At 38.2% G+C, this 144179-nt stretch overlaps 2 protein-coding genes across 2 annotated transcripts in view; both read left to right on the top strand.

The window, feature by feature from the left end:
- MAMDC2 (MAM domain containing 2) overlaps positions 1 to 12263 on the top strand; it is a 127327-nt gene extending 115064 nt beyond the window's left edge. Inside the window, exons 12-14 of the mRNA XM_049770816.1 lie at positions 4647 to 4900; positions 11079 to 11163; positions 12095 to 12263. Of these exons, the coding sequence (XP_049626773.1) occupies positions 4647 to 4900; positions 11079 to 11163; positions 12095 to 12159 (404 nt within the window). The 3' untranslated portion in view covers positions 12160 to 12263. The remainder of the gene's footprint in view (positions 1 to 4646; positions 4901 to 11078; positions 11164 to 12094) is intronic.
- A 25613-nt stretch (positions 12264 to 37876) lies between these two features.
- SMC5 (structural maintenance of chromosomes 5) lies at positions 37877 to 133939 on the top strand. The gene is made up of 25 exons (XM_049770930.1): positions 37877 to 38200; positions 45323 to 45464; positions 48914 to 48966; positions 56154 to 56316; positions 58058 to 58192; positions 61280 to 61420; positions 63812 to 63973; positions 68163 to 68234; positions 76611 to 76866; positions 77550 to 77704; positions 87699 to 87812; positions 99469 to 99563; positions 108998 to 109130; positions 110383 to 110556; positions 110656 to 110825; positions 113121 to 113244; positions 114644 to 114766; positions 121285 to 121410; positions 123876 to 123920; positions 124265 to 124360; positions 124796 to 124900; positions 125225 to 125344; positions 130863 to 131042; positions 131124 to 131219; positions 133065 to 133939. The coding sequence occupies exons 1-25, from the start codon at positions 37956 to 37958 to the stop codon at positions 133203 to 133205; spliced, it is 3366 nt and encodes a 1121-aa protein (XP_049626887.1). The 5' UTR covers positions 37877 to 37955; the 3' UTR covers positions 133206 to 133939.
- Positions 133940 to 144179: the final 10240 nt, after the last annotated feature.

Here is a 144179-nt window from a genome sequence, read left to right as displayed (position 1 = left end):
AACCGCCCTGTCACTCCTTGATAGGTCAACTAGAATGAAACCTAACAAGAATATACTAGCTCTAATAGGAGAAATGAAAGAAAGTGGCCTAGTAGATATTTATAGATATAGATATAGATATAGATATATATAGATATAGATATAGATATAGGGCTTTCCACTCCCAGAAAAATGATACACATTTTACTCCAGTGCACATGAGTCATTCTCTAGGATAGACCACATGATGGTCCATAAAACATACCTCCATAAAATCAAAAGGATAGGGCCCGGAGAGATAGCACAGCTGTGTTTGCCTTGCAAGCAGCCGATCCAGGACCAAAGGTGGTTGGTTTGAATCCCGGTGTCCCTTATGGTCCCCCGTGCCTGCCAGGTGCTATTTCTGAGCAGACAGCCAGGAGTAACCCCTGAGCACCACTGGGTGTGGCCCAAAAACCAAAAAAAAAAAAAAAAAAGAAATCAAAAGGATAGAAATTGTACAGACTACCATCTCAGATCATAATTCACTAAAATTAGAAGTGAACTACAAATGGACAGAGGAAAAACTTAAACAACTGGAAATTGCATAGCTCACTACTAAATAACCAGTTGGTCAGATATGAAATCATAGAGAAAATCAAAACATTCCTGGAAACATATGCAAATGAAGACACAAATTATCAGAATTTGTGGGACACAGCAAAATCAATATTAGGAAAATTTATAGCTTTACAAACATATATTTGGGAGGAAGAAGGGGCCTACATAATAACTTAATGACCTTCTTATAAAATGAAAAAGTGATCAACATAATGAATAAAAAATAGGTAGGCAGAAGAAAATAACAAAGCTTAGAGCAGAAATCAATGAAGTGGAAATCCAAATAACAATTTAATTCAAAAGATCAAAGAAAGGCGCCAGAGAGATAGCACAGCAGTAAGGCATTTGCCTTGCATGCAGCCAACCAGAAACAAACCCGGTTCAATTCCTGGCATCCCATATGGTCCCATAGGAGTGATTTCTGAGCAAAGAGCCAGGAGTAACCTCTAAGCACCGCCAGTTGTGGCCCAATGACAAGTCAATCAATCAATCAATCAATAAATAAATAAATAAACTGCTTTAAAAAATCAATGAAAGCAAAAGTCGGTTCTTTGAAAAGATCAACAAGATCAATAAACCACTAGGAAAACTAACAAAGAAAGGAAGAAAGAGAAAATTTAATAAATCAAATCAGGATTGAAAAGGGGGTGATCACTATAGAAACTATAGAGATACGTAAGGTAATCAGAGACTACTTTGAGAAACTCTGCATGAAACAAGAGAACCAGGAAGAAATGGATAAATGCATAGACTCATAATTTTCCACAGTTGAACCAGGATGATATAGCATATCTAATCAGACTCATCACTACTGAGGAAAAAAAAAAACAACAGAAGTCCAGGCCTAGATGGATTCATTAACAAATTCTATCAAACTTTTCATGAGGAGTTACTGCCAATCCTTTTCATGCTCTTCCAGGAAATTGAAGAATCAGAAACACCCTTAAATAGTTTTTATGAAGCTAACATCACCCTGATACCAAAAACAGAGATGCTTCAAATAGTAAAAATTACAGTCCAATATTCCTGATGAACACAGATGCAAGGATCCTCAACAAAATCCTAGCAAATAGAATCCATTGCCACATCAAGTAGATCATATACCATGACAAAGTAGGTTCATTTCAGAGATGCAAAGATGGTTTACATATACAGATAAATCAACATAATAAACCATATCAAAACAATAAAAATAATACGATTCTATCAATAGATACTGAAAAGCATTTGATAAGCTACAACATCCATTCATGTTAAAAATCTCAACAAGATGAGAATGGAAGAAACTTTTCTCAATATATTTGAGGCCATTTATACTCAATAGCAAATATACTCAATGGAGATCAACTAAAGCCTTTTCTCTAAAATCTGGTACAAGACAAGGCTTGTACAAGAGATAAAATAAAGATCAACTAAGTCTTTCCTCTAAAATCTGGTACAAGATGGGGCTGCCCCCTCTCACCATGGAAATACTTGGCATAGAAATTAGGAAAGAAAAATATATCAAGGACATCCAGATAGCAAAGGAAGAAGTCGTGCTCTTACTGTTTGCAGATGACATGCTATTATATTTAGAAAACCTTAAAGACTCAACCAAAAAGTGTCTAGGAATAATAGTTTCATATAGCAACATGGCAGGCTACTAAATTAACACACAAAAAATCAATGGCCTTCTTATACACAAAGGATAGAGAAGAAGTGAACGTTGAAAAAACAACCCCTTTCACATTAGTGCCACACAAACTCAAATACTTTGGAGTCAGCTTAACTAAAGAGGTGAAGGACTTATACAAAGAAAACTACAAAAACACTGCCTTAAGAAATAAAAGAGGGAGGCTGGAGCAATGGTGCAAATGGTAGGGTATTTGCCTTCCATGCACTACTAACCTAGCAGGACCACAGCTTGATTCCCTGGCATCCCACATGGTCCCCCAAGCCAGGAGCAATCTCTGAACACATAGCCAGGAGTAACCCTGAGCATCACCAGGTGTGGCCCCAAAAAGCAAAATAAAATAAAATAAAAAATAAAATAGGACATAAGGAAATTGAGACAATTATCCCGTTCATGAATTGGGAGTATTAATATCATTAAAATGGCAATACCACCCAAAGCATTGCACAGATTTAATGCAATTCCTCTAAGGAATTGACATTATTCAAAATGACATGACATTCTTCAAAAAAGTGGATGAAACACTCTTGAAAATAATTTGCAACAATAAACACACAAGAATAGCTAAAGCAAAACTTAGGAATAAGAAGATTGGAGGCATCAATTTTCCCAATTTTAAATTATACTACAAAGTAATAGTCATTAAAACAGCATGATATTGGAATAAAAATAGACCCTCAGATCAGTGGATAGACTTTAGTATTCAGAGAATGTTTCTGACATATAATAATGGGAGTAATTATTCACCCCATTAGATAAATAGCTAATATTTAAGATATACAATATTGACAGAACTTAACAAAAAAAAAAAAACTTGTAACCCCATCAAAAAAAATAGGGAGAAGGAATAAACAGACACTTCCTCAAAGAAGAAATACAAATGGCCAAAAAACACATGAAAAAAATGCTCCACATCACTAATCATTAGGGAGATGCAAATCAAAAGTACAATGAGGTACCATCTTACGCCACAGAGACTGGCACACATCACAAAGAACAAGAACAATCAGTGTTGCCTGGGATGTGGAGAGAAAGGAACTCTTATCCACTGCTGGTGAGAATGCCGTTTAGTCCAGCCTTTATGGAAAACAATATGGAGATTCCTCATAAAACTGGAATTCAACTCCCACATGATCCAGCTATACCACTCATAGGGATATATCCCAGGAACAAAAAGCACAATATGAAAATGTTATCTGCATGCCTATGTTCATTATAGCACTATTTACAATATCCAGAATCTGCAAACATCCAGGTGCACTACACCAGATGACTAAAGAAATTGTGGTATATATACACAATGAAATACTATGCAGCCATCTGGAAAAATAAAGTCATGAAATTTTTCTATACATAGATGGACATGGAAACTATTATGCTGAGTTAAATAAGTCATAAGGAGAGAGATAGACACATAATACTGTCACTCATATATAGGAATTGAGAAAAATAAATGACAGTATTGTAATAATACCCAGAGAAAATAGAGATGAGGCCTAAAAGGATCAGCCCATGATATGAAGCTTATTACAAAGCATGGTGAGCAGTTAGAAAAATAATTACACTAATAACTATCATGACAATGGTAGTGAGTGAGAAAAACAGAATGCCTTCTCAAAGACAGGCAAGGGGTGGGTAAGGACAAAGATGGGGCATTGGTGATTGGAAAGTTGCACTGGTAAAGGGGGTGTGGTTCTTTAATATGACTGAAACCCAACTACAAACATGTTTGTAATCAATTAATATAGATGTTATTAAAAAAAGAACAGAGTATGGCAGGGGAAAAATTCAGGAAAGAGGACAGGAAACAAATATTTGCATATATACACACATAGGTGAATCTATATAATATACATATATACTATATGTGAAACAATCTAATATCCTTTAATTCTCAAAAATCTGAAGAATGGATATTATTAGCCCTTATTCATTTCTTAATGATGTATGTAGTTTCAGGAAGAAAAATTTATTAGGTCGTGGTCATACAGGCAACAGATTTTAGAATAAAAATTCAAATTCAAATTTGCTGTATGCAAGGCAATACTCATTCCCCTATATCAATTCCTAGAAGTTTTATAATTTGATTCATGAGTTAGTAAGCTGATATGAAACCAGTACACAAGACTATTTATATTCATTACCTCCTATGAATAAAAGTAAGTGATAAATTATTCGTCTGGATGATAAATTATTCAATAAAAAAGTTTTGGTGATCGAAATAGAATAGCATAATAATGTCCTCCTTGTATACAGATTCTCTAAAATTATATACTTTCATCCTTGATAATAGTCAAGTCATCCATCTTACCTAATCTTTTATAGGAACACTACCAAACCAAAGACTACAATCTGTGTTTGTTCTAACAATACTTGCTTTTTTATTGTTCTCAAGGCCATTACATGTATATTGAGGCCTCCCACATGGTGTATGGACAGAAAGCACGCCTCCTGTCCAAGCCTCTGCGAGGAGTCATCAGGAAACACTGCTTGATCTTTTTCTACCACATGTATGGGGCAGGAACTGGCCTGCTTAGTGTTTATTTGAAAAGGGAAGGTCAAGAGTCCCTCTTATGGAGAAGAAGAGGGGAACAAAGTGTGTCCTGGCTACGAGGTCTGATCGAATACAGCTGCGACAGACAACACCAGGTAAGATAAAGGAGAGCAGAATCAGTGTGGGGAAAATGTTCCTACAAGCTTTTATGGATTTTTCTTTGTCTCGTAACCAAAAGGAATACTCTGTTCTTTTTCAGGGTCATAGATAAAGGGGAGATTGGCATAAGAATAAACAGAATGGGCCTGTGTTGATTAAATCTTAGTAGCAAATGTGAAATTAGGCAGAAAGAACACTGAATACTTATGCATAAAGTGATTTTTTTCAGGTCAATGATGAAAGTAACTATCTTGGCACAGGATGAATGTCAATTATATTTATATGTCCAGCAAATATCCAAAAGTAGTCTCCTAGATTTCTAAACACAGTATTATTACCTAGGTTCCTATGGAAGATGCATCTTTCACTAACTGTGATCCATATGCAAGGGTTTTTGTGATAAGCTTTTATTTAACAAAAAAGTAAATCACTATTTTTATTATAAAATAGAAGTGAAAAATCACTTTATTACTACTATACCAACCACACTGGCCAGTGAGGATTCAGGGTGCCAGAAATAAAACCAAGATTCATAGATTCAAGGTACAAATGCCACTACATAGCTACACTCACACCTGCAGAATAAAATGTTGAGCATCTCTTTGCATTGATGAAGAAGAAGTAAAATCATGTGTTCAGGTCCTGACTCTTCCCTTTATTCTTCACATTTCCTATAGATTTCTGTTCTAAGGACCCCAATTATAGTTATCTGGGACAGTGAGAGGAAATATCATTCATAAGATTGAGCAACCAGTCATGTCTAGAGATAAGCAGCTGCCACTGACTTTATCCAACAACATTTAACAAAATTTCCTGCAGAATCAGGGCTGGGGAGACAGCTCAGCAGTAGAGTGTTTGTTTGTTTGTTTTTTGAATGGGGACCTGTGTTCAATTCCTGGAACTGTCCCAAAATAACCAAACAAGAAAAGATTTAAAAGAATCTGAGCTGAGGACCAGGGGTATGCCTTCCATGCTTAAGCTCCAGATATTATTCCTGGCATTGCATGGTCTCCAAACACTAAACTGGAAAGTAGTCATGCACTTTCAAGATGTAGCTCCCAAAACAAACAAAATAATAACAATATGGAGCTTGACTATTCCTGAACTATTTATGATATAATTTTAGGTGTAATCTTCAAATAAAAGCCCTGCTTTTATTTTTGTTTTGCTTCTGGCTGAGAACCTTCTGGATCAAGATCTATCTTGTCTTACCAAGGCTCCATTGTACTTAATTTTAAATCATCCACACCAAATATATACTTGATCTACATCTACATCATCTACACAAAATTGAACCTTCTATACATCTAATTAGATGTTCAGGTTGCAGTGGCATCTAAATGCTCCATTGCTAAAGAAGAAATGACAGAAGGAAAATATATCACCATTCATGATCACACTGTTACCTCAATGTGTATTCAAGTACAGAAATTGAGCAAAACTAAAAGCCCTAGGAATGATTCTGAACTCTGACTTAATGTCCATTTACAGAAGAAAAATGCTTGCTAATATAATTGATCATCATTCAGAGATGATGGATTGTTTTTATTAGACTAATAGGGTACTATTCAGGCTTCTAACCAATTTAAATGTTCTCAACGTATGGTGCTGAAACCAGCAGCAACACCTCCAATTTTACCTAATATCAAGTCTAACGGAAGTACACATCTCAGGCCTCATCATAGAATTACTGAACCAAATTGAAAAATCCATGTTTAATAAGTAGTCATCCTGGTTATTCTGATGCACATTAATAATATGCCTGACTAAATATATCTGAGTTTCTCAGATATAACAATATATGTTATAACCCCTCAAGGATTCTGGTGCACAAAAGACCTAAAAATTTGAGTTCTAGAGAAAAGTCAGCTTCTCAGCATCTAAGGCAGGGAATAAGGCAAGAGGACTTTGCATCTGTGACCTTGATGGGTCATTTGAAATGTTTGTAGTTGCTTTTTAATGTTAAAGGAGTGAGACATGTGAGATTTCATTTTGGGATGTTCAAGTTCAAAGAATTAAATAATGGCCATAGAGATTTTTACCTCATACCTGGACAAGAGACTCCAGGCCATCCTCTTTGGCATAGAACAAAACAGATATGAATGTGCCGCTAGGGCAATTACAAATAATTATATGGGACTGAGCTAATCCATATGAATGTGCCACTAGGGCAATTCCAAATAACTGTATGGGACTGAGCTAATCCACTTTCTCTTAACTATCCAAGTATTCAATAAATTCAAATACACTCATGTTCAAAGAGATCAATCATGTTCTACATGCCTGGTTTCTAAAATAATAACAGCTGTGTTTGTTATTCCAATTAATCTCTTTTTGGGCAAAGGAAATATCTAACTGAAAAAGTGGCAGTGAAGTCAATATGACTATGGTCAGAATGCATGTAGGACACAGGCAGAGACTTAGGGATAGTTCCAAAAGTTTTTATCTGTGAGCTACTGTCCTATATGCCCTTCCACCATAGAAATTCCCAAATAACCTCATGTTCCTGCAAGTTGTAAGCACTGGCTGATATTGGAGCAATCTTATGCTCTTGTGAGATTGCTGATAATTTTCAAAATAGGGAAATTTAGGAAACCATATAATAGACAGTATTACTACTTCTTAGTACAGAGGTCTCCATATCTCTCTGGTTTGTAATTTATATATCCAGGGCAGATATGATAACTGTTCTCAGAATTAAACATGTCTCCAGACTGAGCTGCTATAAATAATAATTATTTACCAACTAGGTACTATACTAAGTGCTAGGAATTGCTACAATGAAGAGGACATATAAAGTTCCATTTCTTTGGGGGCTTACATTTTAATAGGATACAAGTAGAGAGTATAAACAGAAAACGTATATTGTAACATTAGGTGATAAAAATGTTCTCTGAAGAAGTTCCAGCAACTGGATGATACAATCTAAGAAGCATCAGAGAATAATCGTGAAAAGCCTTTAAAAGGCCTGGCAAGGAGATAAAAATTTATTTCAAAAGCAATAAGAAGCTACCACAAAGACTCCACTTTATATTGTCTTATTTTTTCTAGTTGTTTTTATTTTTTTTATTTTCTCAATCAGGTTTCAGGGGCCAATGTAGTGCTGGGGACCCCCAGGACATGGCAATGCTAGGACTGAAGACGTAAGAGTAGAGAGGGGTTTAATCTGGCCTTGAACTTGCACTAATTTCCTGTTCTGTCTCCTCTGCCTTTGTTTTATTTTATTTTAAATGATCATTATTTTATTTTATTGGTTTGGGGACAAGCCTGATAGTGCTCAGGGATCACTCCTGGTGGGTTGGGATACTATATGGGATGCTGGGGATCAAACCTAAATCAGCTGTATGCAAGGTAAGTGCCCTACCTAATGTACTATCTCTCCACTCCCAGTCATCTATCCTTTAAAGCACCTATTCTAGCTATTCTGAGGGAGTAAACTATAGGGGACAAGAAAACTGTAGAGTCTACTGATAAGAGAAGTGGTGGCTTGATCTAGACCACAGACATGAGACGCCTCAGAAGTCAACAGTGCTTTTAAATGTACAGAACAGAAAAATAGAGGGAAAGAGAGGAGTTAAAATTCCAGTTTTGAAGCTAAGTAGATGCCAGAATGGCATTGCCCTTGTTGAAATGTGGAAGACATCCAGTAGAGTTGACCTGAGGAAGTGAGAGTTATATGTGTAGGAGGTAAGGTAGTAGGAGTATTTTGAACAGATGAAGTTTATTATGTCTTTCAGATGTCCAGGGAAGTATTTCAAGTAAATGGAGGGTATGAGACTGGGAAAAGAACTTGGAATATAGGTATCAGAACTGGTTAAGAACTTCAGGTAAAAGAACCCAACTGTAAGCAAATTATTTATGAACAATAAGGGAGTAAGGGAAAAGATGATTTTGAGAATGCTGAAAAATACTGATACCATTTGAGTATACTCAAATGTATACCATACTCATCCAGATGATACTTCTGTGATCACATAATCTTTGTAAAAGAAATGCATCAAGGGCTGGCAAGATGGTAGGGCACTTGTCTTGTATGCTGCCAGCCAGGGTTTGATCGCCAGCATCTCACATTGTATCCCAAGCCTGCCAGTAGTGGTCTTGGACACAGAGCCACGAATAACCACCGAGCTTCACCAACTGTGCTTCCACCCACCCATCCCACCAAAAAAAAAAAAAGAAAGAAAGACAGGAAGAAAGGAAGGAAGGAAGGAAGGAAAGGAAAGAAATGAAAGAAAGAAAAAAGAGAGAAAGAAGAAAAGAGAGAGAAAGAAAATGATAAAAACAAATGCATCAAATGCCAATATCTTAAACATTCTCCTTCCTGTGGAATTAACTGAAATGCTAAGTGCTAAGCAAAACTGATTGTCATTGATCAAAAAGCTCATATGATTTTATTTCCTGTGAAGTATTTGCTTATTATTTCTCATCTGCTTTTTTCATTTTCTTTTATTTTTATGTCATTGGGAAAAAACTGTCGCACCAACTCTCAGCTCATTGAAATAGTCTTCAATTATATTGTTGTTGATATTGTCTAATGTTTACTAGAAATTATTATGTACTGAATATTCAACTAAGACTAGATCTTCAAAAGTTTTTCATAGTGATTTTAGTCCCACTAAATTTTTATGGTGTCCCAGACCAAAATAAAACCTAATGGTTTAATTTATTAATTGTGTTCAGACTATTTAACATTTTATATCCTAACAAGAGAAGGTATTTACAAAAATAATGTGCCAAAATCTAAATAAAACTATTTTAATCTAATTATTAGATAACTAATATTAACTAATAAACTGTAAATATATGTTAAAAGATAGGAATTATAATGCTACAAAATATATATATATAACTCAAGAATTAAGGCAATTCAAAAGAGCATTATATGATAGCAAATGTTTGGCATAATTCTTAGTATTATTCTACCAGTTAACAAATATTACACTACTATGGCAGGCTTGGAAGTAAAATAAAAGATTTAATTGTCCATAAAAAATGAAATAGTTATTAATTGCACTCATATATTCTTCCCTAAATGTATTTGGGCATTTCCCCCCTCTTTTTGTCAATTATGTGGATTCTTCTTTGGAAAATTCTCAGAATTTTCATTAACATTATTTTGCCATATTTTTGTTTTTAAATGTCTTTAAAGTCATTATTTTCAAGACAGTCCATATGCTTACTTATTATCTAGATTATAGTCTTTAGTTTAAATCATAGACTAGTACAATAGGGAGCATTTGCTTGAAAAATGAATACAGAAAATTTGTCTTCTGGAAAATAGAGAAAATTTGTCTTCCTCATTACTCACAATTCTCCTCAGTGTATTCGGTTGTTTATGAGCCACTGTTGAAGTTAGCCTTCAAGCTGGTAACACAGTGCATTTTCTCTAAGACCTGAATACTTATCAGTTATTTTGTTCTTAGGATCAAAAGACATGAAGCAAATTCTGTCTTATTTCTTGGCCATTATGATATTTAACATAAATAAAAAATTGTTTGTTGGTTAATATATTTGTAATGCTTTGCTATTTACATATGAGCCTCATGAGTCATATTAACTTCTACTTAGTACAAGTATCAAGAGTAGATAAATGAAACCTAAGGAAACTCAGTTTTCTAAATCAATCACATTCATAGGTTCTAAGGGTATAAAAGAAGTAAAATGTTGGGGGCGGAACGATAGCACAGTGGTAGGGTATTTGCTTTATACGTGGCCGACCTGGAACGGACTGGGTTCAATCCTTAGCATCCCAAGCCTTCCAGGAGTGATTTCTGAGCACAAAGCCAGGAGTAGTCCCTGAGCACCACCGGGTGTGGCTCAAAAACAAAAACAAAAACAAACAAAAAGAAGTAGAATGTTGTAGGAAGGAGAAAACCAAGATGCCATCAGGAATCATCTCTAGGTGAACATTTCTGTACAATTACCTAAAAAGTATTTCAGATAAAAAGTGATATGTAGCTCTAAATTTGCGATGATTTGTCACTAATTTCTTAAAATAAATACTCTCTATTGTACCAAATTTGAATAGGTGATTTAGTACTATTTTTATTAAAGTGCAAGTCCCCCCAGTACAGTCTCAGTTTCAAGAACACAAAGCCTGGCTCTGATTCTGCCCAACTCTGTTATTTTACTAGATGACTTCCATTTCTAAATTGAAACTTCATTATATTTTAGATAGTGTTCGAAGCCATTCGGGGAGTGTCGATAAGAAGTGACATTGCCATAGATGATGTTAAATTTCAAGCAGGACCCTGCGAAGGTAATAATATTGTTATCAATTGCCTAAGTTTCATTGAAAGAGAATTTTGCAATAGTCTCCAATCATAAGAATGCAAATGAGGGCCCAGAGAGATAGCACAGCGGCGTTTGCCTTGCAAGCAGCCGATCCAGCACCAAAGGTGGTTGGTTCGAATCCCGGTGTCCCATATGGTCCCCCATGCCTGCCAGGAGCTATTTCTGAGCAGATAGCCAGAAGTAACCCCTGAGCACTGCCGGGTGTGCCCCCCCCCAAAAAAAAAGAATGCAAATGAAATTTTTCTATAAAAACAGGGTGTTTTGTGTGAAAAATAAAAGTGTATTGGCACTACAGATAATGACTTGAATTGGACAAACTAGTTTGCCTGGAGCCTAGAGTTGGTCTTGTGCCAGGAAACTTCAGGGGTAGGGTCTCCTTGTATTTAGGCCAAGGCTTTTTCTTTCCATGTCCCTTATATTTTGGTGGGCCTATGCAAACAATAATTGCCACTCTAACACCATTTTTACTGTGCTCCTTTGACTCTAATCCTTAAGAAAAACAACCCACTTAAATTTTTGAGGTTAACTTAAACTAATATTCATGTGCATGGAAATGTAAAAAAGTACCTTGCCTTCAATGTTTAAGGAGTTACATAAGTTTTATGGCTTTAGATTGCTTTGTGTGCTGCTAAGAAATATTATGTATTACATTCTGGGGACTTGAGGGACAAAGTAATTGTTACATGGGTTCTATCTTATTTTTCTTAATGTTCTTTGGCTGAAAGTTCAAAGTTAAGATATCAGCAATGGGACTACTGAGAATTCTGTTTATGGGTGAATGTCCTTCCACTGTAACTTTACCTTGTCCTCTTTCTTTGCATCTTTGTTCTCATAATTAAAAATAAAAAATTAAAAAAACAGGGTGTTTATTAATATTTACTTGTCTTTCCTGGCAGAAATAGAAGATACAACTCAACAATCATCAGGATATTCTGAAGACTTAAATGAAATTGAATATTAAGAAATTATTCAAATTTGATTAAACAAAAGCCATACCTCTCTTCAATCAAAATGAAAGCAAAACAAATATGGGACAGTCTTAACCATTTATTTCTTAAGTGATGAAATTACTTTGGAGCATACTTCATTATTTTTGCAAAAAAAATACTGACTCAGGACTTTTTTGTTTCTTTCATATGACAACTGTATACTCTGCAAGTACAGGCAACTGATTTTGCATAGACCATTCATCTTCATTTGGTACCAGTGAAAGTATACATGTACATGTAGTCACTTTAAAGTTTGCAAATAAGGGCATAATCAAAAAAGATGTGCTCACTTAAATCTGCATTCAGTGAATGTATTGAGAGAATAGGTTTTATGGGTTCCTTTTGAATTTCAACTATCATAAAAATTTTTAAGTAGTATGCAGTATCAGTGATACCTGTGGAATGAATGCAGTTTTTAATGCTTAAAAATGAGTTTAATAATATAAATATTATTTTCTATGTTTTGTCCATAGAAATTAAATTTTTAATATTTTTATCACATGTAATGAATACTCTTTTGTGGATGTTTCAGGGTAAGTCAGTATTAACTAATGCTGTATTACAAAGCACTGCTACCTTCATTTTCTTTCCTTTAAACTACTTTTAGAAGTCACTATGAGCACGTGGGTAGAAATTGCACCCTTTGTGTAAAGGCAAGCTCAGAAATGCTTATGAATACACATTCAAAAAATCTAGACTGTGTTAAACAATTTATGATTTTAATAATATTTTGGTGAGGTTTTTAGTGACATGAATTCAAGCACATTTATGAAACTACTGCATCTTCTATACATGTATAGAAAATTGTATATACATGACTGTATATTCACAGTTCTTAAAAAATTACAAAATTTCCAAATAAAAATCATTTTAAAATCTTTTCACTTGCAGTTAACTCATACTATTTTTATTTATCAGAATATATCCACTACGTAACTGAAGATTCTAGTTTGAATATATTTTTACACAACTTAATACTTAAGCTTCTTTAAAATGATATGAGCACCACATATATTGATGCAACAATTAACTTTTTAAAGGTATTTTATGACACATAAACTATCCCAAATTTTCATGAAATCTTTTAATTTTCTTTCTTTTATTTTCTTCTGGTACTATATATTGGGGATCAAAAATAGAACTTCACATACATAGAAGCATATACTCTATTACTGAGCAATCTCCCTGGCCTCCAAATTCATTGCTCATGCTGATTAGTTACTCCACAACAAGACGTTGACCAACTCAACAGCAGCCAATGCGATTTGATTCCTTCAAAACATAGTCCCTATTCTGAATCAGTTTAGTTATATTTTCTAGTTAAAGAAATGAAGAGTGTAGAGGACAAGAAAATAATTCATAGAGTACATGCTTTGCATGCAAGAGGCCTAAATTCAATCCCCAGCACCTTGTGGTCCTCCTGAGTACTGCTAGAAGTAGCCTCTTACCACAAAACTAGGGGAGCTGAGTAGCTTCTAAGAACTGTGCCAGGTGTATACCAAAAACATAAATAAAAAATTATCAAAATATCTTTAGGATTTAACAGCTTATGAAATCTGGAGAATTAATAAAATCATTGGTGAATTTTGTTGCTTAAGGCTTACATAAAGACCAGAAGATCCCACATGCCAGGATTCCTGCTCCTCTCCTACGTGTATGGCTGGGAATATGGGCAGACAGCTGGCCAGTGGCCTCCTGGGCTGACCACTTAGTCCAGGAGACCGAGATCCTCCCATGCCAGACTGGTCTTCAGGGCCAGGTCTGGCAACTGGGCTCTGGGGGAGGGGGAGGAGGGAAACTCCTCCTATATTCATACTGGACCCCCTGCAGCAGTGTCTTTTCTTACTAATACTCATTTTCATAACAAATATACTTTTTATTTTTTTTACAAGTATACTTTTTAAGCATTATCTAAAAATGTTCTTTATTCTAGATGGTTCCTAGGAAAGGAAACGGAATGCCAAAGGTTTGGATGATAACACTCAAATAGATCTTTAAAGTCAGTCTTTATGTGGACGTGATTTCCGTACTGATATATGTGTATATATATGTGTATATATATATATATATATATATATATATATATATATATATATATATATCCCCTGTCATGTATTGCCTCTCCCCTACCCCTGTGTCTCTTCTATCCCCTCATCTCCCAGTCCTGGTCTGTTATCTTTCCCTAATTTAACCTTCTTTACCCTCAGTTCCTAACTAGGTAGACACCAAGATTGACCTCCTGCCCCAACAGACCACCTTTCAGCTTCTCAGTGAAAGACACCCTCTGTGTCCCCATTCTCATGCCTCGGCAAAGAACTACAACCAGCACACCTGCTGACTCATGCTCGATGGCCCCTATCACCTCCACCAAATTGTGGACTGTTGCATGACACAGGAATCAGCCTCAGCAAAACCGTCAGCTCAAAGACACTATACAGTCTCGTAATGCAGCAAAGCATCTCTCAAACTCAATTCCAAGGCCTGTGAATCGAAGGTACCTTGGCTTTTACTCCCCACAAGAATATATCAAAAGACCTAATTGGGAGTCTTATATTCCCTGTGGAAGCTCAATACCTGTATAACAATACATCTTAAGATGTGTATTCCTAAATATACAGGTAGCCACCTCCACCACTTGTTTTATTCGAATACCTTTTTTTTTTAAACTCAGTTTTGTTTATTTTTTCTCTATCCTCACCATTTTTGGTGCTGCTTGGTACCAAAAGTCTTGACTGGGATAAAAGCTCAGAACAAAACCAGATGACAGAGACTGTGTGTGCAGCCTGTCATCCTTACCCAGAATAGCACCAGCAACAGAGTATGACACCATACGTTTTTGTATGGGCACAGTAAAAAAGGGGGAAACCATAGACACAGAAACAAGATCTTATCTTCTAGGGATAAGAACTCACTTTTTATAGCAGAAGGGTGCCTCCCATCCTGAACATGTGTCATGTGGATACAATGCAGTCCCCAGGAGATTGGACAGTGTTAGTCCAATCCGAAACCCAAGATCCCCAACGTAGAAATGATACAGCTTTGGGCAACACCACCAGGAACTAAGCTCCATTGGGAGATTTATAACACTACTCTGGCACCAACTTGTGCCAGTTTTGATATGACAATGAGGAAAGGAAAACTTGACCTAAGACCAGGCTGTCCTATCACATCACCTAACACTAACTGGAAATCAGAAGAGATGTCGTCCTTTGAACTGTGAAAAATAAGAGCACCAACAACAGAAAACTGACTTTGATAACCGTGACTGAACAGAACCTACCTTGGGAACAATAAGGAAAACCCTACCCTAGGCTGTAGCCCAGGACACATAGAAAACAACAACAACAACAACAACAACAAGATGTCTTATTGCAGAGGTCCAACTTGGACAACAGAGACTGAGCAGAATCTTTGGATCCATTATATCCTAGGCTTCGGCTTAGGGAGTGAACGAAAACAGGGAGCAAGTGTTACAGAAGACTGAACAAAACAACGATGTATAGGAACCTCTAGAACCTAGAGACTCTATCCTAGACCCTGACCTATAACCCACGCAAATACCAAGATCACTAGCTACAGTGGCTTGATTTTCTCAACACAACCGAGAGGAAACTTTCCTGTCATCACAAAAAAGCCTTTGGGATGGGGTAATGCGTATATATGGAGCCAGGGGTTGATCCCATGATGGTATGCTTCAAGGATGGAGAAACTCCGAATCTCTTAGGCCACGGGAATTCCCTTTCTTCCCCAATGCTTACTGTGCCTATGCAAAAAAAAAAAAAAAAAAAAAAAAAAAAGTGGGGGAAACACCAAACCCTGCCACTCCAGCACCCATACTTTTTCTTGTTTTGTTTTGATTTGTTAGCTTTTTTTCTTCCACTTTTCTCTTTCCCCTTCACTCTTGTGTTTATTATTTAGAGATTTATTTTTATTTTTATTTGCCGGGTCCATTATTTTCTTTTTTCTTCCATTTTTTCTTTTCTTTTTTTTTTCTCTCTCTCTTCTTTCTTTTTTTGGTAGTTGTCACCACATTTTTTTCTCTCTTTTTTCTTATCCTTTTTATCTCCAATGATGGCGAAATGGATGCTCAATCTACAACAAGCTGTAAAGTGGAGACCAGTTGCACTAGCATTCTGGGAGGTAAAGGAGGGAGATATGGGATGCATACTGGGAACAGGGGCAGAGGGAGGACAGCACTGGTGGTGGGAATGGCCCTCATTCATTGTCACTATGTACCATAAATGATGCAGTAAAAGATTTGTAATGCACTTTGGTCACAATAAAAATAAAAAAAAAAGGATTACATAAAGAATAGTTAAGAACATGAATAACATATATAAAACTAGTACCATAAAATGCACTTTTCCCACCAAAAATGCATCTTATGGAGCAAATGCCAACTGGAGCAGAAGCCTGAGTGCTTGGGAAGAGAGCATCTAACAATATGTGCATGGTATGGTCAATTGCATCAAGAGCAAAAAATATATTTCTAGCAGCACAAAACAGCTTTAGTGAATTTTCTCATTTAATTATAACAGTAATCTTTGAATTATATCTAATGATGTTTTCATTTATAGATAGGAAAATAGTATATTCAAGTTCAGGACTGGATTTGAGCTTAGTTTTGCTGGCAGACCTTCTGTTCTAACCCTTACAAGACTGCCTCCTGAATCTGTCAACCCTCCTACCTACTCCAATACCAATTTAAACTCTGATCAAAAATTCTAGGCATCAACATTTTATGAGGAATTATTTGCTACCAAAATTGCTCCAAAGTTTGTCAAATTGGAAATACTATCTAATATACTGAATTGGAGAATTTTGGGTAAAGGTGGGAAAATGGCTTCTAATTATTGAGTTAATTGGAAAAGGAAAGAATTATTACCAGTTGTTGCTAAGAAATAATCTGAATATCACAAAAAAGAGATGGGAGTTAAGTAGATTAGTTTATACTCTTTTCCATTTGCAAAATTTACTTTAAAAAAAGTTTTAGTTTGAGACCATTGTGAGTTACATGTGTTTTCCAGTTGTATTTCAGGCATTTAGTGACAGTGAATTAGGGCCATTTGCACCACCAGTGTTGACCTCCCTCCAACACAGTTCCGCACATGCATCCCATACCTCCACCCCCTAGTTCCCAGGACTACAAGTATAACAGGTCCATTTTGTGTTCAGTTGGTTATAATTTGGGTCTCTTGATTCTATTGTCATTGACTTTGGCTTGGGTATTTAGATCTGACCTCTTTTTTTTTTTCTTCCATAAAATGCTCCTGAGACCGCTTGGTCCCTGGGCCTCATCCACTTCTTTTTTTCTTTTCTTTTCTTAATTTGTAGGAAGACATAGAAATATGAGAGAACAAAATGATTCAAGTTGTAAGATTTTATGAAAAAGGTGGGAGGCCCTATCTAGAATAAAAGTAAAATTAAAAGAAGAAAAAAATGGATGGGAAAGCAGATGTATCTTTTTTTTTTTTTTTTTGCATAGGCATAGCAAACATTGAGGAAATTAGAAAAGAAATTTCATTGTCCTAAGAGATACAGGGTATCTCCAGCCATGAAGTATACTGTCAAAAGACTGTCTACAGGCTCCAGGCATGTTGGTTGTCCAACCCCAATGTCTCTTTTTCTGGTCCCAGAAAAATTTCAAAGTCAGCCTTCTGTAATTAGAGATCTTGGTTTTAGCACAGCTCCTAGGATGAAGCCTAGGATAGTCTTTCTTTGTGGTCCCAGGACAATTTCTGTTTAGTCATGGTTGTTGTAGTCAGTCTTCTGTACTTAGGGATTTTGGTTCTTGCACAAATCCTAGGATAGAGTGTCTTTTGATTTCATCTCACTTTTAGGTGGTATGGTAGAGCAACCTGCACTTAGATCAAGTTGTTGTTGTTCCTCGTTTTCAGCGTGTCTTATGGACTTACCCTGGAGCAGTTTTGGTGGCAGGGAAGCATTTGGGCCTTCCCCTGGGGGAGTTTGATTTCTGGTACTGGTGCTGTAAACTGGGCTGGTACCAATGTTGGGATCTGAGGTTCGGAGTTTGATGGTCAATGTCCAATTCTTTGAGGCCTAAGTCAGTTTTGTTTTTTTAAACCAAGATAGCCTACTATTAGATCACAAGGTCTAAATTGTCAGTTTGCTTCCAGGAAAGGAATCTGGATGCTCGAGATATGGTAAATGATACACCATGGAGTAGAATTGTCTTCCAGAGCTCACTATCATATTGCTTAGTGATATTTTCTTGATAAGAAAATTATGATTGTTCTCAGGATGCTTTATACACAATCTAACCCTGGAAGCTTTTATCTAGCAAAGTTTATTCCCAGCATTGATGAATTGCCTAGATATTGGAACACCCATCCCACCTGCCAGACTCATTTTTTAAAGAGCTCTGACCCATTCCATAGGGTCAGTCCTTCAACTGTAACATACGAATAGATCTCTATTGTCTGTCTATATGAGTGTGTTTTGTGTGTTCATGGTGGACTCTATGTTTGTCTAATCTGTATCATACATTATCCCTGCCTATATTGAATATAGTTTCTATTATATAATATCCCTCTGTCCCACCCCTGTCTTACAAATCCTCTTCTAACCCCTCACCCCCTCAAACCTGATCCTCTCTCCTCCTATTTAACCATCTTCACCCTCAATTCTTAACTCCTTAGAGATCAGAAACTTAATCTACCCCAGAAGCTGCCAGCTGACTCCCAAAGTGACTTCCAAACTTCACCCTATTCCCAACCCACTATGTCTTGCCCCAGGAAGAACCTGCAGACACCGCTTCTGCAGACCCATTCTATGCAGCCTTTTTCTTCCACTTCTACCCACTGTAGACTGTTGCTTGCTATGGGATTCAGCATCCTACAGACCCTTAGCTTGAGGACACTACCTGATTCCCGAATTCTGCAAACCATTTCTCAGACTCTTCAAGACCATGAGGCGGGATGAAACTGCTCTGGAGTTCAACCCCCACAACTATCTCAAAGACTTAAAGGATATATCTATATTTCTTTTGTATGTTTCTATAGATGCATTTCTTTAATAGTTATAATTCTTAGTGTCTATTTCCTTTTGTAGAGGCAGCTTCCCCATCCTTGCTTTGGATTTGCTTAGTAGGAAATTATTGGAGAAAAGTCTTGGTTGGGTTGTGAGCTCAGGTTAAAATCAGGTTATAGAGATTGTTTAGCTTGTTATTTTTACCCCATTATGCACCAGGAGTATCATGTGGCATGGTTCCTTTTTGCATAGGCACACTAAAATGGGGGAAATCATACATATAGAAAAATGTTCATATCTAATAGGAATAGGATCTCATAAATTTTATAGTGCAGGACTGCCTTTCACCCTAAACATTTATTATGCAAAATTCACTTTTTATCAGCTTTCCTTTATCTTTGAATATTTATTTAAACCAGTTTTTCTCAACTTTTTTCCAACCATGATCACTTCTGACATTGTTTTCTTCTGTGTTCACCCTGCCCTGCAGGTTGATCCCAAAGTTTCATGGCATATCTTTCTGTTTATGAAATTTTTGTATGTGTCTCCCATGGAATATTCTGAAAACTCATAGAGGAGTCATATGGCCCTTGGTTGAGAAATGCTGGTTTGAATTATATTATTACCCGGATGAAAATAGCAAAGTTAATAAGCATACTACTTTTCTTGGGTTTAGAAATACCTAAAAGGAGGCAGATTACTTTATAGTTAGCCAATCTGAGTCCAGTGTTTGCACTTAGTCCAATTTTAATTAAATAAACAAGGCTGTCCAAATGCCTTCTTTTCTATGTTTTGCAGTCTGAGGTAGAGATGATTAGTGTATAGATAGAAGTAATGAAGAGGATACTGAGAAAAATAGCTCCAATGCAAGATATGACATTATATGGGAGAAGGAAAGGTTCACCCATGTTCTCTTATTTGTTTCTGGGCCACACCTGGTGGCACTCAGGGTTTATTCCTGGCTCTGCACAATCCAGTCTGCCACATGCAAGGCAAATACCCTATCACACACTGTGTATCAGTCCAGTCCCTGATCTCTTTATTTTAAGAGGTATTCTCCCTCCCTCCCTTGTTGGTGCTATTGTCATTATAACCACACATCTCTACACACTTGACTGTGGTATAAACCTACACTGTAAATTGGAAACCAGAGACTTAACACCTTGCTGTGACATCAGAAATTCCAAGTGGAATTGGCCTCAAAAATCACACTCCAGTGGAACAGTGATAGGAATTAAACTTGTGGCCATAAACCTACATGGCAGGTACTTGACTCTGAGCTGCTACTCACAGACCATTAACGATTTCCTGAGTAAGAGATGCTGCAAGCATGTACAATATTAAGGTACTTACAAATTAGTGAGGAAAAAGGACTAAACTGATAAACATAATTCAGAGCACTAAGTATGATGAGGTCATATGCTCAGGATGCTGTGAGCTGTGGACTAACTCACAGCCTGGGCAGAGCTGTGAACATAAACACCTGCGCACACCAGCAAACACGCTGCTCCTGTTGCCACAAAGTCTTTGTCACTCTCAGGAGTGACAATGTGGGCTTGTTGGCTTTTCAGGCTCAGTTACAAGATGTGTTTTCCCATGTAACAGTAATCACTGCTGGAGGGAAAAGAATTTTATAAGATATTATTTGTAGTTTTGTTGCGTTTTTCATATATGATTATTATAAAGAGGAGAAGCAGCATTATGGTTAGGTGTACGTTTACCATATCCTAACTGGATCAGTTTAAATCCTGATCCTATCACTTACAAGCCCATGACTGAGGATGCCATGATGACCTCCATTTGAAGTCTACAAAATGTGATAAATACATGCCCATCCTTATTAAGGTTGCTGTAAAGATCCAATAAAATCAATACTCATGAGCATTAGAAACAGTATATGACGCACACAAAAAATCATTCTAGTTAATTTAGAAGGTCTAAATTAGCCTTTTATAGTTCATTGTAAAGATTTTTTAACCTACACTCTTTCTCTACAAGGAACTGTGAGTTTACAGTGCCATCTTTAGGATAAAACAACCATACAACCTTCACCTTATAATCTTTTGATTACTTACAAGGTTTTTTGAACTAATTTTTTCTTTGTTATCCTATCTATTCCAATGCGAAGTTAAATTCTAGGGCTCACTGGATTGCTCTTTTCCTGGGGGTTGAGGGCTGCTGCCTGCAGCTTGCTTTCAGCCATTTGCAGTTTGTGGTATTTGCTTTGTTTGTGTTCCTGCTGACCCTAAAATGGATAGGTTGACTGCAAGGAGCACAAACAACCAGAGTCATGTGAAAAAGTGCATTTCAAACAAGGGTATTGAGCAGCCTTTTGGATCTTATTGAGCCAGCCAAGCTTCTATCTTTGTTGCTTTCCCTGCCACTTTTATTCGCCAGAGTTTAACATAAATCACCTGAGGGTCATATTTAAGGGTATATGTTAACTCAGAAAAGGTGAAATGAAAAAGTAAAATGTGATTTTATAGGTATACAACAACATTCCAGTGACAGTAATGATTCTTACTTGCCTTAGAAATGTATCCCTAGGGGCCGGGAGGTGGCGCAAGAGGTAAGGTGCCTGCCTTGCCTGCGCTAGCCTTGGACGGACCGAGGTTCGATCCCCCGGTGTCCCATATGGTCCCCCAAGCCAGGAGCGACTTCTGAGCGCATAGCCAGGAGTAACCCCTGAGCGTTACCGGGTGTGGCCCAAAAACCAAAAAAAAAAAAAAAAAAAAAAAGAAATGTATCCCTAGCAGAATTTATCCTGCTACAATTTCTATCCATCTCTTCAAGAGTTGTTACTTATTCACTTTTATATACCTTATACCTGGCATACTCCATATTTTTAGATGAAATAAACAAATTCCCAATAAGTTGCATGTAGATTAGTCAAAAATAGGTGAGTTCCAAAAATCATAAGAAATGTAAAATATTTCCCTTAGTCTATCAAAATTTCTATGATTCATTTTATGTATTTAACAAAATATTACTTTCTATAGGTTATCCCATTCTCATTTAATAAACTACCAGGTCTCACAGTGATATTGTATATTGTGGAAACAGCAGTATATTGAAGTCTAGATCAAAAAAGTTTCATAAATATTGAAAATATTTGTTAAAGAGATAAAAACAAGGGTTAAGGCACTTGTCTTGCATGTAGCTAAACTCTCTGCAATATCTGGTGCCACATATGGTTTCCCAAGAGCTCTGCCAGGAGTAGCACAGAACACTTTTTTAATTTACCTAAAAATATTTATGGAGTATGCTAGGTAGAAAGTATATACAAAAGTGAACAAGTAACTGCTCTTGACTAGATGGACAAAGAGAAAATATTGCAAAAAGACTAAGACTATAAAAGTTAGGGAAGTGGGGGAGGCTGAGGCAGGAATGGGATAATTGAGATAGAAATGTGGAACTTCACTACTACTCACTGATGCTATATAAACTTGATTATTGTAAAAATGTAAATTTAAAAATATGACAAAAGAGCAGGGCCATTGACTAGAGACAGAGCATATGTCTCACACGTGAAGCCCTTCATGTGATCCCTGTACTCTATGTCAAGGGGACAACCCAAAAACATCCCTCTAACCCCTATGCCCTGCATGGCATGCACAGACAAGACAAAACAATTTGAAATGTCAGTGAAATATGACCAAATCTACTGTAAGGGAATAACAACGGTTTATAAGACAGGAAGAGACTTTCCTGCATGCAGGACAGATCGCTCTGCATTTAATGATATGCTGAAACTAGAGGATGCTCCACATCAGCCTGACATCAACGAAACAAATGCACAGAATCCAGAGTCTTTAAATATAAAAGTCTGATACCAACTATAGCTAAAGTGTGCAAAAGTTTCACCGGGACCTTGAGAATGACTAAAGTTGGATAGACTGGTATGCCTGGAACCCAGAGTCTGTCTTATGCCAATAAACTTCTGGGGTGAGGCCTTTTTGTAATCAAGTCAAGGACTTTTTTCCATTTTCTCCATTTTTCTGGACCTATGTAAACATTGGTGATTGCCACTATCACACCTTTACTATATTTTTTTTACTCTTATTCTTTAAGGAAAAAAATACAACTTACTGAACTTAAAAACAAATTACTGTAGTAGAATGCCTGTTTCGAATACAGGTAGGGGATGGGAAGTGGGGAGGGGGTAATGCTGCACTGGTGAAGGGGGGTGTTCTGGTTATGACTGTAATCCAAATATGATCATGTTACTTAAATAAAAAATATACTTAATAAAAAAAAAGAAAGGAAGAGACTTTCTTACAACTCACTGTCTGTTCCTTTGATCTCATTCCTGCTATAAAGAGAGCTGAAAAGTAGAGATAAGAAAGCACATACAGAGTGTACCTTCACAGATTGGGAGGGCTGTTTATTTGGTAATGGGGAGTTGAGCTGTAACACTTTTGAAAAGATTATGAAGAGCAAACTATCAGGAGGACAGAACTGTGACCCTCAGGGAGCTAAGAGTAAGACTTTTTGTTGTTGTTTGCTTTGTTTTCTGGACCACACCCTTACTCCTGGCTCTGTGCTCTGGGATCACTTCTAGAAGAGCTTTGGGAACAATATGTCTTCATAGGTCTGTGAGTAAGTTAATTCCTTACCCCTGTGCTATCTCTTCAGGACTTACCAGTTTACTACTGGAAATTAAATTTTCCCTTCAACATTGAAAGACAACTTGAAAGCTTCCCTTTCTCCACTTTCACCGAAACACTGTGCACCATATTCAATCACAAGTCCTTCTCCCAGAGACTTAACCATTATACTAAAATAAATGATAATCATTTCTTTCATTTTTCATTTATAGTCCTGAATTCATGTACACACATACACACACACACACACATATATATTCAGCCACAATAATATAATATTTTATTTTATGGTTTTTTGTTTTTTGTTTTGTTTTGTTTTGTTTTGTTTTTTTCAGAATTATACTGGGCCAGACATGTGGCTCAGGGGTAGAGTACATGCCTTGCATATAAAAAATTTGGATTTGATCCGTGACTCCCCCCACCCCCTGCATAAAACACAAGCAAAAACAAAAGTCAACATTATATGGAAGATCTCTCCTCTCCTCTCCTATCCCTTTCCCTCTCATCCTCTCCCCTCTCCCACCTCTTTCTCCTCTCCCTCTCCTCTTCCTCCCTTCCCAGCCCCTCCCTCTCCCTCTCCTCTCTTCCCCTTCCCTTCTACTTTCCCCTTGCCCTCCCCCTCTCCTCCCCTCTTAAAGAAAAAAAAAGAAACATTATATGGAAGAAATATTTTCATCTGCAATTTGTCCTATTTTTAAAAGTTTTTTAGATGAAGTAATCTTGCATTTCTAATTGTGTTTAAATCAGTTTCACTTTGGTGAATATGGTATTCCTTAAATGATTATACTATTTACTAATCTGTACTACCTTTGATAACTGGGATGTGACTAGCTTCTTGGTACTACAAACAGTGCAGCTAAATGTCAGACATCCGGGGCCGGAGGGATAGCATGGAGGTAAGGCGTTTGCCTTTCATGCAGGGGGTCATCGGTTTGAATCCCGGCGTCCCATATGGTCCCCCGTGCCTGCCAGGAGCAATTTCTGAGCATGGAGCCAGGAATAACCCCTGAGCACTGCTGGGTGTGACCCAAAAAAACCACAAAAAAAAAAAAAAAAAAAATAAATGTCAGACATCCATTTGAAATGTATCTATGTGAAAAAATTATTTTTGATTATAAATCTAATATATGAATTTCCAGTTTGTATAGTATGTACATTCCTTTTTCTTTGTAGGCCTAAGAGATAAATTAAAATATTGAAACTTTAATGTAGTAACTTATCTTTCATGTAAGATAATAAAATCAACACAATCCAAAACTATCTTTAAGTAGCACATTTAAAAAAAACAAAGCCACAAAACTGTTGCATTATGTTTGAATATAATTGCACAAAATTAAAAATCACATTTTCTATAAACTTATAAACAAAAGGTTATATACTAATAGTAAAAGGGAAAAACAAAACCAAAAACAACAAATAAAGCCATGCCAATCTCATCTCGATTTGTGCATTAGTATTTATACAGAAAGGGCATGGCATGACGTTCTAAGTATGAATATGCCTTCATATTCAATTTTGTTCTGTTACATCTTAGCCATAGGAAATTTCTACATCATGATGAATCAGTTTAGAATTTTTATGTACTATCTCAAATTAGATGAAGTGAAAATAATTTTCAAAGCCTGATGGAAAGTTTTCATGCTAATGATAAAAGCCCCCTCTCCCTTTTTTTTTAATGGACAACTTTTGACTATAATGTATTGCATAACTTGAAAATGTTGGTCGCTAAATATCATGGACTTTGAACTGACTTCTGAAAATTGTCCAATACTAACACTTTGGTTACAACCAAAGATATATACACTTTTCTAAATGAGAAACTGCTTTCCCTACTGGCTCCCCAAACTATACCACCCTCACCAGTATTATTGTGTGTCAGATACTGTTGATAACAAAATTTAATTTTAGCCAAATGATAGTTGTGACATTGTTTTCCATTAAGGTTTTAAGGTTTATTCTCTGGTTATAAGTTGAGCAACTTCTTATATCTTTCACTATGCTTCATATTTCACTTTATGAAAATACCTATTTATCTACCTATCTTCCACAGTTATTTTTGTCTTACAGATTTCATGAAAATTCTCTAATATTCTAAATGTTAAATTTTCGGGGGTTTGTTTGTTAGAGGAAGCTGGGGTGGCACACCTTTCTGAGTGCAGGACCTATTCCTCATTGATTGGGGGACATATGTAATGTCAGGGATTCAAACTGGAATATTTATCATACAGAACACAAACCTAGGCCTCTGTACATTATCTCCAGTCCCCAGCTACTTTGCTTTAAATACTGCAATGTTATAGCCATATTTGTAGCACATGGCTCCCATTCATGTTATGATACATTTAATCAATGAAAAATGCCAAAGGTATTTGTTTGTTTTAAGATCCATTCATTGGTGCTAGGAGGTCTCTCCTGTCTCTTTGCTAAGAATACAATGAGGTACTCCTTCTGCTTCTCAAGGTATTATGAATTGCTGGGTATAAAAAACAAGCTTCCTGCATACAAAACATGTACACATTGTGCTATCTCTCTGGCCCTCAAAAGTCTTACGTTTAGTGTGGTATCTTTCTTTTTCCTTTGTTTTGGGTTCATACCTGGACTTGGAGTTTATTCATTCCTGGCCTTATTTGAGGAACCATATGGTGCTGGTTATTAAACCAAGGCATTCTGTAAGGTATATTCTTTACCCCTCTATATTACCTCTCAGACACCTTAAAGGTCTCAGTTTTAATATAAGTATGATCTCATACAGTTTTTCTTTATAATATGTTTACTTTTATGGGGTATCTTTTGGGGGCCATGCCTGGCTGTGGTGAGGGCTTACATGGGGCTCTCTGCCCAGGAATCACTACTGGCAAAATTCAGGGAAACATGTTAGTTGTTGGGGATTGAAACTGAAATAACTGCAATCAAGTTAAGTGCTTTACCTGCTGTGCTATCTCTCCAGCCCTTAACATACTTTTAAAATGACATTTAAGAATGTTTCCAATACATGATAATTTTTTAAATTTCCATATGGTTTCTTCTAAGAAATTTAAAGTTGTATCTTACCTTTATATCTTTGATTCCTTTGAAATTATATTCAACAAATTTTCCCTATGATTTTATTGGGTCATACTATGTACATTAATTTCCTATTGTTTGTCTCTGTAGAATAAAAACATGACATTTATAAACTCATTATTTTAGATGTTAGAACTCAGAAAATGAATCTCATAAGACTGAACATCAAGGTGTTGATGGGCTATATTCTTCCTATTGGCTCTGATATCATGGCAAATTGTTAATGAATAGTTGAGAGTTTTGCTTTATTCTTTTTGTGGTTTCAAACTTACATAAACAATAAAAAAACACAATTATGAAAAGAAATTGGAATTGAGAACTAAAAATCAAAATAAGTTAATGCAAAGAACCAAAAATAAATAAAGCTGCAACAAACAATAAAGATTTTTCACTGTGAAGGACAGTTTTAAGTAAAAAGACATCTTACTGATGAAAGAAAAAAAAATACATCTGTGGGGCTGGAACGATAACACAGCGGTAGGACATTTGCCTTGCACATGACTGACCCAGGACAGACCTCAGTTCAATTCCCGGCATCCCATATAGTCCCCCAAGCCAGGAGCGATTTCTGAGTGCATAGCCAGGAGTAACCCCTAATGTCACCAGGGGTGGCCCAAAAAACAGGAAAAAAAAAGAAAAAAAGAAAATACAACTGGCTGAGGACTAACATTCAGTAATAGGAAAAATCAAAAAATTCAACAACAGGGGCTGAAGCGGTGCCACATAGGTAGGGTGTTTGCCTTGATGCGCTGACCTAGGACTGACCTTGGTTCAATCCTCCGGCATCCCATATGGTTCTCCCAAGCCAGGAGTGATTTATGAGGCAAAAATCTGAATAACTCTACAAAAATGGGATGATAGGACATGAACATACATTCCTGAAGTGTATGTATGTATGTATGTATGTATGTATGTATGTATGTATGTATGTATATATATATATATATATATATACACATATAACCAACAGACATTATTAAAAAATGTATTTAGTGCCACTGATTATAGGGGAAATGCAAAGTAATGGTGAGTAAAAATGGCCTATATCCAAAAGTCTCCAAAACAACTTAGTACTGCTGGTATGCAGTGAAAAAATAATTGTTTTCACTTTTGGTGGGACTGCCAACTGTTTCAGACTCTATAGAAATCAATGAGGATATCTAAAAAATTAAAATAGAGCTACCTTATGATTCAGTGACTTTACTTCTGGTCATCTACAGCAAGAACACAAAAAGCATCAATTTTGGAAGATATTAGCATACCTGTTCATTGCAGCACTATTTATAAAAGCCAAAATTTAGAAACAACCTAAGTGCTCAATAACAGATGAGTGAGGTAATGTAGATAGATAGGTGAAGCCAGTGATGTCAGATCCTAGACAAGTTTGTGACCTGGTAGTGCATGCAATGTTTAGCAGCCAATGCCCAAATTCAGGACCAAAAAGTCCTTCCCCTTAACTTCTGACCATCATCTCTGCACTCCAAAATAGTCTTTAAATTTAGACCCCCTCCCCTTCAGTTCCTTCCTAGAAGGGGGGGATCCCTAACACCACCACACATACAGGAAGAAAGAGGGTCTTAAAACAACCCAAAATTTTAAATATGAAAAAGTACATAGAACAATAGGTATTGTATGCTAAGTGCAATTTGTAATAGCTATTAACTACTAAAACTGTGACTATTACTACAACCAATTCTAATAATATAAATTCTAATAATAAGTCAGCTAAAAGACAGGTGTTTCATTGTTTTAAACTTTTTCTTTTTGGGTCACTGCCAGTGATGCTCAGGGGTTACTCCTGGCTATGTACTCAGAAATCACTTCTGGCTATGTACTCAGAAATCACTTCTGGCTCAGGGAAACATATGGGATGCCAGTGAATCGAACCTAGGTTAGCTCATGCAAGGCTTGTGCTTGTGCCACCGCCCCATTCCCTAAAACTAATTTTTTTTTTAATTTTTTTTTATTTAAACACCTTGATTACATACATGATTGTGTTTGGGTTTCAGTCATAAAAGGAACACCACCCATCACCAGTGCAACATTCCCATCACCCAAGTCCCAAATCTCCCTCCTCCCCACCCAACCCCCGCCTGTACCCTAAACAGGCTCTACATTTCCCTCATACATTCTCAATATTAGGACAGTTCAAAATGTAGTTATTTCTCTAACTAAACTCATCACTCTTTGTGGTGAGCTTCCTGAGGTGAGCTGGAACTTCCAGCTCTTTTCTCTTTTGTGTCTGAAAATTATTATTACCAGGGTGTCTTTCATTTTTCTTAAAACCCATAGATGAGTGAGACCATTCTGCGTTTTTCTCTCTCTCTCTGACTTATTTCACTCAGCATAATAGATTCCATGTACATCCATGTATAGGAAAATTTCATGACTTCATCTCTCCTGACAGCTGCATAATATTCCATTGTGTATATGTACCACAGTTTCTTTAGCCATTCGTCTGTTGAAGGGCATCTTGGTTGTTTCCAGAGTCTTGCTATGGTAAATAGAGCTGCAATGAATATAGGTGTAAGGAAGGGGTTTTTGTATTGTATTTTTGTGTTCCTAGGGTATATTCCTAGGAGTGGTATAGCTGGATCGTATGGGAGCTCGATTTCCAGTTTTTGGAGGAATCTCCATATCGCTTTCCATAAAGGTTGAACTAGACAGCATTCCCACCAGCAGTGGATAAGAGTTCCTTTCTCTCCACATCCCCGCCAACACTGTTTATTCTCATTCTTTGTGATGTGTGCCATTCTCTGGGGTGTGAGGTGGTATCTCATCGTTGTTTTGATTTGCATCTCCCTGATGATTAGTGATGTGGAACATTTTTTCATGTGTCTTTTGGCCATGCGTATTTCTTCTTTGTCAAAGTGTCTGTTCATTTCTTCTCCCCATTTTTTGATGGGGTTAGATGTTTTTTTCTTGTAAAGTTCTGTCAGTGCCGTGTATATTTTGGAGATTAGCCCCTTATCTGATGGGTATTGGGTGAATAGTTTCTCCCACTCAGTGGGTGGCTCTTGTATCCTGGGCACTATTTCCTTTGAGGTGCAGAAGCTTCTCAGCTTAATATATTCCCATCTGTTAATCTCTGCTTTCACTTGCTTGGAGAGTGCAGTTTCCTCCTTGAAGATGCCTGTAATGTCCTGTAGTGTTTTGCCTATGTGCTGTTCTATATATCTTATGGTTTTGGGGCTGATATCGAGGTCTTTAATCCATTTGGATTTTACCTTTGTACATGATGTTAGCTGGGGGTCTAAAGCAACAGTTATCAAAACAGCATGGTATTGGAATAAGGATAGGTCCTCAGATCAGTGGAATAGGCTTGAATACTCAGAAAATGTTCCCCAGAGATACAACCATCTAATTTTTGATAAAGGAGCAGGAAATCCTAAATGGAGCAGGGAAAGCCTCTTCAACAAGTGGTGTTGGCACAATTGGATAGCCACTTGCAAAAAAAAAAAACAAAAAACTATTTTTTAAGAATTAAAAACTCTGGGGTCAGAGCAGTAGCACAGTAGTAGGACATTCGCCTTGCACACATGGCCAACCTGAGTTGGATCTTCAGCATCCCAAATGGACCTCTGAGCCTGCCAAGAGTAATTTCTGAGTGTAGAGCCAGGAGTAAACCCTGAGCACCACCAGATGTGGCCCCAAAACAAACAAAATTTTAAACTCTACCCATCTCCAAGTCACCTGTTTCCTTTCCCCAATATCTCAGTGGCCCCCCTTTCAGCACTCTAAACTCATTCAGTTCTGTGAAGGAATTCTAGTTTTGATGCTATCTTACTATGTATCTTTAAATCCCACATATAAAAAGATCATTCTATATATATATTCCTTTTCTTCTGACATAAGTAAGCATGATATTCTTTAGTTCCATTTATGTTGTGGCATGATTTTGTTCTTTCTTACAGTTGCATGGTATTACACTGTGTATATATACCACAACTTCTTGATCCATTTATTAGTTATTGGTCATACAGGCTGTTCTCATATCTTGGCTATTGCATTAAATGTCGTGATAAACATAAATGTAATGGCTCCAAACACCATATTTCCACCCAGAGAAAGTGGATCTGGAGCCAGGGTCAATGCAGGAAATTATCCAAACAAAGCTGAGAGTGAAATACACTTGGCAGAGGAGCAATCTGTCATCTCAAGCAGAGAGAGAGAGAGAGAGAGAGAGAGAGAGAGAGAGAGAGACAGAGACAGAGACAGAGACAGAGACAGAGAGAAAGACAGAAAGAGACAGAGACTGAGACAAAAAGAGAGACAGAGAGACAGAGAGCTGCCTGGAGAGAGAGGGAGAGAGAGAGACAGAGAGAGACAGAGAGACAGAGAGAGAGACAGAGAGACAGAGAGACAGAGAGAAAGACAGAGACTGAGACAAAAACAAAGAGAGACAGAGAGACAGAGAGCTGCCTGGCAGACTGCAGTTTTTTTAATTAAGTACAGAGACCAGCCCTGGATGGGGAGTAAGGATTGAAGGTTTATCCTGAGCCAGTCCCACCCAGGTTTTCTTGAGACATGTAAAATATGACAAGAAGGAAGAATTCTGTTTTGGGTAAAAGCAAGTTGATCTAAATAGATACAAAGAAACTAGGGATGATCTTTGTTCTAGGTGGATCCAAGTTGTAAGTTGTAAACCAATACATAGATGTGCATATATTCTTTGTAATCAATGTTTTTCTGTTTTCAGAGAGATATTTTTAATAATCAAAGAATCTGTATATTAAGAAAACTTAACACCCATTAATATATGAGCTACAAAAATAAAAAATACATAAAACAACTATCAACAATTCTGAAGGAAAATACTGGCAACAACATACTATAAGATTATATAATACCGGGGCCGGCAAGGTGGCGCTGGAGGTAAGGTGTCTGCCTTGCAAATGCCGGGGTTCGATCCGCCGGCGTCCCATATATGGTCCCCCCAAGCCAGGGGCAATTTCTGAGTGCTTAGCCAGGAGTAACCCCTGAGCGTCAAACGGGTGTGGCCCAAAAAACAAAACAAAAACAAAACAAAAAAAACAAAACAACAACAAAAAACACCCAAGATTATATAATACCACACTTGCACTATTGGATAAATTAACCAGACAAAATAAATAATAAGAAAATGGAAGTCTTAAAGAAATAGAAGAAATGGAACTACCAGATATCTGTGGGTTCTCTATTCCCCCAAAAGTTTAATTCATATTCTTCTCTAGTGTTCATGCATCGTTTCAAGAGTAGAATACCTGCTGTGACACAAAACAAGTCTCCATGAAATCACTAAAATATACATAATAAGTACTCTCTCAGATTACAATGCTCGGAATTTGGAAATAAAGCACTAACAGAAAGCTAAAAGAAACCCAAACTTTTGGAAATTAAACAGCACAATACTAAAAAAACGATTTGATCAAGGGAGATAAAAAAAAAAATAGTCCTTAATACAGGAGTGAAGATATGAACTACCAGTACTTACAGGATGAAGCAAAAGATATACTGAGAGAATTTTACAATACTTCAGGTAGTTATCAGGATAGACCAGACACAAATATATTGCCTAATCTCACACCTCAAGAAACTGAAAGATGGGGCCGGGAAGGTGGCGCTAGAGGTAAGGTGTCTGCCTTGCAAGCGCTACCATAGGACGGACAGCGGTTTGATCCTCCGGCATCCCATATGGTCCCCCCAAGCCAGGGGCAATTTCTGAGCGTATAGCCAGGAGTAACCCCTGAGCGTCAAATGGGTGTGGCCCAAAAAAACAAACAAAAAAAAAACTGAAAGAAAAACAAAGGGAGTACAAAGTAAGCAGAATTAAAGAAATAATTAAAATGTAAGCATAAATCATTGATATGGAAATTAAAACAATGCAAAAGATCAATGAGACAAAGAGGTGGTTCTGTTTTCTGCTTTTGGTAGTACCCAAGAGGTGGGGATGGGTGTTGGGCCACACCTGGGGGTACTCAGGGCTTACTCCTAGTTCTATGCTTCTGGCAGAACTCAGGAGTTTTTCTATTGTCCCATGTCAAGTTCTTTTTATCCTTCAGTTTTCAGTTGTAGTATTTTGAGGAAGACAATTTTAACAAGTTATCTGAGATAGTCATGGTATAGTTATGAACTCAGTCATGAACAAATTATCTGAGATAATGAACAAATTATCATGAAGAAATTATATGATAATGTTGGCATCAAACCCCAGCCCATATCTTTTGAGGCAGCATTTAATTGCTTTACAATACTGCGACCCCCGGAGGGGGACCCCCGACCCACGGGAGTGGTTGGTTGAGGGTCGCTAGTTATCCGCAGGTCTCTCGAGCAGATCCGGTCTAATGCTGTAAAGGAACGTTGAGAAGTTAATAGAAACAGGCTGATCAAGAGCAAGTTTATTGAGATGCACTTTGCTTATATAGAAAGTGCACAAAGGGAGGCGTGCCTAGCCTGTCAATCAGGCTAGAAGCAAGGGTAACATCCAAATAAGGCAAAAGGCTAACAGTACATTTCTAAAATTTTCCATAGCTTCATCTTAACTATATTTTTTCTACATAGCTTAACAGCAGAAAATGGGGAGGGGGAGAACTGGGAGTAAGTGGGTCAAAATGTTCTAACTGCAAAAGCATTCTTGCAGGGCCCGGAGAGATAGCACAGCGGTGTTTGCCTTGCAAGCAGCCAATCCAGGACCTAAGGTGGTTGGTTCGAATCCCTGTGTCCCATATGGTCTCCCATGCCTGCCAGGAGCTATTTCTGAATAGACAGCCAGGAGTAACCCCTGAGCACCGCCGGGTGTGGCCCCAAAATGAAAACAAACAAACAAACAAACAAACAAAAAACCAAATACTTTGGGGCCGGGCGGTGGCGCTAAAGGTAAGGTGCCTGCCTTGCCTGCGCTAGCCTTGGACGGACCATGGTTCGATCCCCCGGTGTCCCATACGGTCCTCCAAGCCAGGAGCAACTTCTGAGCACATAGCCAGGAGTAACCCCTGAGCGTTACTGGGTGTGGCCCAAAAACCAAAAAAAAAAAAAAAAAACATTCTTGCATACCTGCTGGGGGCCCACCCAGGTGCTGAAACTTTGCAGGATGTGGCCTTAAAGCTGATTGGCTCTGGAAATGGTTGCTAAGGTTCTGTAGATGTTATCTCACTTCTCCAAGCCATCTGGTGGAAAGACCCTATGTACTTTTAACTTTTTGTGGTGAGCCATTTCCTTTGTACTCTGAGCTTGTGTCCAACAGACACATAGGCAAGAAAGAAAATGGTTTTAGAGACTCCATTTTGCCCTAGGTCCATATAGCTTCCCACACAATATTGCTAACGATAGTTTGATGCAAACATTGTTCCAACACCACACCCATCATGGGAGAGCCTGCTTTCTTTCCATTAATGTCTCTAAGACCCCTTCCATTCACATCCTCCTCTCATGACCAGAGCAGTCTCATTAACTTGTAAACTCACAAAGGAGAATTTTGGTGATGTGGTAAGATGTCCCATACCTTAATAATCTCAAGAAATTTGATGGAAAGTGGGTGGAATCCTATACGTATGGTAATCTTGTGATTCATGGATTAGCTAGCTCTCAAAACAGGTGAAATCTATGGTCCCCTGGGTCAAGAACTATTACAAAGTAGATAAAAACTCCATGTATGAAGTTTGAAAAGTCACTTCCTGTTGCAATACTGCCCTTGATGGGGTTGACTGATGGAGAGATGGCGGATGAGGTCTTTCTCCTCCAGCTCAGAGCACGGGTCTGCCACCCTGTTCAGCCGCTGGTTCCGAGGTAAATGCAGCGGTAAAAGGCTAGCAGGCAGTCAGGCTTGTGAAAATATCAGCTTTATTTGGAGGACAAGACTGAAGCCAAAAGCCTCAGCATCAGTTCCAGCCAACACCCCCCCCCCCTCCCCGCCTTCCACAGACTCTTCCTTTTATCCACCAGAATCAGGTACACACCCAATGGTGGGAGCAGAATCAGGTACCACCCTAGGGTGGGAGCAGAATGCCAGGTCACACACTAGGGTAGGGCACAATCACCATCAGGTTAGGGTCAGTAACATAATAATCCCATTGGAATGTTTACATACACAACAACTCCCCTATAAATAAGAATGCAATTGCATGATGCAGAGAAATACCACCCATTGCCTGTCAACTTGTAGCCATGCTTTAGAGTCTCTATTTCTGGGTGAAAACCAAAGTTGGGGTGCTTTCTATAACATGACCACAGAGAATGACCCTGGAAGATGATCCCAGAAACAAAAGAATGTTTATACACCCCTTCTTATGGTCTGCTGAATAAATATGGAGCACCACCAAGCCAACTTCTGCTATATTTAGTGGTTTTATGATCCACTTTTTACCAAGCCTGAAACTTGGCACCCATGGAAGATAATCTAATGACACAAATTACATAAACAAGGGGTTGCTGTGACCAGTGGTCCTGACCAGATAGCCCTACACCTAGCAAAAATTATCTTGGAGAATGAGACCAGAGACTAGGGTACATATACATCCCACTATTGGCCTGCCTGAAGTAATTCAAGTAAATACAGAAATCCTCCAAGTCAAATCCTGTAGACTCAAAGGGCTCAAAAGGCAACTCCTGGTGCAAAGATGTGCCACTTCTCCACCTTTCACTAGGCCTAGAACCCAATGCTCACTGGATACAAAACAAATAGTGTGAGGCCCACACACAAGATATTCCTTTGTCCTTTTGGCCTAATCACATATCTCTGAGCCCCCAGATAATATCACTAGGATATTAGAAAGGAGGTCTAGAGACCTAGAACCAACCTGCCAAGTGTGACTCTAAGTAAATACAAAGACCTTGCTAGCTGACTTTTGCTTTTGTTCATGAACTCATATATGGAAGAGACTTTTTGGTGCTGAAGTTAACTTCTCATCAAGCCTGGTACTAAGTGAGCAAAAGCAATGGCTAGAGTGCCTTTGTAACATGTGCCAAAATGCCATCATATAGTTTTTACCCAGAGGCATGGTGAATAACACAGTAGATTCTCCACTGGGACCTACTGCTATTATAGGGACAGTGATAGAGATAATGGCTAAATAGAAGTGGACCTAGGGAAAGGAGTAACCTTATGTAGCAAGTCAGCCCCTGAAGAGGTTGACTGATGGTGGGATGGAGAATGAGGCCTTTTTCTTCCAGCTCGGAGCACGCGTCTGCCACCCTGTCTAGCCCACGGTTCTGAGGTGAAACGGCGGGTAAACAGCTCGCAGACAGTCAGGCTCGTGGAAATATTTGCTTTATTCGGAGGACAAAACTGAAGTCCAAAGACTCAGCTTCAGTTCCAGCCAGGCAAAAGTCCCGGCCTTCCACAGACCCCTGTTTTTATACTCCAGAGTCAGGTACCACCCAATGGTGGGATCAGATACCAACCAATGGTGAAAGCAGAATCAGGTCCTACCCTAGGGTGGGGGCAGAATGCCAGGTCACACCCTAGGGTAGGGCACAATCACCAATCAGTTTAGGGTGAGTAACATAGTAATCCCCCAAAATATTTACATACACAACACCTTGCATCCCAATGAATGTTTCCCCTGATTCAGTCTCATTTTTGCCAAGAAGACATGCAGATTTCCTAAGAAGGGCAAGGGAAGGGAGAGCTCAGTAGAAGAGGTGACAGGTCCATCCTTTATGTACAGTACCAGATAGAAAACCACAAGATTATACATTATAGGGGAGAATGAGTAGTTCCCCAGAAGGAAAGGCCTGGCCTTTTGTAGGAAGGCTCTAAAGTGAGTGTAAATGAAGCAAGCTAGGCAAATATAGCTCCTGTACAGTAATAATGCTATTGGGGAATAGGGTTTGAGTGGGGTGGGAGGCAAAGGTAGGGCAAAACCTGTGCAAATGGGAATGTTTAAAAGTCACAGGAGACTAATCTGAAGAGGGAAGAAAGCAGTGTCAGGCAACTTGGGCAACAATCTGCAGGGCCCTGAAGTGCTACCCCAAATTCAGTGTGGCCAACATTTATCACTGGCCTTGTCGTCTAGCAACTGTACTGATACTGTTCAAGATAACTGATCTTGTCTGAAATCTATGGGTGGCTTTATTTGTTTGGTTGGTTTTGGGCCATACCCAGTTGTGCTCAGGTTATCATTTCTGCTGGTGCTTTGTGGACCATATGAGATGTCCAGTGACCAAACAGGATTGGCTGAGTGCAAGGCAAGAGCCTTACCCCTGTATTATCTCTCCAGCAAAATACATTTATACAGGTGATATTTTGTTATTAAAAAACCTTTACCTCTAAGTCTCTCCAGCTGCCCATTGCGTTGCTTGAATTTTCTATCTCCCTATCGTTAGTCAATGGAAATTTGGATCCCTAACTTTACTTTCCCTGTCTCTTGCCTAAGACCTGAGATCCGCATCTTTATGGCTCCTTTACAGCTGCAGCCACTAGTCTGGACAACTCACAGGCTTCCGTTGGGTGAATGAAGGTCTAGGAAGGTCTCCCACACATACCTCCTTCTTGATAAGAATGCATAGATGCACGGGAGAAGGAGATTTAGGAACATCGGCTCAATAAAGCAATGTGCTCAATGAAATTCATATTTTAGCTTTAACCTAAGGGAAGGTCCTCTCAAGAAGAGAAGGGAGTGAGGAATAGGGCGGCCATGATGAGTCTAATCTGGGGAGTGTGTTCTTTTCCGCCTTAGAGCATGCACAGAGGCCCAGCGTTCTGCAGTGTAAATGGGCGCAGGGCATGGGAAATAGGGGAGGAGGGGTTGTTTTTGGTTTTTGGTTTTGACTCAGGAAACTAAATCAGAGATGGAACTCGTCCAGTCGTGACGCCTGAAACCCGCGAGCCGCCTCCAAGGTGCCACGGCTTACACTTCCCCAGCGCGGAGCCATGAAGTGGTAGCGCCGGAACTAAGTTTACAAAGCTCAGAGCGGCAAACTAGGCCTCGCCTTCCGAGATCCACAGGTCTTCCGGGGGCGGGACTTCCGGGGGCGTGCCGGCTGACGCCGACAGACGCGAGCCGCGCAGGCGCGGGGCCGGACTTGCGTGTTGGCATCGCGCGTCGTGCAGTTCGCGCGGGAGCTGGGCGAGGCGGCGCCGTGGCCCGAAGTGGCTGCGAACTGAAGCCGCTGCGGGGCGGGCGGGCGGGATGGCGACTCCGAACCGGAGGACGTCGGCCCAGGCCTCGCAGGCCTCCAAGAGAGCTCACTCCCGAGACCCTGCGTCGGAGGGCCCGAGCAAGCGCAGGAACTCGGCCCCGTCTGCACCGCCGCCGTCGCTGCCGCAGCTGACCCCGGTGCCGGCGGCAGCCCCAGCCCAAGTCCTCCCGCCGCTGCAGGCGTCGGGGCCCTTCGTGGAAGGCGCGATCGTCCGGATAGCCATGGAGAACTTCCTGTGAGTGGCCGCGGAGGGAGGGAGGGAGGGAGGGAGGCAGCAAGGAGGGAGGATGGCCGAGCTCCAGTCACAGCTGCTGGGCCGGATCTCGCGGGCCCGGGGAGAGAGTCGTCTTCGCCGTGGGGTCGTGCTGCTGGTTGGTTTGCACTCGGGGCCGTGCACGATCGGCGTGTTGTGCTGGAGTGCTGAGTGTGTCTTGTGCATGCTCTGCAAATTAGGGCCACCCCGGGTCTCCTCGGAAAGGGTCTGTCCGCCCTCTCTGGTTTTCTGATTGCGGCCTCCCTGCCCTGGGAACTTGGAGGATGCCACAGTTCAATGCCCCAGGGCCGTGGAAAAGAGTGGCAGCGGCCCTGTGTGGGAGGATATGGGCAGGTGATTGCGCCCCGATTTGGAGAAATGTAAGATCTAATCTTTGGGGATTTCCCCTCCCCCCCGCCGACCCTGTCAATTTGGCTCACCGCTCTAAGCTTTCTTCCTGTTTACTTTCCTGGGCCTTCGGATAACTGAGCATTGCTACAGATTTTGGAATTAGTACAGTTGCATGCGAAAGAACTGCGAGGAACTGCAGGGAACCGCTGGATCCTTGTGGGAAAGCCCCTCGGATTTAAGTTGGGCTGGGTCCTAGAGGATGTGTGGACAGATTAGACCATAGATGTGGACAGATGTTCCTGAGCATTGACTGGGATCCCAGAGTTAGATGACTCCCGATTTAGAAACAAATGCAAGTTTAGAGACAATGAGGCTTTCACAGTATGAAGGCAAAGAGCTGATCTGAGACGTGCGAAGAAATGAGGTTTCTAAACTTGCCACAGATTAGTTGTGAAGCGCTGGAGTTCTCTGGAGGAATGTAGCAGTGTTTCTTATCTCTGTCTCCGCTAATTGGTTACATGTGGCACATTCCAAAAGAGAAAGAATTTAGGTGAATAATAATAAATTCCTTTGGATCCTGTGACACACCACTGTCCAGTAGATCAGATGGGGGAGGACACACTTTCAATAGCCAGTACATAAAAGGATCTGGAGTTTACAGATAAGTGAACAGGTGAGAGATCTGTAAATCTTGGGTAAAAGCAGATTTTTGAGGTTGCAGAAATGGGCTAGTGTACTTGAAAGGAATTCTAAATAGGAGAAACAAAAGATTGTGTATGGAATCTTGGAGGAGCAGCAGAAAAGGAACTTAGAAGTAACTGTTCAGAGATGCAGGAGGAGGATGGAGGGGGAGTGTTATCTAAGAAACCAAGCAAGAAAAATGTTTTAGTTGCTACATCAAAATTAGATTACTGGATTGTAAAAAGCCCCGAGCAGCTAGCAAATAGGAGAACTTGACCCTTAATTAAACAGCAGAAAGCAGAAGACTTTACAAGTCATGAAAGAGTGTATAACTCTAAGAAATTAATGCTTAGCTATGAGGAGAAGAATGAAAGTTGACTGGAAAATGAAGATGAAGGGGGATATTTAGTTTTGCAATAGAAGACATTCAAATTTTAGGAATGAAGTAGGAATGGCTTGGCTTCCAGAGCCAAAATTGCCTGGAAGAAAATAATACCAGGGAAGAGTTGGTTTTGTTTGTTTGTTTGTTTACCAAGTCAAATTGGTTGGGAATTGAGAGTTCCAGTTAAAGGAATAGCTTTTTCACAGATTTGGGGAAAGGAAGAAACACATAAAATTGTATGCACCAAAGTAACCTGGAAAGGTATGGTTAACAAGTTCATAGAGGTTAAAAAAAAGATGAAGTTGGAACTTTTATCTTGCTTTACTATCATTTCTCTATTAACAAGTATCTTTAGATTTGCTTGTCTGCTAATAGGATTTTGTGATTGATGAGATAATAAGGGGGATGGATGCATAGGGTTAAAAGATGGAATCAGAGTTGTTTGAAAAGTAATGCCATATCCTATTTGGTTAGTGATAGTTCTACTAGAAGACCACAGTTTTGAGTGGGACTTGTTTTGATATATTAAGTTTTGAAGTGACTGTTTCTGGTATAGAAATAGAGTGAGGAGATAGCAATTGCTCATCCAGGTTGACATACAGTGTAGAATTCAGGGGTCTCAAACTTGCGGCCCGCGGGCCGCAAATGGCCCTCTGTACAACATTTTGTGGCCCTGTCCTAGAGGAATCTTTTTTTGTTTTGTTTTGTTTCAGTTGTTTGGGTCACACCCCCCAATGTTCAGGGCTTACTACTGACTTTGCACTCAAGGATCATCCCGACTTTGCCTCCTGCGGCCCCCAGGTAAATTGAGTTTGAGACCCCTGGTAGATGCTACCTTCAGGCATGTATTCAATTGTATTGAAAGTAGAGCATGTAGATTTGAGAAGAAGATGACAGTTTCCTAACTTTCAGATCCCGGGGAGATTCAGAAAAGACATACACACATACAAAAATAAATTTTCAATAAACAGAATCAGAACATTTCATTTATTGTGTGCTAGTGAGTTCTTTCATGTATCTGTCTGCATGTTTTAGACCAGAAGTTCTTATTCTTTTCTACTGCTCCCTCTATCTGTTTTCTGTATATCTCTCAGTGCAAGCATTGAATAGTTCTGCTGCATGCAAGAAAAGTCTCTTGAGCTCTGTACTATATCCAACCCATTATATTTTCTTAAATATAATAATCACTTTTTTTGTTTTGTTTTGGGGCTACACCCAAGGTGTTCAGGGTTACTCCTGACTGCACTCAGGAACTACTCTTGGTGGGCTCAGGGGAATATATGGGATGTTGGGGATTGAATCTAGGTAAGTCATATGCAAGGCAAACTCCCTACCCGCTGTACTATCACTCCAGTGCCATTAAATATAATCACTGTTACTCACTTAAAAATAATCAGTTTTTAATGCATCACTATTTAATAAGAACAGAAATTTAAGTTAAAATACAAATATTAAAAAAGGCAATAGCACAGTGGGTATGACATTTGCCTTGCTTGTGACTGACTTGGATTCAAGCCCTCTTTGGTCCTCTGATCCTGCCAGGAGCGATTTCTGAGCACAGAGCTAGGAGTAACCCGAGTGCCGCTGGGTGTGGCCCCAAAAACAAAGGGGGTTGGTGGCTTGGCTAGAGAGATAGGACAATTTACCAACCTGGGTTCAGTTCCCAGAATTACATCCAAGCCTGCCAGGAATGATCTCTTGAGTGCAGTGTCAGGAGTCATCACCTAGTGTGGTCCCAAAATTAAAAACACCACCTAGTGTGGTCCCAAAATTAAAAACAACAGTAAAAAGAATGGGGCCTCCTGTGTTAAGATAAGAAGTTCCAAGTCAAGGTTGGAGAGATAGTGCTGGGGTTTAAGGCACTTAATCGTTCTTACTGCTGACTTTAGTTCAGTCCACAGTACCACATACAGTTTCTTGAACACAGAGACAGGAATAAGTCCTGAGTATTGATGTTTGTTGCCAAAAACAAAAAAAAAATCCCAACCAAGTTAAGTGATTTTTCAGTTTGCAAAGAACAAATGGTTCCTAATTAGAGATTGCTAGAGGGGCAAGGGCACTTGCTTTGCTTGGGCTACTGGGTCGCTTACTGAACCACAAATCACATATGGTCCCTTTAGCACTTCATTGGATAACTCATGAGCACAGCTGGTGAGGCACCATTACCCACTACCCCCCACCCAAAAAAAAAAAAGGTTCCTTTAAGATCCATACAAAAGAACAAGACATTTAAAAATGAAGTGGTTAGCCACTTGCAAAAAACCAAACTCAGACCCCCATCTAACACCATGCACAGAGATCAAATACAAATGGATTAAAGACCTTGATATCAGGCCTAAAACCATAAGGGTATATAAAACAACATGTAGGTAAAACATTCCATGACATTGAGACTAAAGGCATCTTCAAGGTCAAAAAGCACTCTCCAAACTAGTGAAAGCAGAGATAAACAGATGGGAATATATTAAGCTGAGAAGCTTCTGCACCTCAAAGGTAATAGTGCCTAGGATACAAAAGCCACCCAGAGAATGGGAGAAAGTATTCACCCAATACCCATCAGACAAGGGGCTAATCTCCAAAATATACAAGGTACTGACAGCTTAATAAGATAAAAACATATAACCTCATCAAAAAATGGGGAGAAGAAATGAAAAGGCACTTCCTCAAAGAAGAAATACAAATGGCCAAAAGACACATGTAAAAATGCTCCACATCACTAATCATTAGGAAGATGCAAATCAAAAGTACAAGAGGTACCATCTCACACCACAGAGACTGGCACACATCACAAAGAACAAGAACAATCAGTGCTGCCGGGGATGTGGAGAGAAAGGAACTCTTATTCACTGCTGGTGAGAATGCCATCTAGTCTAGCCTTTATGGAAAACAATATGGAGATTTCTCAAAAAAAAAAAAAAAAAAAAAAAAGGAAATTGAACTCCCTTATGATCCAGCTATTCCACCCTAGGAACACAAAAATACAATTCAAAAATCCCTTCCTCACACCTATATTTACAATAGCTAGACTCTGGAAACAACCAAGATGCCCTTCAACAGATGAATGACTAAAGAAACAGTTTATTACTTTTCTCTTCTTCAAATAAAACCACATAACTTGAACTAAGTAGTCCTTCCTCCCAGTCAGAGGGGGAAATAAGGGCGGCACCAAGACCAAGACTACTAAGTAGTAAGCTAGGTACAGTGGGGACCACATATTCTCGCAGCCCCGGGGGTGAGGGAGGAGGATATGGGAGGTAGGACGAACATGGAGGTGTAGAGAGGACAAATCGGTGATGGGAGCCCCCCTGAATTTATGTAAATATGTACCTATAATATTGTCAACAATATGTAAGCCACTACGATCAAAATAAAAATTATACAAGAAAAAAAAAAGAAACTGTTGTACATGTAAACAATGGAATATTATGCAGCTGTCAGGAGAGATGAAGTCATGAAATTTTCCTATACATGGATGTACATGGAATCTATTATGTTGAGTGAAATAAGTCAGAGAGAGACACAGAATAGTCTCACTAATATATGGTTTTTTAAGAAAAATTAAAGACATTACTGTAATAAGGCCCAGAGACCATAGAGTTAAGGGCTGGAAGGGTGGGAAGGACCTGCACACAATTTGAAGCTCACCACAAAGAGTGGTGACGCTGTTAGGGAAATAACTACACTAACAACTAGCATGACAATGTTAAAGAGAAGAATGCCTGTCACGAATACAGGCAGGGGTGGGGTAGGGGGGGCATTGATGGTGGGAATGTTACACTGGTGAAGGGGGGTATTTGGCTTATGACTGAAACCCAACTACAAACATGCTTGGAATTATGGTGCTTAAATAAAGTTTTATATTTAAAAAATGAATATCCAGGGACTCTGGAACGGGTGCCAGTGTTAAGCACGTGTGTAGTGCTGATGGTAGAAGCATAAAAAAGAAATGAAGCACCAGTCATGTATGATGCAATAACAACAATGAGCAACAAATTAGCACACAGGTACAGTAAATCTAGGAAGGCAATCAGGACTAAGGCTATCTAAGCTAGATAGAAGCTGTGTAGAAATGGGTTAAATGGGGCTGAAGCAACAGTACAATACAGTGTGTGTGGGTTATTTGCCTTGCAAATGGCCAAACCTGTTTCAATACTCTGTGTTCCATATGGTCCCTAGAACCCTGGGACTAGTGATTCCTGGTAGAGCCAGGAGTAACCCCTAAGCATCAGCAGTATGGTCCTAAATTAAAAAAAAAAAAAAAAGTAGTGTTGGAAAATTGCTAGAAAATACTTACTCCTTCACCACCTATATTTATTACCGCGTGGCATTTTTGAGTACTAATGTTGAAGTAAGCTTGGTTGATTTTATATTTAGCAGATTAGAAGCAAGCCAAACATTTATTCTTGAGGAAATTAGTTGGCAGCTAACTAAAAGTCTTTGGGAACAGAACTTTTGTGTAGATTTCAATTTAGGTGGTTCAAAGATAAGTTAGAGAAATACTTGAATCAGAATTTGCTTTACTGTTGCCATATTGTCTCTGGTATCTAAGAATTGCCACTTTGCACTTGCAATTTCTGTTGTGTTTTCTTTTAAAGAGGGCTATTACAACAAAACGATGTTAATGCAGTTTTTAGAGGATATTTTGGTGGATCTCATGCCGAATTTTTTTTGTTTGTTTGTTTTTGGGCCACACCCTGTGACGCTCAGGGTTTACTCCTTCTATGCACTCAGAAATCGCTCCAGGCTTGGGGAACCATATGGGACACCTCGGTCCATCCCAGGCTAGCGCAGGCAAGGCAGATGCCTTACCACTTGTGCCACCACTCCGGCCCCTCATGCTGCACTTTAAAGGAAAAGATTGTTTTTAATTAAATTTAAAAATTAAACCCTTGGATTGATTTAAAGGTTTCTAATTTGAATTAAAATAATTTAAATTGTTTTAAATAGTAAAATATGAGAAGTTGCTTTAAGGCAACTTAATTTTTTTATAAGGACTTACCCTTCACTGCTGGGACCACACCTGTTGCGTGGGGTTATTAGGATCCCACCATAGTCATACTGTGGGGACAGGGCAAGCAAGGAGCATGCCTTGATGGAAAGCATTGGAGTTAAAAATCAGCGCATACCTACAACATATTCATGCCCTTTACTCCTCCCTAAACAGCTCTAAAGCATTTTAATTTCAGAGAAACAAAAATATAAAATCCACTGTTTAAGATGAGTCATGGCTTATAGAAAACTTTAAAAATAATTATGTGTATAGCAGACTTGAAACATTTTATTGTGTATTTGTATTAAGAAAAGTAAATAAGGTTAAAACTTTGCTTCATTCAACAGACTAATATTTGATCCCTTTTCTTACCCATCACCATCCCATCCCATCCCCAGTGCCCCTCCTTCATGCAAGGCAAGTATTCTACCTTAGAGCTATATCCCTTGCAGGCTGATATTTGAAAAGGTCATATTTCTCCCCTTATGTTCTTGTTTTATATTTATTGTTTTTTCTAGTTTTCTTTTTAAGAACACATTTTTGCTTTTTCAGTCTTCCCACTGATTTTTTTCCCCACTTACTGACAACTGATAATAACATTAAATTTGACATTTAAAATTATTTGAGGAAGATTGTAGATAATTTAAAGAAAGTTTTTTTCTCTTCTCTTTTTATTAATATCATCTTTTTTATAATCCAGGACATATGATATCTGTGAAGTATCTCCTGGGCCTCATTTGAATATGATTATTGGAGCTAATGGAACAGGGAAGTCCAGCATTGTGTGTGCCATTTGCCTTGGATTAGCAGGCAAACCTGCTTTCATGGGCCGGGCAGATAAGGTGAGTTAAATATTTTAAGTAACAACAATGTAACAGTTCAAAGCTATTTGATAAATCAATTTCTGTATCTCAGTTCCTTATGTATGGCTAATGTGTAGTGCTGTATTATAAAGAATGAAGTTGTCATGTAGAGGAGCTAGGAGTTTCTATTTCTGAGTATATTTTGACTTGAAGAATTCAAGTATGGGACACCTAAAATCTTAGAATTAAAATAAGATACAACTTTTTAAATGTATTGCTGAATTTGTGGATAGATAAGCAAATTTACCAAGGGCAGAAACAAAATTCTGTTGATCAAAAGACTTTTGACAAGTTTTCTCAGGAGCACTTGGTTACCTTGTACTTAAAATCTGTCTTTGATTGTGCAAGATGGAAGGATGGCAGATGGGGAGAGGTTCCAGAAGGTGGGGAAGTACTAGAAACAAATTTAGAAGTCAAACAAAAACCACCTTCACAAACAGGGATATTAGGGGTACTTATCTCAGTATCAGTTTTGAATGCAGTAGAGAAAAAATAATTAAAAAGTTAATTCTTAATCAGGGAACTCAGAATATCACTCAGTGACTTAAAATGTCTGCCTCTCAAATGTGAGATGATGAGTTCAAACCTAGTGTCCTGAAAACCAAAGGGATTGGCCAGTGGTTGGGGTATCTGCCTTGCTTGTGGCCAACCATAGTTTTGTCCCCTCCTTTATTTTGTCCTCTCTGAACATTGCCAGGAGAGCCAGGTGTAGCACCAGAATTATTCCTCTCTGTGGATTCTTCACCAAATGGATTATCTCGATCACTCATGTGGAGCTCAGGGACCTCTAGGGCTGTATGTACCCACTGATGCCCAGTGCTCAAGTACCATGCATGTGGTGCTGGGGTTAAATAACGGTTGGCAGCAAGACATGCGCCTTAATCCATGTACTGTCTTCCCAGCCTCATACTTTTACTCATACTTCTTAGAGAGATCAGACAACGAGTAAGGCAAATGTCAGCCTTGCTCTTGACTGACCTGACCTGTATTCTATCCCTGGAACCCTATAGGAATCTAAGTATGGCTTCCTGAAAGAAATTACAACCTATTTTAAGATCCAATCTGGGGGGCTAGAGAGATGACTCAAAGAGCTTAGAACTTACTTTGCATGTAGGATATCCAGATTTGATCTCTGGCACCATATTGACCCCCAATTCTGTGCTAGCAAATAAGCCTTGAGTACTGCCAGGTATGGCCAAATAAGCTGAACACTGTCATTTTATTTATTTATTTATTTATTTATTTATTTATTTATTTATTGCAATTGAAAACTTTTTTAAATTTTTATTTTGATCATATTGGCTTACATATCTTTCACAGTAGTATTGTAGGTACATATTAACATTGAATCAGGGGAATATCTATCACCAAATTTGTCTTCCCCCCATCCTGTTCCCTTCCTGCAACCCATATTCCCCACCATCACCCCCCGGGCTGCTAGAGTAGGTGGCCCTCTCTTTTTCTAGCTTACTATTAGTGATCATATATCTGTTCGGTCCTGGTACCCTCCCTTGTTTCTCTCTCAATTTGAGAGGTAGAGCTCAATAATTCAAGTTATGTGGTTTTGTTTGAAGGAAAGAAAAGCAATAGAATGGAGTAAAAAAGTAAGAAAAATGAATAAATTAAAACAATCAAATAAGCTGGAAATGGGCAGAGTCCTTCTAGAGCAGGGGTCTCAAACTCAATTTACCTGGGGGCCACAGGAGGCAAAATTGGGGTGATCCTTGAGTGCAAAGTCAATAGTAAGCCTTAAACATTGGGGGGTGTGACCCAAACAACTAAAACAAAACAAAACAAAAACAGATTCCTCTAGGGCAGGGCTACAAAATGCTGTATGGAGGGCCATTTGCGGCCCACAGAGTTTGAGACCCCTGCTCTAGAGGCTTTCAACCTCAGTTTGAGATAGGACATGAAAAAGGTAATTGAAACACCACCATCAATACAGAAAGAAATATCAAATTAAATATCCAGTGAGCACTACAGCAATAAAGGCAAGCACCACACAATAGTCTCGGTTATGAAATCAAACCATGCCGGAGTGCAAAAAGAAAGAGAAAGATAAAATAAAATAAAATAAAATAAAACTGGAGACATCAACTTCAATATCTACACAAAAATAAAGACGTCAAAATAAAATCGATCAATTAATCAATATATATGTGGAAAAATAATTATTTTGTGCTTTTTTTTTTCTTTTTACCCTTGCATACGCACAGTAACTCTTGGGGATATTATAGAGGGAATTCCCTTGGCCTAGGAGATACAAGGTTTCTCACCCCTGAAGTATACTGTTATGGGATTAACTATAGACTCCTTGCATGATCATTTACTCTCCCCTCAGTGCTTTTGTGGTGTATGGAAGACTTCTGCTTTATCATGGATGGTAAAATCAGACCTCTGTATCTAGAGATCTTGGTGTCTGTACAGCTCAAGGAATGGAGCTTATGATGAAGTCTTTCTTTGTGGTTCTAGCAGGTCTGCCTCTTCAGTGTCGTTTTAATCCATCTTCTGTAGTTGGTGGTCTTGGTCATTACGTTGCTCCTAGGATAGAGCCTGGAATAGAGTCTTTCGTTAGGCTTCCGGAAGACCCTTCAGTTCAGTTGCGATTGTCTCAGTCAGACCTCTGGAATTGGAGATCTTGTTTGTTGAATAGATCATAGACCAAAAGCTAGTCTAATTTTATTTTAGACACTGTCTTTCTGTGTTTATGCTCAACATGTGTATTTTAATATTAATTGTAATGATACTATTCCTTTTTTAAAAGATGATAGGGGCCAGCATGGTGGCACTAGAGGTAAGGTGTCTGCCTTGCCAGCGCTAGCCTAGGATGGACCGTGGTTCGATCTCCTGGCGTCCCATATAGTCCCCCAAGCCAGGAGCGATTTCTGAGCGCATAGCCAGGAGTAACCCCTGAGCATTACCTGGTGTGGCCCAAAATCCAAAAAAATAAAAAAAGATGATGATAATTACCTTTTAATTAGTAATAATGATGGGTAATATTAGTGGTTAATATTTAATCTTTGTGAATTAATAGAATCTACAGTGGTACCAGAGAGATTTGATATGCTTCTGTATGATTATTCTCTTAAGATTTATTTTTCACTGACTTTTCCCTTTTGAGAGATTGTTTACAATAGTGACTAAGTGTGAAGGCTCTGGAACCAGATTGCTTGAGTTTGGGTCCTTGCTTCACCTGCCACTTAACTGTGTTTGCTTTTTTTATACTAAGAGGCTCAGTGCCTGCTTCATAGAAGGTTTGTTCAGGAGATGGTGACTAATATTATCGTACGTACAAGCAATGGAGGAGTCCAGATCTGGGATGGTTCCTTTGACCATTCAAGTAGTTATTGAAAGAGTCATGATCTGACAAAGTATGAGTTTGTTGAGATGTAACTGGATGTCATCACATATCTTCTTTCTTGTCTTAGGTTGGTTTTTTTGTGAAGAGAGGCTGTACCAAAGGCATGGTTGAAATTGAATTGTAAGTATTGCTAATGCTGAAACCCCTTTGTGTTAGTTCCCGTTCATGCCATTTTGATGACTTCTAAAAAGAATAACGAGAGTCTGGATTGATTGTACAGCAGGCAAGGTGTTTGTCTTGCATGTAGCTAACTTGGGTTTGATCCTGGCATTTTATATGGTCCCCCAAGCACTACCAGGTGTAATTCCTGAATGCAGAGCCAGTAGTAAACCCTGAGCATTGCTGGCTGTGCCCCACCTCATCCCCTTTCCGCAAAATAACACACCAAAACATCAAAAGTAGTAAGTATTTGCTGTATATAAAATTCACCAACTATTAAAATAGTTATTTCTAAAATAGAATTATTTAAGAATGTCTTCTATTTGAAGTTTATTCACATCTGTATTGTTTGCTTTTATGACATAACTGAATGCCCATGTCTTATTTTAATATTGCTTTCCTTCCTCCCATATGTTCTCCATTTATCAGACTTGGCAGCCATTTCTGATGCATCAGTGTTAGTATTCAGTGAATCTTGTTAAACATTCTTAGAATATATACTTTATCTCATATGTGAATATGTACATTATTTAGATTGGTGCTTTTATAAAGCTCAGAAACATCTAATAAAGTTAAGACAAAAATTATTGCTGTTTACATGGTATATCAGATTATGTAATGGCACTATTATAAATACCTATAGGAATTATATGTTGGCACTACTATAAATACTTATATATAAGTGTATATCTGCAGAGTTAAATAGTTGTTATTTATCTTTTTTTTGTTTTTGTTTTTTTTTTTTTTTTTTTGGCCACACCTGATGACGAGTTACTCCTGGCTATGCATTCAGAAATCGCTCCTGGCTTGGGGGACCTTATGGATGCATGGGGGTGAGGGGGTGAGTGTTTGAACTGTGGTCTGTCCTGGGCTAGCCTTACCACTTGTGCCACTGCTCTGGCCCCTTGTTGTTTTTTTAGTGTGGAGTCTATGCCTAGTCTCGGATTGCCCCTTGCTCAGTAATTGAAGTACCATGGAGTGCTAGGGATTGAATCCACCCAAACCTCCTACAATCCATTGTTTTTGAACTCTTTCAGCTCTGTCACCATAGTTAGTGGGTTTCTGCCTTAGTTGACTACAAAAATTGTTTCATTTTTATTTTGTTTTATTTGGGGGCCACAATAGTTCTCAGGGATGTCTCCTGGCTCTAACAAGGATCATTGGCAGTTTCAAAGACCATATGGGTGACTGGGGATTGAATCCAGATTGACCACATGCAAAGCCCTATTCACTGTACTGTCACTCTGGTTCTCCAAATATTTTTCATTTTCACCAGTTTTCAAGATTGAAACATTGCTGATTAAGATTAGTTTTCGACTGTTCCATAGAAAGTCATGGAGGGGCTGGAGAGATAGTACAGTGGGTAAGTGCCTTATACTTACTAGTACAGTAGGTAAGTGCACACAGCTGAAGTGGACTTGATTCCCAGCACCACATCTCTTCCCGAGACCCCCCAATCCTGGCTAGTAGTGATTTCTGAGTACAGAGCTGAGAGTAAGTGCTAGAGTAGCACTGGTTGTGGCCCTTCCAAAAAAAAGTTACGGGATTTTTTTTTTTAACTAAAGTAGCTCATAACGATTATTCAGTAGGGCTATCATATCAGTAGGATATAGTGTTTTATTCAGATATTGTTAGAAGAAATTTTATTCATAGAGTTGACAGACACACACAAATGTGAAAAATAATTAAATTACAGTTATTAAGATACTAGAATTTTGCTGAGAAAATGAATGGAGATGCCTGTTATATTCCTAAGTTATTCCTAAGTTCCTAAGTTTTTTAAGTTAATATAAAATTTTGATAGTTGCAACAAGAGTATCAGGTAAGTTTACAAATTGATTTTAAAGCTCATCTGGAGGAATTAATATACTACAAAGCCAAGATTTTGAATAAGCAGACTTAGGTATAAGTTATTTGTGTAAGATATTTCAAAATGTTGATTGTATGAAATTGGTACCGGAAATTAGAGAAAACAGGAGAAATAGAAACAGCTAATCATATATGTATAATTTATTATAAAGGTAACAGTTTGAAGGATAATTAAAAATTGTTTGGAAGATGGGTTTGGAGTGATAGCCCCAGCTGGTAGGGTGTTTGCCTTGCCTGTAGCCTACTCAGGTTTGATCCCTGGCATTTCAGATAGTTCCATGAGTCTGCCAGGAGTGATTTCTGAACACAGAGCCAGGAGTAACTCCTGAAGGCTGCTGGGTATTGCCTCTCCACCCCCCCCAATTTTTTTTTTTTTGGGTTGAAATAACTAGCAATTTTTTAATCTACAGTATTTTTATGGAGAGTCTGTGCTTTAAAATACTATTAATAATGGACTGTTTTAAAAGCATATAGCATAAAATATATTTTTTTACATGAGAAAAAAATCTAGATATGTTGAAGACAGTAAAAGTATATGTGCTTTTGAAATTAATAGATTATGTGTAGAATATTTTTTGAAGTCCTAGGAATATACTTTTTTTTGGTTTTTGGACCACACCTGAAGTGCTCAGGGCTTATCCCTTTGCTTGGAGGACCATTGGGTTGCTGGGAATCGAACCCTGATCAGCCATGTACTAAATAAGCACCTTACCAGTACTGTTATTCCTGCAACGAAGAATAGTCTTAGAATAAGATTAACCCTGGAGAGGAAAACAAAATATTTATATTGGGAGAAAATGTTTCAGCATAAATAGCATATAGAGATACTTCAGGATTATTAAAATATTATTAAAGTTATAAATAGCATAATAGAAAATGAACAAAGAACTTTAACATAAAATTTTCATCTTTCAGTGAAGCTGGCACATATCAAAAATAAGATAATCCAGTACTTTTGGCATATATGTGGGTAAAAAAGAATTCTCATCTTTAAAGTCATTTTCTTCAAGATCCCAAAAGCTTGCACTTTTATGTCCATTGCAGTACTATTCACAATAACCCAAATCTGAAACAACTCAGGTGTCCAAGAATAGATATCTGGATAAAGAAATTGGTATATCTACACAATGGAATACTATTCAACTGAAAGAAAAGACAAAATCATGCAATTTGTTGTTATATGGATGATTCTGGATTGTATTGTGCAGAATGGTAAAGTTCATCAGAAGGAGAATAGAATGAATTTTCTTATAGCACTTAAATATGCATAGTCAGAGAGATTAATGCAGTGGGCAGTGTGCTTACATTTCATATGGCCTACCCAGGTTAGATCTCTGGCACCCCATATAGTTCCCTTCACACTGAAAGGAATGATCACTGTGAGCGGAGCCTGAAAGAAGCCCTGAATACCGCTGAGTGTTCCAAACAAAAAAAAGGACAGTAACTAACAAATGACCCAAAGCAATAGAACCTGGAAATTGATATATTGAACTGAGCTTAACAGGGCAGATTGGGGTTCGGGTTGGGCTTGGGCTTGGGGTATATATTTGTAGGAGAGAAGTCTTGAGGCAATGGTCCTGGGAAGCAAACACTTTAGTGGAGGACCAAGTCTAGGATATAATGCATAAAAAAAATGAATAAACCTTATTACTGATGGCATTAGTGATACCAGTAGGTAAAGTGTATAAAAGAAAAAAAATTTAAGATATATAGTATAAAAGAGGCTCTATCTCTATTTACTAAGTAAATAAAACAGGTTGTATTTTTAAATTTAGAGACATAAGATAGATACCTTGTTATGAAATTATGAGGGATAAAGTAAATAGTACTGGCTGAATATTTTTATTTCAAGATCATGGCTTTTATGTGGTACTTACCTTTATTGTCAGAGTGCTCACTGGATATTTTATTTGACACTTCTTTTCGTTCTGTTGGGGTGATTCACCTTTTTCCCCTTTGTCTCTCAAACCGATGATAAGAGCCTCTAGAAGGACTCCGCCCATTTTAGGAGTATTTGATTTTTACCCCAGTTTATTAGTTTTCTCTTCTTCAAACAAAACCATGTAAGTTTATCTATCTTGTCCTGCCTCCCAGTTACAGGTTACAGGAGGAAATAAGGGAGCTACCAGGACCAAACAGGTGTAAGACCACTAAGTAGCAAGTTAGGCACAGAGGAGACCACTTATTCTTGCAGCCCTGGGGGTGAGGGAGGAAGATATGGGAGGTAGGACGTGAACGGAGGTGTAGGGAGAACAATTTGGTCATGGGAATCCCCCTGATATTAAGTTAACATGTACCTACAATTTTATTGTCAACAATATATAAGCCACTATGATCAAAATAATTAAATCAAAATATTAAAAAATAGTACTGGCTGAAAGGTGAATTAAAAAGTGATATTAATTTTTTGCTGCTTATTTACTTTTTAAAAAATAGGCATGAACAAAATACTCCAAATTTGAAGACACATTACGAATAAAAACCATAAATTTAAATCTATCTAGTTTAGCACTTATGCTAAACTCAAAATGATTTGGGGCAGAAATGAAAACTTGTCAGCAAACACGAGCTACAACTTGATAGAGTTGAATTTATTTCATCTGATTTTCATACAATTGACAGTTATTTTAGTTTCTGGTACCACCAGGTGGTCTTGGAAGGCCATATGGGATGCTGGCGATCATACCTAGCTCCTATCTACCGAACTTTCTCTCTGGCCTTCTCTCATATTTTGAACCTATAGTGTTCCATTGTTTAATTTCAATTGTCAATTTAACCTTTAATTTAATTGTATTACAAATACTTAATTTCATCATTCTTGACTCGTGATAATTTTTACTTCCTCTGAAAATTGCAAATCTACTTTTTTAAACAAATGCTCGTCGCGACAGAATGATGTCTTTTGTTATTTTGCCCTTTTTATCCTATTTTTATATGTGAGATGGCCTTTTTCCTGCCATTTTTGTCTCCTAATAGCTTTGATATTTGATACCTTTTGTGTCTTTGTTACATCCTACATCCATTTCTCTTTGCTTTATTTTTAGCTATCTTTTGCCCTCCAACCTTTTTTTTCTTTGAACTAGTAGTACACTTATTTCATAATGGAGTTCATTGATTTCAGTGATTCTGCTTTGCTTTTGTTCCTTTAAAATATGTGTGTATTGGGGCCGGGCGGTGGCGCTAAAGGTAAGGTGCCTGCCTTGCCTGCGCTAGCCTTGAACGGACCGCGGTTCGATCCCCCGGTGTCCCATATGGTCCCCCAAACCAGGAGCGACTTCTGAGCTCATAGCCAGGAGTAACCCCTGAGTGTTACCGGGTGTGGCCCAAAAACCAAAAAAAAAAAAAAAAATATGTGTGTATAGGGCCCGGAGAGATAGCACAGCGGTGTTTGCCTTGCAAGCAGCTGATCCAGGACCAAAGGTGGTTGGTTCGAATCCCGGTGTCCCATATGGTCCCCCGTGCCTGCCAGGACCTATTTCTGAGCAGACAGCCAGGAGTAACCCCTGAGCACCGCCGGGTGTGACCCCAAAACCAAAAAAAAAAAAAAAAGTGTATATACATATGCATTCAAACATGTATATGCAAACATATTTCAATGCCTCAAGGGATATGCCCAGGGAAGGGCAATACTTTCTAATCCTGAGGGACACATACTGGTTATTTCTATCCTAGATGCTTAGTTTTCTTGTATGGGTGTATTTCAGTGGTTGTTTTCTTTCACTTCTTTGTGTTAATATTTTGATGATAAAAGTAGATACCTGAAGAGAGAGAATTGCTATTAACTTCTGCTAGAGACCACTGGATAATTTCAATCTAAGGATTTTGAATCTCCATCGATGTGGATGTGTTACATTATTTAAAGATAAATGCTTGTTTGGGACTAACTTGTGACTAGAAGCTGTCAAGGGATATTTTTGTTTCACTGTTTAGGTCATAATTGAAATTACAATTTATCTTGCCGTCCTTACTAGTAGTGGTAGTGATAGAATCTGTCTAGTGCCCTCACAGTGAGGGGAATACTGTCTTTGAGGATGGCTTGCTCTGAGATCTTCATCTTGGAAAGCTTTATCTACAGCTCCTCTCCCAGGGTATCAAAAATAAATGTGCAAGACTCTGGCTGAACAAAGGTCCTTACGGTGAAAGGCAACTTTATTTTTTTCTCTTTGGGTTCCCACTTGTGCTGGGATTTTGTCAAGAATTCCTTCCTTTCATTCTGACTTATAAATGGAAGAGGTATATATTTAAAGTTTATATAGGAAGAGCAAAAGGTCTTTTGCTAATAATCATTCTACTGGAAATGAAAAGTTTAAAACTCTTAAAAGTCCTAAAATCTTGCTGTTTGAAATATTTAATTATGGTATAATCTGTGTTTACACGTTGGTAAGTAATAATTTTCATTTAGCCAGTGGACACCAATTTTATTTTTTTATTACATGCTGCTGATTCCCAGTGAAAAAGATGGATGAATAGATGGGAGTGGAGCACTAGTACTTCTAAAAACAAGAAAGAAGTAAATACCCTTCTTTTGAATTATTTATTTATTTAATTATTTATTTAATTTTTTATTCATTCATTTATGGTTTGGGGGCCACATTCAATGGCTATCAGAGGTTACTCCTGGCTCTGCTCAGGAATCACTCCTGGAAGACTTGGGGACCAAAAGAGATGCCAGGGATGCCCAAGTTGGCTGCATGCAAGGCAAATAAATGTCTTATCCTGCTGTGCTATCATTCCACCCCCTCGGATTCTCTGTTAATGTTCCTCAATATCCATATGATTGTAGTTCTCTCAGAATTCTGAGTAATAAGGAAAACTGTAACAGCCTACATTTGATACTGGAATACTTTTGATTATATTTTCTAAAGTTGGTTTCCCATGCATGTGTTTTCCAAATACAAAGAATTTTTAAAGTTTAGCTTTATATGCATTACTTTATCAACTTGACCTTTTGAATTGCAGTAAACGTGTGGATTAGAGATGAGCATGCTGATTAAAAAGGATAAATAACTCCATATAATGTGATTGGTAGTGTTTGGGAGTTAATAATGGAATTTGTTTTAGTTTTATTCTAACAATTTAATTTTGAATGTCAAAATATGCTGATTTCCATATGATCATTTTTGTATTGTTGCTAATAAATTAATAAATTATGAGACTTTAATGTCAAGATTAAAAATATAATGATCCTATCTAGCAACACTTGTATAAGAGAAATTTGGAAATCTTTTTTCTAAACTATTATTTTGAATATAAAGATTTTAAAATTATTTTTTAACTAGGTACAGGACTTCTGGAAATCTTGTAATTACCCGTGAGATCGATGTCGCAAAAAATCAGTCCTTTTGGTTCATCAACAAAAAATCTACAACCCAGAAAGTAGTAGAAGAGCAGGTTGCAGCTTTAAATATTCAAGTGGGCAATCTTTGCCAATTTCTACCTCAGGTAGGAAATAATTGTATGAATGAGGAAATTTTGTACAGAATGTTTCTTTTTTTTTTTTTTTGGACAGAATGTTTCTTTTTTTCTTTTTTACAATCAGAAGATTGTAATATTAGAAGGATATTGTAATAGTTAAAACTAAAAATAGCTTGCTTTTTTGGTTGTTATTTTATTTGTTTTGAGGCCACATTTGGTAATTTTCAGGGGTTATTACTACTTCTGCATTCAGGAATTACTTCTGACAGTGTTCCGGGGACCATATGGGATGATTGAGATAGAACCTAGGTTGGCTGCATATAAGGCAAATGCTATCGCCTCTATACTTTTGTACCTGCCTGGAAAATAGCATTCTAATACTAAGTTTATTATGAAAGGTTGTAGCTCATCTTTTATATATGAGCTTAATTTGTAATAATTTGGGAATTTTGAATTAATAAAGTATCTTCTAGTATAAGTGATAGAAGGAAATGAGTTTGTCTTTTTTTACAGTAGTTAGATATATGCTTCTGTTTGTAGACTCAAAATGTTAAGCAAATCAATATATTTGTATATAATATTAATAACATTCTTAAATTTATAGGTATACTTTTTAAAATCTGTTTAGCAAAATAAAGTATTCTTATATGCAAGTTAAAGTCAAATACCTTTAGGATTTATCTTTGCTAGACTGGAAAAATAGTATAGTGAGTAGTGAGTGGGCTTTGGTTTTTATTTTTGGTTTCTGGCTTTGCACTCAGAAATTATTCCTGGCTCCGGATGACCATATGGGATGCCGGGGAGCAAACCCAAGTCTGTTTTGGGTCAGCCGATGCAAGGCAAATGACCTACCGCTATGTATGCTATAGCCCTGTCCCCAGTGATTGGGATTTGACTTGCATGCAACCAACTCACTTTCAATCCCCATATTATACTCCCAGTCCGGCTACTGAGTGATTCCCTAAGCACAGTAAACCCTGGCCACTGCTAGGAGTGGTCCCAAATCAAGCAGACTAATTGAAATTTATCTTTGATGAGTTTGTCTTGTCACTGAATTATAGTTATGTTTTTCCTTCAGAAAATGGTGGTTTGGGTGAGAGCAATAGTACAGTGGGAAAGGCACCTTGTCTTGTTGGCATGTGGCCAATTCTATTTTGATTCTCAGCATCTATAAGGCCCCCAGAATCCTGCCAGGAGTGATCCTTGAGCACAGTTGGTATAGCCAAAAACAACAAAGATACAATGGTTATTATTTGATTATATGTAGTAGTTAAGTTAAAAAAGTTAAAAATGTAAAGCTTTTTATTTATCAGTGTATTCTACACCCTCTCCAGAAGTAAGTGTTTGAATTACCTCTTTTCATAAGATAAGCTGTGACAAATAATGATCATTTCAATCCAAGAACTAAGTGTTTTTCGAGGTTACTCCCAAGGGCATGAGTAGGGTATCATAAGAAGTGCTGGGGCTTGAACTCGTGTCCACTGTATAGAAGGAAAACACTCTACCCTATATTATTATTCCAAAACTTTGTTTTCCTTTATACACAAATTCTGTTATTTGTATAAAGTCATTTTAACTGATTATATGTAGAGTTTTTTTAGATTTTCAAAAGCATGCCAGTTTATACCCTAATTTATCTTTATTAATATACAAAATATATTAAGATTTACATAACAAAAATAACTTTTAAATAGGTTTTATCTTGGCAAGTGTGATGTTGAATGAAGTTTATTTTGAAGATATTTGCTAATATTTGTTTGTGCTCCAGGATAAAGTTGGAGAATTCGCTAAACTCACTAAAATTGAACTTCTTGAAGCTACTGAGAAGTCAATTGGTCCCCCGGAAATGCACAGATATCACTGTGAACTGAAAAACTTCAGGGAGAAAGAAAAGCAACTAGAGGTATTTAAACAAATCATTTGGGGGGCGGGGGGGGGGGGATAAGGGTGTTTTTGTATGTGTGAAGAAGAGGATTCCACAGCAGTGCTTGGGATCTTAGGCTCCATCCTAGCTAGACTCTCAGTCTGCCAATGCCAGATCTTAAGAGTTACTCTAACTCTAGATTACTTGAGCTGGAGATAGCGGTGGATAACTCATTTATTTTCTCTTACAGTTTCTATATTATGACATGCACAAATAAAATACGGTTCTCATTCATGGAGTGAGTTTTGTATACTTTTCATTTTTTTCTTGTTAGGATTGTATTGCTGACATTAGTTTTCAGAAAATGAGAATGGGGTTGGGGAGATTGCCAACATGCACAGGATTTGCATGTTGTAGCACCTGGCTTGATCCTTAACACTGGACGGCCCCTTTAGCCTTGCCATGAATAACTCCTGAGCATCTATCTAGAAATATCGTCCAAGAACTGCTAAGTGTGGCCCTAAAACCAAACCAAAACACCTGGCACTACAGTACAGCAGTGCAGGTATAAAATAGTAATGTTGGAGCCAGAGAGGTAGTACAGGGAGTAAGACAGAGATCCTTTCACACAGCTGATTCTGATTCAGTTATCAGCATTATAAACAGTTTTTTGAGCATTGTTAGGAGTGATCCCTAAACACTGAACCAGGAATAAAACCCCGAGCAAAGACAGCTGTACCCCTAAAACCAAAAATTTTGGTACTATTGTTAAATTAAAATATATTTAGAAGAAAATTAAAGGAAATGGAAACAAATCATAGTTATGCTCTCTATTTTGGCTTTTTTTTTTTTTTTTTTTTTTTTTTTTTTTTTTTTTTTTTTTTTGGTTTTTGGGCCACACCCGGCGGTGCTCAGGGGTTACTTCTGGCTGTCTGCTCAGAAATAGCTCCTGGCAGGCACCGGGGACCATATGGGACACCGGGATTCGAACCAACCACCTTTGGTCCTGGATCAGCTGCTTGCAAGGCAAACACCGCTGTGCTATCTCTCCGGGCCCCTCTATTTTGGCTTTAATAACCCATTTTGTCAGATGTCATTTGGAATTCAGTACCTTTCTTTCTAGTTTTGTCTTTCCTTAAATTAAGAAATCTCAGACTTGAGGCTTCATTTTAACTATGGACACACTGCTATAAAAAGGTATTCTAGGGGCCGGGCGGTGGCGCTGGAGGTAAGGTGCCTGCCTTGCCTGCGCTAGCCTAGGACGGACCTCGGTTCGATCCCCCGGCGTCCCATATGGTCCCCCAAGAAGCCAGGAGCAACTTCTGAGCGCATAGCCAGGAGTAACCCCTGAGCGTCACAGGGTGTGGCCCAAAAACCAAAAAAAAAAAAAAAAAAAAAAAAGGTATTCTAGTAAAAGGTGCATAAGAACAAAAACAAAGACATTTCAGTTGCTATCTCAAAATATGAATCTCAGGTGATAATAATTGTTTATTAACTTTTAAAAAGAATGAATTTGATAATCTAATGTTTATAAAAATGTTTTCTTAAATATTATAAGTTGATTTTCTAAGGAACAAATCAATACTGTAAGATAAAATATTTTCTGGGGCCAAAGCGATAGTGTATGGGATAGTGTAAGCCTTGCACACTACCAACCTGGATTCAATCCTCAGCTTCTGATATAGTCCCCCAAGCACTGCCAGGAGTAATTCCTTTGTGCAGAGCCTCGAACAATCCCGAACACTACCAGATGTCACTCAAAAGTAAGTCATCACACACAATTTTTTTTTTTCTGATTAAGGTGCTGTATTTGAAAAGAATTTTATTTATTGTATATAAATACTTGCCAGGTGCCAGGCATTGAGTAAGGCTTAGAGGCAGAGTCCATACAGCTTTTGAATAGCATCTTTGTGGACCCAGTTCTCTTTATTTTATGAGTTGGTTGAGGGTAGATTGTAGAAAGAAGCATTTACACACACACACACACACACACACACACACACACACACACACACACACACACACACACACACACACACACACACACACTTTGCTCAGTCTATTGAGATTTGAAGTTGTTCTCCTAAACTTTATAGAGCAATGTTACATATAATTGTGTAGCATACAATTTGAAATTTTATTTAATGAATTAATTTCCAAGTCCTAGTAACTAAAATAAATTCTTTATTATCTTTACAAGAAATAACAAATGCTTTCCATTTTAACTCTCTGTAGTTGATGACTTAGCTTCCCTTTCCTTCCCCTAACTCTAATCCTAACTCTTACCCTAGCCTATCCCCTATCTTCCTCATAATTTTTTTTAGCTTTTTCAAGATTATTTTGTCTGCCCTCAACATCTTAATCAGTTCAGCAGTTGTTTATCTGCTCTTTCGTTGTTTGGCGTATCCACCAGTGTTTCAGGATCACTCCTGGCAAAGAGGGGAGAACCACATGGTACCAGGGATTGAACCCCAGTGTTCACATTCAAACCAGGCTCTTAAACCCATGAGTTAGCTCTCTATTTCTATTTTTATTATTTATTTTCCTAGATGTATAACCAGATGGTTTAGTCTGAGTTTGTTGGTCATTAACCTACTTCAGATACTCCCTTTACTTACTGTTCCCTGTTTCATCAATTTAATCCATGCATTTGAATTACTCACCTAAGCTGCTTACCTCCTCTTTGAAAACCACGTATCTTATTAGGTACTGAGTACATCTTTATGGTTGTTAATTCAAAATATTAGGACTGAATTTTATCTCATAAGTATGTAAATCAGATATTTATAACATACTTTTATAATATTTGAATATCACTATACAGCTTTTGCTTCTCCTCTTTCATCTGTGAGAGAATAATTTGCACCCTGGAGGTAAAAAGGGGTCAGGTGTGTTTCTTCTGTTATGAGAGATGAGAAATTCTAGATCACATGTATCGGGACATCTTGATACAGATTCATATATCATGTATCCTACAATAGAATAAGGTGTTAGATTTACTTAGTTATTAAGAATGCTTATGGGATTCTTTAGTAATCTTTTGCTGCTGTTATATATTTTCATTATTACAAAAATTGACCTGTTGTCTTCTTTTAGTTAACATTTTTTTTTAATGTTTTATTTTAGACCTCATGCAAAGAGAAAACCGAGTATCTAGAGAAGATGGTTCAGAGGAATGAAAGATACAAACAAGATGTAGAGAGATTCTATGAACGTAAACGACATTTAGATTTGATTGAGATGCTTGAAGCAAAAAGACCGTGGGTGGTAAGTCTTACTCGTCAAGAGACAAAAATAGTATTACTTTTAGCAGAAGAAAAGTTATAAATATGGTACTAAATTTCTATTTTAAATATTTTTATGTTAAAACACTGATTTACAAAGTAGTTCACAGTTGAGTTTTAGACAGAGTGGTTCCAGTAGCAATCCTACCGCCAGTGTCAACTTCCCTCCACCAATTTTTCCAGGTTTCTTTTTTTTTAACATAAAATATTTAGTTAAGCACCATGATTACAAGCATGATTGTAGTTGGATTTCAGTCATAAATCCCCCTTTACCAGTGCAACATTCCCATCACCAATGTCCCCCCTCCTTCCTTTCCAATCCTGTCTCGAATATAGGCATTCTACTTCTCTCACTTGTTAAGATTGTCATGATAGTTATTTCCTTAACTGCACTCACCACTCTTTGTGGTGAGCTTCATATTGTGAGCCGGTCCTCCTGGCCCTCATCTCTATTGTCTTTGGGCATTAATACAATAATGTCCTTAATTTTTCTTAAACCAAGTTTCTTCCCATACCCCCTTCCACAAAAACTGCCATCTTGACAAGACACCTTTATAAGTTTGGTCATTAAAGTTTGGGTCTCATAATTTCATTATTATTGACTCTGGTTTAGATATTTAAGTATCATTTCTTTTTTTTTTTTTTTTTTGGTTTTTGGGCCACACCCTGTGACGCTCAGGGGTTACTCCTGGCTATGCGCTCAGAAGTTGCTCCTGGCTTCTTGGGGGACCATATGGGACGCCGGGGGATCGAACCTCGGTCCGTCCTAGGCTAGCGCAGGCAAGGCAGGCACCTTACCTCCAGCGCCACCGCCCGGCCCTAAGTATCATTTCTTAACATCACCAATAAGGTACTATAGTGGATACTTTGCTTATTTTATTGTTATTTGATGTAATAAAATTGATCTCTTACGGTATAGCTAATTAGATTATAAGGCTGTAATTTTGTATTACAAACAATAAAATCCATACTTTTAATTCTAACAGATTTGGATATTCAGATAAGATAGTTCTGTTTTATAAAATATTACATGTTTGCACATGTAAAAACTAAATCTTTGAGTGTTCTCAAGGTTACTTAAACACTTTTTTTATAATCTTCTAACATGCTTTCTAAGTTTACTGAGACTACTATATCCAGTAATTTAGTGCATTATTTTATAGCCTATATATAGAATATAGTATGTTAAAAAGCTGGATGAATAATTAAATAACAAGTCATTTATAAAAATTAAGTTTGAAAAATATGACTATGATTGTGACCTGTCCCATAATTTTGTTAATTTTCATCTCACTTTAGTTACATTTACCAGTGTCTTTTTATATTTTTGTTTGTTTTGGGGCCACACTCAGCAGTGCTCAGTGATTACTTCTGGCTCTGTGGCTCTGCACTCAGTGGGCTGGGGGGATAATGTGGGATGCCAGGGAACAAACACGAGATGGTTGCATGCAAATCAAATGCCTTACCCACTATACAATTCTTGCTCAGATAATTATTTCGTTTTTGTTTTGGGCCACACCTGACAGCACTCTGGAGTTACTCCTGGGTCTGTACTCAGAAACTACCCCTGGCAGGCTAGGGGTACCTTACAGAATGTCTGGTATCTAACATTTGTCGGCACTGTGCTGTGCTATCACTCTGGCCCCTCCAGTCTTATTACTTTATTACTTATTACTCTTACACATTATTTTTGATTTGAGAAGTCTTCTGATTTTCCCTTTGTTCTAAAACTGTTCTTTGTTTTCTTTTATTCTTTCCTCCATTGTTTTTGGGTATACTAGTTATTTCAGTTTTTGTTTTCTTTCCTCATCCTATTTAACTATCTCAACACTATTCTTATTTCATTAGCATTTTCCAGCCACACCCAGCAGTGCTAAGGGATTACTTCTGGGTCTGCACTCATGAATCACTCCTTTCAAACTTGGGGTACTTATAAGGGATACCAGGGATTGAATCAGGGTCAGCCACGTGCAAATAAACTACTTTAGTGTACTTAGTATTGTTTTCCTTTTGATCCATTTTCTTGGTGTATGCTTTCTTCTCTTTCACTTCTCACAAGTAAATTTCTTTCACTTTTTAATACATTTCTTACTGATAGACTGAAGGAAAACCTAGTTTTAGTAGCCATTCATAAATGTCAGAAACAAAAGATGGTATATGGAAGTAAGAAAATCTAATGCTCAATGGATATAAATATTTTTGGTAAATCATGTTGATCTTTACTATTTCTAACATATTTCAAAAGACAAATTTTACATTAAATTTCTTGAAAAGAGTATCTGCTACTCTTTTTTATGATTTTGGCCTGAGCTGTGAGTTGAGTTAGGTTAAACTATCAGTACTTTAACAACTTGTTTTTGAAATTGGTTTCAAGGAATATGAAAATGTTCGTCAGGAATATGAAGAAGTAAAACTAGCTCGTGACCAAGTGAAGGAAGAGGTCAGAAAACTGAAAGATGGGCAGATTCCTATTGTACGTCGTATTGAAGAGAGTGAAAGGCAGCGCCACACTATAGAGGCTCGAATTAAAGAAAAGGTACTTTTCTAACTGATTTTTGGATTTTCTATATTTTGGAAAATGCAAAAATATGTTACTGGTATTTTTAAGTGCTTTGTAGATTGGCTTATAGTTTGTCTTTCTCCTTTTTCTTTCTTTCTTTCTTTCTTTCTTTCTTTCTTTCTTTCTTTCTTTCTTTCTTTCTTTCTTTCTTTCTTTCTTTCTTTCTTTCTTTCTTTCTTTCTTTCTTTCTTTCTTTCTTTCTTTCTTTCTTTTTTTTTTATTAATTATTTTTTTTATTATTTTAATTATGACAACAAAGATGCAAAGAAAGAGGACAGGGTAAAGTTACAGTGGAAGCCCAATCACCCATAAACAGGATTCTCAGTAGTTCCATCGATGATATCCCAGCCTTGAACTTTCAGCCAAAGAACATTAAGAAAAACAAAACTGAACCCATGTACAATACAATTACTTTGTCCCTCAAATCCCCAGTTGTAGTACATATTGTTTCTTAGCAGCACACCATATAATCTAAAGATATTAGACTTATGTAACTCTTTAAACATTGAGGGCAAAGTACATTTATCTAGTTCCATGCACATGCTTACTAGTTTAAGTTAACCTCAAAAGTTTTAATGGGTTGTTTTTCTTAAGGATTGGAGTCAAGAGAACATAGTAAAAAACGATATTAAAGTGGCATTTGTTTGCATAGGCCCACCAAAACATAAGGGACATGGAAAGACAAATTATGGTCTAAATACATGGAGACCCTACCCCTGAAGTTTCCTGGCACAGGACTGACTCTAGGCTCCAGGCAAACTAGTTTGTCCAATTCAAGTCATAGTCTGTAGTGGCAATACACCTCCATTCCTCACATAGTCTCTGTTGTTGGTATCATTCTTCTGTATTAAAGATCCTGGAGTCTGCATATCCCATATTGCAGTCAGGATGGTGCAGAGCATCCTCTCGTTTCACCTCACACTTAAGGGGCAATAGAGAGAACCATGTCCTGTAGAGCAGGTCATCGTTGTTGTCATGTCTTCTCGCAGGTCATTGTTGTTGTCACGTCTTCTCAGTGTAAACGGAAGTGTCTTATTAGGAGGTCGATGTCACACCCTTGGTAGTGTCTTTCCTGGTAGAGGACTGCTTCCAACTGTTGCTATAAAAGACCTTGGATGTTTCGTAGATAGCTTGCCTGGTTCCAGCGTGAATGGAGAATGCCCATTCAACTGAGGCCTATGCCAGGTCATTATATCAATATTCAGGGTGTAAGGTACATTGTAATGAGATTTATTAGATAATAACTAATCTGTATGTATAGTGTTTTCCCATTTTAATGTGTCTATGCAAACAAGGATCAATGCCACGAAGCGTTATTGGTGCATCTGGAGGCAATAGGAACAAGACCAGCAATTTCCATGACATAGTTCAATCATAGGCATCAAACTGAGGGATAGTTCCACCACAATCCTTACTGAACAGCTTACAAAGAAAAGACAAGATGAAAAGTGGATAGAAACATCATGGTAGAAGAATATATAGAGAGTTACAGCAGTTAAAGAAAATAACCATAAAATATTCAAAAGATATATGTGTTCAATATGTGTTCGATTTGTGTCCTTCTAAATAGTTCTGGGATTTGTAAGATCTACTGTATGTCTTTGGTCAGAGATTGAAGCTGTGTGTTACTGAAGTTAAGAAGGGTAAATCTGGGGTACTGATGGTTGGGAGGAGCATATGATCCTCCCTCCCTCCCTCCCTCCCTCCCTCCCTCCCTCCCTCTCTCTCTTTCTCTCTTTCTTTCTTTCTTTCTTTCTTTCTTTCTTTCTTTCTTTCTTTCTTTCTTTCTTTCTTTCTTTCTTTCTTTCTTTCTTTCTTTCTTTCTTTCTTTCTTTCTTTCTTTCTTTCTTTCTTTCTTTCTTTCTTTCTTTCTTTCTTTCTTTCTTTCTTTCTTTCTTTCTTTCTTCTCCTTCCTTCTTTCTCTCTTTTCTCTCTTTCTTTCTTTCTTTTTTCTTTTTTTTTTTTTTTTTTGGTTTTTGGGCCACACCTGGCGGTGCTCAGGGTTACTCCTGGCTGTCTGCTCAGAAATAGCTCCTGGCAGGCATGGGGGACCATATGGGACACCGGGATTCGAACCAACCACCTTTGGTCCTGGATTGGCTGCTTGCAAGGCAAACGCCGCTGTGCTATCTCTCCGGGCCCGACTTCTTTTCTCTCTTTTTCTCCTTAAGTGCTTTGTAGATTGACTTATAGTTTGTCTCTTCCTTCCTTCCTTCCTTCCTTCCTTCCTTCCTTCCTTCCTTCCTTCCTTCCTTCCTTCCTTCCTTCCTTCCTTCCTTCCTTCCTCCTTTCCTTTCCTTCCCCTTTTTTCCCCTTTCCTTTCCTTCCCCTTTCCTTCCCCTTTTTTTCCCCTTTCCTTCTCCTTTCCTTTCCTTTCCTTCCCTTCCCTTCCCTTCCCTTCCCTTCCCTTCCCTTCCCTTCCCTTCCCTTCCCTTCCCTTCCCTTCCCTTCCCTTTCCCTTTCCCTTTCCTTCCCTTCCCTTCCTTTCCTTTCCTTTCCTTTCCTTTCCTTTCCTTTCCTTTCCTTTCCTTTCCTTTCCTTTCCTTTCCTTTCCTTTCCTTTCCTTTCCTTTCCTTTCCTTTCCTTTCCTTTCCTTTCCTTTCCTCTTCCCTTACCCTTTCCTTCCCTTCCCCTTTCCTTCCCTTCCCCTTTCCTTTCCTTTCCTTCCCTTCCCTTCCCTTCCCCTTCCCCTTCCCCTTTCCTTTTCCTTTCCTTTCCTTTCCTTTCCTTTCCTTTCCTTTCCTTTCCTTTCCTTTCCTTTCCTTTTTCCTTTCCTTTCTTTTCCTTTCCTTTCCTTTCCTTTCCTTTCCTTTCCTTTCCTTTCCTTTTTCCTTTCCTTTCCTTTTTCCTTTCCTTTCCTTTCCTTTCCTTTCCTTTCCTTTCCTTTCCTTTCCTTTCCTTTCCTTTCCTTTCCTTTCCTTTCCTTTCCTTTCCTTTCCTTTCCTTTCCTTTCCTTTCTCCTTTCCTTTCCTTTCCAATCCCCTTCCCTTTCCCCTTTCCCCTTTCCTCGTTCCCCTTTCCACTTCCCTTCTTCCCCTTCCCTTTCCCTTTCCCTTTCCCTTTCCTTTCCGTTTTTTGTGTCATACCTGGAGATGCTCAGGAATTATTACTGGCTCTGCGCTCAGAAGTCATTCCTGGTAGGCACAAGCAACCCTATGGGATGCCAGGATTCGAATCAGCTGTGTGCAAGGCAAATGCCCTACCATTGTGCTATCTCTCTGGCTCCTAGTTTGATTTCTTAAAATCATTAACTAGGAATTCTATTAGTAGTGTTTAGGACCCTAATTGTCACTCTTAGAGATTTGCTACTTTGTAGAAATTCTAGGGATAAAAAGGGTAATGAAGCTCTTTCATTTTAATGACAAGAATAATATTCCTGGAGACATGAAAATTCCTCTGTGAAATTAGTTACTGCCATATTTTTAATATGCCCAATTGAAAAAAGGTGGGTAAAATTTGTTGTTTCTTTAAATAGTAAAGTTTCATATGGAATGTCTCCTCTATTGTGAAAAATATGATTGGGGAGGGGGTAGAGCCACACATTGAGCACTCAGGGGTTACTCCTGGCTCTGCCTTTAAAAATTATTCCTGCAAGGCTTAGGGGACCAAATGGGCTACCCAGTATTGAACCTGCCTCAGCTGCAAGCAAGGCAAATGCCCTTCCCATTTGCTATCACTCCTGCCTCCAAAAATAAGATTTCATGATTGTGAATTTCAACTCTTAGGGTGATATTGGGGCCAGAAATTATCTTGGGGGGGGGTGCAGGAGTTGGTCACACTTAGTGTTGCTCAGGTTACTCATGGCAGACTTGGGACTATATGGAATGCTGGGGATCGAACCTGGGTTAGCTGCTTGTAAGGGAAATGCCTTGCCTATTGTACTAGGGCTTTATCCCCAAAGATTAAGCTACTTTAAACTGAACCTTGCTATCCTATGTGTTGTGGATTACGTAAAATGAATCTGATGAGATAAACATGTTCATGTTTTCGGTATTAATGGGAATAGACTTTACATTTGCAAGCAGCTTGGATTTTGTTTGATAATTTTGTACTTTGGTTAAGATAAATCACAGGAAAGCATTGTGAATCAGCTTACATAAGTGCATGGGCATCTACACAGTTAGCTTTCTTGCATTCTTAACTACTTTCTGGTTTAATTTTACAGGCATTGGAAATTAAGGAGACATCTCAAAAATGTAAACAAAAACAAGATGTAATAGAAAGGAAAGATAAACATGTAAGATTTCATATTGATTTTTCATTATGCTAATTTACTATATGTTTAAATATGTATATGAATATGAAATATGTTTTTCTCTCTAGGATATATTCTTTTATTTGGAGGTGGGAGGTTGGGGCCACACCCAGCAGTGCTCAGGGTTTGCTCCTGGCGCTGTACTCAGGAGCTAACTCCTGACAGTGCTCAGGGGACCTTATAGGATGCCCAGAATTAATTGTAGTGAATGATCTTCTTGATGAGGCATTGGATCCTGTTTGCCAGACTGTTGTTGAGGATATTTGCATCTGTGTTCATAAGAGATATTGGTCTATAATTTTCTTTTTTGGCAGCATCTCTATCTGGTTTTGGTATTAAGGTGATGTTGACTTCATAAAAACTACTTGGAAGTGTTCCTGTTTTTTTCAATTTCATGAAAGAGCCTGGCCAGTAGTTCCTCTTGAAAGGTTTGAAAGAATTCATTCATGAATCCATCCAGGCCTGGGGTTTTGTTTTTGGGCAAACTTTTGATTACGGTTTTAATTTTCTCAATAGTGATGGGGGTGTTTAGATATGCTGCGTCTTCTTTATTCAACCTTGGAAGGTTATATGAGTTCAAGAATTTATACATTTCTTCCAGATTCTCATATTTAGTGGCATAAAGTTTCTCAAAGTAGTCTCTGAATATCCTTTGAATCTCTGCAGTGTCTGTAGTGATCTCCCCCTTTTCTTTTTTTCTTTTTTTTTTTTTTTGGTTTTGGGGCCACACCCGGTGATGCTTGGGGGTTACTCCTGGCTATGCGCTCAGAAGTCGCTCCTGGCTTGGGGGACCATATAGGACGCCGGGGGGGGGGGGTTGTCAAACCGTGGTCCAGCCTAGGCTAGCGCTGGCAAGGCAGACATCTTACCTCCAGCACCACCACACCGGCCCCAATCTCCCCCTTTTCATTTCTAATATGGGTTATCAAGTTTCTCTCCCTCTCTTTGTGAGTTTTGCCAATGGTCTATCAATCTTGTTTGTTTTTTCAAAGAACCAACTTCTGCTTTCGTTGATCTTTCGGATTGTTTTTTGGGTTTCCACTTCATTGATTTCTGCACTTAGCTTTGTTATTTTCTTCTGTCTCCCTATTGTTGGTTCCTTTTTTTGATCATAATTCTATAAGCTGCGTCATTAAGCTATTCCTGTATGCTCCTTCTTCCTTCCTGATGTGTGATAGCAAAGCTATAAATTTTCCTCTCAGTACCGCTTGTGCTGTATTCCATAGGTTCTGATAGTTTGTGTTTTTGTTGTCATTTGTTTCCAGGAAAGTTCTGATTTTCTCTTTGATTTCATCTCGGATCCACTGGTTGTTCAGTAGCAGGCTGTTTAATTGCCAGTTGTTAAAGTATTTCTTCTGTGTCCCTGTGTAGTTCACATCTAAGTTCAGAGCCTTGTGGTCAGCAAAAATAGTCTGCAAAATTTCTATCCTCTTGATTTTATGGAGGTATGTTTTATGTGCCAGCATGTGGTTTATCCTGGAGAATGACCCATGTATGTTGGAAAAGAATGTGAATCCAGGTTTCTGAGGATGGAATGTCCTATATATATCTACTAGGCCTCTTTCTTCCATTTCTCTTTTTAGGTCTAGTATATTTTTGTTGGGTTTCAACCTATCAAGTGTTGACAGGGCCGTGTTGAGGTCTCCCACAATTATTGTGTTATTATTGATATCCTTTTTCAGATTTGTCAACAATTGTATTAAATACTTTGCTGGTCCCTCATGGGGTGCATATATGCTTAAGAGAGTGATTTCTTCCTGCTGTACATATCCCTTGATTAATACAAAATATCCATCTTTGTCCCTTACAACTTTTCTGAATACAAAGTTTGTGTCATCTGATATTAGTGTGGCCACTCCTGCTTTTTTAAGAGTGTTGTTTGCTTGGATGATTTTCTTCCAGCCTTTTATTTTGAGTCTATATTTGTTCTGACTATTCAGGTATATTTCTTGTAGGCAGCAAAAGGTTAGGTTCAGTTTTTTGATCCATTTCACCACTCTGTGTCTTTTAAGGTATGCATTTAGTCCATTGACATTGAGAGAGATAATTGTCATGGGATTTAGTGCCATCTTTGAGTAGAATTTTGTTGTGTTTGTTGGTCTGTCTTGTCTTAAATTAGACCTTTCATATTATCTTTTAAGGCTGGTTTTGAGTCTGTAAAGTTTCTTAGCTGTTGTTTATCTGTGAAGCTATGTATACTTCCTTCAAACCTGAAAGTGAGTTTTGCTGGGTGCAGTATTCTAGGCGAAGCATTATTTCATTGAGTTTTGTCACTATATCCCACCACTGCCTTCTGGCCTTGAGTGTTTCTGGTGATAGGTCTGCTGTAAATTTCAAGGATGCTCCCTTGAATGTAATTTCCCTTTTTGATCTTGCTGCTTTCAGTATTCTGTCTCTATGGGACTCAGCATTGTGACAAGGATGTGTCTTGTGGTGTTTTTCCTGGGGTCTCTTTTAGCTGGTACTCTTCGGGCATGCAGGATTTGGTCACAAGCATTCTTTAGCTCTGGTAGTTTCTCTTTGATGATGTTTTCGTTTTGTTTTGTTTTTTGTCACCCGGTAACACTCAGGGGTTACTTCTGGCTATGCGCTCAGAAGTTGCTCCTGGCTTGGGGGACTATATGGGACACCAGGGGATCGAAGCGCGGTCCGTCCAAGGTTAGCGAAGGCAAGGCAGGCACCTTACCTCTAGCGCTACCACCTGGCCCCTGATGATGATTTTGACTGTTGATTCTTCCTGGAGGTTTTCTTGGGTCTCTGGGACTCCAATGATTCTTAAGTTGTTTCTGTTGTATCAAACTTCTATTTTCATCTGTTCCTATTCTTGTAGTAATTTTTCCATTGTCTGATCATTTGCTTTAAGGCTTTTTTCCGATCTCTACTGCTGTATGAAGTTGTTATGCTTTGCACCTTCCAGCTCACTAATTCTATTCTCAGCTGCTGTTACCCTGTGGGAGAGCTAATCCATTGAGTGTTTCAATTTGTCTACTGAGTTTTTCAGACCTGATATTTGACCTGATATTTCAGTTTGGAGTTTTCTGATTTCTATCTTCATATTCTCTTGATTCTTACTAGTGTTCTGTTCTATACTTTCTTTGAGTTCTTTATACATCCTCCATATTTCTTCTCTAAACTCCATATCTGAAAGACTAACTGGGTGTTTGGCTGTTGTCGGGACATCAGAGTTGCCATCTTCATTCTTTAAGCCTGATATTGGTCTGCATAGTTTTCCCATTGTCATGTTTTTATTGTGGGTTTTTCTACGTGTTGTGGTGGTATTCATTGGGTAGGTGGAGTGTGTGACCGTGAAGTGAAGGAGCTGCAGCACTCCTCTGCTTTCAACCCTTATGGTGGGAAGACTCACCTCAGAAGAAGCAAGCCCTGAGGGGGTGGATGTCAAGCACGATCAAAGTTCCCAGGTTGGAGGAAGCAAGGGGAAGCCTCAAAATGTCTGCGGTGCTTAGGAGGCCCAGCAGAGTTAGCTTTATCCACAGTTTCCAGGCAGGGAATACTCACCTTAGAAGGTGCGAGCCCTGAGGGGATGGGTGCCAGGGAAGTTCGAAGTTCCTAGGCTGTAGCAAGCAGGGGAAAGCCTCAAAATGTCTGCCATGCTTAAGAGGCCCAGCAGAGTCAGCTGTATCCCGAAATTTTCATCTTTAAAATTCCCATTAATTATATCTGGTTCATAGATTGGTCTACTGTTAATGTCATCCTTACACTCCTGTCATAAATATTAATTGTTACCTAACATATTGTGAGATTTGACTAGAAAAAAATAATAAAATTGGGAATTTTAGTCTGCTGATCTTTATTTATTTATTTATTTTATTTTTTATAAAATCTTTATTTAAGCCCCATGATTACAAGCTTGATTGTAGCTGAGTTGCAGTCATAAACAGAACACTCAGCTTCTATCCAATGCAACATTCCCACCACCAGTGCCCCCCTCCCTCCTTTCCAATCCTTGCCTGTATTTGAGACAAGTATTCTACTTCTCTCATTCATTAAGATTGTCATGATAGTTGTTAGTGTAGTTATTTCCCTAACTGCACCACTACTCTTTGTGGTGCGCTATATATTGTGAGCCGATCCTTCCGGCTTTCATCTCTATTATCTCTGGGCTTTATTACAATAATGTCCTTAATCTTTCTTAAAACCCATAGATGAGTGAGACTATTCTGCATCTATCTCTCTCCCTCTGACTTATTTCCCTCAGCATAATAGATTCCATGTACATCCATGTATAGGAAAATTTCATGACTTCATCTTTCCTGACGGCTGCATAATATTTCATTGTGTATATGTACCAAAATTTTTTTAGCCATTCATCTGTTGTAGGGCATCTTGGTTGTTTCCAGAGTCTGGCTATTGTAAATAGTGTTGCAATGAATATAGGTGTACTTTGCACTTTCTTTGGCTTCCTCTTATGAAGAGATAGGAATGTTTTTATTTGTATCAGGTAGCTTTTGTAGATATTTTATACATTATATTTTATTTTGTATCATAGTTGGCAGTGTTCAAGGTTACTTCTGGCTGTACTCAGGGAACCATATTTAGTGTTGAGGATCTAAGTGGGGTCAACTTCATGCAAGACAGTTATCTTAATCCTGTACTCTCTTCAACAAACCTGGACATTTTAATGAGACTTTATTTTTGAGACCATAAACTGTTAAGTCCTTTATATATCAAATATATATTCTTTTAAATTTTCTCTAGAATATTGTGAGTGTGTATTGAATTCTGGGTCCAGTGGTCTAGAGAAAGGTAGATAGAGATCATAGAAGGAAAAACAAAAATAATAAATTGAATTTGATTCCATATGCCATGAATAACTATGAGATGGCCTTGGAAATTTTTAGACCAGAAAGAAATAGTATTTTATTTATCCATTAATTAATTTATTTATTTATCTATTTATTTAGTCAGTCCCCAAAGCATTCTGGACTACTATATAGAGAGAATGGATAAAAAGGGGCAAATATTAAAGCAGATAATTCTGCAAGGGACTATTGTCGTAGTCTATTCAAAAATCATGAGAGCAATCTAAATTTAGAGCACTGAACTAACAAAATTTCTTCAGGAAAATGTATTCAATTAAGTAAGAATCAAGTATCACCTCTAACTTTTAGCTTAATAATAAATGACTAGTGGAAATGAGATTATTATAAGTGGAAATAAAGGTTCTGGCTTTCTCCTTGGCCACATTTTCAGATTCTAATGGGCCTTCAGAGTTGTATTTGGCAGTGATTGGGGGCCCTGTAGCATATTTCCTTGTTTCAGGAATAGATTGTTATTTTTCCTTGAAATTGGACAGTTTAAATAGCATAATGTGGCAATTCCACTTGGCCATCCTTCTTTCCTCAAAGATTATTGTTTGTGTTGATTAAACAATTGTTTGTTTAGTAACCTGCCTAACTATTTCCATGAAGTCTATTCCTTGTTCGATGTGGGTGCTGATATTTAGTTTAATGGTCAGACAGTTTGTTAAATAACTGGAACTAGGATGTCCCTCAGGCATTGTTGAGTTTCTCTTTGTTAGGTAACCTTTAGCCCAGCAATACGGAGCCAGACAGTTTGTTATTCATTTTCCACCAAGATTGTAATTTTTTTCTTGTCTCAGTCAGAAATTTCTGATGCTCTCAGAAATTGAGTTAATATCCATTGTTAATTTATAATTTTTAATGTCCAGTACTAATTTATAAATCTATTTTGACTTCCTTTTTTCTGTTTGTGTTACCAAAGGTAAAGCACTTGCACTGTACCTTTGTAACAGTTTAAAGTCTTCTCAGATCTTTCCAGAACAAGCACATAAAACCACGCTCCTTGGTCTTCTTTATGCTTCTTTATGCTTTTTGGTCTTGTACGTTCTGAGGAGTCTTCAGAGTCTCATATGTATATGTGCCTCCTCTTGTTTTTTCTTTTAATTTTTTTTGTTTGTTTATTGTTTGCTGCCCATTTTCCCACATGTCTCTGACTGGTTTTGACAAATGCCCCCCAGGGAAAATTGAAAGAAAGGTCACCCTGTTCTGGCCTTTCTAGTTGACTGCTAGCCATTTGATTTCACTGTGAATATATGTGGAACTAGAGAACAGAAGATTGTCAAGATTGTCTCTAGAAGAACTAGAGAGAGAAGGATAGGAATGAATGTGTTAAAACACCACAAAGTTTAGAAAATTGGCGTTTTTCTTGAATGAAAACTGACCAGGTTTTGCAAGTTTTTAGTGAGATTCTAGAGTTTTATAAAGATCAATTCTGATCTTATTGTCAGTGTTCTTACTTCTTTTCTGATGGTATTTTCATTGTCCCTTTTCTATTCTTGCTGATATCTAAATCTTTTTTTAAAATCTACAGAAAAAATGTTTCTGGGATTTTAATAGAAGTTTCATTGAGCTTATTTGGAGAGAATTCAGGTCTTATCAATCTAGGTCTTCCAGTTTCTGAAAGCAGGATGCTAGTTTTTGTTTGTTTGTTTGTTTGTTTTTGGGTCACACCTGTCTTCACCCAGGGGTTACTCCTGCCTCTCTCCTCAGAAATTGCTCCTGGCAGGCACTGGGGGGTAGGGGGGGGTGGCGACACCATATGGGGCTCCAAGATTCAAATCACTTTGGTCCTGGGTCAACTGCTTGCAAGGCAAACATCCTACCGCTATGCTATCTCTTCAGCCAAGGATGCCATTTTTTTCATTTTTGAATACTTTTTATCAGTATTGTGTTCTAATAAGACAGAACACAGCATAAATAATTGATGCTGAGTTAAGCCTTTCCCAGATTTTAGCAAAGACCACTAGACTTTCCCAGGGAAGCAGATCCCAAACATCCAAGGGGCTGTTGTTCAAAGAGAAATTCTAGATTCTAAGTAAAGTGCTTTTTACAGTCATCTCTGAAACCTGGTTTTAATTTGTATCCTCAGTCCTTTTACAGTCAATTGAATTTTAATTTTATATTCCTGTAATGTAGAGTCACCTCAGTAAATGAAATTGCAATTTAAAACAAAGACTGAGTAGCTAGAGAGATCATGCATACCTTGCATACCCCCGGTTGGCTCCTGGAACCATGTTGACCATCGCTTGAGCATCACTGAGTGCAAACCTGGAGGCAGGGATAAAAATTTTATTTTGCAAGGATGTGAAGGTTAAAGTGAATTTTCTCAGTACATTTTTAGTGAAATCAGCTATTGAAAAATGCGTCCCATAGTTAGGTGAGTGGGCATTAATTAGAACATAAATAGGTATGGTTACTTAAGAACATAGATGTCAAGATACTATTGTGGCATATTGAGGGAGGGGAGAATTTGATGCCCTAAGCATGTTCATTTTTCTCTGATTCATATGATGTATTAGAATAAAATAAACAATTTCTTTTCAAATGTGCAGTTTAAGTCCATAATGACTAGTGGCAAAAGACAGTAGTCCATTTTATTACACATATCTATAATGAGTATATTTTTGACTTTTTTTTTGGTTTTGGTTTTTGATTTTGGGCCACACCTGGCAGTGCTCAGGGGTCACTCCTGGCTCTGCGCTAAGAAATCACACCTGGCAGGCTTGGGGGACCATATGGGATGCCAGGGATTGAACCCAGATTAGTCCCAGGTCAGCGCTATGCAAGGCAAACGCCCTAACCATTGTGCTATCTCTCCACCCTCAGTTATTACTTTTACAATAAGGATAAGGGTGAGTAAATGTGACTTGAAAAGAAAACCACCAGTTAATAATAATCACATTTTGTGATGTGGTAACTAATTCAGGATTATTTATTTTAAAAATAAATTGAAATATGTAATTGTATGTGTTTGCCAACTAAAATATTAAGTATGTCTTAGGTAGATTTATGTATAATTTTAATTAAAATTCTAGCTATGTGCTCAGGATTTAAAAAAAATTACCTGATTATAAGTGAATATCAATTTGTTGGGGTATTAGTAATAAAGAGTGATATTAAACAAAAATAGTACATTTCATATTAGAGTGGCTGTAACTATTATTATTACTTATTGAAAGTATATAGTACATGCCTTTAAATTTTTCTCTATGGTGTGTAGAATGTATTTGCTTTCTACAAGTGTTTCAAAATGTCTTTGACTTTTAAATATTCCATTTATTCAACAAATCTCGAATGAGGTGTAATTATATGCTATGCACTGCTTTAGTTAGTTGGGATGTAGCAGTGAACAAATTAAAATACACATAATCTGATGGAAATACCCATCTGATTGTAGCCAGAATACATTTATGTTAGAGAGGAAAACACTAATGTTTATAGATTGTTTGCATTTTAAAAACAGTAAAGCATTAAAGGGCCTGTGAAACAGGAAGACAAAGATATTCTTAAGTGATAACCTGTTTTTATTTTATTTTAGATTGAGGAAATTCAGCAAGCACTAACAGTAAAACAAAATGAAGAGAATGACCGACAGAGGAGGATCAGTAATACTCGTAAAATGATAGAGGACTTGCAGAATGAACTAAAGAACACAGAAAACTGTGAAAATCTTCAACCTCAGATTGATGACATTACAAATGATCTGAGACGAATTCAAGAAGATAAGGCAGTATGTGAAGGTGAAATAATTGACAAGCGACGAGAGAGGGAAACTCTAGATAAAGAGAAAAAGAGTAAGTTATGTTAAACTTAGAACATAAGTTCATAAAATGGAGAATTTTTTTCTTTTTCACTTTTTCATAAAATGGAGATTATCCTTGCTGAGGAGCTTTTCTCTCCTTAATAAAATATTTTTAAATGTTCGGGTGTCCTTGTGGTAGAAGCTCAGTTCAGTTCTTCCAGTTTCTTATCCCATTTGCAATGTTCAGGGGCTACTCTTGACTCTGCACTCAGAAATCACTCCTGGCAGTGCTCAGGACAGTATGGGATGCTGGGGACTGAACCTGGCTTCATGCAAGGCAGGCTCCTTACCTCTCAAGTTCACCTCTTCAGAGTTGGTCTTTTCTTTTTTTTTTTTGGGTTTTTGGGTTTTTGGGCCACACCCGGTGACGCTTAGGGGTTACTCCTGGCTATGCGCTCAGAAGTCGCTCCTGGCCTGGGGGACCATATGGGAAACCGGGGGATCGAACCGCTGTCCATCCAAGGCTAGCGCAGGCAAGGCAGGCACCTTACCTCTAGCGCCACCACCCGGCCCCCAGAATTGGTCTTTTTAACTGTGGTAATATGTCCTGAGTGATAATTGTAACTTTATATCTTATATACATATATTTTATAATTTACTAGCATTAATTAATAACAAGTAAATTAATGAAAGTTGTCAGTGAAAGCAGAATTTTGTCGTATTTTTCGATTTTAGATGTGAATGATCATATTGTACGTTTTGACAATCTGATGAATCAAAAGGAAGATAAGTTGAGACAGAGGTACCGTGACACATATGATGCTGTTTTATGGTTAAGAAACAATAGAGACAAATTTAAGCAAAGAGTCTTTGAGCCCATCATGCTCACGGTAAGAAATTTTGTTTGCTTTGTTATAAGTACTATGATTTCTTGTTCAAGAATTTTTAGTTTTATTAACATTTATTGCATCTGATATACCACTAAATTTGTACCTGAATCTTTTAAAGACTCTTAGCTAATAAATCTGTGGATTTTTGTTTGTTTGTTTTTTGGTTTTTTTTGGGAGGGTCACATCTGGTAGTGCTCAGGCTCTATGCTCAGAAATCTGGCTCTATGTTCAGAAATCGCTCCTGGCAGGCTCAGGGGACCATATGGGATGCCAGGATTCGAACCACCGCCCTTCTGCATGCAAGGCAAGCATCCCACCACCATGCTATCTCTCCAGCCCCCACCTGTGAATTTTTTATAGAAAAAAAGAAACTGGTTGCTTATTGATGAAGTCATATGTAAAGTAAATGTGGTGATCTAGAGTGATAGAACAGTGGTTACAATATTTACCTTATATGATGCTGACCTGCATCCATGGTATCCAATATGATTTCCTGATCATGTAGTGTTGAATAACATATTAATTATAGAGTCCTTGATGGTTGTGGATGCTGATGAGATGGACGGATTGTGAGCCTTTCTCTGCCTGCTCGGCCTACAACTCCCTCCAGCCCGTAGGACTTACGGTGGCAGTGAGGAAATGATCCACCGGCAGTAAGGTTTCAGGAGACATCAACTTTATTCAGGCCCTAGCCACCTTGTGTGGTTCCTAAGCTTTTAACCTTTTAAGCATGCTCTCATCAACTGCCCTGACAGCTGGCCTGTTTCCACCAGCTACCTCTCTTGCTGAAACCTCTCTCAATCCTCCCACTGAATCTCTCCCAATCTATCCCCCCCTGCCACTGAGGCAACCCTTACTTAGCAACCACAAACCCCTCCCAGATGTGGGCAGGTCTGCCTCTCAATGTGAGCAAAACAGGAAGTTGGGGGAAGGGAGTGAAATATAGTAGTGATTCCTGAGCACAGAGCCAGGAATAAATCCTGAACACTGCTGAGTCTGACCCATAAAAACATAATCCAAACAAATTGAAGGTGAACTTGGCTTCTTGGATCCTTCTAGCAACTGGTATTTTTAGATTAAAAACAAGTAATAGATTAAGTAAATAAGTTGCTAAAGGGGGAGAGAAAACTACTGTACGTTAGTAATGCTAATATGGAGCACACGACAAAAATAGGTTTCTGCGAATGAAACCAGCATTTATTAACTTAATAAACAGCTATCTCTTATTGATGATCATAAGTTATTAAGAGTTCATGCAGGCTGGAGCGATAGTATACTGGCTAGAGCTTTTGCCACATGCAACAGATTAATCCCTGAGTACAGAGGACCACCAATTATGACTAATTAATCCAATTATGACCAGTTAATACACCCCCAAAAAAGAGAAATGCGAAGGTAAAAATTACTTACTGGAATATTGCAATTATGGATTTACTTAGATTTTGTTTAGGGGCCACATCCTGCAGTGTCCGATACTTAATTGTGGCTCTGCACTTAGGGATTACATCTGGCAGTGCTCTGGGAATGCTGACTATCAAACTCAGCTTAGCCAGGTGCAAGGCTAACACACTATCCACTGTACTATCTCTCCAGCCTAACTTGGAGATATATATCTCCAAGTTATATATTATATATTTATAATATATATCCAATATATATATTAGTTGAAAATATTAAAAATCACTTTGGCTGCAAAAAGGACCAAAAGTGAAATGCCAAAAAAGGAAAAGTTGGTTATAAATGTAGTCATTCTTCATCTTGGATCGTCTACATCTCAACGTGAGTTGTGTAATTCTTTTCTTTTAGTTTATGGCACATTCTTTGTCTTGAAATGTCTCAACTAAAGATGAGTATTCTCAGCCTCTTTTGTAGACAACCGTTCTTTCTTGAACAAGTATCTCTCTACACCCCTTCCTCTCAATTTTTTTTTTTTTTTTTTTTTTTTTGGTTTTGGGTTTTGGGTTTTGGTCATACCCAGCGGCTCTCAGAGCTTACTCCTGGCTCTGCAGTAAAAAATCGCTCCTGGTAGGCACAGGGGACTATATGGGATGCCAGGATTTGAGCCACCATCTGTCCTGAATCGGTTGCGTGCAAGGCAAACACCCTACCTCTAAGTAAAATTATTTGACTTTAAGAATTAAAGTAAAATTTAATAAATACGAAATAAGCTTTCTGTCACTAGATATTTTTTGTTACACAAGAATTGAGTCAAAAATTCTGATTTCTGGGGCCTGTACGGTGGTGCTAGAGGTAAGGTGTCTGCCTTGCCAGTGCTAGCCTAGGACGGACTGTGATCCCCCGGCATCCCATATGGTCCCCCAAGCTAGGAGTGACTTCTCAGCGCATAGCCAGGAATAACCCCTGAGCGTCACAGGTTGTGGCCCAAAAACCAAAAAAAAAAAAAAAAATTCTGATGTCTGTGATCATATTTGTTATAACTCATTACTATGGTAATTTCAAATAGTAATTTGGTCTATGCTTTCTCATGTTAGCAAAAAATGCTTGAAAATGTGTTTACGGGCTGGAGAGATAGCATGAGGTAAGGCGTTTGCCTTGTGTGCAAAAGGACGGTGGTTCAAATCCCGGCATCCCATATGGTCCCCCGTGCCTGCCAGGAGCGATTTCTGAGTGTAGAGCCAGGAGTGACTCCTGAGCACTGCCAAGTATGACCTAAAAACCAAAAAGAAAAAAAAATGTGTTTATATCTTGCTCAAGTATTATTCAAATATTTTTGCCAGATCAGGAAGATAGTTTTGTTTTTTTAGATTTTTTTGTTTTGTTTTGTTTTCAGTTGTTTTGGCCCATACCTGGCAGCACTCAGGGGTTACTCTTGGCTCTGGGTTCAGAAATCACTCCTGGCAGGCTCAGGGGACCATATGGGATGCCAAGAATTGAACCAGGGTCAGTTCCAGGTTTGCTGCATGCAATGTAAACACCCTACCGCTGTGCTGTCACGCCAGCCCCAGAAGATACTTATTTTTATAGACATTATTGCTTTAATTTATCTGGAAGAATTGAAAGAAAATGTAAGAAAAAGAAAACCTAATGTAAGTTATAATGAGTATAATTGTTGACTATATGTCAAGTATCATAGGTATCAATGTATCAAGTGCCAATTTCAGAATAATAATTCAGAGTTCTGTTAGAACTATTTAGAGTTCTGTTAGCAATGCTATCGCCAAAGTAGATTAGTAGGTGGCCTGTATTTTTTTTTAATTTACATTTGAATTTTGAGATAAAGAGATATATACTCTGTTTTTTTTTTATTTTTGCTTTTTGGGCCACACTTGGTGATACTCAGGGGTTATTCCTGGCTATGAGCTCAGAAATCGCTCCTGACTTGGAGGACCATATGGGATGCTGAGCCATCCAACCACAGTCTGTCCTAGGTTAGTGCAAGGAAAACACCCTACCACTTGCATCAATGCTTCGGCCCCATATTCTGCTTTTTTTAATCCTTTCTAAAATAACCTTCAACTTTTCTGCCTCTATCCCCATAGACAAGTTGGTTCTTTGTAAACTTAAGTTTTTAATCATATATGATTTGCCAATTAGCAGTCTTTTTATTTTAAACAATTCCAATCTAGAATTGAAGGTACATACAAAGATTTATTTATGTCTATATCCCTTGTTGAATCTGTAATAGCAAAATCATATGGTAAGAGAACAAAATTTTCACAGATACTGACTGGTTATGACAATTACACCCCTATAATTGGTATCATTCCACCATTATACATGTTGTTACAGGTCTCTAATATAAAAGAATGCGTAGGGGGCTGGAGCAATAGCATGTGGGAGGACATTTACCTTGCACGCACACGGCTGACCCAGGATGGACCTGGGTTTGATCCCTAGTATCCCATATGGTTCCCCAGGCCAGGAGCAATTTCTGAGCGCATAGTCAGGAGTAACCCCTGAGCAACACTGGGTATGGCCCCCAAACCAAACAAACAAACAAACAAACAAAAAAACACTCAGATCTATTAAGTGATAGTTAGAGCTTATGAAGAATTATAGAATGGGCTTTAAAATAAGGTTTCTTGAAATAGATAATGAAATGGCCTGCCAGATTGTCTATATTTTTTGGTAGAAGACACACTCATTGATGCTAGGTTTCTAGACGTGTGCTTAGATGTTACTCCTATGAAAACGTGGGGAAGGATCAACCCTGGACCTTCTGTATGCAAAGTATACAATTAATCCCATCTTTATATATATGTCCCTCTTTATAGTTCATGGGGTTTTTTGAAGGTTAATTTTTAGTTGTTGTACACCTGTTTTCCATTCTGCACTTTCTGTAATTTAAAATAGCATAATATTGCCTAACATTGATGTGACAAACAGTATTTCTGTATAGAATTGTCTTTTCCTTGAGGTATAACTGCTTTTACTGTTCTCATTAAATTAGTAATTGGCTAAAGATACAAACAGGATTTTATTTGACATCTCTCTGACCCCAGAACCTTACTTTCTGACTTAAGGAGTACAAGAGAAAGTAAAAGCACACATTACAGGATTGTGATGGGCATTACAGAGAGTGCACCAAAATCGATCAGTCTTTTATTTGGTACTACACAAGCTGTGGTCAGGACTTAATGCTCTGATTCTTTTCTTTTCTTTTTTTTTTTTATTAATTTTTTATTTTTAATTATGAGAACAAAGATGCAAAGAAAGAGGACAAGGTAAAGTTACAGTGGAAGGACAATCACCCATAAACAGAATTCTCAGTAGTCCCATTGCTGATATCTTAACTTTGAACTTTCAGCCAAAGAACATTAAGAAAAATAAAACAGAACCCATGTACAATTACTTTGTCCTTCAAGTCCCCAGATTGTAGTACATAATATTTCTTAGCAGCACACAAAGCAATCTAAAGACATAACACTTAAGTAACTCCTTAAACATTAAAGACAAAGTAATTTTTTACATTTCCATGCACATACATATTAGTTTAAGTTAACCTCAAAAGTTTAAGTGGGTTGTTTTTCTTAAGGATTAGAGTCACAGGAGTACAGTAAAAATGCTGTTAGAGTGGCAATTATTGTTTGCATAGGCCCACCAAAATATGAGGGACATGGAAAGGAAAAGCCTTGGCCTAAATACAAGGAGACCCTACCCCTGAAGTTTTCTGGCATAAGACCAACTCTAGGCTCCAGCCAAACTAGTTTGTCCAATCCAGGTCATTGTCTGTAGTGCCAATACAGTTTTATTTTTTACACAGTCTCTGTTGTTGGTATCATGTTTCTGTATTAAAGATCCTGGAATCTGCATATCCTACATTGCAGTCAGGATGGTGCAGAGTGTCCTCTCGTTTCACCTCACAATTAAAGGGCAATGCAAAGAACCCTGTCCTGTAAGCAGATCGATGTCAGAGCAGTGGTAGGGTCTTCCCTGGTAGAGGACTGCTTCCAGATGTTGTTATAAAAAACCTTGGATGTTTTGTAGATAGCTTCCCTGGTTCAGGGGTGAATGGAGGATGCCCATTCTTCTGAGGCCTGTGCCAGGTCATTATATCAATGTTCAGGGTGTAAGGTCCCATTGCACTACAAGATTTGTGTGTTCCAATCTCTATTAGATAAGAACTTATTTGTATGTATAGTATTTTTCCCATTTTAATGTGCCTATGCATACAAGGAACAATGCCACGTGGCATTATCAGTGCATATGGGGACCATAAGAACAAGTCCAACAATCCCCATGACATGGTTCAATCATAAGCATTAAACTGAAGGACTCTTCCACCAAAATTCCTTATTGAACAGCTCACAAAGAGAAGACAAGATAAAAAGTGGGTAGAATCTTCATGGTAAAAGAATATTTAGGAAGAGTTATAGTAGCTGAAGAGAATCAGAAGAACTGGCATGTGGAGTCTTCTGGGTGCAGCCCCTGCCTCTGTAGTTTGTGTATGCGTAGGGGAGGAATTTCTTCCCCCCACCCTCCCTCCAGGGCCCAATTTACCAGGCATGGCCCTGAAGACCCATCTGGCGTGGGGGGATCTCAGTCCCCTGGACTAGCTCTGGTTCTTTTCAAGGATTGTTACTAGTCTGCCTCTTGGAGACAAGGGCTTTAACAACCCTTTACTTGTCTGTGGCCTGATTTAATTATCATTATGATGATAGGTATATATGTAAATACATTCACTTTCATAGATTTTTGTGTTTGTTTTGGGGCTACTTACTTGGATAAGTCCTGGTTCTGCGTACAGGGATTGTTCCTAGTGGTACCCAGTGAACTGTAGGGGAGGAATGCTGAAGATACAACCCAGATTGGCTGCTTACTAGGCAGATGTCCTACCCACTGTGTTATTGTTCTGGATCCAAAACTAATTTTTTTAAGAAAGCTAATTTTTGTCTACTCAGGGTAGTGCATCCTCTAAAACTCCAATGTTAGAATTTTTTTTATATACATCTGTTTAGATGCTTATTTGTTTTGTGCTCTGATTTTAAACATAACTGCCGTTAGCAAAAAAAAATGTATGTTTTCTGAAATAATTAATCGTGATCTTTCTCGGTATCTTTTGTAACATTGTACCTAATATGTAAAAGTTACTAATTAATTTTTAGATGTCTTTAAATGTATGATCTAGAGCAGGGGTCTCAAACTTGCGGATGGGCCTCAAACGGCCCTCTGTACAACATTTTGTGGCCCTGCCCTAGAGGAATCTTTTTTGTTTTGTTTTGTTTTAGTTGTTTGGGTCACACCCCCCAATGTTCAAGGCTTACTACTGACTTTGCACTCAAGGATCACCCCGACTTTGCCTTCTGTGGCCCCCAGGTAAATTGAGTTTGAGACCCCTGATCTAGAGGTTCAAACCTTGGGTTTCTCTGAAAGTCCCTAATAGTTAAAAGCTTGCAAGTCTTTTCTATTTAATAAAGTATTATTCCACTCCTATTCAATGTAGTACTGGAAGTACTTGTCATAGCAATTAGGCAAGAAAAAGATATCAAGATAGGAAAGGAAGAAGTCACATTCTCACTGTTTGCAGATGACATGATATTATATTTTGAAATTCCTAAAGAGTCTACCAAAAACCTTCTAGAACCAATAGATTCATATAGCAAAGAGGCAGGCTACAAAATTAACACTCAAAAATCAATGACCTTATACACAAATAATGATAGAGAAGAAATGGACATTAAAAAAAAACAATTTCTGAGGGCTAGAGAGATAGCACAGTGGTAGGGCATTTGCCTTGCATACTGCCAATCCAGGACGATCTGGGTTCTATTCCCAGCATCACATATGGACCCCAGAGCCTGCCAGGAGTGATTTATGAGTGCAGAGCCAAGAGTAGCCTCTGAGCGCCACCGAGTGTGGCCCCAGTTAAAAAAAAAAAATCCCATTCACATTAGTGCTACACAGATTCAATTAACTTGGAGTCAACTAAAGAATTGAAGGACCTATACAAAGATACTGCAAATCACTGCTTCAAGAAATAAAAGAGATGTAGCCTGGAGGTCCCCCGAGCCTGCCAGGAGTGATTTCTGAGCGGGGAGCCAGGAGTGACCCCTGAGCGCTGCCAGGTGTGACCCCAAAACCAAACCAAACAAAAAAGAAATAAAAGAGAACACAAGGAAATGGCGACACATACCCTGTTCATGGATTGGGAGGATTAACATCATTAAAATGGCAATACTTCCCAAACCTCTGTACAGATTTAATGCAATTCCTCTAAGAATACCCATGAAATTCTTCAAAGAAGTGCACCAACACTTCTGAAATTTATTTGGAAAAATAAACACCCATGGACAGCCAAAGCATCCCTTAGAAAAAAGAAGATGGGAGGTATCACTTTCCCCAACTTTAAATTGTACTACAAATAAATAGTCAGTAAAACAGCATGGTATTGGAATAAAGACAAACCTTCAGATCAGTGGAATAGACTTTGAGAATTCAGAGAATGTTCCCCAGGTATACAACCAATTAATCATTGATAAAGTGGTAATAAATGCAAAATGGAGCAAATAAAGCCTTTTCAACAAGTGGTGCTGGGACAAATAGTTAGCCACATGCAAAAAAGCAAACGTGGACCTCCATCTAACATCATGCACAAAGGTCAAATTCAAATGGATGAAAGACCTTGATATTAGACCAGGAACTATAAGCTATATAAAGAACACATAGGTAAAACACTTAATGACATTGAGACTACAGGCATCTTTATATAGGAAAAAGCACTGTCCAAACAAGTGGAAGCAGAGATTAAACAGATGGTACTGTATTAATCTGAGAAGCTTCTGTATCTCAAAAGGAAATTGTGACTAGAATACAAAAGCTACCCACAGAATGGGAGAAACTATTGACCCAACACCCATCAGATAAGGGGCTAATGAGGTACTCTAGGTACTAACAGAACTTAACAATAAAAAAACATCTAAGCCCATCAAAAAATGTGAAAAAGAAAAATCAGACAATTTCTTGAAGAAAGAACAATGGCCAAAAAGCACATGAAAAAAATGTTCCACATCACTAATCATCAGAGTGATGCAAATCAAAACAACAGTGAGGTACCAGCTCATGCCACAGAGACTGGTACACATCATAAAGAACAATCAGTGTTGGCAGGGATGTGGGGAGAAAGGAACTCTCATTCACTGGTGGTGGGAATGCCATCTAGTCTAGCGTTTATGGAAAACAATATGGAGATTCCTCAAAAAACTAGAAATTGAATTCCCATATGACCCAGCTATACCACTCCTAGGAATATACCCTAGGAACACAAAAACAATACCAAGAATGCCTTCTGCATGCCTATGCTCTTTGAGCGCTTTTACAGTAGTCAGAATCTGGGAACAACCCAAATGCCTTACAAGAGATGAGTGGCTAAAGAAACTATAGTACATATACACAGTGGAATACTATGGAGCTGTCAGGGAAAAAAGGAAGTCATGAAATTTTCCTATACATGGATGGACATGGAAACTATTATGCTGAGTGAAATATGTCAGAGGGAGAGAGATACAGAATAGTCTCACTCATATGTGGGATTTAAGAAAAGTAAAAGACAGTGTGGTAATAATACCCAGAGACAATAGAGATGAGGCCTGGAAGGACCAGCCAACAATATGAAGCTTACCACAAAGAGTGGTGAGTGCAGTTAGAGCAAGAACTACACTAACAACTGTTATGACAATAGTAGTGAGTGAGATTAATAGAATGCCTACCTCGAATACAGGCAGGGGCTTGGGGAGGAGGAAGATGGGGAACATTTGTATTGGAAAGGTTGCACTGGTGAAGATGAGTGTATTTTTATGACTGAAACCCAATGCAAACATGTTTTTAGTCATGGTGCTTATATAAAGATATTATTTAAGAGTTTTATTTAGGGGCCGGCGAGGTGGCGCTAGAGGTAAGGTGTCTGCCTTGCAAGCGCTAGCCAAGGAAAGGACCATGGTTCGATCCCCCGGCGTCCCATATGGTCCCCCCAAGCCAGGGGCAATTTCTGAGCGTATAGCCAGGAGTAACCCCTGAGCATCTAACGGGTGTGGCCCGAAAAACCAAAAAAAAAAAAAAAAGTTTTATTTAGTAAGTATGTTATACTTATCAAATATTACCATGTATATTATGGATTCCTCTTGGGATTAGTAAGTTAAACATTAAAAGTATGAGGACAGATAGTTTATACTTCGATCACAATCTAAAACTGTTTATGATGTTTTCATTGAATTGAAGAGAAGAAAATTTAGATACTTCCTCCCAGTATTAAAATCTTATACAAGTACTTTTCAAATAATGACTTTTTGCTGTATATGATTGCTCTGGGTGAACGGCTAAGAAGATGTTTTAAAATGCTGGCTCTTAAATATAATTTGCACTGTTTTTGCTCTTTTTTATGTACTAAATTTAATAAAATAAGATGTTAAATTATAATAATGTTAAATGTTAAATTATAATTAATGTTAAATTAATAATTAATGTTAAATTAATTATAGCCTATGAATCAATTCGAGCTTCCTGAAAATTAACTTATTCTTATTTTGGATTTGCTTAGATTAATATGAAAGATAATAAAAATGCCAAATACATTGAAAACCATATTTCATCAAATGACTTGAGAGCCTTTGTATTCGAAAGTCAAGAAGATATGGAGATCTTCCTTAAAGAGGTAAATATTAATTATCTTAATACTTGGACTGGGCATTGTTTTAAAATTTGAACTAGCTTGGACTGGAGCCAAAGTACTGAAGGGAGGGCATTTGGCTTGCTCCTGGTCAACTCAAGTTTGATTCTGAGCATCTTGTATTATCCAGAAGCCTGCATGGAGTAATTCCTAAGTGCTTAATCAGGATTATCTCCAGAGCATCACCAGTTGTGGCCCTAAAACAAAATATATCACTAAAAACCAAAGTGATCATGACTAAACTTATCAGCTGTAACTTCTGTAAAAATTGAGGAAGAAAATCCATAATTTAATCTTTTTTTTTGTTTGTTTTTTGGGCCACACCCATTTGATGCTCAGAGGTTACTCCTGGCTATGCACTCAGAAATCGCCCCTGGCTTGGGGGGACCATATGGGACGCCGGGGATCGAACCGCCTTCCGTCCTATGCTAGCTCTTGCAAGGCAGACACCTTACCTCTAGCGCCATCTTCCCGGCCCCCATAATTTAATCTTTAATATTTTCAAACTTCCATTTGAGGTTAATACAGAGTAAAATCTTACTTTTGAAGAGATAGAAACATAATGACGAGGGGCTAGAGTGATATCACAGCAGAAGAGCATTTGCCTGCCTTTCACCGGATGGACCTGGGTTCAATCCCTGGAGTCCTATATGGTCCCCCGACCCAGGAGCTATTTCTGAGTGCATAGCCAGGAGTAACACCTGAGCATCACCAGGTGTGGGCCAAAAACCACAAAAAATAAATAAATAAATAAATAGAACGAAACATAATAATGGATTTTTGGATAGACAATTTTTATTCGAATATTTTATATTAAAATAATCTGTCAGAGCCAGAGATAGTACAGTGGGTGGGATATTTGCATTGCACACTACTGACCTAGGTCCAATACCCAGGATTTCACCTGGTTCCCCGAGTACACCATGAATAATTCCTTAGTGCAGAGTCAGGAGTAATCCCTGAGTATCTGGGGTGTGATCCCCAAAAACAAATAAAACTAAAATAAGTCATTTTTTTTTCAATGAGAAATCAGTGTGATATTGTTGTTTATTAATATTAATAAAAACTCTTAAAAAGAATGGTAATCCGGGCCAGAGTGGTGGCGCAGGTAAGGCATCTGCCTTGCACGCACTAGCCTAGGATGGACCACAGTTCGACTCCCCGGCATCCCATATGGTCCCCCAAGCCAGGAGTGATTTTTGAGTGCATAGCTAGGAGTAATCCCTGAGCATCACAGGGTATGGCCCAAAAACCAAAAATAAATAAATAAATTTAAAAAGAAAGAATGAGAATCTTAGGACCAGGGTGTAGCTTAATGATAGTTATGTCTTGTATGTATAAAAGACATTGTGTATCCGGCTTGAAAGCCCACCCCTAAGTATTTACATTACTTGAAAGGCAGACTAGTTTAATAGTTGAGAATATATTCTACCTGTAGGTTGCTAGGATGTGAATTTTGGCTTTGCTTCTCAAATGAGCAAGTTGTCTGAGTTTCCTCATTACCTGCCTCAAAAGATGATTGTAAAAGTTAAATTAATTTATACGTGAAAAACCTTTTCTTTATTTTGTTTTTGTGCCACATCAACTTCTTTGAAATCACTACTGGCAGTACCCAAGAGACTCTGTTGCCAGGGATCATATCCTATTGGTTGCATGCAAGGCAATCGCCTTCCTATACTATTTCTCTGACCTGATTAATGAGAATATTTAGATAGATTTAATAGTGGTAGCTATTGCTATTTTTAATATATACCGTATATAATTGAGTATAAGTCCCCGACTCCCAGATTTTACCCTAAAAACTGGGAAAATTTAGTGACTCGAATATATTTTTCAGATGGAAAATGCATCAGCCACTGGTAATTTCAAAAATATATACCCCAAACAATTACAATAATTGAGGAATCAGTAGGTTAAATGTTTTTCAATATTTATTGTTAAAGAAAAACTGTAACCTAGCAACAATAACTTTAAAACTTTAAAGTGCAGAAAACCTTACCTTAACGGGTAATCAAGCTAAAACACAAAGCTTAAAATTCTTCAAAACTGGATTCCTCTTCCTCCTCATCTTTATGTCCAAACAGAGCTTCAGCTGTATCTGATGTGAGGATATCAGCATAGACATTATCATCATCACTGAGTTCTCAGCTATAATCATCACTACTGTCTATCTCATATAAAGCACAGAATATTGTGGGTTCAGTTCAGCAGCCTACCTCTTCAGCTCAGCCAAGACTTCTGGACTGAGCTGAAGCACTGGCCCTTCCTAGTAGACAGCAGAAGACGACTGGAGACAATGTACGTTTAATTCAGTGCGCACACTGAATCAAATAACCTGTATGACCCAATTATAAGCCAAGTTCGGGGTTTTTGGCACAAATTTTGTGCCGAAAGTACTTGTCTTATACTCGAGTATATATGGTAGTTGTTATATATCTATACCTGTCTGTATATCACAAGTTGCTAGCTTTTTTATCAGTGGGATTTAGTTTTTCTTTTGCATATGCCTTCTGCTTATTTAAAAGCTAAAAATATTATTTATTGTTCTTTATTTTGTTTTGTTGGGTTTTATTTGTTTGGGCCATACCCGGCAGCGTACAGGGGTTGCTCCTGGCTCTGCACTCATATGAGATGCCAGGGATCGAACCACTGTCCATCCTGGGTCAACCATGTGCAAGGCTAATACCCTATCATTGTTCTACCACTCCACCCACTCACCCCCTTTTTTTAATTTTCTATTTGGTGGAAGGAGGAGAATAGTAAATAATGTTCAGGATGCCCAGGGGGCAACAACCAAGATTTTTGCAAAGTGATGGTAGTTCAGTGTAATGGCATGATGACACTGTTGCTGTCTCCCTTTGGTACTGGCATTTGCCTGAGCTGCTGGAGAGATGCTTGGGGCCTTCAGAGATGCACTTGGAAATACCAATGGGACACTAGTGCCAGGGATTGAACCAAGGTCAGCTGCATGCAAAGCAGATAATTTAATTTCTGTATTCTCTTTCAAGCTTCTGTGTTTTCTCTTTCTAAAGACCCCAAGTTGGCATATTGGAAGGGTTCAATTTGTTACATGTAAATAAAACAACTACCAAACAACTGAAATTGGATGAAAAAAATATAATGTGGCTGGTGAACAGAAAACTCACAGATGTTTGAGGAAAAGTGTGTCAGTATTTGCATGAATAATTTTCTATGAATCTCAATGAAGATGGATGTAGCTTTCTATATTCACATAAAGAAAACTTGTTTTCTGACTATGGAATAATTGCATGTAAGCAAATGTGAAAATCACATATAGTGATTAAATCATTAAATATCATTAAATATATCAGTTGCATAGAACAGATTTTTATTCAAACCAGTACTGTGGCAAAATGAAGCAGTTGTTGCTTTTGTAATCTATGTTAGTGATACTTTGTGATTGAAAATATCCTTTCCAGGTGCAGATTTAAAGACCATTAATGTGGCCTGTGCAGTAACATAATGGGTAGGGCATTTGCTTTGCATGTGGCTGGATTTGGTCCCTGACATCCCATATGGTCCCCTGAGCCTGCCAAGAGCACAGAGCCAGGAGTAACTGTTTTTTTTAATGTCAATTTGACTAATATAAACCTACACTATATGTATATGTATGTATACATATATGTGTGTATATATGTATATATATGTGTGTGTGTATGTGTATATATATGTATGTATATATATAGATTTTTGGGTCACATCCGGCAGCGCTGAGGGGTTACTCCTGGCTCTACGCTCAGAAATCGCTCCTGGCAGGCTCGGGACCATATAGGATTCTGTGATTCGAACCACCATCCTTCTGCATGCAAAGCAAATGCCTTACCTCTATGCTATCTCTCTGGCCCATCCTACACTATATTTTTATCTTCTATACATTTTAATTTTTTTAGTATAAAATTTTTATTTAAGCACCATAATTACAAGCAAGATAGTAGTTGGGTTTCAGTCATAAACAGAACACCCCTTTCCTCAGTGCAAAATTCCTACCACCAATGCCCCCGATCTCTCTCTTCCCCAACTCCTGCCTGTATTCCAGATAGGCATTCTACTTTTCTCATTAACTTTGTCATGCCTAGTTGTCAATGTAGTTAATTCCTTAACATCATTCACCACTCTTTACAGTGAGCCTCATATTGTGGGCTGGTCCTTCCGGACCTTCACTCTATTGTCTCTGGGATTAATATGATAATGTCTTTACTTTTCTTAAAAACCCATAGATGAGTTAGACTGTTCTATGTCTATCTCTCCCCATCTGACTACTTTATTCAGCATAATAGATTCCATGTACATCTATGTATAGAAAAGTTTTATGACTTCATCTCTCCTGATAGCTGCATAATATTCCATTGTGCATATGTACCACAGTGTCTTTAGCCATACATCTATTAAAGGGCATCTTGGTTGTTTCCAGAGTCTGGCTATTGTAAATAGCACTGCAATAAATGCAGTTGTGAGGAAGGGATTTTTGAATTGTATTTTTGTGTTCCCATGGATATAGCTGGATCAGATGGGAGCTCAAATTTTCAGTTTTTTGAGGAATCTCCATATTGTTTTCCTAAAAGCTGGACTAGATGGCATTCCCACCAGCAGTGAATAAGAGTTCCTTTCTCTCCACATCCCCACCAGCACTGCTTATTCTCATTCTTTGTGATGTGCACTAGTCTCTGTGGCGTGAGATAATTCGTCATAGTCGTTTTGATTTGCATCTCCCTGATGATTAGTGATCTGGAGCATTTTTTCATGTGTCTTTTGGCCATTTGTATTTCTTCTTTGAGAAAGTATCTGTTCATTTCATCTCCCGATTTTTTGATGGGATTAGATTTATTTTTCTTGTAAAGTTCTGTCAATGTCTTGTATATTTTGGGTAATAGCCCCTTATCTGATGGGTTTTGGGTGAATAATTTCTCCCATACAGTTGGTGGCTCTTGTATCGTAGACACTATTTCCTTTAAGTGCAGAAGCTTCTCAGCTTACTTATATTCCTATTTGTTTATCTCTGCTTCCATTTGTTTGGAGAGTGCTGTTTCCTCCTTGAAGATGCCTTTAGTGTCAATGTCCTGGAGTGTTTTACATATGTGTTGTTCCATATACCTTATGGTTTTTACCTTCGTACATGGTGTTAGCTGGGGAAGTCTGAGTTCATGTTTTTGCAAGTGGCTAACCAGTTGTGCCATCATCACTTGTTGATGAAGCTTTCCTTGCTCCATTTTGGAATTCTTGCCCCTTTATCAAAACTTAAATGATTGTATTTCTGGGAACCATTCTCTGAATAATCAAGTCTATTCCACTGATTTAAGGATCAGTCTTTATTCCAATACCATGCTCTTTTGATAACTATTGTTTTATAATACAATTCAAAATTGAGTAAAGTAATGCCTCCCATATTACTTTTCCCAAGGATTGCTTTAGCTATTTGAGGGTGTTTATTGTTCCAAATAAATTTCAGGAGTGTTTGATCTACGTCTTTGAAGAATATCATAGGTATCTTTAGGGGTATTGCATTAAATCTGTACAATACTTAGGGGGAGTATTGCCATTTTAATGATGTTAATCCTGCCAATCCATGAGCAGGATATGTGTTTCAATTTCCGCGTGTCCTCCTATTTCTTGAATCAGGGTTTTGTAGTTTTCTTTGTATAGGTCCTTCATATCATTAGATAAGTTGACTCCAAGATATTTGAGTTTGGGGCTGGCGAGGTGGCGCTAGAGGTAAGGTGTCTGCCTTGCAAGCGCTAGCCAAGGAAAGGACCACGGTTCAATCCCCCAGCGTCCCATATGGTACCCCCAAGCCAGGGGCAATTTCTGAGCGTGTAACCAGGAATAACTCCTGAGCATCAAACGTGTGTGGCTGAAAAACCAAAAAAAAAAAAAAAAAAAAAAAAAAGATATTTGAATTTGACACTAATGTGAATGGGGTGTTTTTTTAATATCCATTTCTTGTCTATCATTAAGAAGGCCATTGATTTTTCTGTGTTAATTTAGAAGCCTACCACTTTGCTATATAAATCTATTGTTTCTAGAAGCTTTTCGGTAGCCTTTAGAGTTTTCTAAAGACTGCAAACAGTGAGAGGCTGACCTTTTCTTTTCCTATCTGGATTCCCTTGACATATTTATTTTGCCTAATTGCTTATAGCAAGTACTTCGAGTACTATGTTGAATAGGAGTGGTGAGAGAGAACGGCCTTGTCTTCCAGATTTTAGAGGAAAGGCTTTTAGTTTTTCTTCATTGAGGATAATACTTGCCATTGGTTTGTGATAAATGGCCTTAACTATATTGAGAAAGGTTCCTTTTATTCCCATCTTGATGAGTTTTTATCAAGAATGGATGTTAGACCTTATCAAATACTTTTTCTGCATCTATTGATATGATCATATGATTTTTATTTTTCTTGTTGTTGATATTGTATATTATGTTGATTGATTTATGGATGTTAAACCATTCTTGCATTCCAGGAATGAATCCTACTTGGTTGTGGTGTATGACCTTCTTAATGAGGCATTGGATCCTATCTGCCAGAATTTTGTTGAGGGTCTTTGCATATGTGTTCATCAGGGATATTGGTCTGTAATTTTTCAGCAGCCTCTCTGTCTGATTTTGGTATTAAGATGATGTTGGCTTCATAAAAACTATTTGGAAGTGTTCCTGTTTTTTTAAATTTCATGAAAGAGCCTGGCCAGGACTGGTAGTAGTTCCACTTGAAAGGTTTGAAATAATTCATTAGTGAACTCATCTTGGCCTGGGCTTTTTTTTTTTTTTTTTTGGGCAGACATTTGATTACCGTTTTAATTTCCTCAATAGTGATTGGGTTGTTTATATATGCTACATCTTCGTTTCTCAACCGTGGAAGTTATGAATTTATGCATTTCTTCTAAGTTCTCTTCTTTCATGGTATAGAGTTTCTCAAAGTAGTCTCTGTTTACCCTTTGAATCTCTGCAATATCTGTAGTGATCTCCCCCTTTTCATTTCTAATCCGATATATCAAGTTTCTCTCTCTTCCTTTGTGAGTTTTACCAGTGGTCTATCGATATTGTTTATTTTTTTTTCAAAGAACCAACTTCTGCTTTTGTTGATTTTTCGGATTGTATTTTGGATTTCCACTTCATTGTTTTCTACTCTAAGCTTCATTATTTCCTTCTGTCTACCTATTTTTTTTTTGTTGTTGTTGTTGATCATTTTCTAGTTTTATAAACTGCATCATTAAGCTATTCAGGTAAGCCCCTTCTTCCTTCCTGATGTGTGCTTGCAGAGTTATAAATTTTCCTGTCATTACTGCTTTTACTGTGTCCCATAGATTCTGATAGTCTGTGTCTTTATTGTTATTTGTTTCTAGGAAAGTTTTGATGTCATCTTTGATTTCATCTCGGACCCCACTGGTTGTTCAGTAATAGGCTGTTTAATTTCCACATGTTAAAGGTTTTCTTCTCTGTCCCTTTGTAGTTCACATCTAATTACAGAGCCTTGTGATCATCGAAGGTAGTCTGCAAAATTTTTATCCTCTTGGAGCTAGAGCAGTGGCATAGGTGGTAAGGCATCTGCTTTGCCCACGCTAGCCTAGGACAGACCATAGTTTTTTTCCCTAGGGTCCCATATGGTCCCCAAGCAAGGAGCAATTTCTGAGCACATAGCCAAGAATAACCCCTGAGCAGCACAGTGTGTGCCCCCCCCCCCCAAAAAAAAAAACCCAAAAAATATTTCTATTCCCTTGATTTTTATGGAGGTATGTTTTATGTACCAGCATGTTTTCTATCCTGGAGAATGGCCCATGTACATTGGAGAAAAATATGTATCCAGGTTTCTGAGATGTAGTGCTCTCTCTATATATATCTACTAGACCTCTTTCTTTCATTTTTCTTTTCAGGGCTAGTTTATCTTTGTTGGGTTCAGTCTAGTTGACCTATCAAGTGGTGACAGGGCAGTGTTGAAGTCTCCCACAATTATTGTGTTACTATTGATACCTTCTTTTAAATTTGTCAATAATTGTATTAGATACTTTGCTGGTCTCTCATTGGGTGCACATATGTTTAGTAGTGTGATTTCCTGTTGCTCATATCCCTTGATTAGTACGAAATGTCCATCTTTGTCCCTTACAACACTTCTGAGTCTAAAGTTTGTGTCATCTGATTTTAATATGGCCACTCCACCTTCTTTAAGGGTGTTGTTTGCTTGGATGATTTTCCTCCAGCCTTTGATTTTGAGTCTACGTTTGTTCTGACTATTCATATATGTTTCTTGTAGGCAGCAGAAGATTGGATTCATCTTTTTTGATCCATTTTGCCACTCTGTCTCTCTTATCTGGTGCATTTAGACCATTGACGTTGAAGGAGATGATTGTCATGGGATTTAATGTCATCTTTGTGTATAAATTTGGTGTGTTTGTTGGTCTGTCTTGTCTTAAAATAGATCTTTCCGTTTTTCTTTTAAGGCTGGTTTTGCATCTGTAAACTTTCTGAGCTGTTGCTTATCTGTGAAGCTATGTATCCTTCTTTCAAACCTGACCGTGATCTGGGCTGTGTGTAGTATTTCACTCTTTTTGTTTGTTTGTTTGTTTGTTTTTTGGTTTTGGTCACATCCAGCAGCGCTTAGGGGTTACTCCTGGCTCTATGCTCAGAAATCACCCCTGGCAGGCACGGGGGACCATATGGGATGCAGGGATTCAAACCACCATCCCTCTGCATGAAAGGCAAATGCCTTACCTCCATGCTATCTCTCCGGCCTTATTTTATTCAGTCTTGTCACAATATCTCACCACTGTCTTCTCCCGACTTTTAGGAAGTTTTTCATGGGTTGAAGGGTCATCTTAAACGCCGGCAAATACGGTACTAAAAAAGAGGTTCTTTTCCAATCTCTTCTGCTGTATAGAGTTGTTTTGCATCTCATCTTTCAGTTCACTGATTCTGTCCTCAGCTGCTGTTACCCTGTTGGAGAGGCTTTCCATTGAGGTTTTCAGTTCATCTATTGAGTTTTTTAGACCCTTTATATCACTTTGGAGTTTTCTGATTTCTATCTTCATGCTCAGTTCAGCTCTATACTTTCTTTGATTTCTATGAGAATCCTCCATATTTCTATTCTAAACTCTTTATCTGAGAAATTAATCAGGTGGTTGGTATTTTTTGGGTCATCAGAACTATCATCTTCATTCACAGAGGTGCATGGTGTTTGTATATGTGGTTTTCCCATTGTCAGGCTAGTAGTGTGACTTTTTTCTACGTGTAATAGTAGGTTAAAGCGCGTGGCTGTGAAGCAGATTGGCTGCGCTCTTTTGGAGCCCCTGTCTGCTGAGGAGCCTCTAGGATACAGTTTTCACTGCATCTTTCTTGGCCTCCTCAGAACAATTTCAGGAGATAGAGCTCAAGTGGGTGGAGACTGGAGAGATTTTTTCAGGCTTTCTCCTGTGGCTTAGCACACAGCAGAGAGTCAGACATCCACCCCCTTCATAGACAGAGAAAGAGAGAGAGGAATAACGCCTTACTGCTGTCCTATCTCTCCCTATCTCTCCGGCCCCAGGAGTAACTCTTGAGCACTTCCAGGTGTGGTCCAAAAACCAAAATAAAACAAAAACACAGTAAGTTTGCCTTGCATGCAGAAGGACTGGTTCGAATCCCTGCATCCCATATGGTCCCCTGAGCCTGTCAGGAGCGATTTCTGAGTGTAGAGCCAGGAGTAACCCCTGAGTGCTGCCGGGTGTGACCCAAAAAAAATCCAAAACAAAAAAATTAATTTTTACTAAATTAATATTAATTTGCATGGTGCTATAAGAGCTTTTTTTTCTTCTTCCTTTTATTATAATCTGTCATTATTTGAATTCTCAACTGGTCCTAAACTTGATTAGTAAGACTTGTTCTCCTGCTTCTGTTACTGTTACCATTATGCTTGATCATAACTTTTTTTTGGCAAAGTAAGATTTAATCCTATGAATCCTAGAACCCTAGTTGTTTAAAATCCATAGTTGGGGTACATTGCTGTTGGTGTTGCTTATAAGTCCTCATATACATACCTTATTTATATTTACTTCTGTGTTTCCTAGAGAAAGTGTGAAAGAACACCACGAGTTGATACTCATATTTATTTACAATTTTAGAACAAATAAAGGGTATCTTGTTTATTTTTTTGCATATTTGTATATCTTACTGTAGCACAATGGAAAAAAATGTAGATCTCTTTATCAGTGTATTTTCTCATTTGTGCCACCATGTAGTTCCTCCTCCATTCCATCATGCCTTCAGTAATTTCTTTCAGAAGATCAAATCCCCGAACTCTTTTCTTTAACCCTCATCTTTTTACTAATACTAAGTATTACTAATAATAAGTATTTTATGTTTCTTATTTATTTGGGTGGGTTGAGGTTGGACCACACTGGTGGTTCTTGAATTGTTTCTGGCTCTTCTATTCCACTTCTACTTGGGACCATGCAGTGCTGGATTTAAAACCTGGAGACCCTGCATGCAAAGCCTTCACTGCCATCTTTGAGCTATTTCTCTGGCCCATTACCTCTTTCAGGTTTCACTAGATTGGTTTGTGCCTTCATGGTAATATTGAAGATAAGAGGAAAAATCAGACATCTCTGCTTGTTTGCAGTACTAGGGAGAAAGTTATCGAGTGTTAACCATTCAATGTCTGCAAAACATTTTTCATTTTTGTTAAAAATGTTTTCTTCTCTTCCTACTTTACTGAGTTTCCATATGCTTGGCTGTTAAATGTGTCTTTTTTTAGCATTAACAGAGATGATTCTATGACTTTCATATTTAATAAATTAATTTGAATCTTGAATGTCATTCCTGGGAAAAACTATTAAGTCATGAGTTCTGTTTATATGTAGCTTCATCTTATTTACTCACAGGGTATTTTATTAAGACTTTGTATATTGTTCATGAAGGATATTATAATGCCTGGTTAGGTTTAGGAGTCAGGATTATGCTTGTTTTATAATATGACATTCATTGAAAGGTAGGGGGATGTCATATTATACTGTACATCAGAGCTTACTCCTAGCCCTGCTTTCAGAGATCACTCTTGAAGGGACCTCAGGGAACTATATATGGTGCCAAGGGTTGAACAAGATCAGTCAATTGGAAGCCTAGTGCCACATCTTCTTTACTATCTTTCCAGCCCCATAAAATGACTTGGGAAATGTTTTCCTTCCTTATTTTCCCAAAGCTTTAGTATTACTGCTTCCTTAACTTCCCAGAATTTATCATTGACTATTTAAAATATGAAGTTGGGGTACAGGGGTCTAGTTTAATGGTAGGATACTTGGCTTGCACATGTGATGCCATGAATGGGTTTAATCCCCAACACTACCCAAAAGAGAAATGGACCCATAAAAATAATTACATAATTACAGTATGATACATTTTTTTCCTTATAAGTGCTATAAAATAATTTGTTTTTAAGTAATCATTCCAGGAATGCCAGTTTTAATAATAATTTTTAAAACAATTTTGAATACTGGTACAGTTAGTAATATGACTTGCCTTATATTCATCAGACCTTACACTACATGGTCCCCTGAAACCCACCAGGAATATCCACTGAGCACAGCCATATTTGCCCCGAATATTTAATTGATAGTGAATATCAATGAAAGAACTAAAATAACTCTTTTCTTTTCCTTATATTCAGGTTCGTGACACTAAAAAATTAAGAGTAAATGCAGTTATTGCTCCTAAGAATTCCTATGCAGATAAAGCACCTTCAAGACCTCTCAATGAACTAAAGTAAGTCTGGAACATATTACTAAACTAAACTAACATATTACATAACTAAAGTAAGTTTGAAACTAGCTATTATGAATATTGAATAATCAGTTACATTTTAAATATATTTTAATTATGTCTTTGTCACAATTTGTTTTAGTCCACATTCCCTTTTAGGTGCTCTAACCCAGGGACAGATCATAGTAACAGATCAGCTTCTTTTTTTTTTTATTAATTTTTTTTATTTTGAATTATGAGAACAAAAGATGCAAAGAAAGGGGACAAGGTAAAGTTACAGTGGAAGGACAATCAGCCATAACATAGTTCTCAGAAGAAGTCCCCTTGCTGATATCTTTTTTTTTTTTTTTTTTTTTTGGTTTTTGGGCCACACCCGGTGACGCTCAGGGGTTACTCCTGGCTATGCGCTCAGAAGTCGCTCCTGGCTTGGGGGACCATATGGGACGCCGGGGGATCGAACCGCGGTCCGTCTCCTAGGCTAGCGCAGGTAAGGCAGGCACCTTACCTCCAGCGCCACCGCCCGGCCCCCCCTTGCTGATATCTTAACTTTGAACTTTCAGCCAAAGAAAGTTAAGATAAATAAAACAGAATCCATGTACAATTACTTTGTCCCTCAAGTCCCCAGATTGTAGCACATTATAATATTTCTTAACAGCACACAAGGCAATATAAAGCCATAAAACTTATGTAACTCCTTAAACATTAGAGGCATAGTATTTTTCACATTTCCATGTACATGCATATTAGCTTAAGTTAACCTCAAATTTTAAGTGGGTGCATTTTAAGGATTAGAGTCAAAGGAGCACAGTAAAAACGGTGTTAGAGTGGCAATTGTTGTTTGCATAGGCCCACCAAAATATGAGAGGCATGGAAAGGAATAACCTTGGCCTACAAAGAGATCCTACCCCTGAAGTTTCCTGGCATAAGACCAACTCTAGGCTTCAGGCAAGTTATCGTCCGATCCAAGACATTGTCTGTAGTGCCAACACACTTTTCACACAGTCTCTGTTGTTGGTATCATGTTTCTGTATTAAAGATTCTGGAATCTGCATATCCTAAATTGAGGTCATGATGTGGAGTGTCTTCTCGTTTCACCTCACCATGAAAGGTCAATGCAGGAAGCTCTGTCCTGTAAGCAGGTCGTTGTTAAGTCTTCTCATTGTTAAGGGAAGTCTCTTTTCAGCAGGACGATGTCTGAGCAGTGGTAGGGTCTTCCGTGGTAGAGGATTGCTTCCAGGTGATGTTATAGACAAACCTCACAATTAAGGGGCAATACAGCAAGCCCTGTCCAGTTAGCAGGTCATTGTTTTTGTTAAGTCTTCTTAGTGGTAAGGGAAGTCTTTTTTGAGTAGATCGATGTCAGAGCAGCTGTAGGGTCTTCCCTGGTAGAGGAATGCCTCCAGGTGATGTTATATACAACCTTGGATGTTTTGTAGATGTCTTCTCTAGATCAGTGGTGAATGGAGAATGCCAATTCTTCTGAGGCCTGTACCAGGTCTTTATGTCAATGTTCAGGGTGTAAGGACTCATTGCACTACAAGATTTGTGTGTTCCCATCTCTATTAGATAAGAACATATTGGTATGTATAGTATTTTCCCATTTTAGTGTGCCTAAGCAAACAAGATATAAAGCCACGTGGTGCTATCAGATATATGGGGGCGTAAAAACATTTCCAACAATACCCATGACTTGGTTCAAACATAAGCATTAAACTGAGGGATTCTTTCACACCAAATTTCATATTGAGCAGTTCACAAAGAGAAGATTAAAAACATGGGGGGGGGATCATCACTGTATAAGAAAATATTCAGCAAAAGTTATAGCGATCAAAGAAAACACCCATAAAATGATGAAGAGACATAAGTGTCCTTTTTATGCCTTTTAAAATAGTTGGGTTGTTGTTAACTCCAGGGCACCACTTTGAGCAGATCAGCTTCTTAAGCTATCGATCACTACCCCATATTGCATACTTAAATGTGGAGGTCATTCTGATAGCGAATTTTAAAATCCATGGTCTGGGGCCAGAGCGATAGCACAATGGTAGGGTGTTTGCCTTGCACGGGGCTGCTCAGGATGAACCTGGGTTTGACCCCCAGCAGGGGATGATCCCGTAGCCAGGAGTAACCCCTGAGCAAAACCAAAAAATAACAATAAATAAAATCCATGAACTGTGGAATATATTTTGATTTATTAGTGACCTCTTATATTTTTTTCAGTAATCTTTCATAGGCCAGAAAAATAGTACAGCAGGCACCTAGGTTTGATGCCTGACACCACATCTGGTCCCCTGCCAGGAGCGACCCCTTTGTACAGAGATGGAAGTAAAAATCACATCTGTTGATTTCTTAGGTATTGATATTTGTGGACACTATTTTGATTTTTATTTTTACTCTAGTTTATGATTGGAATGCAGAAATGTCACGGGTTTTTCTGTGTTTATTTTTTTTTTAACCTGATACCTTGCGATACTGGTTTATTGATTGTAACATATGTTTGGAGTCCTTCAGGCTTTTTTTGTCATTACACTAATTGATTTGCATTTATTAAATGTGGTATATGAGCCTTGATATTTTGTTTGTATTGATTGTTGATCTTGGTTCAGTAAGATTTTATTAAGGATCTTAATTACTACTTCATTATTTTTTCCATGTGATTTTTCAGGCTTCCACTTGATAAGTCTTTAGAGGTCGTATGATTGTAAGAAATTATCCATTTCTTTTAAATTCTCTAATTTAGTGGCATAGACCTCTTATGATCATTTCTATTTCTGAGGTGTCTTTTGGTTTGGGTGTTGGTTCACACCTGGTGGTGCTCAGAAATCACTCCTGGCAGGCTCTGGGGACCATATGGGTGCCGGGGACCAAACTCCTTCTGTCCCAGGTGGTCTGCATGCAAGACAAACGCCCTACGGCTGTGTTGTCACTCTGGTTCCTGAGGTGTCTATTGTAATTTCTTTCCTTTCATCTCTACTCAAGTTTTTAAGTTTTGGGGTTTTTTGTTTGGTTGGTTTTGGTTTTAGTTTTTGGCCATACTTGATGGTTCTCAGGTTACTACTGGCTCTGCACTCAGAAATTTTTCTGGCAGGCTTGGGCAGCAATATGGGATGCCAGGGATCGAGCCCAGGTCAGCCAACTGCAAGGCAAATCCCCTATTTGCTGTGCTGTTGCTCAGGCCCATTCTCTGTGGTTTTTTTTATATGCTAGAGGTTTGTTGCTTTTGCTTATTCTTTTTTTTGGGGGGGTGGGAGTAGTTGGTGCCATACCCGGTGGCACTCAGGTGTTACTCCTGGATTTGTGTTTAGAAATCACTCCTGGCAGTCTCAGGGCAGGGGACCATATGGGATGCCAGAGATTGAACCCAGGTCTGTCTTAGGTGAGCTGCATGCAAGGCAAATGCCCTATCGCTGTGCTATTATGATCTCTGATTCTTCTTACTTAGTCTTTCTCAAAACCAGGTTCTTGTTTTATTGAACCTTTTTTTTTTTTTTTTTTTTTTTTTTTGGTTTTTCGGGCCACACCCATTTGATGCTCAGGGGTTACTCCTGGCTAAACTCTCAGAATTTGCCCCTGGCTTGGGGGGACCATATGAGATGCCAGGGGATCGAACCTCGGTCCTTCCTTTGTTAGCGCTTGCAAGGCAGACACCTTCCCTCTAGCACCACCTCACCGGCCCCTTTATTGAACCTTTGTATTCTTTTCTTGACTCCTGTGCCATTCATTTCTGCTCTGAATTTTAGTTTTCCTTGCTTCCACTTATTTTGGAATTCAATTATTTTCTAATTTCTTAAGCTATGAGATTATGTTATTGATCTGATCTTTTCTTTCCTGATGTAATAAGCCTATATTGTTGTGAGGCTTATTAGTACTGCCATAATATTGCTTGTATACTCCTGATAGTTTGTGTTTTCAGTCTCATTCTTTTTGAGGAACCTGTTTTATTTCCTTGACTTCTTGATTTGGTTGTTAATAAAAAAAAATTGCCCACTTTCCAAATGTTGGAGCTTTTCCCAATTTTATCTTATGATTTCTTTTTTTGTTTGAGATAGTTACAAAGTTGTTATGATTGTTTCAATTATACAGTCCAATACCTATCCCTTCAACACTATACATAATATCACACCATCAATATCCCCAGTTTTCTTTGAACCCTCCTGTCTGCCTCTGTCTCAGACTTTTATTCTTTCTTTCTTGCTCTCTCCCTATCTCCTTCTGCCCCTTTGACCCCCTTTTCTTCTCTCTTTTTGTACACTGTGCAGTATTACTGATGGAGTATTGTGCACATCACTTTATGTCCCTTCAGAACTCACTTGTCCAGAGTGATCATTCCCAATGATTATTGTCATAGTGGTCTCTTGCATATTATTTTTATTTTGTTTCACCATGAGGTACAGTTAAAAAGTTGTTTATAATTAAGTTTCAATTATACAATATCTACCATCCCTTTACCAGTGCACTTTTTCCACCATCAGTGCTTAAGGTTTCCTTTAATACTACTCCCTGGCCTAAACTCTACCTGTCACTGTGGTAGACATTTTTCTTCTCTTTCTTTCTCTCCCTCACTCCCTATCCTTTTTTTCTCTGTTAAAGTGCTTGCTGAAGGAATATCATGCATATTACTTTACCATCTTTCAGCAGCCAGTCAATTGTCATTGTTATAGTGGTCCCTTCTCTTCCCTAATTGCACTCCCCCACTCAGTGGCAGGCTTCCTACAATGGACCAGTTCTCCTGGTCCTTAGATCTTTTGTCTTTGGATATTATTACCATACTATTTTTTATATTTCACAAATGAGTACAATTATTCTATGTCTATGCTTTTCCTTCTGACTCATTTTGCTAAGCATATTAAAATCTTTTCATATTCATCCATGTATAAGGAAATTTCATGGCTTCATTCCCTCTAACGACTATGTAGTATTTCATTGTGTAGATGTACCGCAGTTTCTTTTGCTACTCATCTATTCTCAGATGAGTTGAGTTGTTTTCACATTCTGGCAATTTTGAATATTGCTGTAGTAAGCATAGACGTGCGGATACCTTTTCTGCATTGTGGTTTTGAGTCCCTAGCAGGGGGCCAGTTCACTGTTCCTCAGACCATTGGAGGGTCTGACTATAGTAAAAACAAAACTTATGAACGAATTCTTATGCACACTGGATATATCTTATTTTGCAATGAAGAAACAAAACAGATACAAATACAATATGTGGCCTGCGGGCCATAGTTTGAGGACCACTGCGCCTAGGGCCTCGATGGTGAACCTACGGGTATGTGTGCCAGTGTTGGCACGCGAAGGCCTTTCAGCTGGCACGCAGGTAGGTCCGCAATTAAGATATGCGGTGTGGCGGAAGGCGAATGTGCCAGTGTCTGCTTTGCAGTTCACCTGGCAACAGGTCCAGGCTGGCCATTGGGAGGACTGGGCATTGTGCAGCAGTTTGGGCACTTGGGCTCAAAAAGGTTAGCCATCACTGCCCTAGGGTATATTGCCAAGAGCAGAATTACTAGGTCATATAAAGTTCAGTTTCTATGTTTTTGAGGAATGTCTGTATTGTTTTTCAAAAAGACTGAACCAGCCTTGATTCCCATCAGTAGTGAATGAGAGTCCCTTTTCTTTTCTTTTTTTTTTTTTTGGTTTTTGGGCCACACCCTGTGATGCTCAGGGGTTACTCCTGGCTATGCGCTCAGAAGTCGCTCCTGGCTTGGGGGACCATATGGAACGCCGGGGGATCGAACCGAAGTCCGTCCAAGGCTAGCGCAGGGAAGGCAGGCACCTTACCTTTAGCGCCACCGCCCGGCCCCGAGAGTCCCTTTTCACCGCATCCACTCCAGCACTGGTTGTTCTTGTTCTTGATGTGTTGCGATCTCTAACATAAGTTGATATACCTCATTGTAATTTTGATAGGCATCTTCCTTACGATTTTTCCCCTGTGCCTTTTGACCATCTATATTCTTCGAAGGAACGTCTGTCAATCTTTCCTCCCTATTTTTTTTAATAAGGTTTGATTATTTTCTTGTTAAATTCACTAGTGTCTTAGATATGTTAGATATGAACCCCATATCAGATGGGTATTAGGTGAATAGTTTCTCCCATTCTGTAGGAAGTCTTTGTATCCTGTTCACCATTTCCTTTGAAGTTTTGAAGGAATTCACTGGTGAATCCATTTGGGTCTGTGCTTTTGTTTTAGGGAAGCTTTTGATTACTATTTCCATTTCCTGGATAATGATAGGTCTGTTTAGATATTATAAATGATCTTGGATCAACCTTGAGAGGGTATGGAAGTGCAAGAATTTAACCATCACATTTAGGTTTTCTCATTTTGTGGTGTAAAGACTTTTGACATAATCTCTTAATATCCTCTAAATATCTAGGGTGTCCATAGTAATAGACATTCCTCCTTTCATTTCTGATTTGTTTCATCAGGTTCTCTCTTTTTTTTTTTTTTTTTTTTTTTTGTGAGTCTTGCTAATAATCTTGTTTGGGGGGACTCCAGTTCATTAATTTCTGCTCTAAGTTTGATTTCCTTTTTTCTGCCAGTTTTTGGCTCATTTTATTGTTCATTTTTCAATTTTAAGCTGCGTGGTTACATAGGCCCTTTTTTCCTTCTTGATGAGTGCTTTCAACACTGTAAATTTTCCCCGTAAGACCACTTTTGCTATGTCCCTATAAATTCTAATAGTTCATGTTGTCATTCTCATTTGTTTCCAGCAATCTTTTGATTTCTTCTTTGTAGTTCTGTAGTGAGCTTTTTAATTCCAGATGTTTCTGTTTGTAATTCATTTCTATTTTCAGTGCATCATCATCTGAGAATATGGTTGATAAAATTTTTTTTTATTTTCATCTTGTAGAGGTATGTTTTGTGGCCCAGCCTGTCATCTGTCTTATAAAATGACCTATGTACCTTTAAGAGTAATTTGAGTTCAAGTTCTGGGGGAAATGAAGTCATAAAACACACACACACACACACACACACACACACACACACACCACTCACCCTCCCCCGTTACACTTCCTCCACACACAACACACACACACACATACCACCCACTCACCCCTGTTACACTCCCCACACCCTTCCATTTCTTACTTCACTGACTTCTAGCCAGCTTGGTTCTTGCTTTAAAAAGGTGACAGAGCTAAAGTGAAGTCTCCAACTACTAGAGTGTTGCTATTAATGTCTTTCTTCAGATCTATTATCAGGTGTTTTATTATTTGGTGTATATATGTTTAGAAATGTGATTTCTGGTGTACATATCTCTTGATTTTTAAGAAATGACCCTTTCTCTCTCTTATATGTAATCTTTTTTTAAGCCTTTTTTAAGGCTTTTTTAAATCTTCTTAAGCCTGTAGTCTTACGTCTTTTAATATTAGTATGGTCATCTTATCCTTAGCGTCAACTTTTTTTTGCTTCCATCTTTTAAGTGAGTCTGTGTTTGCTCAGACTATTCAGACGTGTTTCTTGAAGGCAGCCAAATGGTGGCTTAAACTTTCTTATCCATTTTGCTACTCTGTGTCTAAACATTGGTATGTTTAGTCCATTAAACATTGGTACGTTTAGTCCATTGACATTGAGAGATTATTTTCATGAAATTATATGCCATATTTTGTAGAAGTTCAGATTGTCTTGCTAAAATGTACTCCTTAAGTTCTTCTATAGACATTTTGAGTCTTTAAAATTTTTGTGCTGTTGTTTATCTGTGAAGCTGTGTATCCTTCCTTCAAACCTGAATAAAAGTCTAGCTGTGTCAAGTGTTCTTGGTGAAGCATTCATTCACTGAGTTTTTTCACTATACACAATACTGCCTTTGGCCTGGAATGTTGCTTTATAGCAGATAAATTTGCTATAATTCTTAAGGATGCTCTTTAATATGTATTATTCCTTTTTGATTTGGCTGCTTTCAGCATTCTACCTCTGGTTTTCATCATTGTAACTAGTATATGCCTTGGGTTTTTTTTTGGGGGGGGGGGGAGGTTCTTTTAGCTGGTATTCTTTGAGCATCCAAGATATTAGTGCATGCACTCTTCAACTCTGGGAACTTCTCAGCAATGATGTCTTTTACTGCTGCTTCTTTATAGGGTTTACTACTTGGCTCTCTGGTATCTCAGTGGTTCTTATATTGTTTCTGTTGAATTTATCCCAAAGTTTTATTGTTGTCAGTCTGTTTATTTTGATGATTTTCCTTCATCTTCTGTTCATTTATTTTTAGGATCTTTTTCCATCTTCTGTTATTGTCTGAAGGTTTTGTGTACTTCATTCAAGCTCATTGATCCTGTCATGAGCAGCTATTTGCTGTTGAGACACTCAATGAATTTTTTCATTTTGGTTATCGAGTTTTTCAGTTCTGTAATTTCTGTTTGTATTTTCTCATTTATGCTCTCATGTCTTTCTGTGTTTTATTGGCAGTCCTTTTCATTTTTTGTTTGAGCTAGTTGAACATCCCAAGCATTTCCACTCTGGATTCCATTTCAAAGAAGTTTTATAAGGGAATAGTACTTATTGAGTCTGCAGGATTGCAGTCCTCACCCACAAGGCATAGTGGAGTTTTGCTCTACTTGACCATGGTTTCTTGTGGTCTCACAGTGCTTTTCTCACTGTCACTGTCAGTCCTACTCACTGCCGTGGTGGTCTCAGGAGTTTATGTGGGTGAGAGATTAAGCTTTGATCTACTTGGCTTTTGAACTGTGTAGATGGTAGGCTGTAATCCTCGTTGTTGGGGCTGCTCTTGCGGGTCTGCCACGTGGCCTGCACTCTTAGTATTTAGTTCAGTCCTTTAAGGCTTTGGGAACTAAACTATTTATCATGTATATTTCTATTACTTTTTGCTTATTCAAATTAGGAAAACTCAGTCTATACTCAGGACCCTGCATCCCTCAGAAAGTCAGATTCTCCACCACAATTTATGTACTCCAGAATAAATAGATCGCATGCTAGGAACATAAATGAACTGTAAAATAACTATAAGTAAATAGCTTAATTCTATCTTAAATGTCTTAATTTCTTAAATTAATTCTTAAGTAAATGTTCCAAATGTAAAAGCAGTGGAAAGAACAAAATACAGATTTTTTTTAAGTTTTTTAGTGAAAAAACAACAACAAAAATTTTTTAGTGAAGCAACATAGTTTTTATTGAAACTTAACTAGAAAGATGTGAGGGGAGATAAAAAGCAAATGAGTTCAAGAGGTAATGTGGGCAGCAAAGAAGCAGAGACAAGCAGTCAATTTACATGTTCAAGTGAGGACATGGATTAATCTTTTATCATCTGAAATATACTGATATTAAGCTTCTGACAGGAAAAAGTGTCAATATTCTTTTATAGGTGGTTTTAAAATAAGAAAAAGGTGCATATTTTGGTTAACATAGTTTATATTTTTGTTTATTGATCATTTGATTTTGTAAGATGACATTTTAAGAAGGAACATCTAATAGGCATGTTTCCTTTCAGACCATATGGATTTTTCTCCTATTTGCGTGAATTATTTGATGCACCTGATCCTGTCATGAGTTTCCTTTGCTGCCAATATCATATTCATGAAGTTCCTGTAGGAACTGAAAGAACCAGGGAGAGAATTGAACGGGTAAGTACTGCGGTGATATCAAAAATAGAGGTTTGGGGCCGAAGAGATAGCATGAAGGTAAGGCATTTACTTTGCATGCAGAAGGACGGTGGTTTGAATCCTGCATCCCATATGGTCCCCTGAGCCTACCAGGAGCAATTTCTGAGCATAGAGCCAGGAGTAACCCCTGAGTGCTGCCGAGTGTCACCCAAAAACCAAAAAAAAAAGGTTTGCAAAATTAAGGAAGTGTATCTTTCTGCAGATTTCACCCCCATACAAAATTGTCTTTTTTGTCTTAAGCTTTTCCTTCTGTTTGGTTAGGATGTGGGCAAAGGGTACTTCTGCAGTGCTCATAAGGCCTGAGAATCACTTATAGTAATACTTAGTCCACCACACATGATGGCTTAATACTTGGGCCAGTGATGTTCTTTTCTGGGACTATCAGATTCATCTGGGGAACTGGCAGTGTAGGGAAACACATTTGGGACTTTTTGTGTGTAGAACATGCTACCCAGCATTGTGCGCTATCTTCCTAGCCCTGTTTAAAACTTTCAGTAACATTTAGGAGTAAAAATGATAGAGAAGATACCTAGAATAATTGAGTAACATCAGTAGGGTAACTGAATAAAGTTAAACCTTGAAAATTTAAACCTGATGCGCTTCTCATTCTACCTGGCATAGCACACATTATATTAATGTTGTACTCATTTAGATTAATCTTAAAATAATCTCATATTCCTACTTCAGATTATCATATGTGGTTACCCTTTATAGTATCTCGTTTTCTAGCTTTCAGGAAGATTTCATTTTTTTTTTTTAAGATTTCATATTCTTGTGTTCTCTTGATGGTTTTTGGATTTTTCTGTAATGTTCACAACTCAGAACTTGTTGCTTTTATCACAGGCAGTAACAGAAGAAATCTCTTCTAACACAGATTTTTTTATGCTCTATACATAGTTTATATTTTATTTATTATTCTCTAGCCATTTGTTTCTTTTTGGGGGGCCACACCCTGTGACACTCTGGGGTTACTCCTGGCTATACACTCAGAAGTCGCTCCTGGCTTGTGGGGGACTATATTCGATGCCAGGAGATTGAACTGTGGTCTGTCCTAGGTTAACGCATGCAAGGCAAATGAAATGCCCTCGGCTTGTGCCACCGCTCCAACACCTCTTTTTGGTTTTAAAATACTTTTGATATATTTATTTTTAACTCCTTTGTCTCTTTAAACATGTAAATAGATGTGATACTAATACTTGTTTTACAATTGAAGGTGATACAAGAAACCCGATTAAAGCAAATTTATACTGCAGAAGAAAAGTATGTAGTGAAAACTTCTTTTTATTCAAACAAAGTTATCTCCAGTAACACATCCCTAAAAGTAGCCCAGTTCCTCACAGTTACTGTGGATCTTGAACAGAGAAGACACTTAGAAGAACAGCTAAAGGTTGGTGGTTACTTTTGAATATTAGAAGGACAAAAGAATCCAATTTGTAATATTTTAACTGGAATTATTTTTAAAATAATAATCCTTAATATTCAATAGGAAATTAATAGAAAATCGCAAGCAGTGGAATCAGCACTGAGTGCCTTACGGGACACAAACAAACAACTTGAATACAAAGACAATGAGCTTAGACAAAAAAAGAAGGAACTTCTTGAGAGGAAAACCAAAAAAAGACAGTTGGAACAAAAGATTAGTTCCAAACTGGGAAGGTAACTTTCAGCCCTTTTATCAAACAAATAGATTAGCAAGAAGAGTGACACTGTATCTCTTTAGATGAAGTCAGGTTTTTCATTTATTTTTCTGTGAATAACTATTTATTGTGTTATGTGATACCTTGGTTGAAACTTTGGAAGAAAAATATGATCTCATGAAGATATTATGTATATATACTTGACCCTTTAACAACATAAATTTGAGCAGCTTGGGTCCACTTAAAAAGATTTCCTTTTAAGCAGACATAAAATTGACTTGTAAATACAGTACAGTACTCTTAAGAGTATTTTCTCTTTTTATCTTAACATTTTTCCTCTATTGTAAGAAGATTGTATGTCTATATACTATAATTTATGCTTTATACTCTATATATTATATGCATATACTATCAAATTTTAACAATTACCTAATTATCAGTAAGGTTTTTGAAGTCAATATTGAAATTGTAGTTAAGTTTCAAGAAGAGTCAAAATCAATACAAATTTACGGTTGTTTAGGGAGTGAAGGGGGCAGTGCCAAAGCTCTTAGACCATACATTGTTCAGGGGTCAGTTTTACTAGAAATGGGATTAGTATTTTAGGGGGGCTGGAGAGATAGCAGGAAGTCCCTTGCTTTGCTTGTGACCAACCTGGTTTTCTCTCCAGTACTCCTTCTGGTTCCCCTGAACCCTGCCAAGAATGATCCCTCAGCACAGCCCAGGTGTGGCTCAGAAATTAAAAAAAGAAAAGTGAAGTAATATTTTTATAAATGCTTCAAATAGTTGTATTTCTTAACAATCTCAAAATTTCTAAGGCATGATTTATTAAAATTTATTACCCCTGATTTTTAATTTATTAATAAAGTTGTATACTCTACATTAAAATCCATTGCATTTGAAATGATTTTTTTTTTTTTTTGGTGGTTTTTGGGTCACACCCGGTAGTGCTCAGGGGTTATTCCTGGCTCCAGGCTCAGAAATTGCTCCTGGCAGGTACAGGGGACCATATGGGATGCCGGGATTCAAACCAATGACCTCCTGCATGAAAGGCAAACGCCTTACCTCCATGCTATCTCTCTGGCCCCTGAAATGAAATTTTTACCCATAAACAATTTTATAGAATATGCAGATGCATTGGTCCTTTGAAAAATAATAGTTCACCAAATTATGTAAGTCTTTCAAATGTAATGGAAAGAATTTGAATTTCAGTGCCCAATATGTCTTATTACTTAATGTCATAGTTAACTTAATTAACACTGTTCAAGTGTTTATTGTGATAATTTAGTTAAAATTTGAGCCTTTATTAATTTTAACATGAAATTAAAGAGCAAAGCATCAACTTTAAGGATTTTGTTGTTTTTTTTTTTCATTGTTTTTGCTTATTTATTGAATCTCCTTAGGCAGGGACTGATTTATTTATTTTATTTTTGAATTACTATGAGATACACAGTTACAGAGTTTTCATGATTGAAACAATGTGCAGGCGTCCATCCTTCCCACCATCAGGGTACCCAGATTACCTCTAATCCCTCACACTCATCACCCCCAGCCTGCCTCTATGGCAGTCACTCTTTCTGTTTTAAGCACTGTGGTTTGAAATACATTCAAAAGGTATCATGACTATTGTTTCACCTTCTTTCAGCACCTGGTTCTTGCCGAAAGTGATTGTTTTCTCATTATCATTGGGGACGGACTGTTTTTAAATAATAAAACAGTAGTAACAGGGGTTGGAGAGTTAGCCTGGAGGTAGGCGTTTGCCTTTCATGTAGGACGGTGGTTCGAACTCTGGCATCACATATGGTCTCCCGTGCCTGCCAGGAGTGATTTCTGAGCGTGGAGCTAGGAGTGAGTGATCCCTGAGCGCTGCTGGGTGTGACCCCAAAACTAAACAAAACAAAACTAAACAACAACACAAAAAAAAAACACAGTAGTAACAACTTATATTTATCAGTTGCATAGGCACTAGAATATTAACTGTTTTTTATTTTTTCAATAGTCACAGTCCTATTTACTATTATTTCCAATTTATAAATTTATAAAGCTCAGAGAGTAACTTGTTCAAGTCTGCTGCCTATTAATGACAAAGAGAAGATTCATTTCCACATTCTGGCTCCAGATACACTAATAGCTCAAGCATTAATCAGACTGTGCTGCCACATAATATATCTTAAATACCTTTTGATCTTGATTGGTTGTTTAAAAAGATTGTTTAATTTAGAAGCTAGCAGTCTATATATTTGAGTTAGCATAAAGCAACTAGTGGCATAATGATTTAGACTCAATTCTTGTTTATCTCTGATTTCATATTATATAGTTTAAAGCTGATGGAACAGGACACTTGCGATCTTGAAGAGGAAGAACGAAAAGCAAGTACCAAAATTAAGGAAATAAATGTTCAGAAAGCAAAGCTTGTTACTGAATTAACACAACTGATGAAGGTAAGACTTACAAATATTTGCTTCCCTTGAGCCAGTTTTCACATGTGTGAGACACGTTTGCTTTTACTATTAAGCCACATCACTGGCCCAGTTTTTGTCATTTTTTTATAGCAGGGAGATAAAATAATGAAATCTTGGCAAGAAGTTTTTATCTTGTAAAGTAATGTTGGCTTGTTTCACATTTCTTTTAATGGTCAGTAGATTGGTTGATAGCAAAATGGTAGGGGGTTTGCCTTAAACACCGATGACCCAGGATGGACTCAATCTGGATTCCATCCCGGGAATCCCATATGGTCCCCCAAGCATGCCAGGAGTGAGTTATGAGTGCAGAGCCAGGAGTAACCCCTGAGCGCTGCCACCTGTGTGTGGTGCCAGCTGAGTGCCGTCAGCGTGCCCGCACACACACATACACACACATCACTCATTAAAATATGTTGTTCTGGGCCCGGAGAGATAGCACAGTGGTGTTTGCCTTGCAAGCAGCCGATCCAGGACTAAAGGTGGTTGGTTCGAATCCTGGTGTCCCATATGGTCCCCCGTGCCTGCCAGGAGCTATATCTGAGCAGACAGCCAGGAGTAACCCTTGAGCACCATCGGGTGTGACCCAAAAACCAAAAAAAAAAGAAAGAAAAAAAAATGTTGTTCTACATGACCTAGTTAAATATACAGGAAAGCTTTGAAAATTTTCATTAGAAATTGGGGCCGGGCGGTGGCGCTGGAGGTAAGGTGCCTGCCTTGCCTGCGCTAGCCTAGGACGGACCACGGTTCGATCCCCCGGCGTCCCATATGGTCCCCCAAGAAGCCAGGAGCAACTTCTGAGCGCATAGCCAGGAGTAACCCCTGAGCGTCACAGGGTGTGGCCCAAAAACCAAAAAAAAAAAAAAGAAATAACTAGAAGGGGGCCGGGAAGGTGGTGCTAGAGGTAAGGTGTCTGCTTTGCAAGTGCTAGCCAAAGAAGGACCTCAGTTCGATCCCCCAGCGTCCCATATGGTCCCCCCAAGCCGGGGGCGATTTCTGAGTGCATAGCCAGGAGTAGTAACCCCTGAGCGTCAAACGGGTGTGGCCCAAAAACCAAAAAAAGAAATAACTAGAAGAACTATTTGAAAAGAGGTTTTAATGGCATTTAATTTTTCTTTTCTTTTTCTTTTCTTTTTTTTTTTTTTTTTTTTTTCTTTTTGGTTTTTGGGCCACACCCGGCAGTGCTCAGGGGTCACTCCTGGCTGTCTGCTCAGAAATAGCTCCTGGCAGGCACAGGGGACCATATGGGACGTGGGGATTTGAACCAACCACTTTAGGTCCTGGACCGGTTGCTTGCAAGAAAAACGCCGCTGTGCTATCTCTCCGGCCCCGGCAATACTTTTCTTTATAAAACAAAATCTTATGGGACTTTTGTTCATAGATTTGTACTTCTTTGCAAATACAAAAAGTTGATTTGATACTACAAAATACTACAGTAATCTCTGAGAAGAATAAACTAGAATCTGATTATATGGCTGCAGCATCACAACTACGTCTCCGAGAGGTAAAAAATTTTTTTGTTATTTCTTTGTGGTTCTAGCTTCAGACTAATTTGAAAATAAATGATCTCTGCAGTGTAGTTTGCTCTGTATTCTTTAACTTACAAATTGAATACATACTGCTAAAAAGTAACCAAACAATATTTGAACTTTGCTGTAAATTTTATGTTATTTGATTCGGGAGGCAATAATAATTATCAAAAAAGAAAAATTCAGAGTAATTACAATTACCAAAATATACTAGTAGCTTTAATTGTATCTTGCACATCCCATATTCCATAAAATCATTTACAATTGCCAGATTGTCTTGGCAGTTTAATCTTTTGTTATATCTATTTGTGAAATGATGATAAATATTGAAACAGCATGCAGGGAGAAATATACAAAATTAATTAAAATCTACAGAAGAATTGGTACTTTAATAAATAAATAATTATCTTTAATAGTGATAGTCACAGTACATAATGCATGGTCTTCTAAATCCTTCCCTCAGATTATAAGAGCAAGAAGGATAAGATAAAAACTAAAAGCCTGGTTATGTCGCAATAGAACAGCATATATGTAGCCGAGGTTTGATCCCTGACACCCTATATGATTCTGAACTCAGAGCCAGGAGTAAACCCTCAGCACAGCTGGTGTGCCCCCTCCCAAATGGTGTGGTTGTGTTTTTGTTTTTGTTTTTTAATTTTTAAAAAATCAACAACTTACACAATAAAACGAAGTCTTAATTTATCACTATTGGTCAATTTATTCTCTCATTAAATACCTTGAGTTACTATCTGGCTATACAACTAAGGGTACCAACCCCTATGAGACCATCATGACCACTTCCAGGTACTAATTGCGGTTCCCCAAATCATCCCATCTGCACTTTTAATCAGCTGGCTAGAAATTTAATAGAAAATAATTATTTAATGAATGTACTTTTGATATTGTTTACTACTAGATTAAAATACAACTTGTAACTTTGTGAATTAAGATATCAAAATTTCGAGGCCGGAGATATAGCACAGCGGTAGGGTGTTTGCCTTGCACGCAGCCAATCCAGGACAGACGGTGGTTTGAATCCCGGCATCTCATATGGTCCCCTTTGCCTGCCATGCAAGGAGTGATTTTTTTTTTTTTTTTTTGTGGTTTTTGGGTCACACCGGCAGTGCTCAGGGTATTTCCTGGCTCCGTACTCAGAAATTGCTCCTGGCAGGCACGGAGGACCATATGGGACTCCGGGATTCGAACTGATGACCTTCTGCAAGAAAGGTAAACGCCTTACCTCCATGCTATCTCTCCAGCCCCAAGGAGTGATTTCTGAGAACAGAGCCAGAAGTAAACCCTGAGCGCTGCTGGGTGTGACCCAAAAACAAATAAAATTTCTAAATTTAAAATTTGATATTAAAATTGCAAGTTGACATTTAGAAAAGAATAAAAGAATAAGTAAATGTTTTTTTCATAATTGTAAGATATGCATTTCAGGGTTAGGAAAACATGTTTTATGACTCAGTAAATTCATATTACCTAGAACTTAGTTTAATTTGGGGGAGTACAGCCAGCAGTGTTTGGGGTTAATACTGGCAATGCTCAGGGGACCATATGGGATACTGGGGATTGAATCCAGGTTAGCTGCCAGGGGTTGAACCTAGGTCACTGGCGTGCAAAGCAAATGCCCTTGTCCAAGTTTAATTTTTCTGGATGTAAAATGGTTTTTATTATTTTCTTGTTAAATCCTTTGTTTTTTTTCTTGTTTTTTGGGGGGGTTGTTTTATCTAGGAAATTTAAAGTTTTATTGGAAGTAGAAAGGAACTTGGCCAGGGAGGAACTAATTACAGGACTTAAGTTTTCTATTAAGAAAATTTGAGTACAGTGGGGGGTGTGGGGGGATGTGGAGGTATGTTGGGGCCACACCCAACAGCACTGAAGAGTTACTCTGACTTTGTGCTCGAAATCACTCCTATTAGGTTTGGGGGACCATATGGGATGCCAGGGATCAAACTAGGCTTGGTCCCAGGTTGGCCACATGCTAGGCAAACAAACACCCTACCTGCTGTGTTATTGCTCTGGCCCTGTTAAGTTATTCTTTTTTTTTTTTTAATAAATCTTTATTTAAGCACCATGATTACAGACATGTCTATAGTTGGGTGTCAATTATAAACAGAACACCCCCCATCACCAGTGCAACATTTCCACCACCAGTGGCCCTTCTCCTCCACCCCTGACTGTATTTGTGATAGACATTCTACCTCTCTCACTCTTTAACATCCTCATGTTAGTTGTTAGTGTAGTTATTTCCCTAACAGAGTTCATCACTCTTTGTGGTGAGCTTCAAATTGTGAGCTGGTCCTTCCAGCCCTTAACTCTATTGTCTCTGGGCCTTATTACAGTAATGTCTTTAATTTTTCTTAAACCTTTAAGTTATTCTTAAATAGAAGTCTTGAATTAATGGTGCAGCATGCTGTTACTAAATAGAATCTGTAAATCTGATTTTTTTTTCCACTAGAGGGCCCTCTTAGACAAGAAATTCCTTGTTTAATATTAGGCGTTTCTGTGGACCTTTCATGACAGTTGAACTTTCTGAAAAGTAACTTTCATACAAAAGACAATGTTTTCTTTTAAAATCTTTCCTGAGATATTGATGTGGACATTTTGTAAATTTTCTCTTTTCTTGACTCTTGTGCCTCTTACAGATGAAATATTTCTATACTCTGTTGTGATTGTTATTATTATAACTTTTGAACCATACTTGACTGCTTAGGGCTTACTCTTGGCTCTGGGCTCAGAGGACCATATGGAATGCTGGGGATAAAACCCAAATCAGTTATGTGCAAGGAAAAAACCCTATTCAACTCTGCTATTTCTCCAGCCTCTGTGCTTTTATTGCTTTTTGTTTCTTGGGCCACAGTGCTGGGTATTGCTTCCATCAGTGCTTGGGAATCTGGTGGTACTAGGAATAGAAGGAATCAGGCCTCTTGCATATAATGCTGCCTGTGGCCCTTTGGTCCTAGATTAACATTAGAAATTAGATTTGAGGGGCCAGAGAGAGAGCATGGAGTTAAGGCATTTGCCTTTCATGCAGAAGGTCGGTGGTTCAAATCCCGGCATCCCATATGGTGCCCTGAACCTGCCAGGAGCGATTCTGAGCATAGAGCCAGGAGTAACTCCTGAGTGCTGCTGGGTGTGACTCAAAAGAAAAAAGAAAAAGAAAAGAAAAGAACTTAGACTTGAAACAAATATACCCCAGTCTAGCTTGACATTAAACTATGTAAATAATTTTATATTCTCTATGTCCTTCAAAATAAAAAATTTATTAAGTGATAAAAGAGTGATAGATTGAGGGAAAAATGTTCGATTAAAAAGATATGTTTAGGGGCCGGGCGGTGGCGCTGGAGGTAAGGTGCCTGCCTTGCCTGCGCTAGCCTAGGACGGACCACGGTTCGATCCCCCGGCGTCCCATATGGTCCCCCAAGAAGCCAGGAGCAACTTCTGAGCGCATAGCCAGGAGTAACCCCTGAGCGTCACCGGGTGTGGCCCAAAAACCAAAAAAAAAAAAAAAAAAGATATGTTTAGGGGGCCGGGTGGTGGCGCAAGAGGTAAGGTGGCTGCCTTGCCTGCGCTAGCCTAGGACGGACCGCGGTTCGATCCCCCGGCGTCCCATATGGTCCCCCAAGCCAGGAGCGACTTCTGAGCGCATAGCCAGGAGTAACCCCTGAGCGTCACCAGGTGTGGCCCAAAAACCAAAAACCAAAAACCAAAAAAAAAAAAAAAGATATGTTTAGGGGCCAAAGCTGTGGCACAAGGGGTAAGGCGTCTGCCTTGCCCTTGGTAGCCTAGGACGGACCACAGTCGATCCCTTGGCATCCCATATGGTCCCCCAAGCCAGGAGAGATTTCTGAGCACATAGCCAGGAGTAACCCCTGAGTGTCACTGGGTGTGGCCCAAAAAACAAACAACAACAACAAAAAAGATATGTCCGTAGATACGTATGTAGAGATGATCTTCTCTATTTTTCTTAATACATAAGCCACCAGATAAAAGGAAACTATTGTCTAAGGTTTTGCCTTTTGTGCCCAGCACCTCAAATGCTGTTTCTTTAAAAATATCTAAGGCAGGGGTCTCAAAAACTCAATTTACCTGGGGGCCGCAGGAGGCAAAGTCAGTAGTAAGCCTTGAACATTGTGGGGTGTGACCCAAACAACTAAAACAAAACAAAACAAAAAAAGATTCCTCTAGGGCAGGGCCACAAAATGTTGTACTGAGGGGCCGCAAACAGCCCGTGGGCCGCGAGTTTGAGACCCCTGATCTAAGGGAAAAGAAAACAGAAGATTTGAATGGTTATTTTGGTCTAGCTGTCTAGAGAATGAGATGAAGAGGCTTTATTACATTTCATCTTTCTGAGGGGGAGGAGGTGGGATAAAGACTCAGTAGTATTGAAAATTCACTGAAGAAAACCATAGCACTGAGTAATTAATGTAAATACTTCCTTGGATATTTCTCTTTAATTCACTATCTATGCCTATTGTCTTAACTTTCTTTGCCATCAAACTTGTGTGTGTAAAAATTATGTGAGAGGGGTCAGAGGGATGGATGTTGGGTTGAGCACATTCTTGCGTGTATCCAACCCAGCATAATCCCTGGCACTCTGTGCTGCTCAAACATTGTCACATGCAGCTTTGAAGGCCCCCAGCAGACTAGCTGGCTGAGAATTGCCAGGAGGGATGCCCATGCTTCTGAGAAGGACTTAGGAGATCTTCCTTTATACTAAAAGTCATCTGAGAGCCTTGTTGATAGAAAGTCCCAGCTCTTGTTATTTTCAGGATACACTCTGTCTATGCAGGTAACTGTAATGTGTTGTTCTGACCTATAGCTGAGACTTCAGTTCCATCGAGTCTTCACCCTGCCCCTTCCTCGCAGGGACCTTTTAGCATCCCAAAGTTTGAGATTCAGTAGAAAAGGCAAACTAGAATTTTTAAAGATTCTGCTCACTGGGGCCGGGCGGTGGCGCTAGAGGTAAGGTGCCTGCCTTGCCTGTGCTAGCCTTGGATGGACCGCGGTTCGATCCCCCCAGTGTCCCATATGGTCCTCCAAGCCAGGAGCGACTTCTGAGCGCATAGCCAGGAGTAACACCTGAGCGTCACGGATGTGGCCCCCAAAAAAACAAAAAAACAAAACAAAAAAAAAAAAGATTCTGCTCACTTCAAGCATATTTCTTAAAATCTCTGAGCCACATTTGAAAAGAATAGTATTATTTAAGCTCCTAATAAAGATTAAGGGAAATGTAAGATAGTGGTTGTAATATTTGATCTGCAGAAGGTATTAGTACCCTCCTCACTATACATGAAAATTTTACTAGCTAGCTCTTGCCCATCATGCACTTTGATACTTTACATTCTTTTTCTCTCACGAGATTAGATTAAATTAGGTTAAATTTGTAGTTTTCTAAATAAGCAGACCTTTGAAGTATCCAGGCCTTTTTATTTGATATCATCTATCCTTCAGTTGTTGTAATTTCTTGTCCTTTAAGACTGTTTACTTGTCATAATATCTGTAACCACTTTGACTTACTTGTATCCTGGTGTCCTACACACACCTTTCCAGTTGCTCCCATTAAGAACACTGCTGTAATGAAAGGATCATGAGTTCTGTAGGGTATGCATGGCTGTGAATTCTCCAACTGTGATCATACAACTCAGCTTATGAGCTTTTGTTTTCTTTTGTTGTTTGTTTTGTTGTTGTTGTTGTTGTTTGTTTTGGGCCACACCCAGCATTGCTCAGGGGTTACTCCTGGTTATCTGCTTAGAATTAGCTTCTGGCAGGCACAGGGGACCATATGGGACACCGGTTTTCGAACCAACCTCTTTAGGTCCTGGATCGGCTGCTTGCAAGGCAAACACCGCTGTGCTGTCTCTCCGGCCCCAGCTTATGAGCTTTTAATGTGCAAACTAAAGATATTACTGTACAGTGTTACTGTGAGAAATGGGGTATTATGTATATAAGAGATCTAACACAAGCTTTCAGAAAATATTAGCTATTTCCTTTATAATGACTTGGAAGTTTTTTCTCTTTTACTTGCCTGTCTGTAATAAATGTGTAATAAGATACTGGCTGTGGTTCCCAGTAATTATTTGATAAAAGGATGAATGAGTCCATGAATAAGTGATAATGATGTGGAAAACACTTGAAAAACTATTACACAATTCAAAAGCTCCACTTACATTTGGGTACTGAGTTTTCTAATATGATGTGCATTTCAGAAATTTTACTGGAGTATGATCCTATAAAGCTAAGTTAAGCTTAAGTTTTATATAAATATCATTAAAATTTAGATTTCAGAGCTCATAGATTAGAAAAGTTTATGTCATGTATATATTTTAAGGTGTGGACTCAAATGTAAACCTTTATTTACAAACTATTGACTTGGGAGTGTTTTCAGATTAATTGCTTATCAATGCAATTTAATAAATCAGTGTATTTGTTTAATAAAAATTCCTCTGATTTCACTATAGCTTACCAATAAAATACTTCTTATTTATAGCAACATTTCATTGAATTGGATGAAAATAGACTGGCATTATTACAAAAGTGCAAAGAACTTATGAAGAGAGCTAGGCAAGTATGTAACCTGGGTGCAGAACAGACTGTTCCTCAAGAATATCAGACAGTAAGTATAAAAAATATATGATGCTGTTAATATATTTAAAATTTTTGAACCAGAAGTTTCATTACACCCTTGAATAGGCCATAAAATATGCCCCACAAAACATGACTTTTTCTCCATTTTTGAAACAGTTTGTATGGCAAGTAATTTTCTCACAGAATTTTTATACTGTGTTCAGATTTAGGAACTAAGTTAGTCTTATTAATCTGAAATTATTAAAATATTGCAAAATTTTTGGTACCATTCTTACAAAAAGAGTAGCGTTTCTTACTCTACTTTTAAGAGTTAGGGTTGGGTGATGGGGTGTAGCTTTTCATGGAAACACAGTATCAGTAATTGATAGATAAGAAACAGTAAATAGAGATGATGTCTAGAAAAAGAAAGGGAGGCAGTAAAAATAATCTTCTTGGAAATTGTTATTTTTTGGTTCCTTGGGAGTCGAATTTTTAAGGTAATTCTGTTTGTTTGTGGGGGGGGTAGTCCTTTCCATTATAGTTTATATACTGACATATCACTGTAGGTAAAATGAGGAGATGCTGCCTCTTAGTCCAAGTTCCACCATGAATTATGTAGTTGTGGCCCTAACCTTTATCTAACAAGTGGGAATAATTACCTTACTTAGCTTCTTGTTCTCTCAGAAGTCAGTGTAAAATTTAACTTTCTAACATCATTAAATTACTGACTAAAATTTAATGTTAGAATGAGAAAATGAATTTTTAAATATCTGATATTGGCTTGAAGCTTAATTTAAATTTTTTCCTATTTCAATAATGAAATAATCTACCTAACAACATGTCTAGAAAAGAAACTTAATTTGGATTATGATTTTCAAATTCTCAAAGAGCTTACTCCATTTCAGACATAGAAAACACAAATCTAACTCTCAAGGTGCATAATCAGAATTCAATAGATAATTACAAAGAGATCAAGGGCAGCTTTTTCAGACTATTAAAACATCTGAGTTTTCTTTTTTATTCCAGAAAGTATAATTTTGTTCTTTATATGAAAAAATTCATATAGTCATTAATAACAATGTGTTACCTGTTATATATAAGGCATTTACAAACTGAATACACTGTTTGTTTTGGTTTTGGTTTTGGTTTTGGGGCAATACCTGGTGGTGCTCAGAAATTATTCCTGGAGGCTCAGGGAACCAGATGGGATGTCAGGGATAGAACCTGAGTCAGCCTCATGCAAGGCAAACGCCCTACCTGCTGTGTTACCACTTCAGCCCCTGAATATACTTCTTTACTGAAATTTAAACTCTAATCTGAAGGGTGGGTGGCACAGACTAAAAAAAAAAAAAAAAACACGAAGAAGTAAATAGCTAATGTCACTTAGCAAGAGGTACCAAGAAGAAAATTAAAGTAGAGGATAGAGTGACAGAGACGGGAAGTTGATCAGCAAGGCTCCTATAAGAAGATATATAGATAAACTGTGCATAGAAGAAAATTATAATCTGGGTAGAAATCGGGTCCTATAGACATAAAAGAAATTTGGATTGTATTCTTTCTAAAATGCAGAGTACTCTGGAGGATTTTAATCGAAGGACTGATGTTTCTGACTCCACTTTCTAAAAGAGCACTTAACTACTGTGTGGAATTTAAGTAGGGATACAAGAATGAAAACATGGAGAGCATCTAGAAGATTATTGCTTTTGTTTTGTTTTGGGGTCATACCCAACAATGTTCAGGGGTTACTCCTGACTCAGTAATTACTCCTGGCAGTGCACGATGACCATGTGGGATGCAGGGCTTCAGACCTAGGTCGGCTGCATGCAAGGCAAGCACCTTATCTGCTGTAGTATCTCTCTAGCCCCCATAGAAGATTATGACTTTGACCAGGAGAGAGATTATAATGATATGGATTAGAATGGGAGACTTGACAGATTAATTTGAGTTATCTAATGGAACCAGTAGAACTCTATAATACACTTAGAGGGAAGGATAAAAGAGAAAACCCCTAAATTTTGCTATTTGCTAAAATGAAGACAATTGAAAGAGAAAAAAATATGCACAAAGGAGAGAAATTAGGTAAAATTAAGATTTCTGTTTGGCCATGTTAGGTTTGAGAGGCCCATTAAAGAATCAGGTGCTAACAGGCAAGTATTGTGTACATGAGTTCAAAGTCAGCAAGATTTACATACTGTAAATCTAAAGATCCAGAGCACTAAAATAAAATAAGATATTGTCGTTTCAACATTTATTTTGTACTGTACTATATTATATTCATATGAACTTTGCAGACTGTAAAGCAAAATAATGTATTGATCACATTTCTTTAGAGATTGGTATCTGTTCTAAGTATCTGTCTCTATGAAGGTAGACTCATAGGTAGTATGATTTGAAAATCTACAAATTGATGGGAATCAGGATGGTTTTGTAGTTCTTCATAAGTACAGTATAAAGTTCTAACTTCTTGCTCTCTTTCAATGCCCCACATATTCTGGACCCATTCTACCAATTCAGCAAGTACCCACCATCCTAAATGGACACAACTCCACACCCCCCATGGTATGCAGTGCTCATTCTTTCTCTGAGCTCTTCTCTCACTTCTGCCTTGCTTTTCCCTAGACATTCGCTTTTAAGTCCTGGAGATGAATTCTAGCCCTATAAATTCTCTCCTGTAGCTCCTATAGCATGAACTGATACTTTTTTCTCTAAAATCCAAAATCTATATGATGTGACTGCTTATTTAATACTCGACATCAATAAGAATTTGATTCCTTATGTGCTAGCATGCTGTTCAACACGTAGTAGATATTTAGCAGATTAACCTTTCTTTTTGAATTATTTGAATTAAACGGCTTTATATACTATCTCTAATGATGGACCTTTTTTTTTTTTTTCTCTTTTAGGCTTTTCAAGATCTTCCAAACACATTGGATGAAATTGATGCTTTATTAACTGAAGAAAGATCAAGAGCATCTTGCTTCACTGGACTGAATCCTACAGTATGCTTTTTCCTTGTTGCCTGCTGCATTCACCACCACCCTCACATACGCGCGCACACATGCACACAGAGTTCCCTCCAGTACTTGCCTCCCACTCTGTACTAGCGCTCTTGGTAATAATAAGCTAGACAGCAGGAACAATGTGCTTTAAATGCCAGATTCTGAATCTATTAGAATTTTAAATAGATTCTTCCTAAGGAACACAGAGTTCTGTGCCTTGTCTTTATAAAAAGAATAGTTGGGCTAACCTGAAATACTGCAGTGTCTATTTTTTCTAGGATAAAAAAATGGCAGATTCGGCATAAGAATATAATTAATTGCATAAAGATAATACAGCTCAGTTGGCATTTTTAGCTAATGTTCCAAACTCATACAAAATTTCCCAGAATGTTATGCTTTAGTAAATTTATTATAAATAAATATTTTTTCTGCCAGGTTGTTGAGGAATACACAAAAAGAGAAGAAGAAATAGAGCAGTTAACTGAGGAGCTCAAGATAAAGAGGGTTGAACTAGATCAATATAGAGAGAATATTTCACAGGTAATTCTTCAGTATATTTCTTTTTGCCATATGGTTTCAGTCAATCGTGGGAAAAGTTGCATGATACAAAATGAAATATACTTCTTGGGGCCAAAGCAATAGCATAGTGGGTAGTGGGCTTGGCTTGCACATGGCCAACCAAGGAGAGCAAGGAGTAAGTCCTGAGATCACCAAGTGTGGCTCACAAACAAAATAAAACTTCTAAAAATGCAACATTTATTTATGTCCAGATTGGTTACTACTATTAAATTTACTTCATGTATAATTTTATATCTAAATATAATTGCTCTTTTGAGTACTTTTTTCTACCTCTTTTGATTTCAGGTAAAAGAAAGATGGCTTAATCCTCTGAAAGAGCTGGTAGAAAAAATTAATGAAAAATTCAGCAATTTTTTTAGCTCCATGCAGTGTGCTGGTGAAGTTGATCTCCATACAGAAAACGAGGTAAGATTGCATTGGAAATGTTTCCTAGCAAGTAATTGTAATTTTGTGCTAAGAATTTTTATCTACTCTATAAAGTTTTACTTGTGAAATTTTCACTTACTAAAAATGGTTCGAAAGAAGAAAAGACCACCTATAGGATTCCATTGGGTTGTCTTCTGGTTATATTTTACATTAGTGGCTAATATCCTACTAGCTCTCTATATCTTGTCGGAAAAATGGTTACCCAGCTCTGATGAGAAAATTTATCACTTTATAAATCCACCATAGTCCATGCAAAGGTAATTATTAAGAAGTTAGCATACTTAACATAATATCAGCGATTTCTTTTTTCTTTTTGCTTTTGGGCCATGCCCAGTAGCACTCGGGTTACTCCTGCCTGGGTGGGGGACCATATGGAATACCTGGGTCAGCCACAGGTAAGGCACATGCCCTCCCGCAGTACTGTCAATGATAATAGTACTATCCAGTCCCAGTGATTTCTTTTTGATCAAGAATTTAGGAAAGAAGTTTGTAAGAATGAAAATAGTTTGAAATTCACTACTAATTTCTTGATCTCTAAATATATGCTTTGCAGTTTGCGGTAAAAATAAAATGCCCATTGCAAGCAGCCAATCCAGGACCAAAGGTGGTTGGTTCGAATCCCGGTGTCCCATATGGTCCCCCGTGCCTGCCAGGAGCTATTTCTGAGCAGACAGCCAGGAGTAACCCCTGGGCACCGCCGGGTGTGGCCCAAAAACCCAAAAAAAAAAAAACAAAAAAAACAAAAACGTCCTAGCACTTTCAGGGGCATCCCCTGAGATCCATCATGCCCCAACCATCTCCACAAAAAGCAGCTCAAGACAGAACTCAGTGTTCAGAGTATTTGTCTCTCATGCGGAGTGTGATCACTGCCATCATACACATATGCAAGTAAAAGAATAACTGTGCTTAGCTTGAAAACAAGTAGGAAATGCGAGTAAGAAGGGCAATAAAGGGTTAATATACTTGATGACAGAATGAGCTTATTTTGGTGTTTTAATTGTGTAGATGCAGTTTTTCTATATTGTTGGTTTTTATTTAGGGGTCCCACCTGTCAATTCTTGGGACTTACTCCTGATTTTGCACTAAGATCTCTCCTCAGGCTCAGTATTATATGGGGTTGCTAGGGATTGAACTCAGATTGGCTGTGTGCAAGAAAAACACCCTACCCACTCTACTATCATCACTCCTGCTCCACTCTATTGATTTGTAAAAAAAAATAAAATAAGAGATGGGTGCAATGTTGCATATATGCTATATAACAGCACAAAGTTTGATAGATGTATCTCTTCTCCTTTGAGCTTTGCCCCAGAACTCCATCTGCTTAGTGTGAGTCATGGGATAGTGAACATCATTTTAATTTTAAGTTTGAGTAAGATATTAGCATACCTCTCCCCCAAGTAATTATTATCTATTTAGGTGTTTGGCCATGCTGGAACTAAAACTAATTTGTAGTATACTGACATTTCAAGAAATGTGCCAATCACTTGTCTTGCCCTTTTTTGGGGGGGATAGGTGGGAGGGGAAACATGTCCAGCAATGCTCTGGAGTTACTCCTAACTTCACCCTCAGGAATTACTTCTGGCAGTGCTCAGAGGACCAAATGGAATGCCGTAGATCAAACCCATATCTTACTTAAGCAAGGCAAACTCCCTAACTACTGTACTGTCACTCCAGCCCTGAAAATTGGCATTTCTTACCTCCTCTTGTTGTACTTCTCGGAATGATTGTATTCTGAATTTCTCAATCCTAGTTCTAGAACAAACCTTTTAACCAGATCCTTCAATGACATAAAGCTAGAAGGGGGGTTGGGGTGGCAGTGGCTAATCAGATAATACAGCATATGACTGAGCTAGGCTCAATTCTTGGCACTCCACATTTTTCCCTTTAGCACCATTGTGAGTACACAGCCAAATATAAATTTACCTTGAGCTCTGGCCCCAAAACAGTGCCTTTCCCCACCCAATTTAGTGAGTACCCATTATGATAGTACTAGGTATTTAATTATATATAATGTAATATAAAATTGGGGGGGGGTCATACCCAGCAACACTCAGGGGTTACTCCTGACTATGCTCAGAAATTGTTCCTGACAGGCTCAGGGGAGCATATGGGATGCCGGGATTTGAACCACTGTCCTTCTGCATGCAAGGCAAATGCCCTACCTCCTTGCTATCTCTCTGGTCCAATATGAATGTTTTTAAAGTATACATTTTATTCTCTACACATCTTCTTGAACCAAAGATATACGGGGAATCCTTAACCCTCTTTGCTATGATATACATAGCTACCCTCTCCAGGGATAACATGATCCATTGTATTCTCCATTGACTACTAACTAGAATAGATAATGGCTTTCCATAAGAGGATTTTTCTCTGATTTCAAAAAGCCTAGGATATAAAGGTACTCTTAATTTCACTGCCTCCCTCCCTCCCTCCCTCCTTCCCTCCCTCCCTCCCTCCCTCTCTCCCTCCCTCTTTTCCTCCCTCTTTTCCTCCCTCCCCCTCCCTCCCTCCCTTTTTCCCTCCCTCCCTCCCTTCCTCCCTTCCTCCCTTCCTTCCTTCTTTCCTCCTTCTTTCAAATTTGGGTCACACCTGGTGACACTGAAGGGTTACTCCTGGCTATGCGCTTAGAAATCTCTCCTGGCTTGGGCTACCATATGGACTGTGGGGAGATCGAACCGCAGTATGCCTGGGTCAGCCATATGCAAGGCAAATGCCCTACCTATGTGCCATTGCTGTGGCCCCTCAATATTTCTCTTATCAAAATACATCCAAGAAAAATTCTAAAATAGGTAGCAACTTGTCTTAACAATTGAAAATTAAAAACATTTATCATTAAATTGTAAATTCTTGAACCCGAGTGATAGATAGCAGCGGTAGGGAGTTTGCCTTGCACGGCCAACCCAGGATGGACCCCGGTTCAATTCCCGGCATGCCATATGGTCCCTGGAGCCTGCCAGGAGCAGTTTCTGAGCACAAAGCTAGGAGTAACCCCTGAGCGCTGCTGGGTATGGTCCAAAAATAAACAAAAGACATAGTAATTATTTATTTTATTTTATTTTATTTTTTTATTTAAACACCTTGATTACATACATGATTGTGTTTGGGTTTCAGTCATGTAAAGAACACCACCCATCACCAGTGCAACATTCCCATCACCAATGTCCCAAGTCTCCCTCCTCCCCACCCGACCCCCGCCTGTACTCTAGTGCTGCAATGAATATAGGTGTAAGGAAGGGGTTTTTGTATTGTATTTTTGTGTTCCTAGGGTATATTCCTAGGAGTGGTATAGCTGGATCGTATGGGAGCTCGATTTCCAGTTTTTGGAGGAATCTCCATATCGCTTATCATAAAGGTTGAACTAGACGGCATTCCCACCAGCAGTGGATAAGAGTTCCTTTCTCTCCACATCCCCGCCAACACTGTTTATTCTCATTCTTTGTGATGTGTGCCATTATCTGTGGTGTGAGATGGTATCTCATCATTGTTTTGATTTGCATCTCCCTGATGATTAGTGATGTGGAGCACTTTTTCGTGTGTCTTTTGGCCATTTGTATTTCTTCTTTGTCAAAGTGTCTGTTCATTTCTTCTCCCCATTTTTTGATGGGATTAGCTGTTTTTTTTCTTGTAAAGTTCTGTCAGTGCCTTGTATATTTTGGAGATTAGCCCCTTATCTGATGGGTATTGGATGAATAGTTTCTCCCACTCAGTGGGTGGATTTAATGCTATCACTCTAAAGATACCCATGACATTCTTCAAAGAAATGGATCAGGCACTTTTGAAATACATTTGGAACAATAAATACCCTCGAATAGCTAAAGCAATCATTGGGAAAAAGAATATGGGAGGAATTACTTTCCCCAACTTTAAACTGTACTACAAAGCAATAGTTATCAAAACAGCATGGTATTGGAATAAGGACAGGCCCTCAGATCAGTGTAATAGGCTTGAATACTCAGAAAATGTTCCCCAGACATACAATCACCTAATTTTTGATAAAGAAGCAGGAAATCCTAAATGGAGCAGGGAAAGCCTCTTCAACAAGTGGTGTTGGCATAATTGGATAGCCACTTGCAAAAAATTGAACTTAGACCCCCAGTTAACATCATGTACGAAGGTAAAATCCAAATGGATTAAAGACCTCGACATCAGCCCCAAAACCTTAAGATATATAGAACAGCACATAGGCAAAACACTCCAGGACATTACAGGCATCTTCAAGGAGGAAACTGCACTCTCCAAGCAAGTGAAAGCAGAGATTAACAGATAGAAATATATTAAGCTGAGAAGCTTCTGCACCTCAAAGAAAACAGTAATTTTTATAAATCTCGTTTAATTCTGTTTTAAATAATGATGAGAAATTACTGTAGAAAAGAAAGGAATAAATATAAAACAATCTAGGATTTAAAGATCACAGTAAGGTAGCAGCAATAAAGGCTAAAGAAAACAGAACCGGAAATTTGGTCCACAAAAAGTGAGGGAGTCAAGGGGCTGAAGCGGTGGCACAAGCGGTAAGGCGTCTGTGTGCCTTGCGCACACTAGCTACGGATGGACCGCAGTTGATTCCCCAGCGTCCCATATGGTCCCCCAAGTCAGGAGCGATTTCTGAGCGCATAGCCAGGAGTAACCCCTGAGCATCACTGGGTGTGGCCGAAAACCCCCCCAAAAAAAGAAAAGAAAAGAAAAAAGAAAGTGGGAGAGGGAAAACAGAGAGGACCTGTGGGGACCTTGGTAGAGGGAATTGGTGCTTGGTGTGGTGTTGGAATGAGGTACATATAAAACCACCATTAGTATTATGAGGGGCCGGAGAGATAGCTCAGCGGTAGGGTGTTTGCCTTGCAAGCAGCTGATCTAGGATGAACGGTGGTTCAAATCCCAGCATCTCATATGGTCCCCCATGCCTGCCAGGAGCGATTTCTGAGTGCAGAGCCAGGAGTAACCCTGAGTGCCGCCGGATGTGATCCAAAAAGCAAAACAAAACAAAAAAAAATAGTATTTTGAAGCAATACCTTCATTATTTTTTAATTGATTTTTTTTTTTAATTTTCAATGTCTGAAATTCCTAAAAAAATAAGAATGGTTGGGGCCAGAGAGATAACACAGCAGTAGGGCATTTGCCATGCATGTGAGGACCCAGGACAGATAGTGGTTCGATTCCAACATCCCATGTGGTTCCCTCAGCTGCCAAGAGCGATTTCTGAGTGCAGAACCAGGAGTTCTTGAGCGCTGCCAGGTGTGACACCCTCAAAAAATATGAATAAAAAAAAATAAGAATAGTTATTTAAAGGTTAATATAAGAAAGTACTAGAGGAGCTGGAATACTATAGCGCTAGTGAGCAGGGCCTTTGCCTTGCATTGGCCAACCCAGGCGGCATACCATGTGGTCCTGAGCCTGCCAGGAGTAATTTCTAAGCACAGAATGATGTCACATATCCCCCAAAAGAAGGAAAGAATAGTACTGGAGGAAACTCACCTTTTATATTTTTAATACTTTACAGGAAGACTATGATAAATACGGGATTCGAATTCGAGTCAAATTCCGCAGTAGTACTCAGCTGCATGAATTAACTCCTCATCATCAAAGTGGAGGTGAAAGAAGTGTTTCTACCATGTTATATCTGATGGCACTTCAAGAACTTAATAGATGTCCATTCAGAGTAGTTGATGAAATCAACCAGGTAGAGTTTTGTTCTTTTTCTTGCGTTTCATTGTCTGATAGAAACAATAAGATTTAAATTGTAATCATTATTGTTGTTTAGGGAATGGACCCAATCAATGAACGGAGAGTTTTTGAAATGGTAGTAAATACTGCTTGTAAAGAAAACACATCTCAGTACTTCTTTATTACACCAAAGGTAGGTGTAATTAACCTAAAATTGTTCATATACTCAAGAAATGTTGTGCCTTAATTATGTAGCAGATTTTATTTTTATATCCCCATCTCCACCTCTCATGTAGCAAATTTTGACCCAGTATGTAAATGGAAGCAGAAGCATTCTCCAAATAAGAACTAACGGGTTAAGAGTAATAAATACCAATTAAAGGGGAAAGTTTCATCAGTACACTTAATGAGAAACCTCATTATCAGAAGGAAAAGTGCTGTAGACTTAGCTTTATGTTCTAGAACTGAGATTTCCTCCTTGCTTGGCATTTCTTCTAGAGAAATTCCTGTTTGTGCAGTAAAAGATGACAGAAGAGTGCAAACTAAAATTCTAGCCCTCTTCATATTTCTACAAAGGTCTTCTTATCTCTCGCCTTTTTTTACTTCGCACCACTTTTTCCAGGGAGTTCATAAATATCTTTTTTTTTTTTTTTGGTTTTTGAGCCACACCCTGTGACGCTCAGGGGTTACTCCTGGCTATGCGCTCAGAAGTTGCTCCTGGCTTCTTGGGGGACCATATGGGACGCCGGGGGATCGAACCACGGTCCGTCCTAGGCTAGCGCAGGCAAGGCAGGCACCTTACCTCCAGCGCCACCGCCCGGCCCAAATATCTTTATATTTATATTTATATATATATATATATTTATTTTTATTTATATTATTTATTATTTTTATATTTATTAAGATTTCTTTATTTAAGCACTATGGTTACAAACATGTTTGTAATTGGGTTTCCCCATGATTTTTTTGTTTATAAATACACTTCAATAAAAACTATTATCATTTTTAATAACAGAATTGAAAGTTAAAGCATCACAATGAGAAGCTTTCAAACATTTTAAGCAATCAATAGATGCACTTAAAGATTAATGTGTCAAATCAGAGTTCTCCTTTTTACCAAAATATTCATGCTATTGGAGACCCCATCTTCAGGTTTTTATTCAGCAGTATAATCATCTGATAGCTATACTATGGAATAGTCAGATCTGTTTTCACTCTATTGTTTATATAAAAACTTGGATCTATAAGTTAAACCTCTCAGCACACTGTTGAAGCTACCAGACTCTGACCATAGATTTGAGAGGTGATGTGGAAAATGAATTAAAATGTCTACTTAGGAAGCTAGTTGTCTGAACTTATAGAGAATTAACAACTCCCAAGATATGTTGGGTTGCAAGAGAGCTTTATAATAATTTCATTAATTTACAAATAAAATGTTTGGCTATTGATATGTAAGATTGGGATTTAGCTCCAAAAACATTATTAAAACAGCATAGTTGGGGCTGGAGAAATAGCATAGAGATAGGGCCTTTGCCCTGCATTAGAAGGATGGTAGATCGAATCCCGGCATCCCATATGGTCCCCCAAGCCTGCCAGGAGCAATTTCTGAGCATAGAGCCCTGGGTTACTCAAAAACCAAAAAAGACCCAAAAACCAAAAAGGAAAAAAATAAAAATAAAAACAGCATAGTTTCTTATAGCAATCACCCACCCACGCAGATGTATAGGAGATGCATTCCAAGGCATCCCAGTACTTTCCTGACCTGTATGCAGATTGTATATTGAAGGTTGTTACCATATAGATATCATATACATTTGATATATATTACCATATGTATCATATATATATGAGGTAAGGTTTAATTGATAAATTAAGCACAGTAAATTCAGCTTGAAAGAATAGAAAAATTATGACTAATACAAACCATGTGAACATACCTTTCTCTCAAAATATGGTATATATTTTCAGAACTTAGTAAACAAAAATCTCATGTAAATAGGAACTGTGTATTATAGTTTGCCTGTTTTAACACTTTCAGCTACTGCAAAATCTTCCTTATACTGAGAAGATGACAGTATTATTTGTCTACAATGGCCCTCACATGCTGGAACCAAACAGATGGAATTTAAAGGCTTTCCAAAGGCGGCGACGCCGTATTACATTTACTCAGCCCTCTTAAATAAAAGTACCTCAAGGGTGAGACTTTGGAATTTTTCTGTTTTATCCTGTTTATAAGTATAGCTCAGCTGAATAAATGGCGATTGACTAAGAGTTATTTTTGGAAACCTGCTGTTAAATACCAATGAGTTGTGAATAGCGACCATAATAACTTCTTACTGTTGATCATCACTGAGTGCTAAAACTTTATTTTCTTTGTTGAACTTGAGTCCTTAACATTTGGGCCCTGAGTCCATTGCTTCCCATGAAAAAAAGTACTTGCGATTTAAAATCACAGGTACAATCGAGAAGGGTTATCAGTCACTAGTTTAGTTGACATAACTCTCTTAAGCTTTAATTGCCATGTGTAACTTTGATTATACTTTTAGAATCTAGAGATGACTCTAGGTCTCAAAAGTTAGTTTTGTCCTAATCTTAATTTTAAGAATTGATACGGACGTGTATAATCTAATGTATAAAATAATCTCAGATCTGTTCATTGTTTTCCTATTAAAAAAGATGACTATGTATCTCCAGTAGGAAATGGAATTTTATGGGCCTTCTGAAAAGTTAGGTGGAACTTGATACTGTCATTTTGTATTAGTGTCTCAAAGGGGAATAAATATGTGATATGTTCAAAAATGGTAACAGAACTTTGTTATGCCACAAGGTGGCTATTAGATGGTACAAAATACAAACAACAAATTGACAGAATAAAATCAAGTGATAAGGGTTTTTAAAGAATAACCCTGTAAAGTGTAGGTTTGTTTTTTTTATTTAAAGTTGATTGTATTTTACATCTTGAATTTCTAAAAGCATTTTTATAATTATTTTTAGTAAAATTTTCTTAAGATTTCATATTACTGATTTCTACCATTTATATTTAAAATTTCTCAGTATTGTGCAAAGAGTGAGGGAAAGCAGTAATTTGTTTCAACGCGTAGTGTTTCTAGAACTTGAAATTATTGATCATTTCCTACAATGTTGAGACTGCCCCAGTCCCATTATCCTACTTTTAAACTTTCCTTTCCACGTGAAAAAACTGCTTAAAAAAATATTTATGTCCGGTTTCACAAATTAACAGTGCCAAGTAAATTCTAATCTATGTTCAAACATGACAGATTAGTCCAAGGATGTGTGGCTTTATAGCCTGAGTCAGATCTAAGATATCAGTGGCATAACTTTTTAACTTGGTAGCCTGTATAAATTGAAGAATTACATTCAGTTGTATTTTCTATATTCTTAGTCACTGAAATTTATATTCTTACTTGGTCAAAAAGTAATGATTTATGTCCTCTCTTGAACAATCTCTTTAAAAAGGTATTTTTTCTTTTATAAAAATTTAAAAGAAAAAGCTGCCACTTAAGCCTAATGCATGCACTACTAAAGTATTTTTAAAGACATTTTTACTAGTGGAGCAAGTCATGTAAATATGAAAAAAATTGGCAACGTATTGGTAAATCAGAGTTGTTACTAAATGTTTTGTCATTTATTTCCTACCAAAATATCTTTACTGATGCGGCTTCTGGTGTCTTGTTTATTGTCTAAGTTAGTGCTGGTCATTTATTTCTACATAATCAATAACAATGCAATAAAGAAGCTGGAAAATTAGATGTTTAAAAATAAAAATCGACAGTTGCAGCCTATGTATGCCAGCAACTATACCTGGTTTGTAAACATTTATATTTCTCTATTAAACAAAGTTATATTTTATTTTTCATTGAATTTTAAGCTGTGAAGACAAATTATGTATTATTTAAGCATATTATTAAAAGAATAAATAAAGCTTAGTACATCATAGTCTCAGCCACTTAAAGCTTTCATATATTTTCTGTAAAAGTTAATTTTTTACTACATGGAAATTACAAAAACTTCAAATAAAAGTCTGATTTGGTTATTAAAATATTTAAAAACATAATGTGACAAGTATTTCTAATGACCAAATATTTATTGATTTGTCTGAGTCTATTAAGAGATTTTGAGTATTCAGAGTAAAATAAGGGAAGATATCTTGCAGCTTTCAAATTGTCTTTGACCATGTCCTTATTTTCTTTGTATTATGACTCCTTACTGTGTGAAGTGTATTTTGTCCTTTATCTCTGAAACTGGAAGAAAAAAAGCTATCTGTGGGAAATGCTTTCTTGGTAATAAATGCATATTTTCATATCTTTCTGGTATATATTATTTTAAATGAGAACTGCTCTTATACTTTAAATGTGAAGAATCTTATTGAGTGGCTAGATGATAGTACATGTAAAACGTTTGTCTGGATTCGATCCCCAGCATCCTCTATGGTTCCCTTAGTGCAAAGCCAGGAGTAAGTCCTGAGCACTGCCAGGTATGGGGCCCTCCCCCCAAAAATTAATAATAAAAGAATCTTTTTTATTTTTATTTTACTGAAGATATGTCTTTATAAGATATATCTTTTGAATATCAATTTTTTACAGAACAGTGTTTTTTTTAAGTGTTTCCTCTTTATTTTTTTTCCTCCAGATACTTTTAGGTCTCTTTTAAGACCTCAACAAAAAAGTGATGGAAACTGAAGAGAAGATATAGCAGCTAAGGTGCTTGTTGTATGTAGCCAATTCGGTTTCAATTCCTAGTCTCCCTAGCAACGTCATGATCCAAGAACGCAAAACCAGAAAGTAAGCCCTGAGCACAGCTGAGTGTGGCCCAAACAACCCACTACAAAGGAAAGTAAAATTTTTGTTTTTTGGGGCCATATCCAGCAATGCTCAGATGTTACTCCTGGTTCTGCACTCAGAAATCACTCCTTGAGGGCTGGGGTACTATTATGTGGTGCCGGGGATCAAACCTGGTTTGGCCACATGCAAGCAAGCACCCTACCTGCTGTCCTGTCACGCCAGCTACAGAAAAGTAATTTTAATGTTATCATTGTGACAAGAATCTAGAAGCCTGTTAGTTTTGAATGAAAATTGGGGATACAGATCTATTTTCATTCTTGAATATTCAAGGACCTAGGCTTATTAAGATACAGCATCATTGTATCACTTTTTTTATTTTTTTTGATTTTTGGGTCACACCTGGCAGTTCTTAGGGATTACTCCTGGCTCTGTGCTCAGAAATCGCTCCTGGTAGGCTCAGGGGACCATATGGGATGCCAAGATTCGAACCACCGTCCTTCTGCATGCAAGGTGAACACCTTACCTCCATGCTCTCTCTCCGGCTCTGTATCACATTATTTTATATTTCTAGTTTGTACTTACAGTTAGTAAATTTTAGTGTTTTATAGGAGATATCTCTGTTGACCATTTGCATGTGTTATTTTTTACAGTATTTGGTTTAGTACTTTGGAACATTTTTTAGTCCTATTGGGAACATTATTATTTGAGTTCTGGGCCACACCTGTGGTCCTCATAGTCACTCACTCTGAGTGGGTTTAGGGGAACCTATGGGGTTCCAGGGATTGAACTCAGGCCAGCCATGTGCAAGGCAAGCACCTTAGCCCCTGTCCTATATTTCTTTAGCCCCCTGAGAACTTCAGTGGTGAGATGTAACTCAGTGCTCCAAAATACATTATTGTAATTGACTGAAAGATTTGAGAATGCATTTTCCCCCTTTACACACACACACACACACACACACACAGAGTTATGGTGACTACTAACTAGAGTTTTTGAACTAATTGTGGTGCCCAAGGACGCATCAATGCACACTTACTTTCATACATGCACATGTGCATTAGAGTTGGCCTCCTTCTAATTGTGCTTATGAAGCTTCTAATTAAACTGCTTGCCAGACTTGCATTCCTGTTCATGTTCTGCATGCATCCCCAGACATGTTCACACATTCCTTGTTGCATTGTTTTGGAAACTGCATGCTCTTGTTGCATGGAGGATCCCAGATAGTGGAACACACTCAATTCATGTGAGCAGCAAAGGGGTTCAATCCAGGCCTTACACTTGCTTGGCAGACTCCTGGCCATTGAATTGATCTGGGTCTGAACTCATTAAAGCTTTTTATTTTACCCCAGGGGAAAAAAAATAAGACTGGACTGCTGGCGTCATTCTAAAAACTATCCTCAAAAGAATAGATTGGAGCCTGAAAACAGCTCTTGTTCAGAGAACTTCATGTGAGAGGTTCACTGTTTCAAATAGGTTCATTATATGCAGTTTAAAAACATGAAAGACGGGGCCGGAGGTGGAGCTAGAGGTAAGGTGTCTGCCTTGCAAGCGCTAGCCAAGGAAGGACTGCGGTTCGATTCTCCAGAGTCCCATATGGTCCCCCCCAAGCCAGGGGCAATTCTGAGTGCTTAGCCTGGAGTAACCCCTGAGCATCAAATGGGTGTGGCCCGAAAAACCAACCAACCAAACAAACAAACAAACAAACAAACATGAAAGACGCTCTTCCCACAGATATTAACATACCTTTAGTTAGCAGACCTTTATTTTTTTTCTCCCAAGGCATGCTTACATGCTCTGTTGATAGTCATTCAAGTCTGTATTTATAGAAGTTGAGGGACAGGGGGGTCCCATAGGGTCAGTCATCCTTGCCAGGTTCACTTGGGAATAGTGAAACAGATTGTCCCAGTGTAAGAAAAGATGTGGGGTAAACTATCCAATGAATCCTGAAAGAATCCCATGCTTTAAATTTCTCATAATATTTGAGGTCTTAGTTTGGTTCCATATGATATGTTCTTGACCTTCAAATATTAGATACCAACTTGTACAGAATTTTCTAATGCTTTCCACCCTTTTCAATAATAAGCCAAACAAATCATTTAAAGGCTAGCATTGGTGAGCCTAAATACCTTATTTTGTAAACCAGATGCTATAATAACTTTTATAAGCTATACCATTAAAGTGTTTTCTTAAATATTATTACACAGAATGACCTTGTTCTGTAGAGGGAGAAATGGAGGGTTATCAATGCTAGGATTTTGGTTTTGGAGGGGGGATAATTTGTTTTTATGCTTATACTGTTGGTAAAATGGCAGAAATGGGACTGAAAAATCAAATTTAGCTTTTTTCCCCAAGAGCCGCAATATTGATTTACACTTGTTTTAGAAGTAAGAGGTTACATCTCTTCAAAGTATATTATCATGCAATATCGACTGTCGAAGTACTGCCTCTAACAGCTCCAGTGCCACAGCTGGCAATGCTTGAGGAATCATGTGGGACTATGGAGTGACCACAAACTGGATATGTGCTGACACAGACTTTATCCGCTATCCTATGACCCAGCACGGGATCTTCTTATGGTTCAAGATGACTGCTTCAATTCTTAGCAGCATTTGTATATCCATCAATCAAGAAAGAGAACATAGGGAAAACATGAGTACTCTTTTTTTATCACATTCAACACGTCCATAAGTGGGGGTTAAGTGGCCTGTGTGCACTCCAGATTTTTGAGCTCCTTCACTACAAAAGGTATGTTTCTTTGTTCTTGGCCTGAATAAGCTATGAGACTTTGAGACATTTCAGAGAGAGGATAGACAGCAGGAGTGTCTGCTATACACACAAAGAGAGAAATCAGTTACTTTACAGTCTGTTGGCATTGATTCCAGAGGAAAAAAAGTTGAGCTTCCCATCACACTTCTCAAAATCTTGAGATATCATGGCCATCAAAATTCTTACACCTCTCCTTACACAATTGTTAGCGAAAGAAGCATTCCCAAGCCACTGTTTTGTTTTTCTTATAACATTTCTCATTATTTATCATTACCATATTTGCCGGCATATAAGACAACTGGGCGTATCAGACAACCCCCTAATTTTGCAGTTAAAACATAGGTTTAGGCCTATATTCGCTGTATCAGACAGAATGTTCCTGTGCTGCAACTGTATGTACCACAGTGAGCCAATCACAACAAGCAAAGATTCAAAGGTTATACTGTAATAGACTTCCTCTCTGACTCTAGCCAATCTGAGGAGGCTTTTTACAGTGTAGATTCGGGTCCAGAACATTGTCTACTTTGCATGCATAAAAAGCCTGCTTGGATTGGCTGAGTTAGAGAGGCGGTCCGAGCAGCCTGGCAGTGATTGGTGCAGGATCAAGTTGGAAAATTCGTTTTGTGGCAATATTCAGACAATTTTCGTTTAGCGGCATATTGAAACATTTTTCGGGATATACTCAGCGTATAAGACGACCCCCGCTTTTCAGTTGACTTTTTTTTTGTTGTTTCAAAAGTAGTCTTATACGCCGGAAAATACGGTACATATTTTATTTAGTGTTTGCCTTCTCCAGTAGAGTTTTCTGATGGTAGTGTCTGTTGTATTGATTGCTACTTTCCCAGAGTCTAGAATGCTTATTCGTACACTGTAGGTACTCAGTAATTTAGTATGAATGAACATCGTTTTTCCTAATACCGACAGTGATTGCAGCATGTTTATTCTGTTGTGCATATTCTCTCTCCTTGTTTACATCTACTTCCAGCACTTAACCTTTCTATTTTTTAGAATTATAGCTAGAGTTCATTTATTATTATTATACAGTCCAGAAATTTAGCCTACCAGCTGCTTCAGAATAGGCATGAAGATTGACTTGGAAAGGGATGGGACGTGCCTCAGATCTGGAAAGAATATTGGGAAATATGAGAATCATGTAGACCTTTAAGAACATCAGGCAAACTATGATGGGATATTTTATAGGAAAGAGGGAGATAGGCCATTAAAAATGTATCTCCAGTTTTTCCCAGTCAACCCAGGACAATTTTGTTGTGTACAGCTTGCGGTCTTTATTAACAGAATCCCTAAGTTTAACATGGGTTAGATAGGTATTTCCTCAACCTGTTAAGAGAATACATAACACATTAGATCAAATTCTGCTTCTTATGCAGACATTAATTATTTGTTATAAATAAGCAGAAAATAATTCTGTTCAAATAATTTGGTGTTTGAAATTCTAGCTCTGTTGTTTTGGGAGATCTGATCACACTGCATGAAGGTTTAAAGCAGATACAATAAAATTTCTCTAAATGGGCATCAAATAACCAGGCATCATTCATCCTTAAACCCAATATCAGGTAAAAAGGCTGAGGGGAAAAGCAGATTGGAGGGGAATCTTATGGGGCAAGGTTATAGACTTTGCTAGATACCTAGTTTACAGATAAAGGCAAACATTTGATTATTTTAGTCAATCTAGTAATACATCTAAGATAACTTTAATTTCTTTGGAAGGGAGTGTTAGGCGACACTCTGCAGCACTCAGGACTTACTCCTGGCTCTGCTATCAGAGATCCCTCCTAGCAGGCTCAGAGCACCATATGGGATGCCAGGGTTTGAACATGGGTCAGCCATATGCAAGGCAAGCCCCCTACTTTTAATCGCTCTAGCACAGTAACTTGAATTTCTCAGGAAGAATCCATTTGTAATATGCAGATATCAAACCACCAGATTAAGAACTATTTTTAAATCATTGTGCTTATTTTAAAAATGTATTGACAGTATAGTCCACTCTCTAAAAATGGGTTTTCTGTTCATAATGTTGAAGTATAGGACTGAAGAGCTAAGCTATTACAGAGATTAGGTGCATGTCTTATATGCAACCAACTCTGATTCAATTCCTAGCAATGATCCTTCGAACCCTGACAGAAGTGATCCCTAAACACAGAGCCAGAAATAAGCCCTGAGCACAGCCAGCTGTGATCCAAAACTTAAAAATGTAAATAAATGAAATATAAACAATTAGGAGTGGTCAGTGGGTTAAGTGCATGCTTTCCATACAGAAAACCTGGTTTTTATCCCTGATACACTTGCTCCCCCAATAACAGAGTCCTAAAGAATACTGGGTATGGTCCTAAATCAAAAAAGTTACAAACTAACTTGGGCCACAGAGATAGTATAGCATGTATAGTGCTTACCTTTCACACAGCTGACCTGGATTTGATCCTCAGAATTCCATATAGTCCCTCAAGCTCTCTCAGAAGTGATCCTTGAGTGTAGAGCCAGGAGTAACACTTGAGGAACAAAGGTATCACCCAAAACCAAACAAAATTATAAACTATTTAAGGCAACTGACTACAAGTGACCATGTAAAATATTAGAGGGTCAGATAAACTCACATGGGTAAAGAATGCAGCCAACTTCCTTTGATCCTTGGCACCACTTTGTCCCCTGAGCACTGCCAAGAGCAGCTCTGAGAGGCCCTGAGAATTGCTGGATGGGCCCTGGAAGCCACTGAGTACTTCCAGAGTGGCTGAGATAGTTTCAATTCTACAGTCCAAGCTGCACCACATTCTCATGCCTGAGCATTGAGCCACCGACCTGACTGGCAGAGTTATCAGAAGATGTGCTTGTTGGACTGTCCTAGGCACACACCTCGGTATGTATCACTTCATATGCCAGAATATTCTAAAAGAATTATAGAAGAGAGTTAGTACAAGTAGGGTACTTGCCTTGTACATGGCAGGTTCAGTCTCCCAAGCCCTGCCAGGTTGATCCCTGAGGAAGGGCAGAGCCAGCAGTAAGCCCTTAGTACAACCTGGTGTAGCCCCCAAATAAAAAGAATTGTGAAAGCCAAGACAATGGTGAAAAATCACTGAAAAAAATGGAATGATGCTAGATTATGTGGGGGGAAGTACAGATATTTTGCCCCTCCCCTGAAATGTTAGCTGATATGGCATCTGGAGCTGCTATTGCCATTAATATATATGGAAAAAAAATAGTGTCAGATGCAAAGCAAAGCCCCCAGACCCCTACCAAATTATACCAAATAATGCAAAGCTGAAAACACTATGATAATAAAAATAGGACATATGCTAAGTACACAGTCTATATAAAGTAGTTCCAAAGAAGGAGCTTGACGGTGTCATTCTCATGGCTCTGAGTGTTTTCTGATTCTAGAACAGCTGCTGCAAAGCATGCTAAATATTTTCAATTCTTACTTTTAGTCACTAAAGTGAGAATCCTCTGGATTCTTTCAGTTAGCAGAAACACATACTAAAGTATGTTATAAAAATTTATAGGGGCCGGAGTGATAGCACAGCGGTAGGGCATTTGCCTTGCAAGTGACTAACCCAGGAGAGACCTTGGTTCAATCCCATGCATCCCATATGGTCCCCCAAGCCAGGAGCAATTTCTGAGCCGATAGCCAGGAGTAACCCCTGTGCACCACCGTGGCCCAAAAACAAAAGAAAAAAAATTCATTTATAAAAATGAAAGCATTACACAAGTTTCAAAGACTTTCAGAGAATACTTTTATACTCTTTTGTTAGTTTGGAGCCACATCTGATGCTTCTGACTCAGGAGTCATCACAAGCTGTGCTTGAATGACCACATAAGGCTGCCCATGAGCTCCAGGCCACTGAGCTCCCAGGGGTTTCTCTAGCTTAATATAGCTATACAGTCCCAAAAGACTGTATAGCTCTTCTTATGAGCAAAGGATGATGCAACTAGAACTTGAATACAGGAAGATTTATTTGTCTCAGATTTAGGGGCAGAGGAGAAAATGGTGTAAGAGACTGAAAGCAAGTAGATCAATAATAAAATCTGAGCAATTGCTTTGCTAAGAATAGAAGTGAAATGAAGGGAAGGTACAAGACCTATTTCTATATACAATATGTAAAAATATTTTTTGCCTCCTTGTTATGTAATGCTCTCACATCTTTATTAGAAACTAAGAAATGAAAAAAAAAAGAAGAAACTAAGAAATGAATACAATATTTATCGATGAAGAAGTTTCGGGAAGATTAAATTGACTTGACCAAAGTCACTAACCTTGGAAGTGCTCTATAGTATGGGAACTCAGGCAGATTGTCTAGGCTGAAAGAACAGGAAATGGCAATTCTCAAATAGATAAGCCTATGATGAAATATAACCAACAACATGCCTTGTTGGTTAGTGTAAAACTGGCGTGACCTTTCTAATGAGGAATTTAGTAATGTGTTTGTATTCCTTTCTAGGAATACAACCCTCTTATAGAAACCTTATGCTGTTTGTGTCTCTCCTATTAGAATATTGTGAGTATTAAGTTCAGTGTTGTTTGAAATAGAATGCATTGAGGATTGACTAATAAATTCAGATTAAAACATTCACTTGAATCTGACTTATTTATTTATTTATTTTGGGTTTTTTGGGGGGGGCCACACCCGGCGATGCTCAGGGGTTACTCCTGGCTGTCTGCTCAGAAATAGCTCCTGGCAGGCACGGGGGGGGGGGGGGGCGCATATGGGACACCGGGATTCGAACCAACCACCTTTGGTCCTGGATCGGCTGCTTGCAAGGCAAACACCGCTGTGCTATCTCTCCGGGCCCTTATTTATTTTTTGAACCTGACTAATTTTAAAGAGCGGATGCTGGGTTTTGTGATGGTTGCTTTGTTTTATTATACTATCTTCCTGAAACACACATAAATTGAAAACCAGTGGTAAATCACATTTTATAAAGTAAAATTTTGACAAGGAGTTAATGTGGAAAATAAAGAGCTCATAAAACTAAACAAAAAGCTAATTTTAAAATGAGCAAAAGATTTAAATAGATGCATTGTCAAAGAAGACTTACAGATGGCCAACAAATAAATGAAAACAAAGTGTTTGGCATCACTGATTATTAAGAAATGCAAATCAAAATCACAACAAGGTAAGTGTCCTAGTAGTATTAGAAAGACTGGCAACAGCCGGGGTAGGGTACAACAAAAAATAGACCTCATAAACTCTTAGTAAGAATGTAAATCAGTTGGGGCCAGAGAGACAGCACAGCGGTAGGGCATTTGCCTTAAATGTGGCCAACACAGGACAGATCCTGGTCCCATATGGTCCGCTGAGTCTGCCAGGAGCAATTTCTGAGCTCAGGGCCAGGAGTAATTCCTAAAGCCTCCAGGTGTAACCCCAAAACAAAACCAAAAAAAGAATGTAAATAAGTTCAATCTGTATAGAAAGCACTGGTAATTCCTCAAAACATTAAAAAGAGTGGCATATCAATGGTACTGTGGCTAATATGCTTGTGTATAGCAAGGAGAAGGAAAGAAATTGAGTGAAGGAGAAACAAATATGAAAGAATGGGGGACAAGAGCCAAGAGGTCTCAGGTGCATTGTTAG

The sequence above is a fragment of the Suncus etruscus genome, chromosome 3 (genome assembly GCF_024139225.1).
Source record: "Suncus etruscus isolate mSunEtr1 chromosome 3, mSunEtr1.pri.cur, whole genome shotgun sequence".
Lineage (NCBI taxonomy): Eukaryota > Metazoa > Chordata > Mammalia > Eulipotyphla > Soricidae > Suncus > Suncus etruscus.
This window is presented reverse-complemented; position numbering and strand designations above follow the sequence as displayed.

Coding starts and splice junctions, on each gene's coding strand:
- SMC5 (XM_049770930.1), top strand. CDS start 37,956: ATGGCGACTCCGAACCGGAGGACGTCGGCCCAGGCCTCGCAGGCCTCC. Junction 56,317..58,057: donor TTTGCCAATTTCTACCTCAG/GTAGGAAATAAT, acceptor TTTGTGCTCCAG/GATAAAGTTGGAGAATTCGC. Junction 87,813..99,468: donor TGGAGATCTTCCTTAAAGAG/GTAAATATTAAT, acceptor CCTTATATTCAG/GTTCGTGACACTAAAAAATT.